At 40.1% G+C, this 144179-nt stretch overlaps 2 protein-coding genes across 3 annotated transcripts; one reads left to right on the top strand and one right to left on the bottom strand.

Moving 5' to 3' along the window:
• Positions 1-13890: 13890 nt before the first annotated feature.
• Positions 13891-39387, bottom strand: FANCB (FA complementation group B). Its single transcript, XM_043570971.1, has 9 exons — positions 39037-39387; positions 30411-31421; positions 28300-28452; positions 26977-27069; positions 21459-21587; positions 17490-17656; positions 16459-16925; positions 16103-16340; positions 13891-15585 (listed from the first exon to the last, which is right to left on the bottom strand). The coding sequence occupies exons 2-9, from the start codon at positions 31335-31337 to the stop codon at positions 15171-15173; spliced, it is 2589 nt and encodes an 862-aa protein (XP_043426906.1). The 5' UTR covers positions 31338-31421; positions 39037-39387; the 3' UTR covers positions 13891-15170.
• A 109-nt stretch (positions 39388-39496) lies between these two features.
• Positions 39497-93493, top strand: MOSPD2 (motile sperm domain containing 2). Of its 2 annotated transcripts, none has more exons than XM_043570973.1 (15): positions 39497-39619; positions 39780-39849; positions 56420-56575; positions 58673-58759; positions 59971-60125; positions 62822-62882; positions 65336-65374; positions 74427-74551; positions 77840-78016; positions 78650-78762; positions 81236-81332; positions 82177-82273; positions 82640-82769; positions 90515-90617; positions 92729-93493. In XM_043570973.1, the coding sequence occupies exons 1-15, from the start codon at positions 39611-39613 to the stop codon at positions 92768-92770; spliced, it is 1461 nt and encodes a 486-aa protein (XP_043426908.1). In that variant the 5' UTR covers positions 39497-39610; the 3' UTR covers positions 92771-93493. The 2 variants fall into 2 exon arrangements, with proteins under 2 accessions (XP_043426908.1, XP_043426907.1); XM_043570972.1 differs by lacking the exon at positions 92729-93493 and adding an exon at positions 91189-92539.
• The last annotated feature ends 50686 nt before the right edge of the window (positions 93494-144179 follow it).

Consider the following 144179-nt stretch of genomic DNA (forward strand, 5'->3'; position numbering starts at 1 on the left):
GAGCAGATTTGTGCTTTGACAACTGTGGCTGCTGTCTGGAGAACAGCACTGGAAGGAAGCAAGAGTAAAAACGTGGAGGCAAGTTAGAAAGCTGCTGAAATAAGTCCAGGTGAGAAATAATGGCAGCATCGAATAGGGAGGTAGCAATGAAAATGGAAAAAAAAAAACCTTGATAAAATTAAGATATTTAGGACAGAATATTTAACACTGACAACCATCTGCCTTTAGTCTATGCAAACATCTTGCTGTTTTTTCATGGCCTTCACAATAGCCTACCTTGCTTCCTGCAAAATACCCTTGATTTTTTTAATGTTCATTTAATTTGAGAGAGACAGAGAGAGAAAGAGAGCAAGCAGGGAAGGAGCAGAGAGAAGGAGAGAGAATCCCAAGCAGGCTCCATACTGTCAGCCCAGAGCCTGACGCAGGGCTTGATCTCACAGACCCTGAGATCATGGCCTGAGCTGAAGCCAAGAGTCAGATGCTTAAGTGACTGAGCCACCCAGGCGCCCCACCCTTGTTTTTTAAAAAAATTTAAAACTAATGTAATAGATAAGTCTTGCATTAGTTTCCTAAGGCTGCCAAAACAAGATGCCACAAACTGAGTGGATTAAAACAACAGAAAAGTATGGTTTCAAAGGTCTGGAGGTCAGAAGTCTGAAATCAAGAAGTAGGTAGGGTCAGGCTCCCTCTGAAATCCGTAGAAGAGTCCTTCCTAGATTCTGGTAGTTTGCTGGCAATCTTCGTCATTCCTTGGCTTGCAACTACGTAACTCCAATCTCTGCCCACATTGTACCACTGAGTTCTTCCTATGTCTTCACATCTTGTAAGCTACAGATGCCAGTCATATTGGATTAGGGGCCTACCCTACTCCAGTATGATCTCATCTCAACCAATCACCTCTACAATGACTCTATTTCCAAACAAAGTCACAATCTGAGGTACCATGGATTAGGACATCAATATATCTTTTGGGCGGCACATGATTCAACCTGTAACAAATGCTTACATAAAACCATTTAAGTAGTAGCAAACAGTGAAAAGTCTCTCTTATAACCCAGGCCAAAGCCAACTCATACAGGGTATTCACATGGCCATCGACCATTTCAGGACTGAATGTGTGACTAAATGTGGGCAGTAAGACATGAGGCAAGATTTTCCTTTGGAAAAGAAGGCTCCTCGCTCTTCTGTAAGCTTTCTCTTTCTGGATGCAGTGATGTACAGATGTGTATTCTGGAAGTGTTGCAGCCTTTCTGTACTGTGTGGGGAGCCAACCTTAGAATGAAGATGAGAACATCCTTGATACCCAGCTGAGCTACTGAATCAAACAGACTCAAGCTTGCACAGCACCACCAGTTATAATAACCAGGACATCTCCTTCACTGATCAATTTGTTTTGAGTTGGGTATTCTTTCAATATAAGTCCTAATGGATGAAGGGTGTCATTAGGCATTGTACAATCATCTTTGCATTGTTTCAGTATTCAGAGTAATTTTTCATCATTAGGAATTAAAGAAAAGATATCCTTTCACAATGATTGTGGAGAGAAAGCATGGAAGATAACCTAAATTAGAAAATGTCAAAGAAGAAAGTAAGAGTCTAAGGTATCCTTTGGTTTTCCTTTCATCACCAAAGATTTTGGAACTGAGATCATACAAGGCAATACTTCTGTGCAGAATTTGTATCAGTGGGAGCACAATGCCAGCAGAGATGGATTACTTTGTACTTATCCATTCAAAAAATATACCAGACTGTGAGAATATATGGCATGACAACGAAACTATATTTAAAAACTTCAATATTTCCCAACACAAAAGCCTTGACTTTGACAATACCATAGGGTGGCTTATCACCCTTGAATCTGAATGGAGTCTATGAACCAGGAGCATCAACCTCATCTGTGAGATTATTAGACCTGCAGTCTCGTGCCCCACCCTAGACCTGCTGAATCAGAAAGCAGAGTTGAACAAGATCCCCAGGTGATTTATATGTACATTAAAGCTTGAGAAACAAGGTGATATTACATTGTTAAGAGAAATATTCCAGTGACAAAGAAAAATCTGTGAAACTGTGCCCCCTGAAAGGGTCAAGCTAATTTTCTGCTTCTAGTAAAGTGGTAGCTCTCAACCCTGGATGTATGTCAGAACCACCTGGGGAGCTTTTACACTGATGCCAAGGCCCAAGGCAGGACCTAGAACAACTGGATCAGTATCTTTGGGGTGGGGCTCAGGATCAGCCAATCACTCTAAGAAGTCCTCAGGTGACTCTTATGTACAACCATTGCTGAGAATTATTAATAAGTGTAGACAAAGGGCTGGGGAAGAGGAGGAGCTAGAATTAATGTTTACTGGGTACAGAGTTTCAGTTTTGCAATATTAAAAAGTTCTAGAGATCTGTTTCACAACAATGCGAACATACTAAACCCTACTGAACTATACAATTAAAATGATTAAGATGGTAAATTTAATGTTATGTGTTTGCTGCAATAGGCAAAATAATTCAAATAATCAGTTTAAGGAAATTGCTTTAACATACATAGATGTGTTACTTTAATTTTCACAACAAATTTGTTTTCTTCTTTTTGATTCTAAAAGGCTTTTGAGCAGTGCCTGGGTAGCTCAGTTGGTTGAACCTCTGACTCTTGGTTTCGGTTCAAGTCATGATCTCACCGTTTCCTCAGTTCAAGCCCCGCATCTGGCTCCGCACTGGCAGTGTGGAGCCTGCTTGGGATTCTCTCTCTTCCTTTCTCTCTGCCCCTCCCCCACTCATGCTATCTCTGTCTCTCTCAAAATAAACTTTAAAAAAGGGTTTTGAATATAATTATTTTATGGGTTCACCAATATAATAAAACCAATTTTTCCGTCAATAAGGTTTTTGAAATTGCATGATTTAAGTATTTTAGACACCTTTTACTGTACCAAGTGCTCTGGTTTGAACTTCTTCGTGTATAAATTTCTCTGTGCACCTTTCTTTATGGGGCATGAACAGGTCTGGCAGATGATCCCTGAATCAGGCAAAATTCCAATAGCACTGTAATCCACAGCTACCTCCGACATGAATACTCTTCTTAGCTTTTATCAGATTCCCAAAAAGTCTTGTTCCCCCAAATTAAGAACTCTTGCTCCCAGAGGGTGCCCCTAATGAGCACAGTGCCCAGAAGGTTTTGAATTCATCTTTATATCCCCAGCATGTGCTGATACACCTGGGCATGACCTGGTATTCAGTAAAATGTCAATAAACACACGATTGAATGAAAGATCTCCATATCCCCTTCCACTTCATACAGCACTGACATTTTGAAAGAGACGAAATGTTTTCTATTGGCATGTCATTTGGAAGGATTAGAGCATGGAAACAGTTAAAAGAGAAAACAGAATTCTACCCCTGTTCTTCTCAAGTGATGTAGTACTCCTATGGAATAAAACCATGTCTTCTAGGCTAGACAGATCTCAACTTTTTGTGGGATTCCACCCTCTACCACAGTGATTCCCTACCAACAACAAACACTTAAGAGAACCTTAAAACCTCCTAGAGACGGCTCAAAGAGAAGTTACTTAAGGGTCATTTAAGGAACTGACTCATTTAAGAGACTTCCGACTATGGGTGAGCAATGGTAAATGGCAATATGTCTGGAGAGTGATAGTTCTAACAAAGACAGCTGAAAGGAAATAGGGAAGAGAGACTCAGGTATTTAAATATAGTTGGAGGGCAGCAGTCAAAAGATAAAACTCAGGCGGGGCCACCAATCAACTCTAAGAACTTGTTCATTACAGGACTGAGGATAGCATGGACCACATTTCCCCTGATAATTCAATTATATGAACAAATTTATAATTTTATTGAACTGTACATTTCTTGTAATCTTTTTCTAACAATAGGTGCGTCTGGTTAACATAAAACTGTCAGATGACATGGCACTGTGTTATTACAAACCAACTTTAGAAGCCAAATAGTTTATTATTATTGCTCCTACTATTTGTAGTTGCAGGCTAACTCTTTCCCGTTCCAGGCGGCACCAGCTCCAGGAAACACCAGACCAGCCTGCACACCAAACCCCACGTCCCCTTCTTTGGGTCAACACATGTACTACATGTTCATTTTCTCTGAAGATTTTGCAGATGATCAAGAGCACATTTGGTTTTGGCTCCCTTCAGATGCTACTGCTGGCCCCCACTCCCCATGTTTTTACTACACTTACCAGAATCTTTCGAGTGTCACAGCCTATTCGTTTCCTGTTTGGATAACTGATAAGAAGATTATATTATTGAACTTAACATAACTGAATTACTGGGTCATTCTAAACCTTAAAACACCTCATCAGGTTTACAAAAACTACACTAAAAATTCCCATCATCTTGTTTTTTAAATGAGGTTAGAATGAAGTTAGAAAGGCTTATATTTTGTTCCCTAGTATGTATTAAAAGGCAACTGTTCATGTTCTAGTACCTTTGTTACCTTCGAAAAAGCTACAAGCTCAAAAGTAATAATGGTGTGCATCTCTTCTGACACAGCAGTACTGCTGTATTTCCAAAACAGTCCCAGAATATCCAACCTGTTTTTCCTAGCACAAAGACTCTTAGAAAGTCAGAATTGATCAAGATTTCTCTCCTTCCTACTGGAAAGGATATAGCTGAGGATATAAAAACAACTGCAGAGAATTGCAAGTCTTAATTCTCCTGATACCTAAGAAACATAAGAAATATGCGCTTACATGTATAATTTTACATTCATGGCAACTATACTTAAAATTTTTTTAAAATTAAAAATAAAAAGCAAAATCTGATTAAAAAATAAGACAGGAAATCTGGAGAAAGAGGTTAAATAATCAGACATATACCTCTAACCCACTGAGGAAAGCCTAATTAAACCAGTGGCCTGGGGTCATGCCAGACAGAAGCTCAGCTAAGGAACAGAGAAAATACAAAGAATTTTTTTTGAAAATTAAAGCAAGTTATCTCAGATATAAACTACTATCAGGTACAAACGAAATTGAGTTTAAACCAAAAAAAAAAAATCAAAACCAAAAACCAGGAAAGAAGGCAGAGGGCCACTGCTCAGAAAGGAAAGGTGTGTGTGGGGCCCCAGTGTTCTTGCAGCAGTTACAAGTGTCCTGCTTCCACGGGAAACTGTTCCTGTCCTGTCCTGGGAGTCTACACGGGCCACAGTGAGTTCTGTCCTCTGGAATTCTTTTTCCCATGTCTAACAGTGAGGAATCTTCGCAGGTGCGTTAATCAAAACCTTGATTTCTGTCAAAAGGAACTTTTTTTTCCCAATTGAGGTCCTGTGCCCACCCCAGAGCGGTAACAGCTGCCAAGCAAACGTCTTACATTAAATGGCTTCCTCTAGTCAGGAGGAACCTCTGGAACTGGGGGTGGGGTCCACCTTTCCAATCACATGAACAGTGGAAAGAAGTTTCTTGAACAAAGTGAGAGTTCTGTTACAAGAAAAGGACGAAATCAATGAGGAAAAGGCCATCAGCAGAGCGCATTACACTTCTCTCCCACTTCTGACTGACTTGGTATCCAGTGCTAAGTGTTTAGCTGATTACTAACGGCATGCTGTACTGGCCCATAACACTGCTTTACTTCTGGGGCAAGTGACTGCTCCTGAGACGAAATGGATAAAGATAAAGTTTAAGATGCTAAAGAATCTTCCTAGCTGAACTCAGGACCATTATGTCGACTTCAGTCATGGACAGAAGCATTTCTGTCCACTGCAGCTGTTCCCAAGTGTAGCACGGGAAAATGTGAACGGTGAGGGCACAGGTTTCTGACTTTCTGCCCTAACGACCACTCACTATCTGACAGCACCTGCTACCCTACTGAATTAAAAGGCAAGACAAGATTTTTGAAAGAAGATCCCAGAAAGCAGCCAGACCATTAGCACAGGGAAAGATAGTCAACACAGTAGGATTTGATAAGAGAGGGCTATTTTGTTGAGGCAGAAAGCAATTCAAGTAACAGATCCAGGAAACTCAAAAAGGGAAAAGAGAACAAAGGATTCAATTAAGTACACAGTTTACGGATCAGCATTCTTTCCATTGCACCAAACGGGCTTTAGTAGGAAACGCCTAACTTTCTCCAGATGGAGTTACCCAAGAAATCGTTTTCACTGTCAAATTCTTAGAATGGAAAGTAATGTTGCCACAACTTTCTGTACAAGGAAGGGAAAGGATATCTCTCAGTATCTGGTATTGTCCAAGTTTTAGGCAAAAAGAGAGAGAGAGGGAGAGAGGAAGAGAGAGAGAGCAAGCTTTACATAGGTTTCTAGCCTGGACAGTTGACTTTTTTGCTTTTATTGGGAAGAGCCAGCAAAGAAGTAAGTTAATTAGATCTTTCCCTTTCCAAGACTGGGAAGAACTTGAGGAATTAAGATGGTGGAGAAGTAGGGGGACTGGGATTTCCCTCGTCCTTCAAATACAGCTGTATTGAAGTCAAAACACTTGGAACACCAAGGAAATCAAACTGCAGAGTGACAGAAAAATCTCCACAAGTGGAGGGAGATGGCGTGGTGGGACAGAGGTGTGTATGCAAATTGGGGGACATAAAACTGCATGGGCACGGAGGGGAGGGATCCCCTTCTGTGGAATGACAAAAGGGAGAGAAAGAGAAGGTGTGGATTGCAGTGTTGTGCTAGGATAAGAGAAAAACCTCTCCAGACCCTGGACTGGGAAGCAAGAAATACGGAGAGTACCAGTCTCAACTTTGCAAACAGCCTTAGGAGCTGAAGATCGGAGTTTTCAAAAGTGTGCCACTTTCTCCAGACCAGAGTCACTCTGAGTGTGTGCCTGCGGGGAGGGGAGCCGGCCCGGGGCACGGTAGTGATCTCAGGGGCGCACTGGGAGAGCACAGTCCCTCCCTTGAGTACTATGGGAAAAGGGTGTATTGCCCACCCAAGGATAAAAGACCCTGCAGGCGCCAGCCATATTGGCAGGGTGGAGGGGCCCTGCCCCAGAACTAGGTCCGAGTGGGGCGGGATCCTTTAAGACATCAGGGTTTGAATCCCAGCTGAGTAGGGGGCCCGGAAGACTAGAGCAGGACAAGCCAGCTGTCCGTGCTACTTTGTGATGGCTGCCTGAACAGTGTGGTTTGAGACACCCACTCTGGGGAGGAGAGATTGGTGTGTTACCGTTTTTCTCCCCATCACCAACAACGTGGGACTTCAGAGAGCAGGACAGGGCCCCCAGTGGAGGTTGGACCCGTCTACACCAAACTCTGCCCCTCCGAGCCTGGCACCCACTTATTTACCGGAGTGAGATTGACACTGAAAGAACCAGATGGGCCCTCCTCCAGTCCAGCACAGCCACAGGTCCCAGGTGCCAACAGACAACTGTCCTGCGGTTTAATATGTCCCCTCCCCTTTTCTTTTTTCCAGAGTTACTTCAACAAACAAATCAAATCATACCTGGTGGAAGGTCCAAACACTCCACCACTACAAACAAGGAGGAGCTCTGTAGAGGACTGACCAGTGGGGTAGAGCAGCCAAATACACAACAACAGAGTGCATGCAACATACACCAGAAACACTTCCTGGAGTGCCAGGCCCTGGACAGGGTATGACCCCTTTGTAATACAGTAGTTCTTGCAGGTACAGGACACATAACAAGCTATTAAAAGACATAAAAGACAGAAACCTAGGCAAAATGATGAAACGGAAGAATTCTCCTCAAAAGACATTCCAAGAAGAAATAACAGCCAGAGAATTGTTCAAAACAGATATAAACAATGTATCTGAACAAGAAGTTATAATCACTGTCATAAGACTAAATAGCCAAAATTGAAAAAAGCATAGAAGACCGCAGAGAATCTATTGCTGCAGAGATGAAAGACCTAAAAAATAGTCCTGATAAATTAAGAAATGCTATAAACTAGATGCAAAATAAACTACATGCAATGACAAGGAGGACGGAAGGAGCAGAGGAGAGAACAGGTGAAACAGAAGAAAAAAATATGGAAAATAATGAAGCTGAAAAAAGCAGGGAAAGGAAATTACCAGAACACCAGAGGAGAATTAGAGAGCTAAGTGATTCCATGAAATGAAACAATATCCGTATCATAGGGGTTCCAGAAGAAGAAGAGAGAGAGAAAGGGACAGAAGGTTTATTTGGACAAATTAGAGCTGAGAACTTCTCTAATCTGGGGAAGGAAACAGGCATCCAAGTCCAAGAGGCACAGAGAATTCCCTTCAAAATCAATAAAACAGGTCAACACCACAACATATCGTAGTGAAACTGGCAAAATACAAAGATAAGAGAATTCTGAAAGCAGCTAGGGACAAACAGGCCTTAACCTACAAGGGTAGACACATAAGGGTAGTAGCAGACCTGTCCACCGAAACTTGGCAGGCCAGAAGGGAGTGGCAGGAAATATTCAATGTGCTGAATAGGAAAAGTATGCGGCCAAGAATCCTTTATCCAGCAAGGCTGTCATTCAGAATGGAAGGAGAGATAAAGGCTTTCCCAGACAAAAACTAAAGGAGTTCATGACCACTAAACCAGCCCTGCAGGAGATCCTAAGGGGAACTCTGTGAGTGGAAAGCAGCAAAGACTACAAAGGACCAGAGACACAACAAGCACAAAACCTACAGATAACGCAATGACACTAAATCCATATCTTTCAATAATCGCTCTGAAAGTAAATGGACTAAATGCCCAAAAGACACAGGGTATCAGAATGGATAAAAAACCAAGATCCATCTATATGCTGCCTATAAGAGAATCATTTTAGATCTAAGGACACCTGCAGACTGAAAGTGAAGGGATGGAGAACTATCTATCATGCTACTGGAAGTCAAAAGAAAGCTGGAGTAGCCATACTTGTATCAGACAAACTAGATTTTAAAACAAACACTGTAACAAGAGATGAAGGGCATTGTAGCATAATGAAGTGGCTTATCCATCAAGAAGAGCTAACAGTTATAAATGTTTATGCCCCCAATGTAGCAGCACCCAAATATATAAATCAATTAGTCACAAACATAAATGAATGTATAAGATAGTAATACCATGATTGTAGGGGACTTTAATACTCCACTTACAGTAATGGACAGATCATCTAGGCAGAAAATCAATAAGGAAAAAATGGCTCTGAATGACACATTGGACCAGATGGACTTAACGGACATATTCAGAACTTTTCATCCAGAAGCAGAATACACATTCTTCTTGAATGCACATGGAACATTCTCCAAAATAGATCACATACTGGGTCACAAAACAGCCCTCAACAAATATAAAGGGATTGAGATCATACCGTGCATATTTTCAGATCACAATGCTATGAAACTTGAAATCACGCACAAGAAAAAATTTGGAAAGCCCCCAAATACATGGAGGTTAAAGAACATGCTACTAAAGAATGAATGGGTCAACCAGGAAATTAAAGAAGAAATTAAAAAATATACGGAAGCAAATGAAAATGAAAACATGACAGTCTAAGCCGTTTGGGATGCAGCAAAGGCAGTCCTAAGAGGAAACTACATTGCAGTCCAGGTCTATCTCAAGAAGCAAGAAAGGTCCCAAATACAGAACCAAACCTCACACCTAAAGGAACTAGAAAGGCAGCAGCAAAGAAATCCCAAAGCCAGCAGAAGAGAAATAATAAAGATTAAAGCAGTAATAAACAATGTAGAATCCCCCTCCCCCAAAAAACCAGATCAATGAATTTAAGAGCTGTTTATTTGAAAGAATAAACAAAATTGATAACCCCTAGCCCGACTTCCCAAAAAGAAAAGAGAGAGGACCCAAATAGATAAAATCACGAATGAAAGAGGAGAGATCACAACCAACACTATAGAAATACAATTATTAGAGAATACTATGAAAAATTATATGCCAACAAATGGGACAATCGGGAAGAAATGGACAAATTCCTAAACACTCACACATTACCAAAACTCAAATGGGAAGAAATAGAAAATTTGAACGGACCCATTGCCAGTGAAGAAATTGAACCGGTTATCGAAAATCTCCCAACAAACAAGAGTCTTGGGCCAAATGGCTTCCCAAGGGAATTCTACCATTTAAATAAAAGTTAATACCTATTCTTCTCCAGTTGTTCCAAAAATAGAACGGAAGGAAAACTTGCAGACTCATTCTATGAAGCCAGAATTACCTTGATTCCCAAACCAGATAAAGACCCCACTAAAAAGGAGAAGTACAGGCCAATATCCCTGATGAACATGGATGCAAAAATTCTCAACAAGATACTAGCAAAGTGAATTCAACAGCATATTAAAATAATTATTCACCATGATCAAGTGGGATTCATTCCTGGGCTGCAGGACTGGTTCAATATTTGCAAATCAATCAATGTGACACATCACATCAACAGAAGAAAGGATAACCAATCCTGTCAATAGATGCAGAAAAAGCATTTGACAAAATACAGTACCCTTTCTTAATAAAAAACCTCAAGAAACTCGGGACAGAAGGAGCATACCTTAATATCATAAAAGCCATATATGAAAGGCCCACAGCTATCATCCTCAATGGGGAAAAAAGCTTTCCCCCTGGGATCAGGAATACAACAGGGATGTCCACTCTCACCATTATTGTTTAACATAGTGTTGGAAGTCCTAGCCTCAGCAATCAGACAACAAAATGAAATAAAAGGTATTCAAATTGGCAAAGAAGTCAAAATTTCACTCTTCACCGATGACATGATACTCTACATGGAAAACCCAAAAGACTCCACCAAAAAACTGCTAGAGCTGATACTTGAATTCAGCAAAGCCGCAGGATATAAAATCAATGTACAGAAACCAACTGCATTTCTATATACTAATAATGAAACAGCATAAAGAGATATCAAGGAATCAATCCCATTTACAATTGAACCAAGAACCATAAACTACCTAAGAATAAACCTACCCAAAGAGGTAAAAGATTTGTATGCCGATGACCTCAGAAAGCTTATGAAGGAAATTGAGAAAGACACAAAGAAATGGAAAAACATTCCATGCTCATGGATTGAAAGAACAAATATTGTTAAAATGTCAATACTACCCAAAGCAATCTGCACATTCAATGCAATCCTAATCAAAATAGCATCAGCATTCTTCAGAGCTAGAATCAATAATCCTAAAATTTGTAGCGACCCACAAAAGACCCCAAATAGCCAAAGTAACATTGAAAAAGAAAACCAAAGCTAGAGGCATCACAACTCCTGACTTTAGTCTGTATTACAAAGCTGTAATCATCAAGACAGTATGGTATTGGCATAAAAACAGACACACAGGGGCACCTGGGTGGCTGTCGGTTAAGCGTCCAACTTCAGCTCAGGTCATGATCTCGCATTCATGAGTTCAAGCCCCGCGTCAGGCTCTGTGCTGACAGCCCAAAGCCTGGAGCCTGCTTCATATCCTGTGTCTCCCTCTCTCTCTGCCCGTTCCCCCCAACTCACGTTCTGTATCTCTCTCTCTCTCAAAAATATATTTAAAAAATTTTAAAAATTAAAAAAAAAACACACAAAGAGAATAGAGAACTCAGAAATAGACCCACAAATATATGATCAACCAATCTTTGACAAAGCAGGAAAGAGTATCCAATGGAAAAAAGACAGTCTCTTTAGCAAACAGTGCTGGGAGAACTGGACAGCAACATGCACAAGAATGAAACTGGACCACTTTCTTACACCATACATAAAAATAAACTCAAAATGGATGAAAAACCTAAATGTGAGACAGGAAACCATCAAAATCCTAGAGGAGAAAACAGGCAGCAGCCTCTTTGACCTCAGCCTCAGCAACTTATTACTTGACATGTCTCCAAAGGCAAGGGAAATAAAAGCAAAAAGGAACTATTGAGATTTCATCAAGATAAAAAAACTTCTGCACTGCAAAGGAAACAATCAACAAATATAAAAGTCAACTGATGGAATGAGAGAAGATATTTGCAAATGACATATCAGATAAAGGGTTAGTATCCAAAATCTATAAAGAACTTACCAAACTCAACACCCGAAAAACAAATAATCCAGTGAAGAAATGGATTAATCCAATGAAGACATGAATAGACACTTTTCCAAAGAAGACATCAGAGGCAAACAGACACATGAAAAGATGCTCAACATCACTCATCATCAGGGAAATACAAGTCAAAACCACATTGAGATACCATCTCACACCTGTCAGAGTGGCCTAATTTAACAACTTAGGAAACAACAGATGTTGGCGAGGATGTGGAGAAACGGGAACCTTCTTGCACTGTAGGTGAGAATGCAAACTGGTGCAGCCACTCTGGAAAAGAGGATGGAGGTTCCTCAAAAAATTAAAAATAGTATTACCATACAACCCAGCAATTGCACTGTGAGGAACTTATCCAAAGGATACAGGAGTGCTGATTCGAAGGAGCACATGCACCCCAATGTTTATAGCAGCACTATCAACAATAGCCAAATTATGGAAAGAGCCTAAATGTCCATCAACTGATGAATGGATAAAGATGTGGTATATATACACAATGGAATACTACTCGGCAATGAAAAAGAATGAAACCTGGCCATTTGTAACAGCGTGTATGAAACTGGAGGGTATTATGCTAAGCAAAACAAGTCAGTCAGAGAAAGACAAATATATGATTTCACTCATATGTGGAATTTGAGAAACTTAGATGACCACAGGGGAAGGGAAGGAAAAATAAGATACAAATAGAGAGGGAGGCAAACCATAAGAGAATCTTAAATACAGAGAATAAACTGAGGTTGACAGGGGTAAGGGGGGTGGAGAAAAATGGGTGATGGCCATTGAAGAGGGCACTTGTTGGGATGAGCACTGGGTGTTGTATGTAAGTGATGAATCATGGGAATCGATTCCTGAAGCCAAGAGCACACTGTATGTTAGCTAACTTGACAATAAAAAAAAAAAGACTGAGAAAAACTGAGTAGTCAATTTTATATGGTATAAAGAGATGTTATCAGAATAATAAAAGATTCATTTATATATTAGAATTCTAAAAGGAGTTGCTCATTTTGAAGATATTTGTAACAAGGGTATATAGTATCAAGTTGTTTGCATGCATACCCTTAATTTGGCCTAACATTTTTTTCATACTGGGGACAATTCTAATAGTTACTACTTTATGGGTTGCTGTGAAGGATTTAAGCATACATATGTATGGATATGGATATTTGTATGTATGTGTGTTTCTAGCTTACTGTTTGGCATATAGTTGGCAGTTAATTAATGTTACCTTTCTTCCCCCTCCCTCAACCTAGTCACCGAACAGAAAAAGGTCCTACATAAGCTGGCTTGCACATGTTCCTTAGGTAAGGGATCAGGAGGACAACAGAAAGTCTGGTGTCTGAAAACTGTGGCATGCTCCATTCTAAAACAAAACTCATTTTCACTTCAGTGTGGATTTGGGAGAAGCGTTTTTGAGGGTACCCTCAGATTCAAGAGGGCAGTGGTCTGAAGAATGTGCTTACAGGTACAAACACTAGTGACTCATAAGAGAGTGGCAAGGGCATCATTTGCTGCAACTTTGCCTTTTCTTGTATGTAGTGAGTAGAAAAAATATACTGGAGTACAAAACTCACTTGCAAAGAGGTTTTTTGGTGTATATAGAGTAATGCTTTTTGGTTCCTTTTATAGATAAAAAAAAAAATAAGCAACATGCTTTTCTTCAATTATCCTAACTTTCCTAGCAATAAACTATTATAATTAAATTGTTTACTTTCTGACAGCCTCCATTTTACAATTTAGTTCCTATATTTTATACATGGCTGTTCTTTCAGAACATGTCACAGGCAGTTTGAATGTATCTTCTGACACATAATGCTTCCAGACTTCCATAATTAATCCTGAAAGAGAGCTGAAGGGTTCTATCTCCACTCGTAATGGATTACTAAAACGAGAGGTAGCATGTTATATGGACAATCATAAAAACCAAGACAAGAAAGTTATAACCTATATTTTCTAAACCCATCTGCGTCACCAGATCATGAGGCACAAGCATTTTGAAGGCATGGTGGAAATTAGCACTTCAGAGCTGCAAGCATGAAATGCCACTTTCTATCATCATCTGTTTCTTTCAACTGAGATCAAAACTTCCATCTCACTTAACATTTTAGAGAGAAAAGAATCCAAAACACTCTTTTTGGCCCATGCCCTTTTGTGTCTTCCCCTCTCCTGACATTCTCTCATTACTCCAGAATTCTTATTTTTCCCAAAAAAGAATAGGCTGAATCTTTACCCCTTTGAAATGTCTCACTGGACCTCTTAAAAATCACTTTTTAACTGTTCAGTGAATTTTCACTTATTTTGAAATTTCTCAGTCCCTAAGGGAGCATCATATTCTTTAAGTTACTTTAGTTACAATTCTGTATCTTACCTTGGCCTGGAGTTGGAATTACAAACAGCTTAAAGCCATTTTCAGTTTTTTTAAAGAGTGGTGTATGAAGTATGTTTAGCCTTTTGAAAGAAATATGCTTTTCAGAAAAATGCCCTAAAATTTTCATATTTCTATAGACTTACACAATTTCCAAGGAGCTTTCTAATAAAATTTAAATTAACAAGGGGTTCAAAGATTTTCATTTTAATGGTCTCACCTAGACACTGCCATTTCAGTTTCCACAGAAACTTGTGAATCCTAACAACCTTGTTTATCTGTTTGAAGCGGATTTTTATACGCTAGGTTCTACTAAACAGGATACAATAAAAGGAACATTTACTTTTTTAAAGGTTTGGACCAAAATACTGTTAGATCACTTCAGTCTTCACTTAAGTGGTAACTTTAAGTAGGATTTCTCATCCTTGGCATTACTGACATTTGGGGCAGCGTCACTGTTTGTCGTGGGAGCTATCCTGTGCAGAGTAAGGTGTTTAGCAGCACCCCTGGTCTCCACCCACGAGATGCGAATAGCAGCCCTGCCACACCCTCCCCACCCCCAATTACTTCTCACAGCCAAAAAAAAACAAAAACAAAAAAAACAAAAAAAAAACACCACGTCTCCAGACACAGCCAAATCCCTAGGTGGGGGATGTGGGTGGAGAGAAGCAAAATGACCCCAGCTGACAATTGCTGTTCTAAGGCGTGCTGTTCTGTGCACCGCCGGTAAAGCCTCGATCTTTATTTTTACAAAGGAGGCACAGAATGTAAAATTAAAACAAATGTGGAACCAAAACGTCCTGGCAGAGAAACTATATTTCGAAATATAATCAAATTGAGATGGTAATTATAAACCAGCCAGTTTCTGTGCAGCAAGGTCTGATCTCAGCTGAACCTCAGCTAATTTCAAAGTCATTTCTCTATAAAGAGCACCACTCACTTTTAGGTTCGTCCCCAACGTTTGCGTCTTTTCTCTCTGAAATTCTTTTCTGTAGGGATGGATGTTTTCCTTTCTGTCTGATAAAGCAGCCACAACACCACTACTCTTTTCTTTGCTTGCTTCACAACTCTGCACCAAGTTGTTTTCAACCTCAACTAAGGCAGAAGAAAGAGAACCAAGGAAAACCAATTCCTTCTCCAAAGATGATGCCAAATGATCAATTAGGAAATCCTCACTTCCTGATTTTAGTTTTTTCAAGAAACAATTTATAGGGAGAGCTCCGATGAGATTATGAAGGCACTGGAACAAAACTGTTTGATTCCTGAAATAAAAAAAACAAACACAATATTACAAAACTCGGGACAGCACAAAGCAGTCGTGTACAACTTACTGTAGTAATCACTTAATATTCATCTACTGATGAATAGAACCAATACTGCCTGCATGTGATCTTTTGATATAATTCAGATTGTAGCAATCAAATATACATATCCTATACCAATCCGTTAATGTTAATCAGTTGCTTCCTGATGACATTTTTTTCTCTGAGTAATAACATCAGTATTCTATTTTTAAAATTTCATTGTCGGGGAAAGATAAGTAGAAATCTTAAAATAACTATTAGGTCCTAACCGACTAAAAAAAAAAAAAAGCCAAAAACAAACATGAAGTTAAAAGCTTCAGTTTCTAAATGAGGCCACCTGTGTCCATTCATGCTATCCCAGGCAATGACCTGAACGTGTCCCACAGTGACACAGATATCTACTCTGGAGATGACTCTTGGACCACACACATATGCACTAACTTCTCTGGACATATTCCAATTTGATGGGCATTACCTGGAATAGACTATCAAAATCCCTTCAAATGGTGTTCTTTGTTTCCAGTTAAAGAGTGTGCCATAGAAACTTCCTGGCCTTTTGCAAAAGCAAATTTCTGGAAATTCTTGGATTACTTCACATTTCATGTGTTCTAGTAGCCACGTCTTCATTGAAGTCAGAGAATAGGTGGGCGATGTGATTTGAAAACAAGCTCTGTTAAATGCTGTGAGAAGTGCAAAGAGATCTTCCACGTGTTCTATGAGAAAAACATGTCACAAGCTCTGTCATTAAACTGTCCATTATCAAATCGAAAGAGTTCTTAAAATTTTCTAATTCAATTAGGTATATGATTAAAAAGTACCAACAAAAATTACCTATAGGTTTCTTCTTTGGAAATATCAGCAGGTATTTCCTACTTGAAAGATCTTCTGGACTTATGAAAAGTCTGCCACACCAAACATAATGATCTTCAGAAGAGTTACCATTTTCCCTCTCCCTAATTTGTAGCAGCACAATGCAACAGAAATCAATGAATGCTAAAAGTGGTGAAAAAGGTGTTACAGCAGTAATGACTTGCACACACTCTTTCTCAGATGCTTGTTCTCCAGCAGAGCTTTCCTCATCCTTCTCCTCCTCTTCTTCTTCTTCCTCTCCCTCTTCCTCACTATCAATAGTCAACTTGATCCTTTTTGCCTCTGATCCTATTTCACATGGCACTGAGTGTGATGCTGGGGGAAAATCCCTACTCAACTTGATCACCCTATTGTGACACTTAATAAGCCGACAGCTGGAGCTATGAGCTTGATCCATTACCAATGATAAAGTCACATGATTCAGGGACCTGTAAAAAATCCAGAGTTGAGTCCAAAAGCTCATTCTTTAGAATCAAAGAGATGATTAAATGCTACACAAACAATAACAAAACTATATCCTCTCTTTTCCTAGAAAGTATCATTTCAAATGATCAAAAAATTAAGTGCAAAAACCAAACATATTTTTAAAGATCCTGTAATAGCACATTTCTTGAAATAGGAAAGCCAACAACACTGTAAATACGTTGAACTTTAGGAAAATAATTTCCTTAGGAGAAAGGAACAGTAAAATAATGCTGGATTTTATTTTTGAGGTAGCTTTCTCCCCCCCCCCCCCGGTTTAGAGTAAAAATTGTATTCTATACTCCCCTAAATAACCTGAATAAACTCTACTTTTTAATATAGAACATTGTTTACCCCTCAGCAATGATAATGTTTTGGATACAATATTGTGAAAATTAATTTCACCTGTTTCCATTTACATTTTTAACATGGCTGATTAGAACATTTAAAATTCCTTATGTGGCTAACATTATATTTCTGTTGGACACTGCTATTCTAGACCATCAAGATAATGTTATCATGATACTTACAGCTTCAAAGAAGATGTCGTTTTCACTCCAACAACCAAGCTATCATCTATTACACGGTACCATATCTTCTCTATTAGCCGTTCTGAATCTTGAAAATCATCTGGTATCTTTTCCTCAAAGGTGCAGACAGGGCTTTCTTCTTTACCACAAAGAGTAACAAGATGTGCCTTAAAGAAAAACATGTTTAATAACTTACTACCAAAAAAACTACCAATGTGGCAAAACTAAAAAAATAATGTAAATCAGCTTTCAGTCGGGCCTTAAAGCTTACATATTTTAAAATACACTGTCATCTGCACCATACCATTTTATACTATAGGCTATATATAAATCACTAAAACAAAATTTATAGAACCTATATATAATAAACTATCTACTGAGACCAAGAAGCATGGCCTGACTGGAAACAAGATGGGGTATCCAACACAGAGCCAGCAAAGATATAAACTTGGAGTCCAAAATAACCTGATAATATATGTCCTGGGTGGGCTGAGAACAATCCAAAGATTATTAAAGTGACTTAGACTAAAATGATAACTGTAGGGGCGCCTGGGTGGCGCAGTCGGTTAAGCGCCCGACTTCAGCCAGGTCACGATCTCGAGGTGCGTGAGTTCGAGCCCCGCGTCAGGCTCTGGGCTGATGGCTCAGAGCCTGGAGCCTGTTTCCGATTCTGTGTCTCCCTCTCTCTCTGCCCCTCCCCCGTTCATGCTCTGCCTCTCTCTGTCCCAAAAATAAATAAACGTTGAAAAAAAAAAAATAAAAAGAGTGATCTTTCTCGGCTAAAAAAAAAAAAATTTTTTTTTAAATAAAATGATAACTGTAAAATTTCGTACAAATAAAACTGATTAAAAATCTTTAGACTGGTGATCAATCATGGCTAAAATTGTACTCTTAAAGTCCAGGCCATATTCACTCACTTCCACACATATATCGATTTATAACAACAATAGAAATGGTGGGAGGAGGAGAAATAATAATCATAATGATTCAGAACACTTACTGAATGCTTACTACGTGTCCAGCACTGTTCTCAGTGTTACTCAGGATTCAATCTGCTTAACCTTCACAAAACCCCCAGTACCTTAGTTAGGTAGTATTATTATGTACGTTCTCCAGGTAAGGAAGATAGGAGGCTAAGGTCACACAGCTAGCAAGTGGCAGAGCTGGGATTTGAACCAAAGTAGACTGGTTCCAGAGCCCATGTCCTATTTTAACCATTACTCTATACTGCTCCTCTATGTGGTAATTACTGAAAAAACGTATGTGATATGTAATAAGATACACTTACATTATAGTAGGCTGAGCAAGTTTCTAGGAATCTGATACCTTTGCCAGGAGCTGTGAGATTTGAGACAGGCCATTCATCTGAAACCTGGGGTAATTTTTACTGCCTGCCAGAATTGCTTTTAAAATTAATCATGTAAACAGCCCAAAATGGTGCCTTGCACATAATTACTTCAGTGCATTAATTTCGAAACATTTCTTCCCCTTTTCTAATACTAGCAAAATCACTGGTATGAGGTGGGAAAGGGACATGGGGGAGACTTTTAACAATGACTTTCATGAGCTTTCCCAAGAGATTAGAACAGTAATACAGAAAAGCAACATGCTGTGCTTTTGTTATGATTCTTACATTAATGGAATCATATTTTGGACCCAAGTCCTCATGTTGCTAAGACTGAAATACAGACACAAGGCATAGACTGCTGCAAGACTGGTCAATCTAGAAGGAATTCCGAGCTAGGCACTAAGGTGACTTGAGGGAGTAAAATGTAGTATCAAGTTTCTCCATGTCCAGCTTTTCTTAATTTATTTGTAATTTTACTACACTGTCTTTCTCTGTATGGAACTAATGTTCATAAATACTATTTTTTATGAAGTTGAAGGAGTTTTTGGTAACCTTCTACACTACTGTACTGACATAAGTAATTACACGAACCTAAAGAGGTTCTTATGCTGGTCAACCATAAAGAAAATGAGAGTAAAATTATAAAAAGGAGATATAAACACTAAAAAAGCACAGCAATTTGGGGGCATTAACTACAAGAATAAATAGCCTTAGAAATGAACACTGCAATAGATGAAAAGAACAATTATTATAATAATGATGAAATTATGTATTCATTAATAAAAGGTTACATAATGCTCAGTATATTCTGTTTAAGAAGTCAGAAAATATATAATTCACTTAGGGGTGTTTTCTATTGAAACTACACAAATAAAAATGTTTAATAGTTAAATCTTTTAAACAAAAGGACTTGTTCCCCAAGGCTCCTGACAACTGGGATTTTAGTATCCTATAGATTAAGAATAATTTGCAAATTGGTAAAATACTGACTCCTTAATCAAATATTTTTAAGTCACAAAAGTCCAGCATTATAATCCCTGCCACTTTGCTTCTTGCCTCCATTGAGTGGAATTTTCCAATATATCCAAATATTCCAATGTAAATAACTCTTCAAGACCCACAACTATATGATCAACTCATCTTTGACAAAGCAGGAAAGAATATCTAATGGAAAAAAGACAGTCTCTCCAACAAATGGTGCTAGGAAAACTGGATGGCAATATGCAGAAGAATGGAACTGCGCCACTGTCTTACGCCATACACAAAAATGAATTCAAAATGGATGAAAAACCTAAATGTGAGACAGGAAACCATCAAAATCCCAGAGGATAACACAAAGAGGATAAACAAACCTCTTTGACCTCGGCCAGAACAACTTACTAGACATGGTGCCAGAGACAAGGGAAACAAAAGCAAACATTAACTATTGGGACCTCATCAAGATAAAAAGCTTCTGCACAGAAAAGGAAACAATCAACAAATATAAAAGGCAGCCTACAGAATGGGAGAAGATATTTGCAAACAACATATCTGATAAAGTGTTAGTATCCAAAATCCATAAAGAACTTATCAAACTCAACACCCAAAAAACAAATAATCCAGTGAAGAAACGGGCAGAAGACATGAATAAACACTTTTCCAAAGAAGACATCCAGATGGCTAACAGACACATGAAAAGATGCCCCACATCACTCATCATAAGGAAAATACAAATCAAAACCATGGTGAGATACCACCTCACATCTGTCAGAATAGCTAACATGAACAACACAAGAAACAACAGGTGTGGGCAAGGATTCAGAGAAAGGGGAACCCTCCTGCACTGTTGGTAGTGCAACTGGTGCAAACTGGTGCAGCTACTCTGGAGAAGAGCATGGAGGTTTGTCTCAAGAAACTAAAAACAGCACTACCCAACACCCCAGCAATTGCACTATTATTTACCCAAAGGATACAAAAGTACAGATTCAAAAGGGGTACACGCACCCCAATGTTTATACAAGCATTAGCAACAATAGCCAAACTATGGAAAGAGCCCAAATGTCCATCGACTGATGAATGGATAAAGATGTGGTATGTACGTATGTACGTATATACATACACACATGTACATACATATACATACAATGGAATATTACTTAGCCATCAAAAAGAATGAAATCTTGCCATTTACAATGAAGTAGGTGGAACTAGAATGTATTATGCTAAGTGAAATACGTCAATCAGAGAAAGACAAATACCATATGATTTCACTCCTATGTGGAATTTAAGAACCAAAACAGATAAACATAGGTGAAGCAGGGGAATGAAAAAGAAGAGACTAAAATAAACCACAGGAGACTCTTAATGACAGAGGACAAACTATGGGTTGACAGAGGAAGGTAGGTGGCAGATGGGCTAGATGGGTGATGGGTACTAAGGAGGGCACTTGTAACACTTGGGTGTCATATGTAAGTGATGAATCACCAAATTCCACTACTGAAACTAATATTACATTTTATGTTAACTAAAATTTAAATTTTTTAAAAAAGGAAAAAATTAAAAAGTAAAAAAAAAAATGACTTCCAATAGCTTGTAGATTTTCAATTCATAAAATGATACAATGGTCACATGATGAATTTTACCTTCTCTGCAGCTGATGTACTTTCATCTTTCCCTTGAATCAGGTTTATTAAAATTTTCCAATATTTTGAAATAATTTTTTCCTTAAGCAAGAGATGCTGCTTTAATTCCTGAATAGAAGCCAATCCAACCTGTAAAGTAGCAAAAAAAAAAAAAAAATCATTGCCAGAGACATCATTTCAAATGAAGTCTGACAATACCATTAATTCAGAAAGTACTTTCTCCAAATTCATTTATTAATTCATTTTTCCATCGAAAAGCAGAGAATACTTCTCAGAGCAAAACTATTTTCTTTGTAAATGTTAAGTAATTATAAAGGAAAAAACAGAGCAAGTAACTGCAACAGAGTTTATATATCAAACTGAGAGAATGCCAATGTATTAGCATGCATTTCACCACTGAATTAAGTAATCAATCAATACGAACATGAATGTGTAATCCATATGAATAAAAATTAAGGCCTACCAACACTCCTATCCCCCACAAGAAAACTATTTTTCTCGTTGCTGAAATAATTTCGGCTTCAAAAAGCAAAGACATCATTATGAGTAGAAATGGTCACTTTTAATTTGATACTATTTGAAATCCTGTTTAATATAACATCTATAGCAAATTTATTTATTTATTACTTGAGAGAGAGAGAGAGAGAGAGAGAGAGAGAGAGACAGCCAGCACAGGCATACAAGCTGGGAAGAGGGGCAGATGGAGAGAGAACCCTAAGCAGGCTCCACACTCAGCACAGAGCCCAATGCAGGGCTTGATCCCATGACGCTGGGATCATGAAACTGAGCCAAAATCAAGAATCAGACGCTCAACTGACTGAGCCACCCAGGTGCCCCTATAGCAAATTTTAAAGATAACACATAGCCCCCAAACTGTTACAAGTTTAATTTTGTGCTAATAAACTCAGTGCTGGGGTCAACTCTTAACTACAGAAAACAAAGACTGGGCAAAGAGCAATCCATTCCTTTTTTTTATATCAGATAAATAGATTTCACTACTAAAGATGGAACATTCATGAAATATATTTTGCTACTGAAAATTTAAAGTCATGTCTTTGAACTTACAGAAGCTATTTCATTTCAGATGGATACCTGAGACTATTGAAGTATTAATCCAGCTTTTAATGTAACATGTTTTTCTATACTGGAAAACAAAACGCATCCTGTTTTTAAATTCCTTTCTTTCAAATTACAGTTAAAGTCAGGTAAATTCCCTAACTTTTTATTGGTGAACAGAAGTTAGAAAGTAAAGACTGAATTATATCTTACCTCACTGCACAAAGTAGGTAAAGTGTCTAGCTATTATTTAAAAACCATCTGTTGACCTATTTCTGTGGGCTCCACATTATTCACACTGTATCACTCACTCCCTGAGTAATTTGTGACTTACGGAGAGGGAGCTGGACACGGAGAGGGAGCTGGACACGTCAGAGGGGGAGAGTCTAACTGGAGAATACTGGAGGGGTAGGGAGTAGAAGAGAGGAATATGTAGGCAGACTGACAATGAAGGTACCCTCAAAAGTTACCTGTGTTCTCTCTTCCCTACTTTCAATATGCACCGCCCCCAACTCCAGGACTAAATAGTGAATCATTAGATTATTCAAATATTCTATGTTGTGAAGTACTATTATAAAACTATAAAAATAACCACATGGTAGCACATTTAAACAGCATAAAAATACATTTCAACTTTCTTTTCTAGACCCTCAATCCCATTTGTACAGCCAACATATTGTTTATCTTTCTAGAACCTTTCCATGCTTATGTTAAGGAATGCTGTCTTTCTCCTCACTCTAAGGAAGTAAAATCCACCCCAAACCAAATACAGGCGCATAGGGCGCTACAAGACACCAGACCTTGCTTTTTTGTTTTTATTGTGATTTCTCTTACACATGGAGAAGAGTGAATACAGAAAACACTTTACAAACTAATCATGAAGTCAACACCCAATTAACCATACACAGTTGGCTGCCCGTGGACCCTCCCTAGTCACCAACTCCTCTTTTTCCAACGGAGGCAACACTACCCTGGCCTCTTAAGGTAACTTCCTTGTCTACATAATTTTACCATCACCGTAACTCCTAAAGAGTATTTTTAGCTTTTTGTGTGTTTTGCTTTGACACCTTTTATGAATGGAATCATTCTGTATGTACCAGGTTTTAGAGTCATCCCATTTGTCACTAGTAGTTGTAGACTTTCATTGCTCTGTAGTATTCCATCATGTGACCATACCAGCTCACTTCTCCATCCTTCTGTTGATGGACACCTGGATAATATCCAGGCATAGGCTATTACAAACAGTGATGCTGTGAACATTCCTGTACACATGCACAAGTTTCTCCAAGGTCCTGGTCTCCCTGTTTCCCCTCCAACTTGTTTCCTTCCAACCGTTCGGTTGGAAAACAAATTTTATAAGGGAAAGAACGGTGAAACGGACACTGGTTCAAGTTCTGCCTGTCACTTAACCTTTCTGGCTATTTGCTTCCTCATATATAAAATTGGGGAGGGGGAAGGAAGACTTGTTAATCTCTAAAAGGCCTTCCAACACTTGGAAATGTTTTTATCCAAATTGAGAGCTAGTAATAACGTGTGGATACTTGAAATAAAATGGACATGCAACTATGTCTTATTCACTTTCATATGTTCCTGCCTCCCCTGTGTGTTTTTTTTTAATATTTTCCTCCAACGACTCTGTGCTACCTTCTGAATAATTTTTGTAACATAGTTTGGTTTGCTTCTTTGCTCTGTATCTCTTTGAGTCAGCTGTTAAACTCATCTGATGAGACATTTTTATTTCAATGTATTTTTTAGTTCATAGAAATGCTATTTGGTCATTTTCAGTGAACAGTTGCTCATGATGCCTTGTTTATGTGCTTAGTTATTCTGTGGGTGGCTCATTTTCTTTGAAAAATTACTTGTGAGACTTATAAGAGGCTGTGGATAAATGTGTGTTTTGAGAGAGGACTTTGTGTTTGTTTCTGCCAGTTGCCTAGGGTACTACTGCTTTAGGTTAAACACAAATGCTCCCAGGGCAAAAGCAGTATCAGTGTTCTCTGGGTTCTCTCTGGGTTCCAGCCTTTAGAGCTTGGCCTGCTAATTTATATTTTCACCTCTCTGAAGCTTTTAGGGAGATCTTAAAGACATATTTCAACTATGATTTTAACTTGGTTTTATCAGAAGAGTTGGTCCAAATAAAGTAGGTGACACATTACCAGAGGTGGAATTTCTACAAGTCATGCTTTCATAAATTAAATTATTTTGGCATCATTTCTAACTCAGTATAAAGATCTACCTTATTCTTCTTGATAGCTTCATGGTATTCCATAGTTCAGGTATATGATAACTGATTTGCCAAACTCCTAATGATGGATATTTAGACTGAATTTTGTTGTCTATAAATACTATATAAACATTCCTATAAAATCATCTTTGTTTACTGTACAAGTATATCCTTAGGACAGATTTCTAGAAGTAAAATGGCGAGAGTAAGAAGAAAAGTCCTGTCCACATTTTAATAGCTGTAACAACTTTCCTTCTGAGGAGGTTGAGCCACTTTACATTCTCAGCAATACTGTTTCTGAATGCATATTCATATTAAGGAAATTAATCATTTTTTTAAGAGAGAGAGAGAGAGGGAGGGGGAGGGAGCAGAAGGAGAGAGAGAATCTTAAGCAGTCTCCACATTAGTGCAGAGCCAGACACAGGGCTCGAGCCCATGACCCTAGGATCATGACCTGAGCCAAAATCAAGAGTCAGATGCTCAAGTGACTGAGCCACCCAAACGTCCCAAGGAAATTAATCCTTCATCGCTTGTTACAATAACTATTTACATAATTTGTCTTTTTATATATTTTATTTTGTTCAGAGCACAAAAGGTTTTTTTTTTAACTTTTTAAATGTTTATTTTTTTGAGAGAAAGAGAAAGACAGACACAGAGCATGAGTGGGGGAGGGGCAGAGAGAGGGGGAGACAGAATCTGAAGTAGGCTCCAGGCTCTGAACTGTCAGCACAGAGCCGGATGTGGGGCCTGAACTCATGAACTGCGAGATTATGACCTGAGAAGTCAGCTGCTTAACCTACTGAGCGACCCAGGCGCCCCCAGGGCACAAAAGGCTTAATGTAATCAATCTTTTCCTTTTTGGTTCCATGTCCACTATGATATTTTATTGTCTATTGCCAACATGCATATCTAATATGTGTTCAATAAGCATTTAGTAAATTCACATTAATAATTAAAATAGTTACAAAAATGTTTTGAAGAGCCTGCAAAGTACAAATATTTACTATATGGCCCTTTACGAAAGAAGTTTGCCAGGGACAGAGAAAAAAGTAAAATGACAACACAAGGAAACAGATAAATCCAAAAAGACGGACAACTGGCCTCGCCTCCTCATTAGTCTCATTGTAAAAAAGCGGGGAGGGGCATTATTCTAGATAAAAAGACAAAGACATATAAGAATCAACTGCAAGTGTAAACTTTGACCAGACCCTGAGATAAGCATATATAAAAAACATTTTTGAGGCACTTAGAGACATCTGAATACAGAGAGAATAGTAAATAAGATTAAAAGATTATTACTAATTTTCTAACTGTAACAATAGTATGGTATGGCTACATACAAGTATGTCCTTATTTTTTAGGCAATTCCTGCTAAAATACATAAGAGTGAAGTATTACAGTATTTGCAAGCTTTAAATGGTTATGCAAAACTGTAGATACATATGTGCATATGTACACAAAAGCATAGATGAGGCAAACAATTGTTTTTAAAGTACCAATAGTTAACATCCACGTGAGGACTAGAGATAACTACAGTACTATTCTTTGAACTTTTCTGAGTATTTAACAATTTTTATGAATGAAAAAAGGCAGGTTACAAAAGAACATGCATCATATCAAATTTCTATTTAAATTTACAAATATTCACTTAAAAAATCTACAAGACTATACATGGCAAAGTGCAGAGCCAGACACAGGGTTATATCTCAGTAAATTGGTTATATCTCAGTAGCTGAATCATAGGTGATTATTAGTTTCTTTTTAATATTTCTTTGAACGGTTTGAGTATTTTATAAGGAATACGCATTACCTTCATATATTTGGAAAAAAACAAAAACTCCCTTAGAGAGCTTTGTAGGGAAAATTTGAGGGTAAACTGTTCATGTTTGGTACATGTTATGATTCATCATATTTGCTTCTCTTTTAAAAGAGATACTATGGCATGCTGATCCTTAAGACCAGAAAGAATGTGTTTTCAAAAGTGAGCTTCGTATGTTTTATAAGTCTTATTAAATTTAGTCTTACTACAAAAAGGTATCATTTTTAGATAATACATTTATAAGTAATGCCATAATAGTTTTTACACAGGTACTAAAAAGGTAAAGATCCTTTGAAATACCATTTTTTCCCAATCACTGAGTTGCTTATACATTGAGATCCTTTCTCTCAATGTTCTTTCCTTCATTTAGAATATCACTAACCCAAAAAAGTAAAAACAAAAAGCAAACAGACACCAACTTTCAATCTTCTTTCCAGAGGTGGAACCATCAAATAATGATTCCCTTCTTTGTCTTCAAATAAGTCATCTTCATTGCAATCCAATGTTTCACTCTAAGAAACAGAAAAAAAATACACTAAAACTGAAATTTTGAAATAAATTGAAAATTCATAGGATTAACAGAACACAAAGTTTATCCAAAGGGCAGTTTTCCATGTTACACACTCTTACATGAGACAAAAAAAATATGTATTTCCCCATCATTTCTTGTAACTAGAAAAAAATGACTGTTATTACTACCACCACTGACCTAACACTTGTATACTGCTTCAAAAAGTATCAGCTTACTAGATTTTTTATAAAATCCCACAACTAGAGAAAATAGGAATTGTCCTCATTTTATTAAGAAAAAAAAACAAGACTCAGATTTTTTTTTTCCAGATATTTCATATAGGTCTGAACTTCAGGGGTATTATTTCCCTTTTGCCCAAGATCTTAAGATATTATGAAGTGTTACTTCTTTTAATAGAGCAGTTTCATTTTTATTCCTTAATTAATCCAATGTTATCATGTTTATCGGTATAAAATGTGAATTTTCAGAAGCAACAATAAAGGCAACTTACAGTATTACTATCACGTGAGTGAACACCAGATATACTATATTTCAAATTTATATCAAAAGTATAGTCAATTTGGGGGCACCTGAGTGGCTTAGTCGGTTAAGGGTTCAACTGCTTTTTTTTTAATGTTTGTTTATTTTTGAGAGAGAGAGAGAGAGAGAGAGAGAGCGAGTGAGCAAGAGAGCAAGTGCAGGAGGGGCAGAGAGAGAGGGAGACAGAATCCTAAGCAGGTTCCAGACTCCAAGCTGTCAGCACAGAGCCTGATGTGGGGCTTGAACCCACAAACTGCAAGATCATGACCTGACAGACACTCAACCAACTGAGCCACCCATGTGACCCAAGGGTCTGACTCTTGATTTTGGCTCAGGTCATGATCTCATGGTTGTGGCATTGAGCCCTGCATCTGGTGCTACCCTGACAGTGTGGAGCCTGCTTGGGATTCTTTCTCTCCCTCTCTCTGCCCCTTCCCCACTTGCTCATGTGCATGCACGCTCTCTCTCACTCTCAAAATAAATAAATATTTTTAAAAAGTATAGTCAATTTGTGTAACATTTATTGAAAGGAGATTCAATGTATAATTTTAAAAAGTCAATGTATTTTTAAAGTTCAAAGAGTTTACTGTATGAGATTACAAATATTTAAATGCTAGGTCAAAAGCTTTCAAGTGCTCCAATGTTCAAAAATGGTTCTTAAAGTAATATATAAAAAGTACACATAACTTACTGAATAGTTTATGTTGCCAAGATCTGTTACTGTAAATGAACTCAGGCAATCTGAATTCAAGGAGTCCTGAAAAAGTAACAGTACTTGTTCAGTTCCAGCTCCTATGAAGTCATCTATCAGTACTGAGCTAATTTTTTCCCACTTAGCAGCAACCTGAAAGAGAGTGGAAAAGAAGGAATAGAGAAAGAAAAAAAATCAGATGTGAAATAAACTAAATCCTTTTGTTGCATGTAGGTGTAATGTGTCGTCTTCAATCTTATAAACAAGTAATGAAAATGGTAGTGTCAACACTAAAAACTAAAGATATTGGGGGATCAGAAAACATAGGAAGTTAAACAACAATTTTATAAATACCAAGGTACTTAAATTTAATATTTTATCAATGTTTGTCCAGGGTCTGTCATGTTCCTGATTTCTACATTAAAATTTTATTATAATTTATAAATTTGAACACTTCTCATGACAATTTTGGAAATTGTAACATTTCTCATGAATAACTCTAGTGAAGATTCTTTCTCCAACATGTTCAACGATGACCCTCATTCTCATAAGCCTTAGCAGGTATGTATTTGTGATCTGACCAATTACACAAGGAATTCAATTGCATTAGGTAACTAGAAGGTAGTGGTAAACACTCAAAAGCTCTCAAAGCAGACTAACTTTTAAGAGTCAAGATGAACGTGGGGCGCCTGGGTGGCGCAGTCGGTTAAGCGTCCGACTTCAGCCAGGTCATGATCTCGCGGTCCGTGAGTTCGAGCCCTGCGTCAGGCTCTGGGCTGATGGCTCAGAGCCTGGAGCCTGTTTCCGATTCTGTGTCTCCCTCTCTCTCTGCCCCTCCCCCGTTCATGCTCTGTCTCTCTCTGTCCCAAAAATAAATAAACGTTGAAAAAAAAATTAAAAAAAAAAAAAGAGTCAAGATGAACTTAATACCCTAAACCTTGGTGGAGAACATAGCCGCTATTAGGGACACAAAAGGGGATGGATCCTAATAGTGGGGCACCTAGAACCATCCCAGCCCACTGGAAAGTTGTGATCAGTTTATACCAAATCATGAGACCCAAAGTTTAAAACACAAGACAACTCCATAAAGGTCTCTAAAGCTTAAAGCTTCCAGAGCGGCCCCCCAGAAACCAATAGCATAGGGATCAGATACCCCTTATTCCTCAGGCAGAAAAGCTAAAACTCCCACTCAGAATCCTGGCATCAGTGCAGATACACCATCTAGATGACAGAGGGTGGCATGTATTAGAGTAAGACTATAAGACTTCAATCTATATAACCATGTATCAGTCTGCCCCACATAAGGCTAATTTCCAAAGCTGTGATTTTTCACTTATGTAGGGAGGAAGCTTATTTGTATACCCATATCCTCCCTTCCTCCCACCCTCACCATGAGTATCATGAAGTGCACTTAACTATATGAAGAGAGTAATAAGAATGTGCTCAACATGCAAATACCATAGAGCTATATACTCATGCTTGCACACACACATTTACAACCTACAGCTCTAGAATAGTGCTGCCAAAAGAAATATAGGAGTGGCAATGCAAGGCATATATATACACTTTTAAGTTTTCCAGTAGCCGATAAAAGAAAATTCTCTCAGAGTGCCTTGGGTGGCTCAGTCGGTTAAGCATCTGACTCTTGATTTCTGCTCAGGTCATGATCTCATGGTCCGTGAGCTTGAGCCCCACATCAGGCTCTGTGCTGAGAGCATGGGAGCCTGTTTGGGATTCTCTTTCTCTGCCCCTCCCCCACTCACTCTCTCAAATAACTAAACTTAGAAAAATACCCATCTAATTGTCACATTAATAAAAACTAGAAATAGTTATATTAAAAGACAAATAAATATGCAATAATTGTAGCTATATATCTATATCCTTCCAAACAACTCAAAGGTTCTATGACTCAAAACAGCAAGGCAAAACCTTCATCAAGTAGCATTTGGAAAACTTTAAGAAATAAGAATGATGCACCATACATGATTTTAAGTGCAGTACTAATCATTGATTTGGATAATAAGATTTCAGGATAAGCTCTATGAAACATATAAATACTTAATAGATCCAAGACTACGCCAATTGAACGATTATGAAATTAAGTACTATACCTGAAAGTTCTTTTTCCAAACAGCACAAATGTCATTGGATTTAAAGGATACGATGAAAAGCTCTCCTCCACCTGAGTCCATAAGCTGAACTGCACAAGGATCTCCAAAGGGAAGCTGGCACACGCTTTTTGGCGTCCCATTTTGAAATGAAATCAGCTGATTCTTTCGAGTAAGGGCAATCAGAGACATTCTTAACTGGTTGTTGACATTCTCAGTTGCACAGACATGCACACAAGTTACCACACTGCTATAAGCAGGAGGGATAATGTATGCATCACTTATGACTTCTTCATTTTCAAGGGAGTATACACAAAATGTGGTCTTCCAAATTGTATAATCCGATTTTGAAAGCTTTGGGGTGCATCCTTCCTCAGATAAAAAACATGCCTTTGGTCCTAATAACACCATACCTAGATTTTCAATCTCCCCTGCCCACTGAACAGAGGAAAAATTAACAGACACAGTCATAACTTTGCCATTTAGAGAAGAGATAAGGTAGAATTTTTCTGCATGTTTCCATAAAACTAAAGGGCCATTAAGGACCCTTACACCATCCTTCAACTCATGGCTTAGTCTAAAACTCAAACGTTTTTCAAATTTATTGGTACTGTGAAGAAACAGAAGAACATATCTGAAAGTGTTCTTTTTATTGCACTGTATCATAACATAAGGAAGATTAATTCCAATTCTGAAATCTGACACACAGCTGCAACACACAATTTTTAAATGAGAGTTTTCTTCCTTTAGCATAAAGAATCCAGTGGACTTCTGAATAAAAGCTCTTGCTCCTCTGTCAAATACCATTCTCCTGACTTGTAATATGGGTATTTCTGCAGGCCCTTTACCTGCAACATCTCCTTTAGACAATCGAAAAATAAGGACTTCCCCATTATAACACAAGAGCCTTTCTTGTTCGTTAGATGACATTGTTTTCTAGTCATTCCACAATATCAAGTCTTCGTGTTGGTCCAATTTTTGAATGCAAATTGATTCCAGTTGATGCTTTTAAGCCTAAAAATGTAATGAGGAAAACTACCATCAAGTAGACAGTCGAAAAGAAAACATGTTTGTTAGAGAAATATCACATAGATAACTACAAATTTTATGAATATTTTTAAGCTTTTTATGCTATCTTAACAACATTATGCTTATCAAAAAGCCCCATCCCAAATATTATCTCTGTACGTTAAAAAAAACACAGTTTGCAAACGATGCAAATAACCACATCACAAAAGATAACTGAATGTGTTAACAGCATCTATTAGAATCTGTAGGTGGTCTATTGAAAGTGCCTGAAGACATTCTTTCTGGCTCAGGGAATTTCTTAAGGGTTCCACTTTTGTCTCTCTTTCAAACTTACCAACCTAATCTGGTTTCCCCATTTTCTTTTTTCCCCCATTTTCTACCCTGTGGACTCAAACCTGGTTTTTTCCTCTCAGCCTTAGCCTCTCTACAATGACAATTCAATGAGTCAATGATTCAAATTAGACTGGTACCACAGCCCAGGCACTTGGGGTCCTGCTTCCCTGAAACAGGAGCTCATACAGACTCTATAGTAAAAATGAAAAGCCCAGAAAGAAAAAGAGGAGACACCATACCACGGTTTTAAAAAAATTCACCATAAGAGTAATAGAAATAAATTTTAAATCTTACTTTGCAAAAACAGTGCAGCTTTGACCGTAAGGAAGTCACTATTCCTATTCCAAGTAGAAAAAACTAGAGGATTAGTAACATTATAATAAACATAAGAATTAAATAATAGCTATCAGTTATTCAGGTTTATATGCCAGATACAAAACGTAACTTCATTTAATGCCTACAACTATTCTCTTAAAGTATTCTTACCATCACATCTTTCAACTGAGAAACAAAGGTCAGAAAACTTTCCAAGGTTACAAAATTAATTGGCAATGACACTAGATTCAGAAGAGGGGCTTCTGACTGCTGAGCCTACACTTTTAACTACCACACTGTCCTGGCATGCATCCCCCGTACTCTGAACACTGGTTATAAGTAAGGCAACCTGAGATAATTAGCAAAGTAGATTAAGAACAAAGGAACACACATGGCGTCACAAATGGCAAGATCTCATTCTTTTTTTATGGCTGAGTAATATTCCATTTATAGGTATCTATCTATCTATCTATCTATATTTTATACACACACACACACATCCCATATCCTCTTTATGCATTCATTTATCGATGGATACCTGGGACCTAGAGGATATTATATGAAGTAGAATAAGTCAGACAGAGAAAGATAAATGTTATAGGATTCAACTTATACATGGAATCTAAAAAATAAAATGAACAAACAAAAACATGACTCTTTAAACACAGAGAACTGGTGGTTGCCAGAGGGGAGGTCATTGGGAAACGGGCAAAATAGAGGAAGGGGAATGAGAGGTACTAACTTATAAATAAGTCACGGAAATGAAAAGTACAGTCTAGGGAATACAGTCAATAATACTGAAATAACATTGTATGATGACTACACTTATAATGGTGAGCACTGAATAATGTATAGAATTGTTGAATCAATACTCTGTACACCTAAAACATATAACATGTCAATAATAATAAAATAATAAAAATAAAGTTAGAAAAAGAAAACATGCCAAATCTAACTGCAGAAAAAATTACAACAACAAAGGAACACCCCCTACACAGAACACAACATGTAAGAGAAAGATGTTGATCTTTACTCAGTGGCTATATATGCAGACTCACTTCTTTAACAGCTACCAAATGCTCAGCATATGCTATGAATTGTACATCGCTGCAGAGCCTAGACAACCATGTGAATGGTGGGCCTGGCCAGCCTTTTACTAGATGCATGACTTTGGGCAAGTTACTTAATCCCTTGTGCCCGGTATCCACATATGATAGATAGGGTGTAGTAACAGTACTACCTCACAAGGTATTAAATTAACTAATATAACCCACTTAAAATAGAGCCTGGCACATGGAAAGTGCTCAATAAAGGTTAGCTGCTACCATTATCATTATCATCACCATCATGGCCAGCTCTGGTTTCTATAGTACCTAACCTTGGAAACATCAGAACCGTCGCATACTAACAGTTTTGGAACGCTGAAAGGTCCCTCTCCACTATAAATAACTCTAACTCATACTCTTTCTTTTCTACTTGCAGATCATTTACACCAGGAAATCCAACCATTTCAGATATAAAACTAGGTCATATGCAATTAAGCAATAATGTTCTCCTCTGTTGAATGAGAAACTCCAAAGGCTTAGGTCTTGTTCTTTTATTATAAAAATCTACCAAGAGTTCAAATAGAAAAAAAAGTATCACTGAACCATCTAAAAATTTAACTTAAGGCAGCATTTTATAGAAATAACTTTAATTTAGAGGCAATTCTATTAAAACAGACTAAATTAGTCAGCAACTACTTTCAAATTGGAGATGCCATAGCTTATTGTCGAATTTCCAAATACATCATTGGTTGTAGTTTTAAACAATGTTCATAAATTCTTTGAAATCCCTTCCATTAAGAAGTGGCACTTAATTCTCCTCTCCCTCAGCGAGGGCTGGTCATTATGACTCACTCTTAGCCACGAGAATATGGCAGAAGGGACAATTTGAGACTTCCAAGACTGGGTCAGAGAGCACTGTGGCTTCCTCGTTGACCTGCCCCTTGGATCACCTGCAATGAGGAAAGCCACCTGCCATATTATTAAGACACTCAGGCATCCTCGTGGAGAGGTGCATACAGCAAGGGACTATGCTTCCTGCCAACAGTTAGCAAGGCCTCAGCCTTTTGCCAATGGCCATGTGAGTGAGCCTTCTTGGGATCAGATCTTGCAGCTCCTTGAGATGATTCAGACCCTTGGAGAGATTCTGAGCCAGAAGGATCAACCAAGCTATGCTGCTCCCAAATTCTTGATCCTCAGGAACTTTGAGATAATGTTTGCTGTTTTAAGCTAAATTTGGGAATAATTTGTCATATAGTAACAGATAAATACATAGCTCCATGGTAATTGTTTAAGTTGATGATACTGTTTTTGAGAATTTCATGAAACCTATTACTTGAAGTAACTGGAGATACTGTATCATAATACAAACTAGCAGAAGTCACTGGCTTACTGGTTTGTTGTTAGGCAACTAATGCAAAGGTCTGGGACAGTAATATTACAAAGTAGTTTCAGCTGTCTCAGTAAAGAAGCTAAGTAGGTAAATCAAAGGTGTGGCTTTTACTTATGAAACTATCTTTTAGTTTAAAGAAATAAACATTGTATTACAACAAAATATATGAGTAATAATTGATTTAAAATTTCCCACAGACATGTCAGGTCTCTTAGATTTCTAAAAAAGTTTCCTTTTTTCAAGCATTAAATGATACATATATATATATATATATATATTAGCATTAATACGACATAATCTGAGATAAAGATCTAAGAACTTGTCTTTTACTACCTACTTACATGAAAGGTTTTTCACTTTTCTTAATCGTACTAAAAATAACCAAAAGTAACTTCTACACAGAAAAGGAATTTGGAAGATATGAGTGAGACCCTTAACACAGAGATAAGTAATAACATAACAGAGAAAAAGGGCTCAATAAAGGAAATTAGAAACATGCTTGATAGAATGAACAGTAGGCTGGAAGAAGCAGAGGAACGAATTAGTAATCTAGAAGAAAGTAATGGGAAGCAATCAAGCTGAACAAAAGAAAGAAAAAAGAATTATGCCAAATGAGAATAGAGACTTCAGGAACTCAGTGACTCCATCAAACGTACTACATTTGTTATTTTAGTATTAAGTATCACAACTAATGTTTAATCAACACAGTGCTCTGGTTCACCAATATCCAAGTGTGACAGAAGTAAGGAGAATCTGACTACTAAATGGTCAGCAGACTCTCCCCCTTTCCTAACTTTAGAGTATGTATTGTTGCACCTTAATAAAGTTATGACTTAAGAAAATCAGACCCCTTACATTCTGTTCTTTTAATGTTATCACCAAGTTCCTTAACCTAGAAACCACTATCTTCCAACTCTGTTCCAATTGCCACTATGGTAGTTCAGGCTTTCATCTCTCACTGAGGCTGAGGTAAAATCTTCTTAAATTGGTCTTCCTTACTCTAGTCTCTCTTCCCCTCCAATGTATTAATTTATTTATGCTACTTCAGTTATTGTCCAAAAACACAAACTTGATCTGGTAACTGTCCCCTAACTCAAAAACCTTGCATGTACCTTCTCCCCCTTTCTCAATAGATCTATGATCCTTAAGTTACTACCTGGAATGATAGAGGCTAAACATTGTGTATTGAACATATGAATGATGTTGAGATAAAGGTATAAACCATTGCTATAAAGTTTATTATGGCATTCAAAGCCCAGTTATAATCCTAATCCAACAGGCTTTTAGCATGAGCTCTTGGCAAAAAGAAAACTTATTCTCATGGATTCAGATTCAAATAGATTTAAATGACTGTAACATGAAATGTCTCTATTTTTAAATACTACTGCAAAAGCACGCACACTTTAAATAAGTTATTTAAAATGGATCACCTTAAGAGTTAAAAATTAGAAGTTATTAATATATTTACTTATGAAGATAAATTTTTTTCTCAAACTTTCTATCATCTTCAAGACTTATTGAATTCACATACCTATGTACATCTATTTTAATTTATACCAATGCAACATCTGTTTAAAAGTTCTTAGCATATGTTCATAAAACAAACCTTTAAGTCTATGGAATAAATGGTAATTTTTTTTTTTACAAAGAAATAATCTGGAACCAGGGGCGCCTGGGTGGCTCAGTCGGTTAAGTGTCCAACTTAATCTCGGCTCAGGTCATGATCTCAGTTTGTGAGTTTGAGCCCTGTATCAGGCTCTGTGCTGACAGTGTGGGTCCTGCCTGAGATTCTGTCTCTCCTTCTCTCTGCCCCTACCTGACTTATGTTCTCTCTCTCTCAAAATAAATAAACTTTAAAAAAAAATTTTTAAAGAAATAATCTGGAAACAACTGAAAATAAGATTCAATTTAGAAGTTCTAAAACCAATATAAACAAGCTCTGATTAATCAAACCCTGATTATCAGGGCACCAGGCTTACTATTCCAGTCTCTAGGTCATCTGAATTTTTACTTACTTACCCTTACAATAATGGCTTACACTGTGGTGCCTTACACCCTTACAAGAGAAAAAAAAACAGGTTAAAACCAGTTAAGTTTTATCTCCCACTGTAGCTAATGGGAGCAGTGGGGGGGGGGGACAGATTATTTATAAAATACTACACAATTAATTTGAGCGTTTCCTGTTCTGTATTACCATATATCAAAGTTGACTATGTATATTTTTTACATAAAATGAAAACAGATGAGTATACTAGGGAAATAATACACACTAACAGAAATATAGTAGACTGGCAATAAATTATCGCCCTCATCCACTCTTCCCTCCCAGCCTCCTATCAAATAAACAATGTTATTTTTAAATGCTAATAAATTCTTCTGGGTGTCATAAATTTCAGAACTCTTTAAATAAACTACCTGTCTGGTTGAGGAAGATCCTAAAAGAGCATATTATCTGCAGATAAAATCTAAAAATGTCTGAGAAACTGTATCAAGTATGACCAACAGAAAGTATCTTTGAAAAAAAAAAAGGTAGAATTAAGACACCCCACTAAAAATTTCACCTAATATTATACATAATTTTATAAGCATAATACCGATAGATGTACTTTTCCCAACGTATAGAACATTTACCCAAGTAAATCAACTTGGCTACAGAATAGGTCTGCTGTTAGTACGTTTTCCTACCTCTCTAACTAGAAATCATTTGTTGGAGCCTACCCAGAACCAAGCTCCATTTTCCCTTTTCCAAAACACGTTAGTGCATCTGAAATGTAGGTGAAAGTGGGGGAATGGTGATCCACTAAGAGGATTAGGAAAGACTAAGTTAAAGGTTTTCTGTCATTACTTCTAACTTTCTCTAAGCAATGATAATCCACTGAAAGGTTTCAAAAACAGAAATCATGGAACTACACTTCTGAATTATAAAGATCTTGGTGACAGTGCTGACGATGGTGGAAGGTAAGAATGGAGGCAAAGCCATCAGTTTAGTTAGGAGATAATTATGAGTTCTTAAAGGGAGAGAAGACTTTGGAAGGCAATTTGTCAGTCACCTGAAATACATACATCCATCAATTTCATTTGTAGACATGAACCCAGAGAAATAATCCTACATAATAATGCACAAAGACATTGCTCTAGAATGTTCACTGTGCTGTTACTTGTATTTAAGAAAAAAAATAAAAACTTCCATGACCATCAATAGGGTAATGAATACATACAGATGGAATATCATACTATAGTTAACAGGAATGAATCAGATCTACATATACCGCCCTGGCTAGATTTCAAAAACTAAATGAAAAAAATTAAGCTACAGAAAAATGTATATATACTTGAGTACATTATTTATCTAAATCAAAACACATAAAACATTATTGGGTTTTTTTTTTTGTTTACTTACAATTGCTACATTCCTGCAGTGCTTCTCTGTGCCAGGTGCTACTCTAAGCAGTTTGGACTTATTCCTCGCTACATACATCCTTATACTACAGGCAATATAATCCCCTTCTACAGACGGGGAAGTGGAGGCATGGAATTTAAGGACCTTCTCAAAGACCTCCAAATAGGAAGTAACAGAGCCAGGATTCAAACCCAGGCAGCCTGGTCCAAAATGTAAAAAGCAAAGATTCTGTAAAGATTCATGCCAAATTCCAACGACTGTTTATTTCTGGAGGAGATAGGTATCAGGGTAGGGGAGTGGAGCCAGAGGGGGGCTGTAGCTAGAGCTGAAATGTTATTTTTAAACAATGTATTCAACTATTTTTTAAACAAGGTGTCCATTTTTCCCCAAACACATTTTTAACACACTAAAAAAAAAAAAAAAAAGGCTGGATATCGTGGTTGACTATAGATGGTGGAAATATGGGGGCATTTCTTTCTAGTTTTCAGGATCTTTCAGTTTTTTAAAAAAGGCAGCGTTATCGAACACAAAACGATTTCTTTTCCATTTTTTTGGCCGACAGCCATAAAATTGTTCCAGGGCCCTATAAACCTAAATCTTTCTCAAGTTTGGCCCTTAAGGTCATTTTGCCCTGGGTAACTGTCGTAAGGGCTGCCCTATGCATTGCAGGCTATTTAGCAATACCCACTAGATGGCCAGTAGCTGGTCCCTGCCCCATTATGACAACCAAAACTGTCTCCAGACACTGCCAAATGTCTCCTAGGAGATAAAACTGCCCCCGGTTGAGAACTAGCTTAATAAACTGTAAGGTGCTTTACATCTTTTAACTTTCTATAACTGCTCTAGTTTAAAGGTTTCAAAAACATAATCCGTGATAAATTTCTCACACTCCAAGTGGGAAAGATGCGGCGGGGTGAAGAAAGTTTCAAGCGAAAAAATCCAATACGGCAAGCGCTTAAAATCTAGTCATCATTCCACAGAATGACGGCCATAGGCCCCGGCAAGCTCGTTTCCATCCCCTTATTCCGCAAAGAGGGCACAAGGGGGGCCAACCCAGCTCTGCCGCCCGGCCCCGCGAAGGCCAGGGGAAGGTGTGGGACGACGCGCCTGCCATACCTGAGCCCGCGCGTCCTGAGTCCGACAGGCGCCACGTTCCCGACGCCCCAGGCGGGAGCAGCGTCCCTCAGCTCCAAACCTCCCGCCCGCGCGCTGCATCCTGGGAGGTCGGGGCCCGAGGCTGCGTCGAGAGCAGAGGAGGCGGGGCGCGCGGAGCCTGCGGAGCCTGCCCGGAGACGGTTGCCAAGGGAGGCTGAGGGGGCGGGGCCTCCAGGGAAGGTTGTGAAAGAGAGGGGCAGGCGGAGCTTGCTCGGGCGGAGCTCGGCGCTGTAAGCTCCCGTGATCCGGCGGTAGGCGGAGGCGGGTCCGCAGTGCAGGGGCTGTCTGAGGGAGCGGAGCCCGCACCAGAAGCTAATGGAAAGCCAGGCTAAGCGCCTGGTCCCGCCTCCAGACCCAAGCGGCCGCATCAGATTGGGCAGCGCGGCGACGCTTCCGCCCGCCTCCCGGTGTCACGCGACGGTCTCCACCTCCCGCCCTTCCCTCTCTACCTCCCGGCCCTCCCGGCCAGTGATGAGATATTCGGACAGGTGGGGAAGTGGCCACGGCAATCGAAATCACGTCCACGAGCGCGACCATGGCCGAGGTGAGGAGCCGACCGCACTGCTGCCGTCCCCCCCCCCTCCTAGATCCGGAAGCTTCCTCTGAAGTCCGGGGGCCGTGCCCCCAAGTGCAGGTGGGCTGGGCTGAAGGGAAGCGGGATGGTGTGCGTGGTGTCTAAGCGTCCCTTCGTGTCTCCCTTTCAGTGTCACACCCAGAATAAAGCCAAGCTCGTCTCTGAGACCCGACGGAGATTCGAAGCTGATTACGTGACAGGTGGGTACCGCGTTCTCGGTGTTGAGGCAGGTAGGCAATGAGCGTCCCCAACTTTCCGAAGGTGTTGCGTGCGTCTCTGTGGGAGGCTTTAGGGACCCTTTCGACCCTCACAGGGATGAGGCCCTGCACGTTTCCAAGGTTTTCTTCTAACATCCCATGCACGGTGGCTCCAATGGGGCAGGTGATACGCCCATTGCTTCCTGAAGGGTTAATGTAAGTTGGAAATTGGTGAGTTTCTAGCATCTCAAGTTTATGGAACTTGGAGGACACTTGCAAGGCCCACGGCACGGGTGACACTGTACAGTGCACAGTTTCTGTGCTGACCTTTCACCAGCAACAATAGAGAAAAAAACGTGGAAACTGCCGTAATGCTATTCACGTGTACTTAATTGGGGATACAAATTCCTTGGATACTTGGCCTAATTCCACTTGATACTACCCAGTATGCTACCCACGGAACAGACCCTCCAGTACTGGAACAAGTTCTCTGTCATCCCGCACTGTACCTAGCAAAGTACCTGTGAGTCCAGAATTGATTCATTGGTTGAATATTATGTGTTCATGTGGTTGAACAGATGTCCCAGATACTTAAAACTGATGGCTTAATCCTTGTACAGTCATTTTTAAAAACTTACAGGATAATGTGTTATAAACGTGGAATAAGTATTTGAATCCTGACTCTGCCCCTTAATCGCTTAGTTGTCTTTTCTAAGCCCCGGTTTCCATATCTGTGAAACGTGAATAATTACGTTAGGAGGATTAACTGAAAAAGCATATATCAAACTGTCTACCATGGGGTTAACCTATTGCAAGCTCTCAACAACTGTTTTGTCTGCATAATCACTTTGCTGTGGAAGGGGTTAAGCTTCTGCATCTTGAGGGCTCAGCAGAGGTTCTCTGCAACTTTAGACTGCCCTACATTAAATGTCAGTTGATGACCTAGAATAAATAAGGAAATGTGTTCCAAATAACCTGGTCAGTAAATCTTTTTTCATCCTCCCTGTCAATTTTCTTCACATCCCAAACTTTGCACTAGAGAGTTGCAAAAGCACTCGATTCACTTTTAGCCCAGAGATCTCATGTCTAATAATATAGCTGGTTCCAGTAAAGAGATAATTCTAAAATTGCTTTCTGTAGAGATGTAATTCTTACAGTCACATGGTTTATAGTGTTTTAAGAAGTAATCCAGAACTTGACCTAATGTGCTCGTGGCTCCCCAATAGCCATGTACTCACCCAAAGGAGGAAGCAGGATATGTATGTGTGTGTGTGTGTGTGTGTGTGTGTGTGTGTATGTAGTCAGAAAAATGTAGCAATAGACAAGATCTCAAAAGTCATCTTGGTCCAACCTTCTCATTTTTAAAATGAAGAAAGATCTAGAGGGATTAAGTGATTTGCTCCAAATCCTTGGTGTTAGTGGCTAGGCCTGGGCTTGTGCTCAAGTTTTCTCAGTTTCACTACAGTGAAAATCTTTGGCAACACCAGCATGTCAAATTGGATCGTGTCACTCCCCAACTTGAAACCCTTCAGTACCTTCCCACTGTGTCTAGAATGAAAATCTCGGTTCTTTATGGTGGCCTACACAGTAAGGCCCTGCATGCTGTAGCTGCTGCCCCCCCCCCATCCTAATCCGTAACTACTCTCTTCGCTTAGTACAGATTTCACCACTGCCCACAGTCAGAAACATATCACATCTTGCAATCTACTACGCATGAACACATAACCGAAGCAAAAGTTCATTCAAGAATACTTATTCTGAAAACCTACGACTCCCTGGTGCAGTGACCCACAAAATTGACATCACAACCTATGCGACCCACAGTTTGAAAAACACGACCAGCCACACTGTGTCTCTTATGTTCTTCAAACAGACTGAATCTGTGTTTATCTCGGGAGCTCTCCACTTCTCTTTGTTTGGAAGGCTCTTGCCCAGATAGTGTGTATGGATGGGACCATTTTTTTTTTCTTTCCCATCTTGGTTTAAATATCTCTGAGAGACCTTTCCTGATTATTAAATAGCCTCCCTGTCTTGTTTGTCTCCTTCACAGCTCTTACCATAACCTGTAATTATCATGTTCGTTTGTTTACTCGCTTACTGTTCATTTCGTCTGATGGAATGTGTTTGGGTCTAGGGCAACCTGTGGACGTGGAGGGCAGGGTCTGACTCACCTCAGTATACCTAACACAGTTTTCAATATATACTCAATATAGCAATGCTTAAATGTATACATGGGGAGATTAATCCAAGTCTGCATTATGAGTAGTCCGAACTGGCTCCCCACCCCCGCCAAAATCTGACAAAGAACAGCCTTCACAATACATTTCATAAAGACAAGCATTATTTCAAAGTAAAGCACTTTATAGGCAGGGTTTTGTCCTTAAATATACACACTTGGGTATGTGTGAATACACGTGACGTGTGAGTGGGGCATCTTGCACAGCTGTTGTAAATACTAATTCAATTAATTTAAAGACTTGCACGGGAAAGGAAAAATAAAAATCTTTAAAGATTTTCTAAAGTTTGAGTTTCCTGAGATACTGCATCAGGTAAAGGAAAAGTAGGAAAGTGGTAAAAAGGGGTTTTTGATCTGCTTGTGTTTGCCCTTTCAGGTTTACTTTTTAGAAATTAACTCAAGTGCTTAGAGAACAGGCACTTCTATCTCTCTTTCATTTCACCCTATTATCATTAGCAATGTTTTCAGAAGAGACTTAAGGCTGACTTAAGCAAACAAATGTGATATTTTTCCTAAAGGAAAATATTATCTGCAAATATGTCACTTTAAGCACTGGCTGTACTCCAGAAACTCTTTTGGAGGTAGGTTCTTGGGAATTCCAAGCACATTTTTGTTTCCATGGAAATTAAGTTACCAATTATGGATAGATTTGTGGCTGGCAAAAAGAATAAAAGTCCATAATTGTTTCATGCATTACAAATGGTCCTTTTTTCTGTCATTGTTTCTGTGAGAAATTCCACGCTAAGTCTCAAATAAGAAACGTTTCCCGTTCTGTCTTCCTCCTTCTTGTGGCCAAGGCAAGAGACTACTCCCTTGTGACAGTAATTTATTTGGTTCCTCAAATACTCATTATGTGCTTATTTCTGGGAAGCAGTGTGTCAATATTAGAAAAAGAACTGAAGACAGATAGAGCCCCTTCCTGAACTTACAATCCAGTAGAGGCGTTAAAACAGGCTAACTATTAGAGTTCAGGCAAATTGTGTCAAGAGGAATAAGGGTGCTAAAATTTCTGTAGAAGTCAAAGACAAGGAAAAGATCACATCTGGTCGGGGTGATTGGGTTAGCACAAAGTGAGAAAAAAAACTTCATAGAAAACGTGGTGTTTCTCATGAACTTTGGAAGATGGTAGAACTTGGCCCGGTGGAGAAAGTGATCCAGATGGATCAAATAGTCTGAGCTGTAGTGAGAAGGCGCAGGGCATGTTGGGGAAGCCATGGGAAGTCCGCTTTGATGAGCTTTAGTCGGGGGGCGGGCGGGTGAGCACATCCGCTAAAAACAGTGGGAATGTACCATGGAGAGCCTTGAACAAAAGCAAAGTGTGTGTACCCAAGTGAGTTTGGAGAACATTTGAAAGGTTGGTGGGTTTTCTTATTTTAGCTTTGTTTCTTGACTTCCCAAATGTGTGAGTTTATTTAAATGAATTTGGATCATACCAAAAAGTCATACCATAAGCTTACCATCCAGAGATGGCTCTGCTAACAGTAGATGCAGTTTTTTTCTGGTCTTTTTTTTCCATGCATTAAAAAAGTAGTTAAAAGGCTATTGTGTGTGTACTTTTAGGGCTTGCATTGTTTTATTGACATGATCAAATTTATTTCCCCATGTGGATGAAGTAAGCATTTAATACTTAGTCCCCTAAGTAAAAGATAATTTTCTTTTATCTTCAGTACTCCCTATTTGGATATGTAGATTCTTTCCAGTTGTTAATACAGCTTTTTGTACGGTAGTTCAGGTGGCTTCCTTAAGATTCATGTCTAGAAGTAGAATTATTGGTTTCAAGAGTGTGACTGTTTTTAAGACACTTCATCTGCGTGCTAACTTTTCCTCCCCAGAAGTCACACCAAGATTTATTCCCACCACCACGTGTGAAAGTGTTAGTCTTCCCACAGCCTTCCCCATGTGTAGTGTCATCATTTCTTAACTGATGGTTATTTTAGTTTGCATCTGGTTACTAGTGAGAGTAACCTACTTTTCATATATTTACATCGATTTGTAGTTTCAATTTTTTTTTCATCACTATGGCTTTTAAAATTGGTTTGGACTTGTTTGTTTCACTTTCACTTTTTTCATTTTTTGAATGTATTCAAAATTATCCATTCCTTTGTGGTTTCTTTCATTGCTGTTAAATAATTTTCTTTCCGATAATTTTCTAGTCCTTTAATTTTTGTTTTGTTTAGCTTATTGTTTTAAGTTTATTTTGAGAGACAGAGCGCATGCATGCACACAAGTTGGGGAGAGGTAGAACGAGAGGGAGGGAGGGAGGGAGAATCCCAAGCAGGCTCTGCACTGTCAGCCCAGAGTCTGACGCGGGGCTCTAACTCACAAACCATGAGATCATGACTTGAGCCGAAATCCAGAGTTGGATGCTTAGGCAACTGAGACACCCAGGCGCCCCTGTCTTGGCTTATTATTTTTTATAATTTGAAATCTCTTTTAAGTACAGATTGTGTAAATCATGAATAGAGTAAACACCTATACACTTACCACTCAGCCAAAGAAACAGAACTTCCTGTGTACCCCCAGCCCTGCCACTCAGGGGCGGCTGCTTGTCCTGTATTTGCTGTTATTCATTCTCTTGCTTTTCATTAGCTTTACCACCTGTGACGTATTCCACATCAGCCCTTTATTAAGTTTACCTGTTTTTAAACTCTAGAAGATGAATGTATTTCTCCATGACTCGCTTCTCTAACTCACGAGTCATCCGTATTATCAAACGTAAGTGTGCTTGAGTCCTTTTTATACCCGTGTAATAGTGCATGGAATGAAAATACCAGTTGATGGATTTGGGGTTGTGTCTAAGTTTTGCTACTATGTGCAGTGCTGCTCCAAACATTCTTTTTTTAAAAAAATGTTTTAATGGTTATTTTTGAGAGAGAGAGAGAGAGAGAGAGAGAGACACACACAGAGTGCAAGCAGGGGAGGGGTAGAGAGAGAGGGAGACACAGAATCCGAAGCAGGCCCCAGGCTCCAAGCTGTCAGCACAGAGCCCGACGCGGGGCTCCAACTCACGAACCTCGAGATCATGGCCTGAAGTCGGACGCTTAACCAACTGAGCCACGCAGGCAGCCCAAAGAGTCTTAAAGATCTCTGATGCCTAGACTTTCTCTAAGGCATCAGTTCTCAGAGTTGGCCCAGGAACTGTAGTTCCTGGAGAGCATTTCAAGGAGCTTGAGAATTCAAAACTACTTTTACAATAACACCAAAACATCATTTTCCTTTCTCACTGTCCTTCTCTCACAAGCATACAGTGGCATTTTCCAGAGGTCACATGGCATGTGATGATGTCATTGCTCTGACAGCTGATAGAACATGTGCTTTTGTGTTGTCATGTGTAAAACTTTCAGTTCTAATACTTAATGGAGTAATTACGCGTATAATACATAAATTAAAAAGCTCTTGGGGCGCCTGGGTGGCGCAGTCGGTTAAGCGTCCGACTTCAGCCAGGTCACGATCTCGCGGTCCGTGAGTTCGAGCCCCGCATCAGGCTCTGGGCTGATGGTTCAGAGCCTGGAGCCTGTTTCCGATTCTGTGTCTCCCTCTCTCTCTGCCCCTCCCCGGTTCATGCTCTGTCTCTCTCTGTCCCAAAAATAAATAAACGTTGAAAAAAAAAAAAAAAGCTCTTTAGAGCCCTCAGTTATTTTCAAGAGTATTAAAGGGGTCCTGAGACCGTGAAGTTTGAGAACTTTCTGCTCTAGGGTTTGTGCCCAACAGCAAAATGTGTGGGTCATAGATGAGGCACCTGTTCAACTTTATTCGGTAATGCTGAACAGTTTCCCAAAGTGATTGCGCCGGTTTTCATTTAAACCAGCAGTTTGTGAATGCCCTTGTTTTTCCCCACTCTACAATTTGGTGTGTGTTTGTTGTTAATTGCTGCCCATCTGATTAGGGTGTAGGGATAGCTCATTGTGGTTTTAATTGCCTTGCTTTGAGTACCAGTGAGATTGAGCATTTCTTCCTATCTTTATGGGCCATTTGGTTTCTGCTTCTGTGAAAATCACTTCTTCAGGCTCTTCTTGGCCCTTTGTTCCTCCATGTAAATTATAGAATCAGCCTATCATGTTTCTGTAAAAAAACACAAACAAACCCACAACTGACATTGGCATTTTGAATGAAATTGTGTTAAATCAGAAGACCAGTTCTGGGAGACTTGACCTCATCGTGATTGGGTCCTATCTAAGAACGTGGTATATCTCTGCTAAACACTTCCTTGTTGAAAGATTTATAATTTTCTCCATAGAAGTTAAGTCACTTTTGTTAAATTTATTCCCAGATACTTTACATGTTATGTGTTTGTGGTTGTTTAAATGGTATTTCTTAAGAATTTTCTAAATGATTGTTTCTGGTTAGCAGAAAGTACATTTGACTTTTTTACATTGATATTGAATTCAAAAACCATGGGGCGCCTGGGTGGCTCGGTCGGTTAAGCGTCCGACTTCGGCTCAGGTCATGATCTCACGGTCCGTGAGTTCGAGCCCTGCGTCAGGCTCTGTGCTGACAGCTCAGAGCCTGGAGCCTGTTTCAGATTCTGTGTTTCCCTCTCTCTCTGCCCCTCCCCTGTTCATGCTCTGTCTCTCTCTGTCTCAAAAATAAATAAACGTTAAAAAAAATTAAAAAAAAAAAACCTTACCAGCTCTCACTAATTTCAATAAGTTATCTCTAGATTAGTTTCGAATTTCTTGGGGTGGGCGGGTGAGAAAGAGAGGGAGAGAGAATCTTTGTATCTGCAATACCCCAGCTCCATTTCGAGCTAGCATATGGTGGGAGACCACAGATTAATTAGTCCTCATAACTAATGAGTTATGTATTAACCTCCAAGAGTGGAGGCCTTTAAAAGGTAGGCAGATGGACACTTGAAGTTTCTTAAATTTTGTTCCACGTTTATAACATTCTCAAGGTTAACATTTTAACGTTGTCATGATCAGAATAAGAGGAAAAGATTTTAAGAGTTTGTCAGTTTTTGTCCTTGTTTTCCATATCTAAAAATACCAAGCCCCTGTCGTGGAGAATATAAGGTTGTAACTTTGCAGGGAGACTTGAGCGGTAAATGGGTGATGGGGTAGGGAATTGATAGACCTGCTGATTTGTGAATCTTTATTCTCAGTAATAACTTTGATCAGTGCTTGGCAAATATTTTTTTTTAACTCATCTCTTTAAGTTGTTGATACCTTCTCTTCTTCATATATGTTCATCCCAAATGTTTAGTGAGATTATGCACCTTTAGAGATTATGACTAGTACACTGTCATTCCTAACATGTCACTTGTATTTAGTCAACTATTTGAAAAGCTTGCATGCAAAGAGGGGTCTGTTTACCAAATCTGTGTCCTCTGGGTGGTGGAGTGCATGAATGATTTTTCATCGCTGAAAATTTTAATCTCTCATTCGAGTTTGGTTTGATTAGATCTCAAGGAGATGGAGTAGAGCTCACAGAAATTATAATTTTTTCCCCCTTGCAGTTGTTCATCCAGGAAAGGGAGGACACAAATTTGCTACATTTCAATCCAAACTGTTTTCAGCAGAATTTGTGTTGACCTTAGAGATTTGGCAAGTATGTATAGAACGTGTTTGACATTAGTTACTTTATATATATAATATATATATAATTAGTTTTATATATATAATATATATATATACTTTATATATATAATATGTATATATAATTAGTTACTTTATATATATATAATATATATATATTATTTACTATATATATAGTAGTAGGGCCATGACTTGCAGAAGATTTTCTTTTCCCATTATACTGCTATATATTCACTGACATAGGACATTCATAGATAGTTTTTAAGTTATTGTACAGGCAATTACTCTATACCCACATCATTGGAGGAAAAAAAATCAGAACTGTGTAAGAGAAAATAAAAGACATGAGAAACCCCATATACATTTAATAGGACTTCCAGAAGGAAAAAGAGACCGTGCTGTTGGAAGGTAAAATAGTTGACACTTTGCCAGAGTTTAAAAAAGACATTAAATCCGCCGGTGTGGGGCACCTGGGTGGCTTAGTCGGTTAAGCATCCGACTCTTGATTTCGGCTCAGGTCACGATCTCACGGTTTGTGGGTTCAAGCCCCACACTGGGCTCCACGCTGACAGTGTGGAGCCTGCTTGGGACTCTCTCTTTCTCTCCATCTCTCTCTCTCTCTCTCTCTCTCTCTCTCTCTCTCTCTCTGCCTCTCTCAAAAAACTTAAAACAACAATAAATCCTCAGGTTAAAAAAGCATAATAAGATCTGAGCATCATGAAGGAAAAAGAAATTATTCCCTAGGCATATCATAGTGAAACTGTCAAAACACCACAAAGAAAAAAAATCAGACAACCAGAAAGAAGTGACAGATTGTCTGCAAAGGAACAGAAATCAGACTGCTATTTGATTTCTCCTCAGCAGCAGTTAATGCCAGGTAACAGTGAAATAATTTCCTGAAAATGCTAAGGGAGGTAACTGCCCATTTAGAATATTTAGTCAAAGGTGAGGGTAAATTCTTTTAGGATATGCAAAGAATGGCAGTCCATCTGTAATAAAAAATTACTAGACTACTTCATGAATAAGAATATAGAACCCAGAAAGAGGCAGAAAGATCCAGAAACAACGAAAAGCAAAGAAATAAATCCGTAAAGAAAAAAAAACTAAATGTTAATAGTAAAAAAAATTTTAACAGTATTAGCAGGTGTAGGGAGGTTGGAAGGACTTGAATTATTTAGAAGGAAGGTAGAGATAATTAACTGTAGATTTTGTCAATAAAATGTGAATATTTCAAATAAGGGTAACCACTGAGCTCCAGAAATAAATATTTAATTTCCAAGCTATGGAGGGATGAAAAGGTGAATCTCTCCAGTGGGAAGTGTGAAAGGAGAAAAACAGCATAGGAACTAGAAAAGAGAGTAAGACAGCAAAATAACCCCAACTTTATCACCTTACCATAAATGTAAACCAATTTATACTTATTAACAGAGCAGATTTTTACAATCTTAATTGCATTCTACTTACAAAACACTAAATTTATTAAATTTATTAAAATTAATGGAAAAAAGTGTCCAAAACAAATACTAACCAAAAGTGATACTGTGTTGGCTGCACTTTTGTTAGATGAAATATTTAGAATGAAAAACATCAGTACATTTCAAAAGGGATTCTACTGTTGATAAATGGAACCCTGAAAAGGTATTGCATTTAGGAATTAACAACATAAAATAGTGTCTCACCATATAGCCTTCAAATACATAAAGCGAACGCTCCCAGAATTATGAGAGAAATTCAAGAAATCCACAAACATGTTGAATGGTTTTAACAAACCTTTCACAAATACACAGAACAAGCAGGCATGAAGGCCTTAAGATGTTAGATTTTATGAAAAATGTTTTTTTTTGTTGTGTTAAGCAAACTCTACCCCCAACCTGGGGCTGAAACTCATGACCCAGAGATCAAGAGTCACATGCTCTACTGACTGAGCCAGCTGGGCTCCCCAAGACTTTAGACTTTCATTTAACACAACGAGAAAAGTTGATCATAGATACATACATGTATATGTGTGTGTATAAATGTATAGTCTCTCCTGGCCAATAGAGAATATATATACTTTAGAAAATATAGGGGCACCTGGGTGGCTCAGTCGGTAAGCACCCAACTTCGGCTCAGGTCATGATCTCACAATTTGGGGGTTTGAGCTCCACTTCAGGCTCTGTGCTGACAGCTCAGAGTCTAGAGCCTGCTTCAGATTCTGTGTCCCCCTCTCTCTGTCCCTTCCTCCCTTGTGCTCTCTTTTTCAAAAATAAATACATAAACTTAAAAAAAAGAAAATATATTTGTTCTCTTGCAGCTTTTGCAAACATTCACCACATATTAGGTCATAAAGGAAGTCTCAGAAATTCCAAAGCAGCTAGATCACACGCACCGTGTTTTTATGCCATTAGGCAACTATGTTAGAAGCCACAAATCCCGGGTTTCAGCCCCAAAAAAACACAAGAGAAAAAGAAAAAAAGTCAAACAGGTACTCAAAAATCATATGTTAGGAAACGAAAATAACATACCTTTAAATAACCCACGGGTTAACAACTTCCCAGTAATGTGTGTAATTCTTACCTCTGCTAAATAACCATTGGTTAAAGAAGATATCACAATGGAAATTATTAAATAGTTAAAGCTGAGCAGAATATCTGTGGTCTTACATTCATTCATTAGAAAACAAGGCCTCCATAAAAATCAGCAATAGATTCAATTCAAGGAGCTACAAAATGAACATGAATAAATTTACAGAGAAAGTAGAAGGAAAGCAATAGGAGCAGATATTCATGGTATAGGAAAGAAGATAGTAGAATAAACTTCAGCTGGGTTTTTTTAATGTCTGTTTGTTTATTTTGAGAGAGAAAGAGAGGGAGAGAGAGAAAATCCCAAGCAGGCTCCATGCTGACAGTGCAGAGCCCCATGCGCGGCTGAAACCCACGAACCTGGAGATCATGACCTGAGCCAAAACCAAGAGCCAGACCCACTGAGCCACCTAGGTGCCCTAAGCTGTTTTTTTGAAAGGACTGGTGAAACAGACAAACCTAGGATGACTGATTAATAGGGATGAATGCAAAGACTTACACTGGGAGCAAACAGCAGACAATTATAGATGTGGTGGAGAGTTTTTTAAAAATCCTGAGAGAATACAATCACCAGCCTTATCATAGTAAGTCATAAAACTTAGAGTAAGTGCAAAGCTTTCTGGAGAAAAGAAAAATGACCTCAAATTGTCTCAATTAGAAGTAAAAAACATAAATAGATCAGTGAGTATTCAAGAAGTTGAGTTGGGAGCCATAGATTTCTACCACTGTCCCCATCACAGAGATACACACGTACACATGAGGCCCAAGCAGTTTTGCTGGTCCCAGGAATGCAAAGATGATTCACGATCAGAAAATGCAGCAGAGGAATTTACCACATTAAAAAAATGCTTTCCAGTAAAATTTTTGACTAGGTACAGTTCACCAATAAAAATCACATAAAAAGGTAAACATTGTGGAGCACCTGGGTGGCTCAGTCGGTTAAGCATCTGAGTCTTGATTTTGGCTCAGGTCATGATCTCAAGTTTTGTGAGTTTGAACCCTGCTTTGGGCTCCATGCTGACAGTGAGGAGCCTATTTGGGATTCCCTCCCTCTCTCTCTCTCTCTCTCTCTCTCTCTCTCTCTCTCTCTCTGTCTCTCTGCCCCTCCCATGTGCTCTCTCTCAAAATAAAAAAAAGGTAAACATCAGACATCTTTCACCTCATGTGCCTCATCAGTCCCTTCCCTTTTCCCTTGATCTAACTGAATTTGTTTTTTCTTTTTTCCATACTTATTTGAGCAAATACAAATATGTATGCATTAACAAAATGAGGGAAAATGTTTATTTCAATAAAGATAGAAACCACACTGGCTATAATTCAACTTTATATAAAGCAGGCAAAACTTTTAGCAAAGGAAAACTTTCTGTAAGTGTATCTTCTAAAAACCTACAGCAAATGTTATGTTTAATTGTGAAACTTGAAAATACTTCCTGTAAAGTCAAGGGCAAGACAGTGATCTTCACTATTATTTCTAAAATTCTAGAGTATATAAAATAACCTAGTTATCAGTATGGCAAGGAAAATAAGAGGTATGAAGTTTGCTTTTCTTGTTATTATTGGCTCAAGATAGCAACACAGAAACCTCTAAATCTAATAGAAGACATTTGCAACATTTTTTCTTTTTTTGAGAAAATTATAAAATATTACTAAACATCAAAAGAAGACCTGAATAAATAAATGAAGGTATATCTCATCTAAGATAGAAAGCTCCTCCCCTCTCTACAACAGACCAAAGTTTTTTCTATAGGCCTCCAGCTGAGGATGGTTTTTGTATTTTTAAAGGGTTGCTGGGGAAAAAAAAAAAGCAGCAACAGCAGCCATCTGTGGCCTTGAAAGTCTAAGGTATTTGGATATTTACCATCTAGTCCTTTACCAAAAGCTTGCCCGCACCTGTAATAGACTGGTGGTTCTCGAAATGTTGGTCTCTGGACCAGCAGCGTCCGCATCCTGTATGAACTTGGTACAAATATGGAGTCTTGGTTCCCACCCATGAATTAGGCACTCTGGGAGTGGGGTCCAATAATTCCTTTTTAAACAAGCCCCCCTGGTGATCCTGACTGGTGCTGAAGTTTGAGAATTACTGGTGTAGGCCAGTGGCTTAATCCCTTTTTTAAGAGATCACCTGCTTCTCAGTCTCTCACCACATAGCTTCATAGGAAAGCAGAGATTTAGGGTAGGTTGCGGCCTACTAACAGAGGATGGCCTTAAGGGAATATTTTGTTATTTCAGCTTGATGGCTCCCATTGTTGACATTAACGCAGTCCAGCCAGTAGAAATGGTCCAGCTAATACAGATGCCATTCCAGGGCCCTACCAGGACTTTCAAGTTGGTCAGTGCTCCAAGTCCTGGAGAAATAAGAGGTTCTAAATTACTATAATGTTTCACAGCTATGTATTTGCTGCTTTTGAACATCATTATGCTGTCCAGTTCATCACTGTTCTCTAGTTTTCATTATCAGAATACTTTTGTATTTTTTCCAACCTTTATCTAAACTGCAGGCACATTTATAATCACTACAGTATACTTCTAAGATTTTCTCAACTGACTAATAGGTCAGTGAGAATTTAGTCTTCTATTCATGGGTATAATTCTACCTTACATTAATCACAATTCATTTATATATTATTTAAACTTTGGGGGATGTTCTTGATCTTCATAGGACGATGGGTAGACAGACCTCATCTCTGTTTCACCGAGAAGAAAATCAGGCCTAGAGCGGCTGGCTCAGTCCCTCTACGTAATTTTAGTAGCATGGGTCTTCAGACTCCATCACTCTGCCCTGTATACTGAATCTGGCGAGACGTTTTTTCATGTTTTTTAACTTTTAAAACACAGTTCTAGAGGTGCCCGGGTGGCTCCGTCAGTTAAGCGCCTGACTCTTTGATTTCGGTTCAGGTCATGATCTCATGGTTCATGAGATTGAGCCCCTGTGTCGGGCTCTGCACTGATAGCGCGGCGCCTGCTTGGGATTCTCTCTCTCCCTCTCTCTCTCTGCTTCTCCCTTGCTCGAGTGTGTGTACTTTCTCTCTCTCTCTCTCTCTCTCTCTCTCTCTCTCTCTCTCTCTCAAATAAATAAATAAATAGAACCCACCACCCAAGATTAATGTTGGTTTGCGATGAAAGTTTTCAGTGGTTCACAGAAAGATGAAAGGTATTATGGGAATACATATGTATACGTACATGTATGTATATAAAACTAATCTCTTCTTCCTCTTTATGCTTTAATTATCAAGAGGTAAAAGTCTCTCAAAACAGTGTCCTGAGTAGGTGGGGGGCAGACATGTGAGTACACAAATATGTGTTTTGGGAGCTGTAGTTTCCTTTTGAGTGTACATCTTTAGTTTATTCCTGTAACGTCTCTTTTTGCCAGAGGACTAGTTTTCTGAAAACTACCTCACACTTGCAGGTTCAGTTGCCCGGGTGCAGTATTTGAAAGCAGCAAATTATGTTGTCATCAACATACTTATTACACGTGGCCTTGCAGTCCCAGGCCAGGTTTTCCTTCCCTTGAATGCCCAGGTTACTCTCTTTTTCTCTCTCATTCTCTCTCTCCTCCCTTCTTGCCTCAGTCCTCCTCTCTGTCCTCTTCTGGCTGGACTTTTTTTCCACGTCTCTCCCTCCCACCACCACCACGGGACCCCCTCCCCAATCTTTTCCTTCTGCATCTTTTCCTTGCTCTCTCTTTTCTGCGTCTGTCTAGGGGTAAATACTGAACAAGCATTTCACAAGCAAATACATGTTCTGATAATAATAGTCATTTTAACATAGAGATTTCTAACTTCAGAGACCTGCATCCCTAAAAGCTATTCAAAAGCAGTCCGTTTTAAATTTCTTAGTAACAGGCACTGTCTCTTTTATGGTATCCCTAGTGGTAATAGCAACAGTGGTAGTAATAATGATAATAACAATAATGTTTTAATACTTCTTATTATGGCTAATATTTTTTTTATTTTTTTTAATTTTTTATCTATTTTTGAGAGAGAGACAGAGAGAGAGGCAGAGTATGAGCAAGGGAGGGGCAGAGAAAGAGGGAGAGACAGAATCCGAAGCAGGCTCCAGGCTCTGAGCTGTCAGCACACAGTTCGACACTGGGCTCGAACTCGTGAACTGCGAGATCATGACCTGAGCCGAAGTCAGACGCTTAACAGACTGAGCCACACAGGTGCCCCGCGGCTAATATTTATTGAGTTTTTACCGCTTGCCACATTGTTCTAGGTAAGTGGTTCTAAGTTTAGTCTTTGGACCCTTGGGGATGCCTACGACTCTGCAGGAACCTGTGAGGTCACAACTGTTTTCATAACAATACTGAGAAGCCATGTGTCTTTATCACTTTGTTGACATTTGAGCTGATTACACAGAAGCAGTGATGGGCAAAAGTTCTGGCTCCTCAGTGCCCATCAAGACGAGGGGTCATTGGAGTCTTCATTGTGGGTGCTCGCAATTTAAAAAAAAAAAAGCAGAAGCCAATTTTGTTTTAGAAAGTCCCTGATGAAGCGGTCAACTTTATTAAGGCTTGGCCCCTCAGTACATGTCCTTTTCACGTTCTGTGTGACAAAATTGGGCCGCACACACTAACCACTCCTACGCGTTCGAGTTGCCACCTGAATTAGTCACATTTTTCATGGCGAGTAAACTGTAGTTATTCAGACTTGGGTATTTGGCAGAAATATTCTTGGAAATGAAGAAGTCAGCCTGTCATTTCAGGGAAAACACTGTATTGGTTGAGTGGAGAGGGCTGTCCAGTGGCCGGACTGGATGGTGCTTCTTCAGGGGACACCTGCTCGCAGGGGCCTCTTGAGGCTAAACCATGTAAATTCTCATATCCGGCTCATGTTTATAAATCAGAACTAAAGAAAATTTGTACTTTGAATACTGACAAATCTTTGAGTAGCAGAGCTAAAAAGCATTTTCCAAAGTTTACCTACTACAGAACCGGTCATTGTATAGATTAGAAAAATAGAGTCCAGATATTGAAAACCACCTCCAAGGTGACACTGTACAAGTGCATGGCTTATGGTCTAATCTTGCATTTTATAGTGCTTTAAGCTCCCAAGTACTTTCTCGTATACCTTTTCATCTGATCTTCACACAACCTTGTGATCGTCTAAAGCAGTTTAAAGATAAGGAAATTGAGACTCAAGGAAGAGTCTTTGAATGCACTTTGTATTTTCCTGCCCTTACGGCTGTTATCTCTGATGACTTGAAATAAGGCAGAGCAAATAGCGAGGAGAGAGAATCTATAAAACTTAGAGTGTAACCAGATGCAAAAAAAAAAAAAAAATGGAGATGAAGGAGCCAGGGAATTTTCTGAAGTTCTCACTTGGGCCCCTGGGAGGGTACCATTAGCTGAGATAATAAAAATAGAGAAGGAACAGATTCGCTCAACAAATGTTTCCTGGAGGCCTTTTCATTGGCACCAGTGTAGTCTGCTTTGGAGGACTCCTAAAATGGATAGATGGTGCTGCTACACACAGTCCCTGTGTGGGAAGATACAGCATGTATGCCAGTAACTCTGATCGGAACGAAAACATGCTAAGTGCCTTTAAAAAAAAAAAGCCCAGTTTAAGTCCTGTAGCTGTTCCCAGGAGGGAAGGAATTACTTCTGGGCTCAGGGAAATTTTTGTGGAAGAGGAAGCATTTGAAAGAAGTCTTGCAGAATGGCAGAACCTGGATGTGCATAGGTGGTTGTGAGGAGACACGGGTCAGTTACAGAAAAATGGACCAAAATGTGGAAGATACCATAGCACATGTGCAGGTGGATGATGGGAAATTATTGGAAACAGTTACTCCAGTCAATTATGGGAAACGTTGACTGCTGCACATGTGGTCAGTTTTCCATTTTGTATTTCATTTTTTCAACAAGCATTGCCAAACAAATGTCTTCTTAAGCACAATTTTTTTCTTTACATAAAAAACTTCATCTTTTCATTGACTAGGGTAAGGATTTCAAGTTCAGGTAACATAATTAAACAGAAAAAATATTTGACTGTGGTCTTATTTTTTAATTCTACTGTGGCACATTTAAAGTAAACTTGCCATCCTTGGATAACTTTATTCTCCTCTCAATTACAAATGCCATCAATCCTTTAAACTGCATTTTCATCTGAACTGCACCCTTCAAGTAGCTATCTTCTGGAGCTTAGCCTTGTCTTGTACATCTTTCTTCTCCTTTGGCATTAGCGTTTGGTATTCCTCAGTGCAGAATTTATCTGACTTGGCCATTTATTATTGTTTTCCCTTAGATAAGTCAGATAAATATGATCCACGTGATGTTGAAAGGCTACAACAAGATGATAACTGGGTTGAAAGTTACTTACTTTGGAGGCATAATAATGTCGATGAAACACTGAAGATGCTTGATGAGAGTTTTCAGTGGAGGAAAGAAATGTCTGTCAACGGTAAGCCGTTCAATTTAACCTCAACAATATACTGTGCCCTGCATAAGTGTTAGTTTTACATTTATCAAATAGTGTATTTGCAGATATTTTTGGCAATCATCAAAAACACCAAAATAGAGTGTTTTATGACAACCCACTGACACTTTGACGGGCAGCATCTTATGAATGTCTTAAAAGCAGTATCATTCATAGGGAAATGAGATCACTGGAGAGCAAAATTACATTCAGATTCTTTGACCCCGAACAGAGTTAATCTGCGCTTATTTAGTTGGGTACCATTGAACAATAGCAAGACAGCAGCTTCACTACTAGGCCTAGAGGTAAGGAGATACTGTTTTCCTAGTTTGGGTTTTTTTGTTTTTTTTGTTTTTCATTATTGCCTGATTGTCTTTCTCTGTCCCTGAGTTCCTTGTGCTAATAGGTGCTCCCTGTTGCATTACTAAATGATTGGGGGATCCCTAAAACAGGCTTATCCCCAAGGATGCCTATAGCAGCCTTTGCTTAACTTCTTGATTTCAAGACCCAATTCTAAATGGACATTTTTCCCCCCAAAATGGGTTTTAAATCCTGGAAGGGGTTTTTAAATAGTCTTCCAAGTAGATGAAGCAACCTTCACAGGAAAATTACCCATGATGTCTGTCCTAAAAATTTAACACAAAGAATATGGCATAACCACTGCGGTTTTTAAAAAAAAATTTTTTTAATGTTTGTTTATTTTTGAGACAGAGACAGAGCATGAACGGGGCAGGGTCAGAGAGAGAGGGAGACACAGAATCCAAAGCAGGCTTCAGGCTCTGAGCTGTCAGCACAGAGGCTGGCACGGGGCTCGAACTCACGGACCGTGAGATCATGACCTGAGCTGAAGTCGGACGCTTAACCGACTGAGCCACCCAGGTGCCCCCATAACTACTGGTTTTGATGAGGTACTGAGAAGGATTTCCTGACCTTGAGAGTAACAAACTCTGGAGTGAGTGAGTCTGGAAAGTTAAGACAAAAAAAGTCAACAAATAAATCCAGAGCAGATACTCTCCCCAGTCTTCATACTTGTAGAAAGAATCCAGGAGGCAGAGGGTGGTATTTAAGAGATAGTTTGATTGGAAATGTAAAAACTGTAGGTCATTTCAATGAACAGTGATGCATTTAAAATTCAGACAAAGAAATAGAAATTATTTAAGTTCAGAATAAACTTTTAAACTCAACATTAGTTTTTTCTTATATAGAACTGCTAGTTTCCAGTGGCAAATAGCAGAGATACGGTAAATGGTACAGAAAAAAGGTAACGAATCTTGGAAAGTTCTCAGGGCGAATGAAACAAAAGCCTTGGCATTTGCTGCCTTGCTGTGTTGGTTCTTACCCTCATTACAGACTGGGCAGACCTTGTTTTGTTTGTCCTGCTAAAGGATCTAGCTTTTTTTTTTTTTTTGAAGTATTTTCCACTCACCCTAAGATTATAAAATGTGTTAGACTCTACTTGATATCAAACTTTACAGAAAAATAATTTACTAGAGAAGCCATAGTGATTTTTTAAATCAATTCTGAGACTATAATGTGGATATTTACTAGCATGTTATCTTGAAATTGTCCCAATAGTGATAGTATTTGTCGACAGTTATTATATGAAACAACCAAAACATGGAAATGTGTCCATATAATAATGGCTGATGTGTCAAGGGAAATGGATTTTTCCCCATTTCTCTCATCCATGTCTTTAGTTGGTTTGTTTAGTTAGTAAGGAACAAAATTTTTTATTGCCAGAGATTCTTTCCAGATGTCTGAATAAGCTTGTCTTTTTTTTTTTTGTATCAGACCTACTATATAACATTAACCTTTACGTTATAAGTTTTTTTTTAAGTTTATTTATTTTGAGAGAGAATGAGCAGGGGAGGGTCAGAGAGAGAGGGACAGAGGATCTGAAGTGGGCTCTGAGCTGACAGCACAGAGCCCCATGTGGAGCTCCAACCCACGAACCGTGAGATCATGACCTGAGCTGAAGTCAGACGCTTAACCGACTGAGCCACCCAGGCGCCCCTACATTGTAAGTTTTCTTTTTAAAACGCTCCTAAGTTAAAGTTACTCATCAGGTTTATCCTTTTTTAGACCTCACTGAATCTTCCATTCCCAGATGGTTATTGGAAATAGGTGGTATTTATCTGCACGGTTATGACAAAGAAGGCAACAAGTTGTGTAAGTATATTGAATTGACATACTGGCTTGTCAAGATTTTGAGATGCATTTATGTCAGCTGAATTAATAACAGGCAGAACCTTCTCCGTATGCACCACACATCAAGTTCCTTACAATTGGGGATCATTAGGGCCGTGTTGACACAGCGTCAGACACTTCATTGTGTGGTCTGTTGGCATTATGATAAAGCGGTAAAGGCAAATTTCAAGTTGCTAAGGGTTGCTGAATGGACTTTTCAAGGCCCCGCCCCCACCTTCTCCCCTTAGCTTCTTGTGAAATCTGCTATAGCAGGAGGAGCGGTAAGGACCACCCCTGCTGTCCTGGTGACCCCCCTGTTACCCCTCTCCCTCCCCCCCCCCCGCCCCGACCCTAAATCCAGCTTGGTTGGTGCCAAGGCTGGGACTTGGCGAGAACATCAGAGCCGCACCCTGAGCACTTGGCTTGCTTGCCCTCTATGCGGCATGCGGTCTGGTCCAGTTTTAACAGTACTCTAGCATTTCCCTCCTTTCGCTGGCAGTCCTTCCTTCCCTGTCTTCATTCCTCATTCCTGTCATTCCGCTGTCCTTTCCACATGCGTCTCGTACTTCATTCCTTGCTTGGCGTCTTTTACTTTACAGCAATACAGTCCCCTTGGGTGATCTCAAGTACCTTGCCTCTCCACGAGGAGTGGTGACCCCACACCGTCCCCGGGCCCCAGCTACCTTAGCATTTCGTTGGGAGCCCTTTCAGCCCAGCCCTTGTCTCCTTAGCGCCTCTTCCCAGCACTCGCCGCAGCCTGTCCCAGCCACAGTGCTCTGAGTGGTTTGCGGCTCCCAGCCCTGACTGGACTCCGGCCTCTGTCTAAGCTGCTGCTCCGCATGGAAGGTCTTTTCTAGTGCTCCAGAGAACCACTGGCTTGCTTTTTGGTTAAGCAAGGTGAAGAGTACTTTTAGGTTATTACCAAATATTGTTTGTTGTATTTTCTCTTCCCCTTTACTTACTAGGGAAGTTTGTTTATTTCCTACGAGGGGAGAATAGTTTACATCTCTGCTCCTCCCTAAGGTTCCCAAGTGCACGCTATTTCCCATTGAAAAGAAGGAAGCGATGTTTTTAACGTGAGAAAGAAAATTTATTGTAAATGAAGAAAAATGTCAAGGGATAGGAATGATATGTGCATAAAATAATATAATGACAAATATTTTTCTTATTTTTATCCCGTGTTCTGTTAAAAGTCTGGATCAGGGTGAAGTATCACATAAAAGACCATAAAACCACACTGGACAAAAAGAAGCTTATCGCATTCTGGTTGGAACGTTATGCTAAAAGAGAAAATGGGAAACCTGTAACAGTGATGTTTGACCTGTCAGAAACTGGAATAAATAGCATAGTAAGCATTTCTTTAATTCCAAAGCCTTATTTATCATTATGTTCTCCCTGCCACTCCTCCCAACCAGACATCGCTGCAAGTTTGAGCTAACCAAGTTATGTTTGGGATTTATTTTTTGCCTTCTGTATCGTGAGTGAAGTCAGACATGAAATAGGATTTGTGGAGAAATAAATTTGCTTCAGTGTTTGGCACTGAAACTGTGTACTTCCTAGGAATGCTCCTCGTCTGATACACACAATGTCAAGGTAGGACGTCGAGGCTGGCAGGGTCATGAGCAGAAGTGGTAACAGTGAACTCTTCTGTCAGAATTAATATCCTGCGGCACGTAACCCTGTGCCTGGCACAGAGTAATAAACTCAAATAGGGAGTGAAGTAAGGTACGCTCTCTTTAATACCATCAGATTCATACGATGCTTGGCAGTTGTGAGGTGCTCACCTGACTTTTGCACATACAGCAGTTGGTCACCTCGTTGGGGTTTTTGTTTGATTTGGTTAGCTTTGGAGACCCGTTTTCTTCAGGGGATTTTGCCAAGCTTAAAAAATAAGTAAAACCCACCAGTCTTTAATTGGGGTCCTTGCGTGACCTCAGCAGTAACTACGAACCCTTCAGCAGTGATGGGGCTACTTTGGCACATTTATCATAGCTGTTGTTGTCTCTTACGTTCAAACCTTAGCTCCTTCTGGTAGCGGTGAAGGAGCATCCACACACCTCCCTGGGGCGACATTGAAACCTTTTCGAAAATCCACTTGGCAAAGTATGTTAAGAACCTTAAAGTATACATATTCGTACTCATTGCCTGGTGGTTAACTTCTGGAAATCTATTTTTTTTTTAATTTTTTTTCGAAGTTTATTTTTGAGAGAGAGACAGAGTGTGAGCTGGGGAGGGGCAGAGAGAGAGGGAGACAGAATCCAAAGCAGGCTCCGTGCTGTCAGCGAAGATCCTGATGCAGGGCTTGAACTCATGAACCATGAGATCATGATCTGAGCTGTCAGCACAGAGCCCAACACAGGGCCCAGTCTCACAAATCGTGAGATTATGACCTGAGCTGAAGTCAAGAGACAGACGCTTAACCAACTGAGGCGCCCAGGTGTCCCTTAATTTAGATATTTTTATATATGACTTCCTCATGATTCACAAAGGATTTAAGTTGGCTTATAAACATGTATGCAGAATTACAAGGCAAAAAAAGCTAAAAGTTATTTGTTAGAGTTGGGCCACTAATCGGGCTTCAGTCTTTCGGTGGCCTGCCTGAAAGAAATGGAATCATTTAAAATTATTCAGTGGCCACACTTTAAAACCAGTGTCTTAGGAGAAGTGTATTCATTCCTGATACTTGAACTAGAAAGAAAAGTATTTCTTGGATCCCCAAAGGGAGGACATTTTACAAGATAATAAACAGTCCTTGAAGACATCCTCACAGAATGCAGAGCACCAGGTTTCATGGAGCTTTTTAATGTAGCACCCACTAATATACTTCACCAGTGGCATCCCATCAAATCCACTTGAATTAGCAGTAACTTGGGATTTTATACGCAAGGCTATCCATTTAAAAGATGAAAGCAAGAATGTTAGATAAAGACTTATGGCAGAGTCTCTGGGGGCCACAGATCATATACAGGTAACCAAATTTTTATATAACTCGTTATTTCGAGATATTTCTTTGACTCTTAAATACAAATTATTTACCTTGGTGCACAATGGATATAATGACTAGTTATAAAGTTACCATTATATACTAGGGTTTATTCCATAATGAATACTGAAGATAGTTAAAGGTGCTTACTTTTCAGTTTGCTGAAGTTAAAGATACTCTAACTCACATGCTAGGAATGACTTTATAGACTCATCTATGGGACAGCTCACCTTTCAGTAACTGATGGATTTAAATTTGCACAGTTATCTTTCATTCTACAGCCCTTCTAAGATGGCCATTCAGGATTAGTAAATCAGCTTGCGGCCAGGGAATGACATGGAATGAAACGATCCATGTGAATAGTAACCCTCATAACCAAATTTCATGTTGGATGTGTTTGGTGCAGGAGAAGCAACAGACAGTTATGTTCATAAAGTTTTCCAGGGATTGGAGTCCATGAACAACACTTGAATGTAAACTAAAAAATTCTGCCTCTGGGTCTCTAAATAAGAGGAAAGAAGTTAGCAGCGAAGTACATACACCACACCAGTATGATCAGATTAGCTGTTGTGTAAGAGAGTGAGAAAACGTATTTTACTAAAGCTATTACAAGGTGTAGAAATTAGGTGTAAAAAGCAAATACACCAGAATCGATAGGTTATATGTCTTATCATTGCAAGTAGTAAAGTTGTAAACGGTATGCTCGTTTCAGTAATTCTTTAACTGTTTAACAGATTTTTAGAATTTCTCTGTAGGGATTGCTTTCGATCTGCTTTATAATGCCATGTTACCTTAGCCTGCATATCTCACTAGTTGGAAATAACATGAATGATCTTTAAGTGTCTGAATTCTTTCACTCGATATTAGGACTGATTATTATAAGTAGCTTAATGACTTAAAACCTTAACCTCTGAGAATATATGTATATATGAGCTTATTTTTTACACAATTTAATAATTGTCTCATTTGTATTTAATAGTTTATCACCTTTGGAAGTGTGCAATTTAAAGCTCCCTAATGTGGATAGTCTTAAAGCTTTAAATGTATAATCTGTGTTTTAGGACATGGACTTTGTGCGCTTTATCATCAACTGCTTTAAGGTTTATTACCCTAAATACCTCTGTAAGTAACTTACTCCTTTATAAAAATATAATGTATAGAAACTATAGACAGTGACTGAGATTGCTTTATGTTACTATAGACTTTAATACCTGAAGTTTTATATTCTGATGAAGAACTTAAATGTGTGCATAGAAGTTTAAGTGCGTATCCTAGTAGATATAAAGGAAATTTTTCATAATCATTGCCCTTTACAGTTTTAAGAATTTAAATTCGAAACTGTATATATGGCATCCTGTAACACACACATACATGGGGACATAAAACATACCTTTATTTCCAAGATTTCCCATTTTTATTCATCTTTCAATGAAAAATTCATTTAAAATGATATTTATTATATGGAACTTCTTACATGCAAGAAACAGATAAACAATACTGATAAATAAAGTATATGTGTGATAAGCAGTACTCATGCATAAAGTACACTGTATTACTAATTGCTGTTTAAAAACTATCATTAAGAAAACAGTAGACTACATTTGAATTTAGAATTTGTTTTTGTGATTCTTGCATTAATTACCTGAATGAAGAACACGTAAATCTTAGGTACCCATTTTGATTCATTGATTTCTTGGATTTATATGGTGGTTTGCCTCTGGAGAAATAAAGACACTATCCCACATAAATAGTCATATCTATGTATTTTTTAAATGTTTACTTATTTATTTTGAGAGAGAGGGCACGTGTGCGTGTGAGAGCAGGGAAGGGGGAGAGATAGAGAAGGAGAGTGAGAATCCCAAGCAGGCTCCTCGCTGTCAGCACAGATCCAGACGTAGGGCTCAAACTCACCAACCATGAGGTCATGACCTGAGCCGAAACCAAGAGTCTGATGCTTCTAACTGAGCCACCCAGGTGCCCCAACAGTCATATATTTGAATTCCAGTGGGCTCAAAGTAAAAAACGCAGGAGAGAGACAACAAGGATATCAGAAAATGGAAACTCACAGGTCTGCCTGGGCACACCCCTGGCAGATACCATAATTAGGGCCTTTGGGGACTCATGACTTAGGTGATACAAAAGCATAAAACCCCTAAATCATCTTACTTTGATGTGCTTTCCTATTATTAATGTGAAGTAAGGAACAGACAAAAAGCATGATGGAGTTCGAGGATCACTGCCACTCCTACCCCTATGCTCTCATGTCTTCAGAGAGGGTCCTCATGAACCTTTTTAGGTAAAGAGACTATTTGGTCTGGGAAACCTGGAGGATCTGCCATTCCTTCTGAATTCTTCCTGGATCCACCACGTACCCTGATTGATTTTACTGAGCAGTGCCAATCAGTGGTCAATAGGGCGTCACTACCCCATATGATTAGTTTGTTCCTCTTATGTAAAACATGAAAATAAAATATCCACTTGTTTATTGAAATATCTAAGTTTGTGAAGAGCCATTTATCAATAGTATAAATACCATTATTACCTTATAAAACACATCTAAGATTCTTTTGAGAAAACTATTAATGAATTCATGGGCCTATATAAAGATGAATTGAAACACTTCGTTCCAATTAAGTAGAGGTAATGCATGTATTTTACCTACATAATGTAATTTTGCAGACATTAAATTTTATAGAATCTTAAATTGGTTATGCTTCAAAATCTGTCATGAAATACAACCATTATTTCTTAAAATCTTAAGTCCAGATCTTTTTAGGCATATCACAGATGAAGACTGAGGTTATTAAGCTCCAGGGTACCTCTTTGAAGATACCTTGTTTCTTACATGTACTTTACTTGTCCTACATTAATATAACCATTCTAGGAGCTTCTCTGCTCAGAGAGGAATGAAATTACATTTTGATTCATTTGGAATAGAATGAATTAGGTATCAAGAATTCCCTTTGTGATTTCTGGTTCTTGTAATTGTTAATAGGGCCGGTTAGGTCTTCTAAATATGCAAATAATACTTCTGTATACTTTGGGAATTATTGGCTTCCTGGGGCTCATAATATGAAGAAAAGTATATGTAATTTGCCTTTCTTAAAACATAATGATGCATTAAAATTGGGGTGAGGGGAAAACGTGTAAGTGGTTTTACAATGTAATCTCTAGAAAATTATCAGAACCAATAAATTACATTGAGGTCATTCCTAAAGTTCACTGTACATTGGCACTAATATGACATACCACATCCAAAGACTCCGCTTACCCACTTATTTATTTTGTACCTTTCTGCAAACATTAAAAGCCACAAATGAACAAAAGAACAGACTGTTTGCCAAAGGACAATGATAGCGCATTGTTGATTTCCCAAAAGCCACCCTGAGCGGGCCCCTCATCAGTGAGAAGTTAATTTGGTTTGAGCACCACTCACACGTCACCGAATCAGAACTGAGTCAACCAGCTCAGTGTTTAGTTACATTTAGATCACCAGCTTTTTCTAGGCCAGGTATAAGTGATAATACTATAGTGATACTAAATCACATTCATTGAATTTTTTTTTTGTCTTTAAGCAAAAATGGTGATCTTTGATATGCCTTGGATAATGAATGGTGAGTATATTATTTATACTTCGCTAAAACGAAATGTCTGATTTCCTTTTTCCCAATGTAGCCATATTTCTGTGGTTGTTTAAAAAAAATTTACGTTGTGCTTGTTGTATGCTCTTTAAGAGGCCGGAGCTGGAACATTCAAAGACGATTCCTAAGCAAACTCAGTTAACATTCTAGCCCCAGGCTCTGGGGATACACATTAGTCTTCTCTAAAAACAGCATCAAGATGTTCAACCATTCAGGTGAAACTAGAGCCAGGAGCCTCAGTTTGTCACACACGGATGGGGTATGTCACAGAACATAGGCCTTCGCTAGGTTTTCTCATGGGTTTCGGGCATTGAGGAAGAAGGTGGGATGAATCTGAAATGCACTCCAAATTGCTATAGTCACTTAATAAGACAGTCATGATACATTTTGTGGTGAAAAAAAAATTGTTAAAGCATTGAAAAACATTCTTTACCAACTCTAATGTGATTATATAATACTGTTATAAACATCAGGGTGCATATATCTCTTTGAGTTAGCGTTTTTGTATTCTTTGGGTAAATAGTGGTGTGATTTCTGGATCATAGGGTAGTTCCATTTTTTTCTTTTTTTTTCACGTGTATTTATTTTTGAGAGAGAGCAGGAGCAGGGGAGGGGCAGAGAGAAAGGGAGACACAGAATCCAAAGAAAGCTCCAGGCTCTGAGCTGTCAGCACAGAGCCCGTCGCAGGGCTCAAGCCCATGAAACATGAGACCATGACCTGAGCCGAAGTCACACGCTTAACCGACTGAGCCCCAAGGCGCCCCGGGGTAGTTCCATTTATAACTTTATGAGGAACCTCCATACTGTTTTTTTACAGTGGCTGCACCAGTTTGCATTCCCACCATCGCATAAGGGTTCCTTTTTCTCCACATCCTCACCAACACTTGCTCTTTCTTGTGTTTTTTATTTTAGCCATTCTGACAGGTATAAGGTGGTATCTCATTATCGTTTTGATTTGCATCTCCCTGATGATGAGTGATGTTGAGCATCTTTTCATGTGCCTGTTGGCCATCTGGATGTCTTCCTTGGAGAAATGGCTATTCATGTCTTCTGCCCATTTTTAATTGGATTGTTTTTTGGGTGTTGAGTTTTAGAAGTTCTTTATATATGTTGGATACGAACCCGTTATTAGATAGGTCATTTGCAAATATCTTCTCCCCATTCAGCAGATTATTTGCCTTTCAGTTTTGTTGATTGTTTCCTTTGCTGTACAGAGCTTTTTATTTTGGTGTGGTCCCAATTGTTTAGTTTTGCTTTTATTTCCTTTGCCTTAGGGGACCTGTCTAGAAAAAAGTTGCTACAACTGATGTCACAGAAGTTACTGCCCGTATTCTATTCTAGGATTTTTATGGTTTCAGGGCCTCACATTTAGGTCTTCAATCCATTTTAAATTTATTTTTGTGTATGGTATAAGAAGGAGGTCCTGTTTCATTCTTCTGCATGTAGCTGTCCAGTTTTCCCAACATTTCTTCAATAAACCATCTTTTTCCCATTGGATATTCTTTCCTGCTTTGTTGAAGATTAATTGACCATATAATTGTGGGTTTGTTTCTGGATTTTGTGTTCTGTTCTATTGATCAATGTGTGTGTGTGTATTTGTGCCAGTACCATACTGTTTTGATCACTACATCTTTGTAATATAACTTGAAGTCCACAATTGGGATGCCTCCACCTTTGCTTTTCTTTCTCAAGATTGCTTTGGCTTTTCAGGGTCTTTTGTTGTTCCATACAAATTTAATATTTTTTGTTCTGTGAAAAATGCTGTTGGTACTTTGGTAGGGATTAGGTTAAATGTGTAGATTGCTTTGGGTAGTATAGATATTTTAACAATATTTATTCTTTTAATCCATGAGCATGGAATTTCTGTCCATTTCTTTGTGTCATCTTTAATTTCTTTCATCAGTGTTTTATAGTTTTCAGAATACAGGTCTTTGACCTCTTTGGTTAAATTTATTCCTAAGTATCTTAATATCTTCGATGCAGTTGTAAATGGGATTGTTTTCTTAATTTCTCTTTCTGCTGCTTCTTTATTGGTGTATAGAAATGCAACAGAATTCTCTACATTGGTTTTGTATCCTGTGACTTTAATGAATTCATTTATCAATTCTAGCAGTTTTTTCATGGAGTCTTTTGGGTTTTCTATATATAGTATCATGTCATCTGCAAATAGAGTTTTACTTCTCCCTTGCCAGTTTGGATGCCCTTTATTTCTTTTTGTGGTCTGTTGCTGTGGTTAGGACTTCCAGTACTATGTTGAATAAAAGTGGCTAGAGTGGACATCCTTATCTTACTCCTAACCTTAAGGGAAAGGCTCTGAGTTTTTCACCATTGAGTATGATGTTAGCTGTGGGTTTTTATATATGGTCTTCGTTATGTTAAGGTATGTTTGTTCCCTCTAAACTAACTTTGTTGAGGATTTTTAGCAATGAATGGATGTTGTACCTTGTCAAATGCTTTTTCTATCCTCTTGAAATGATCATATGGCTCTTTTATTGATATGATGTATCACGTTGATTGATTTGTGAATATAGAGCCATCCTTGCAACCCAGGAATGAATCCCACTTGATCGTGGTGAATGATTTTTTTTAAATGTATTGTTGAATTTGGTTTGCTAGTTTTTTATTGTTCCTCAGTGATATTGGCCTGTGTTCATCAGTGATATTGGCCTGTAGCTCTTTTTTAGTGGTATCTTTATCTGGTTTTGGTATCAGGGTAATACTGGCCTCATTGGGTTAATTTGGAAATTTTCCTTCTTATGTTTTTTTGGAGTAGTTTAAGAATAATTATTAACTCTTCTTTAAATGTTTGGTAGAATTCACCAGTGAAGCCATCTGGTCCTGAACTTTTGTTTACTGGGAACTTTTTGATTACTGATTCAATTTCTTTGTTGATAATCTGTCTATTCAAATTTTCTATTCCTGTTTCAGTTTTGGTAGGTTATATGTTTCTAGGAATGTTCTTCTAGGTCATCCAATTTGCTGGCATATAGTTTTTCATAATGTTCTCTTATAATTGTTTGTATTTTTGTGGTGTTTATTGCTATTTATCCTCTTTTGTTTGTGATTTTTATGTATTTGGATCCTTTCTCTTTTTTTCTTGTTAAGTCTGGCTAGAGGTTTATCAGTTTCACTGGATTCTTCAAAGAACCAGCTTCTGGTTTCATTGATCTGTTATATTATTTTTTGGTTTTGTTTTTTAGGTTCGTTTTCATTTCTATATCATTTGTTTCTGCTCTGATCTTTGTTCTTTCTTTCCTTCTATTGGTTTTAGGTTCTCTTTGTTATTTTTCCAGCTCCTTTAGGTGTAAGGTCAGGTTTTTTATTTGTAAATTTTCTTGCCTTGAGGTAGACTTGTATTGCTATAAACCTCCCTCTTAGAATCATTTTTGCTGTGTCCCAAAGGTTTTGAATCCTTATGTTTTCATTTTCATTTGTTTCCATGTACTTTTGTATTTCTTTGATTTCCTGGTTGACCCATTCATTGTTGAGTAACATGTTATTTAACCTGAATGTATTTGTGGTCTTTCCGAATTTTTTCTTGTGGTTGACTTCTGATTTCATAACACTGTGGTCAGAAAAGATGCATGATAGGACTTCAATCTTCTTGATTTGTTGAGTCTTGTTTTCTGGCCTAATATGTGATCTCTTCTGGAGAATTTTACATATGCACTCGAAAAGAATGTGTATTCTGCTGTTGTAGGTTGGAATGTTCTGAATATGTCTGTTAAATCCATTTGGTCTAGTGTATTACTCAAAGCCATTGTTTCTGTGTTCATTTTCTGTTTACATGATTTGCCCATTAATATAAGTGGGATGTTAAAATCCTCTACTATTATATTATTATGTTAGTTCCATTATGTTTCTTATTAACTGTTTTATGTACTTGGGAGCTTCATGCTGGGTGCATAAATATTTACAATTGTTATTTCTTCTTCTTGGGTTATCCCCTTTATGATTATATAATGCCCTTCTTCATCTCTTGTTACAGTCTTTGTTTTAAAGTCTAGTTTGTCCAATATAAGTATTGCTACTCCAAATTTCTGTTGACATCCACTTGCATGTGTTTCTCCATCCCCTCACTTTGAATCTGCAGAGGTCTTTAGGTCTAAAACGAGTCCCTTGTAGGCAGCATATAGATGGGTCTTGTTTATTCATTGTCACCCTGTGTCTTTTGATTGGAGCATTTATTCCATTTACATTCAATGAAATTATTCATAGTTATGTATTTATTGCCGTTTTATTACTTGTTTCGTGGTTGTTCTTGCAGATTTTCTCTGATCCTTTCTTGTCTTTCTTTCATGATTTGCTGGTTTTCTTTAGTGGTATATATGGATTTCTTTCTCTTTATTGTTTCCATATTTATTAGTGGTTTTTGATTTGTAGTTCCCATTATGTTTATATATGACCTCTTCTGCATATAGCAGCCTTTATTCAGTTGATGGTCATTTAAGTTTGAACCCATTCTTTCCTCCTCTACTCCCCCTCTTTTGGGTAGATGTTGCCATATTTTACATCCTTTTATTTTATGAGCTCATTGACTGATTTTCTACAGAAATACTCATTTTTACTGCTTTCGTGTTTCCTACCTTTATACTGTCACTTTCGATCTCTCCTTTCCACTTGGAGTCCCCTTAATATTTCTTGCAGGGCTCGCTCGGTTAGTGGTCATGAACTCCTTTAGTTTTTGTTTGTGTGGGAAACTCTTTATTTCTCCTATTCTGAATGATAACCTTGCTGGATAGATTATTCTTGGCTGCAGGTTTTTCTCATTCAGCACTTTGAATGTATCATATCACCCGTTTCTGGCTTAGAAAGTTTCTGCCGAAAAAGCCACTGATACCTTTATGGGGTTTTCTTTGTATGTAACTATATTCTTTTGTATTGCTGCTTTTAATATTCTTTCTTTATCAGCATATTTCCCATTTTAATTACAATATGTTTTGGTGTGGGTCTGCTTTTGTTAATTTTTTTTGGGGGGGGGGAGGTTCTCTGTGCCACCTGGATCTGGATATCTGTTTCCCTCCCCAGATTAGGGAAGTTTTCAGCTATTATTTCTTCACATAAATTCTCTGCCCCCTTTCCTCTTTCTTCTTCCAGGATTCCTATAATATAAGTATTATTATGTTTGATGGAGTCACTGAGTTCTCTAAGTCTATTCTCATTTTGTGTAGTTTTTTTTTTCTTTTGTTCATCTTGATTATTTTCCATTACTCCATCTTCTAGGTCACGAATTGGTTCCTCTGCTTCCTCCAGCCTGCTGCTGTTCATTTCCATCAAGTGTGTTTCTCACTTCATTTATTGAGCCCTTTATCTCTGCTTTGTTATTCCTTACCTCTGTGTTAATGGTCTCACTGATGCCTTCCACTCTTTTCTCAAGTCCAGTGAGTATCCTTGCGATCAGTGCTTTAAATTCTCCATCAGGCACGTTACTTATATCTGTTTCACTTAGATCTCTGGCCATAGCCGTGGCCTTGTCCTGTTCTCTGTCTTCTTATTTTGGCCAAGTCTCGGTGCCTGTTTCTGTGTGTTAGGAAAGGCAGCTCCGTCTCCTGTCCTTGAGGGTGATGGCTTTATGAAGAAGAGGCCCCGTGGTGCCCTGCTGTCTAAGTGTCCCGGGCCCGGTGCTCCTGGGACTATCTCCAGTGTGTGCTCTGTGTGCTCTGCTGTTGTGTCCTGGCTGCTTTATCCTCAGGCCAGTCATTTGCAGAGACTCTCTTTGCCTGCTGTGGGCAGTTTTTGGTGTCTGGCCTGAATGTGGCACATTTAAACTAGGTGTGCTCTGGTCTGCTTGTGAAATGAGACCTGTTGCTGCCACTAGCAGATCCGAGGCCTCACAAAACTCCTGGGTCAGGAGACACCATGTTGGCAGGGCTTTGGGCTGGTCCTCTAGGGAAAGGGTCCTGCTGACCCGGGACTTAGGCAAGTGTGACTGGGAAGGATGGTTCTTCTAGAGCGCAGCGATGTGGAGGAGGTTGGTGTAAGCAAGTTAAGTAGCAAGTGTCAGCACTGCACTGCTTCCTACAGGTGGCCCTGGGCTTCCGCTGGGGCAGGGCAATGAAATGATACTTGGCAGTTTCTTTGTTCCAGAAGGGATCTCTTCATGAATGCTGCCCCTCGGAAACATGCTCCGAGATGAGCAAATAACCTTTGCACTCTGTGCCCCAGGCGCTCTTCAGATCACTTTTTCCTCGCTGTATGTCCACGGCCTGTTTGCCCTGCCTTCTCTCCACGAAGAGCCCCAGTGTCCTCTGAGCTCTCCCAGAGCCAAGCATGCTGACCTTTAAAACTCCAGGCTTTAAGCCCCACTGGTTGTGAGAACTCACAAAATTCAGGCCCTCTCACTTTCCAAGCCAGTTGCTGTACATGTTTGTTTTCCCCATGTGCTCCCCTGTGTGCTGGTCTGTCTGCCTCTCTGTCGCGCACACGCACTCTCTCTCTCTAACCTGCCCTTCTCCATGACTGAGGTTCTCTTCCCACTGAAGCAGCCATGATCCATTTCTCTCCCAAGCCAGGTCTCCTTACATTCTACCTTCTTCGATGTGGCTTCTTCTCTACCTTTAGTTGCAGTTTGTTCTGCCAGTCTTCAGATCGATTGATGGGGCATTTAGGATGATTTGGTAGTTATCTAGTTGTGTCTGTGGGACGAGGCGAGCCTACGGTGCTCCTACTCTGCCACTGTCTCCCAAGATCTCTCTCAAGAAAGAATAGTCTTTGTAATAAATGATATTGGGACAACTGACTATCCACATTCAAAAGAATGAAGTTGGACCTCTACCTCCCTTCACATACAAAAATTAGTTCAAGATGGATGATCAGAGACCTAAATATAAGAATTAGAACTGTAAACCTTGGAACCATAGGAATAAATCTTTGTGGCCTTGCATTAGGCAGTGGTTGCTTAAATATGACACCAAAAAAAGCACAAGCAACAAAAGAAAAGAATAGATACATTGGACTTCATTAAAATTTCAAATTCTGTGCTTCAAACGACACCAGCCAGAACGTGAAAAGACAGCTCTCAGAATGGAAGAAAATATTTACAAATTGTGCATCTGATAAGGGACTTATGTCTAGAATATATAAATAGCTTTTACAACACCACAATAAAAAGACAAATGGCCCAATTAAAAAGGGCAAAAGATTTAAATAGACATTTCTCCAAAGATAGGCAATGGGCAACAAACACATAAAAAGATGCTCAACATCATTAGTCATGAGAGAACTACAAGTCAAAACCAAATGAGATACTAATTCACACCAGCTCGGATGGCTGTGATCGAAAAGACGTGTTGAGGATGTGGAGACATTGGAGCCCTCATACGTTACTGGTGAGAATGTAAAATGATGGGACCACTCTGGAAAGCAGGTTGGCGGCTCCTCAAAAAGTTAAACATAGAAGTACCATATAATTCAGCAGTTCCATCCCTAGGTACGTTCCCAAAAGAATTGAAAGCACGTGTCCACGCAAAAGCACAGATCTTCATAGCACTATTCTTCATGATAGTCAAGCGGAAAGTACTCAAATGTTTATCTGTTGATGAATGGATAAACAGATGTTGTAGATCCGTAAAATGGAAAATTATTCGGCCATAAAAAGGAATTACGTACTGATACATGCTACATCACAGAGGAACCTTGAACACATGCTGCGTGAACAAAGCCAGTTAGAAAAACCACGTGTTGTATGATTCCATTTATGTGCAATATCCACAACAGGCCAGTCCAGAAAGTAGATCAGTGGTTGCCCAGGAATGGGAGAGGGAGGGTAAAGAGAGATTGTTTATAGATAGGGGTTTCTTTTTGGTGTTACAAACACATTCTAAAATTAGATAGTGGGGGGTGTGTGCCTGGCTGGCTCAGTCGTTTGAGCATCTTACTCTCTTTCGGGTCAGGTCATGATCCCAGGATCATGGGATCTAGCCCCACGGCAGGCTCTGCGCTGAGCGCAGAGCCTGCTTAAGACTCTCTCTCTGTCTCCCCCTCTGTTCCTCTCTCCCATTCGTGTGCGTGCTCGCTCTCTCTCTCTCTCTCTCTGTCTAAAATAAATAAAATTAGGTAGTGGGGATGGTTATAAAACTATCTAAATACACCAAAAACCATCGATGTGCATACTTGAAAGGGGTGAATTCTATGGTATGCGAATTATTATCTCAATAAAGCTATTATAAAAAAATCAGATTTAGCATTTTAGTTAATTCAAGTAACCTAGCTTCAAACACGTCATCTCACAGACTTTTTAAATCGAAATTAAGGAAAATGTAAATATTACATAAAATTTAAGCATAATTAGCCAAACTAAAAATGCAGTTTCCTGAACTAGGATTTAATTTTTATCATACTGTTTGATTTCCTGATGTTTTTTCATTGATGCTTTTGCAAACTTAATGCAGGATTCCTCTTTTAATTTGTTTAAACTGTGTTTCGAATGTCAGAATGGAAACAAGGTTTAAAAAAACTAAATCTAAATTAGAATGGCATGAAAGAACAAGATTGTAATTACTAAACAGTTGTGTTTGATAACGGTTTATTCTTGCAGATTCCGTGAGTTCCTCACGATTAAATAAGCTGCAGGGCTTGGGAGAAAGGCAGAGATGTTTAGGGTTGGGATGGAAGTCTGAGTGTAGCTCAAACTCATAAATAAGGAGAGCCACTTCTTTCTCTTCTTGACTTCCCATTTGAGGAGGTCTTTCAGGTTGGGCGTTGATCAGAAGTGTAAGGAAAAGTGACTCTTTCCGTATTCTTGCATAGTTATCCCTCAAATCACAGTACTATTTGATTCCGTGTCTGGGAGTCTTAGCGGTTGGGATCATTGACAGATTTGTAGAGAGGGCAAAACTCTGTTAAGCTTCTTGGTGCCCATCAAGGTGATTCAGTCTTCCTGACTCTTCCTGGAACATTTGGAACCCACAAAGATACCTGTTGACAGAGTTTAGCCCAAACTGATATCAGAAGACTTGCATTAGCACATACAGTAAATTAATTGAGAAAGACAATGGATTTAATGAAGTGACTGTTTTTTCCTCAGCTGCTTTCAAAATTGTGAAATCCTGGCTTGGACCAGAAGCAGTGAGTTTGTTGAAGTTTGCAAGTAAAAATGAAGTCCAAGACTATGTCAGTGTAGAATACCTGCCTCCCCACATGGGTGGAACTGTAAGTATAGTGCTTGAAGTATGTTTCTAAAATAAGACTGGATCGGGGCACATGAAGTCGTGTTCTTGCCTTAAGGGACAAGAAGCAGCAGTATCTTAACGTGCAAAGAAAGGTCATAGATACTCCAGAATAGCACCATGATAGACATGTTTATGTAAGTTTTTGAGTTGTTAAATTTTAATTTTGAGTAGGTTATATATTTACATGGTTCTAGACTGAAAAGTATTCAGTATTCAATACGAATATTCAGACACAGGTATTCAGTAAAAAGTCTTTCTACTGCTGTCCCAGTCACTCTCTTCTCCCCAGTTCCATCTCTTATATTTATTTCCAGGAACCTGTATTGCCTACATAAGCAATACAGTATATATGTAACACACACAAGCAAATAGAGATGTAATTCTTCCTCCCTCTCATCGCTTTTAAACAAGTAGTGTATTTTACGCCCTTATGCCTCCTACTTTTTTCTTTACAACATGTCTTAGAGATCATTCCACATCAGTATGAAAAGCTGTTTTACTCTTATTTATGGCTACATAGTATTCCTGTGTCTAGAGATGAACCGTGAGTTACTGAATTTTTTTTTCATGTGTCTCAGTTCGCTTCCAGTTGTTTACTGTTTAACAGTCTTTTTAATTTCAAAGATAATATATATTATCACCTTTCTTTGAAATGGTATTAGTACTTAAAAATAAGAGACCGGGGATAACTAGGTATGTGTTAAATTTTTCCCACTACACGATAATGAAACGTACTGTGTATTGTGTATTTATAAACTATGGAACCTATGGATTTGGTATGCTTTGGGTTAACCTGATAAAATTTCACTTGTTTGATTTTTACAATCTACTTCAGATACTGCCTACTTGGCAAAACTGGATTCAACCAGAATCAAGTGATTGGGAAGATGAAAAGTTTTGCTGTGTCCTTTAGATTTCTTTGGTTAGAAAAACTTGAACCAGTATTTTTAATTTGAAATTTGCTGCTTTCCTATTTTGAAGCTTTATATTTTACATTTTAACCTAGAAAAACACAGTGTGGTTCATTTCACGTACTACCTTTAGTTAAACTAGATATTTGATTTGTTTTTAATAATCTGTCCCTAGAATTGTTATATCTTAAAATTAATAGCATCTAGGGGCGACTGGGTGGCTTAGTCAGTTAGGCGTCTGACTCTTGATTTCAGCTCAGGTCATGATCTCATGGGTTCGTGAGTTCGAGCCCCGCGTCGGGCTCTGGGCTGACAGTGAGGAGCCTGCTTGGGATTCATATTCCCTCCCTCCCTCCCTCCCTCTCTGTCTCTCTCTCTCTCTCTCTCTCTCTCAAAATAAATAAACTTTAAAATTTATAGCCTCTAGTAAAAATTATTTTTTTTTACATTTATTTATTTTTGATAGAGACAAAGCACGAGTGAGGGACAGAGAGAGAGGGAGACACAGAATCCAAAGCAGGCTCCAGGCTCTGAGCTGTCAGCACAGAGCCTGACGCGGGGCTCGAACCCACAAACCGCGAGATCATGACCTGAACCGAAGTCCGACGCTCAACGGACTGAGCCACCCAGGCGCCCCTACTAAAAATTATTTTTACTTTTAGGAGTAGAAAAGGTTATCTCCCTTCTCTGTCGTTAATGGTATATTTTTTTAGGACTGCTCAGAATTATAGTAGGACTAATATTCTTTCACATAATTTTTTCCCCAAAAGTAATACTTATACATAATTTTTTTTAAAAGCAAACAATACTGAAGATTGAAAACTACAGCAGTATAGTGCCAAGCATGTGTCCCTGCCCAGGTGACTGCCCACTGCCACTCTCCAGAGGCCACCATTGTGTCCACGTTTTCTCTCCTGGAAATATTCTGTCCATTTTATTTTTTTACGCAACAGTCACGTACCGTATGTTGTTTCACTGGTTTTCCCACTTCATCTCTTGTTAGTTTATGCCATATTGATTCATAGAGGTCTACCTGATTTTTTTCAACCATTGCAGAATATTCCATTGTGTGGATTTAACATAATGTAGTTAATCAGTTCTCTTTGGAAGGACTGTTAGTTGTTTTCTAATCTTGCCATTATTAGGAGTGCTACAGTGAATATCCTTGTAAATATCTTGGTACATGGATTCAACAGTGTAAGTAGAAGGTGAGCTCCAGTTTCCCTCTAAAGAGATTGTGCTCATCTCCCAGTAACATGTGGCAATGCTTGAACCACACCCTTGCCAGTAGCACATACTCTCATTTTTGTAACCTGTGACAATCTCAGGTGAAAAATATTCTAGTGTGGTTTGAATTTGCATTTCTATTATTGTAAGTGATGTCAAGCATTTTTTTATGATTTAAAAGGTAGTCTGTTCTTTATGAATTCTGTGTCATTCCTTTTTTTAAAATTCTGTTATCACTCTTCTTGATTTGTATATATGAACAAAAGCTGTCTTGTTTCTGATACATGTGATACATATTTTTCTAGTTGTGGCTTTAAAAAAAACTTTTTTACGGGTTTTTTTTTCGGGAGGGGGAGTTGATTGTTGGGTTTTGTTTTCTGTCATTCAGAAATGTTTCATGTTAGTGTGCTCATTTTTTATCAGCATTTTTATGCCTGCTGGGTTCTGTGTTTGTGCTATGATTAGAAAGGTCTTCACTACTTAGGTTTTGTGTTTTGTTTCCTGTTTTTTTTTTTTAATGTATTTGTTTTAAGTAGGCTCCATACTCAATATGGGGCTTGAACTCACAACCCTGAGATCAAGAGTTACAGGCTCTACTGACTGAACGAGCCAGGTGACCCTGTTTATTTTTTTTTTTAATCCTTCTTTGTGTTTTTCTGGAGCTGTTGTTGTTGTTGTTGTTGTTGTTGTTGTTGTTTTAAGCTTATATGGTTTTTTAAAATTACACTTTCAGACCACCTGGCTGACTCCATTGGAAGAGTAGGTGACTCTTGATCTCAACGTCATGGTTTCGAACCCCATGTTGGGTGTAGAGCTTACTAAAAAAATAATAAACATTAAAAAAATACATACTTTCAAGTTTTTATTCCTCTGAAATTCTTTTTGGCACAAAGAATGAGCTCAAGATCCAACTTGGTTTTTTTACAGATGGCTAATCAGTTGCCCACACCACTTGTTGCCCTTTCCCCTTGTGTTTTGAAATGCTTCCTTTAAAAAAAAAAATCGCTATCTAATTAAGTCTGTTTTTTTGTGTTGGTTTGCTTGTTGGCCCAGAGAGTGGATTTTTAACTCGAGAGAATTATTTGTCTGCCCACCTCTCAGCAGGCTGTTATACGATTCCTTTCTCTTAGGATCCTTTCAAGTATAGCTACCCACCGCTAGTAGATGATGATTTCCAGACACCATTGTGTGAAAATGGACCTATTGCCAGTGAAGATGAAGCTTCAAGTAAAGAAGATCTAGAGAGTGATGGCAAAGAAACCTTGGAAACAATTTCCAGTGAAGAACAAACAGCTCTTCTAAAAAAGGTAATCTTAACAATAGAATGAATTTGAGTCAAAAGCTGTGGCCTGTCCGCCGTTCTGCAACTAGCTAGCTATGTGATTTTGGGTAATTCATTTAACTTCCTGTCCTTCAACATTTTGTCTGTGGAAAGAAAGAGGAAGGAGGTCACTGGCTAACCAGAAGTGTCATTATGGTGTATGACAAAGCCGATTTCATGCATTGGTATAAAAATTGGCAAAATGCACTTAGGAATTGTGTTATCAAAACTATTTTTTATCGGATAAAAGTAGTCAGTTTAAAACCTTTTATCTACTTCCTCTATTTCAGTTTTGGAAGGAGCACTTAGTTATCTTTTTATGAGTCATCAGGGGCTTGATAGAGGGATAAATGTTATAATTTAGAACAGATTTAAAGACCCTAAGGGAAAGCCCATGTTACATTTTCTGTAGTGACTTATCTGTCGTAGGCATCCAAGTATATGTTAATGGTCATGTTAATATATGTCAAATACGTAATTTAGGTGTAATAAGCTTATGTTAAAGATTGTAATTTGGATTGAATCACTGTGTTTACTTTTTCACCTAATGAACTGCCCAGCTGTCAGTATGAAACTAAATTTCTTTATCTTTCTTTCTTCATATTTTTTTGGTCTTTAGATTAATGTTACCGAACATACTTCCAAAGCAGAGGAAAATGAAAAGGTTGATTCCAAAATGAAAGCTTTCAAAAAACCATTGAGTGTGTTTAAAGGGCCCTTACTACACATCAGGTAATCATAGTTGAGGATTTTATTAGCTATGCTTTTTTTAATAACCTGTCTTGATCATCTTGAGGGAAAATGTATTTCCACATTTTGAAAAACAGTACACAAGTTTTCTAATTAAAGGTTATCCAGAGACTCACCTTGGTTTCCAGAGTAGACATTGTTAGCTACCTTTTTGTTATTCCATTAAGTGTGTTTAAAGGGCCCTCATTTCACATCAGGTAATAAAAGTGAATATTCATATATTAACAGTTAATCTGAATGACATATATTTTTCTCATTTTACTGGTAGTGTTTGACTTGGACAACTTTGAGGATGCCAGAGATGACAGTGAACTAAGCACTTATCAGTTTGACCTTCTAAAAGCTAAAGCTGGACTAGAAAAATAGGGGGGGTTTTTTGTTTTGTTTTTGTCTTTTACCAAAGCCCGATTTCAGCACATCTCTATTTTTGTTTCTAGGTTACTCAGCCTGAGATTCAGGATTGTTTGTAATTATCATTACGTAAAGATCTCTTTCTCACTAATGATGCTTTTAGTTGATAAATTTATATGGCCTTATGTTAATACTGCTATGCCAACTTTGGTGATGACCTGATGTATCATTTTCTGTCCCATAGTTGAAATTTTTCTGTGTAACTGTTTTAGGTATGACTCTTATGACCGGTACAGTCAGACTTTTAAAAAAAACAGATACTCTAATTGAGAAGACTGGTTTGTTTATATACATTGGGATTACTATTATATTTGGATTATCTCAACCATCTGTGTATTTCTGGGTGGGGGGGGTGGGGGGGGTTCCACATGTATATTCTGCTGGTCATGGGTTTTCTTTGCCATTTTCCCCCTGTGGAGTTTGTTTCTCCTCTTTCCCTATAATGGTTTAAAAGTTTCACACTTTTCACTGGAGGCTTGTGGACATCCTAGATCTTGGCTCATGAATGTCGAGGGTCAGCTTCAAGAGCTGGCAAGGAGAGGGCCAGGGTAGGGTAGGGCAGGGCAGCTTCCAGGGCTGTGGTCTGGGCTCAGCATCCCCTGCCTCTGCCCCCAGGAAAGTCACAGCACCTCTCTCTCCTCCAGGCACAGGTGCCCCAATAGCGGCTCCCATCAGTCTCGTGGTTATTGAGAGTACTTCTGAGATTCATAACCTTCTGGTCTTTTCTGTGTTATATTTCAGATGAGCTCTAAAAGTAAGCCAGCAGCTGTGCTAATCTGTCTTGTCCAAAGATGAGCAGAGCCCTCTTAGGAGAGCATGTCCTTAAAAATATGTGTTCTCCAAATGAATCTCTGATATGCCTACATTCCTGATATAAAATGAATCTACTTATGTATATGGTCAAGGACAGTCTGAACAATTCACCTTTTTATCTAAAACAAAAACACTCCTCTACCCAGTGTTTGGAGGCACCTGATACAGTTTGACTCATGTAACTAAACTGCACAATTGGAGGGGCTGCTGGGTGGCTCCGTTGGTTGACCGACTTCGGCTCAGGTCATGATCTCACTGTTCGTGAGTTCGAGCCCTGCATTGGGCTCTGTGCTGAAAGATTGGAGCCTGCTTCAGATTCTGTGACTCCCTCTCTGCCCCTCCCCCGCTCGCACTCTCTCTCAAAAATAAAACATTAAAAAAAAATTTAACTACACAATGGGGCACCTGGGTGGCTCAGTCGGTTAAGCGTCTGATTTCTCAGGTCAGGATCTCACAGCTCGTGAATTCGAGCCCCACTTGGGGCTCTGTGCTAACAGCTCAGAGCCTGGACCCTGCTTCCAATTCTGTGTCTCCCTCTCTCTCTGCCCCTCCCCCATTCACACTCTCTCTCTCTCAAAAATAAACATTAAAAAAATAAAAACTACATAAAACGTTGCTTTAGTCTTTTAGTTCACATGCTCTACAGTGACAATAGTAAAATTTGTATTTTGAGGCTCACTGCTTTTACTGTTTGACAAATATTTCCCACCCCAAATTTTGTTTTTTGTATTCCATATTACTTAGAAAAAGCCTTTACGTAGTAAGACCTTAGTCTGTTACTTCAAGACATCCCTGATGATCGTTCATTTTACGTTAGACTTTTCTCTGTTGGTGTATAAAATTATGCCCCATTCTATTCTGTTTGTAATTAAAGTTGAAGTGCCAGCTTCTTCTCTGTTTTTATTATGTGTAACCTTCCAAAGAGTTTAAATGCACCTTTAGATGGTGCTGATTATAGGCTAATTCAGAATCATCCTATTCTTTCTTCTGTCCTTTTCTATTTAGCTTTTGATCTTGGGGAAGCCAACCATAGGACTTTTAAGTAGCATGCAATCAATTAGTAAGATGAAAACACAAACTATATTAGGTAATTGTTTTGTAGGGGTTTTTTTTTGATGAAATCTCTTTATACAAATGAGCATATAATATTAAATGCTTTTCTTCCAGCTAATGATTAGATTGTCATTTATTCTGAATAACACAAATGCCTTATGTTTTTGTTACCACCTAGCCCAGCAGAAGAACTGTATTTTGGAAGTACAGAATCTGGAGAGAAGAAAACTTTAATAGTGTTGACAAATGTAACTAAAAACATTGTGGCGTTTAAGGTAAGTATCTGAAAGATCTAATAGATTATATGTGGAAATTGGATATGGGAAGTGATTTCAGACATTTTAATCGAAAGACTGAGGATTTGTAACTTGTGCAGTGTTTTTATTTATGATATTTTTAGGCATGTTACGCTGCCTTCTAGTTTTAACCACATGGCATAGCTTATCTAAAATTTTCCCTGGGATCTGTATCTCAATCTTTAATGAGCCGTAATAGGCTAATGTCCAAATTAATCTCAGGCTTTAATGTTTGTTGTAAAGAAAAACTCAAGGAAAATCACTCTTCATCATATAAATCATAATAGCAAAAAAAAATAAAACTGTAAAATCAAGAGTGCATTTTCCCCCAAGTGTGATATAGTTTGGAATGTAGTTTATGCTGGATACTAACCTAATGACCGAGTCTGCCACTGCCCCATATTGTAGAAATTATTTCCTTAAATCATCTATTTAATTTAGATTGGACCACTAGGATATTTTCTTTGATTTTCTAGTGTTTTTAATTGGACAACGCTATTATAACAAGTCCTAATACGGTTTTTTAGAATTTGTGTTATTAAATTTAGGCAATTGCCAGATAGGATACTGCACAGATTGTTTTGTTGAAAAGGAAGGCTGAGTGACAGTTGGACTTCCAAGATTAGCAGAGATTTTAAAAAATAAAGATACTGTTTTCCTGTTGATGGGGAAAGATACATTCTATGCCTGACCACCGTGGGTGTTTTGTAGACTTTATTAACTGCTAGTTTTCTAAAAATCACTTTCAAGCCGTTTACCACCCCCAAGATCAGTTTTATCATTATGCTGTTAGTGATTACGTGATTACTCTATTCATAAATAGGTGAGAACAACTGCTCCAGAAAAATACAGAGTCAAGCCAAGCAACAGCAGTTGTGACCCTGGAGCTTCAGTTGACATAGTTGTGTCTCCCCACGGGGGTGAGTTGTCACGTGATGGCCTCAGAGGGTGTGCTGGGGTACCTGGGGCTGGTTGGTGAGTCCGTAGAGCTGGACTAGAAGCCGGAAATCCGAGTGTCAACACGTCACGTCACTGCATTCTTAGGCATCCATTTTCTCCTGTGTAAAATGAAATGGGTAAATGGGTCTCACTAGAATGGTTTTTTAATGCATAAAATTGTTTAAACTGACGCCTATTGAAATTGAATTTTTAGAAAAACGTTTTCCTTTTTAGGGTGGTTCCATATGGTCCTTTTTCCATTGTTTCCTAGAATAATGCCTTAAACCAACATGTCCAACCTTTTGTAAAGGCTTGTTTATATAACAAGTTACTCTTTTGGAATGCAGGTTTAACAGTCTCTGCCCAAGACCGTTTTCTGATAATGGCTGCAGAAATGGAACAGTCATCTGGCACGGGCCCAGCAGAATTGACTCAGTTCTGGAAAGAGGTTCCCAGAAACAAAGTTATGGAACATAGGTATGCTTCTTACAGATTCTCAAATGTGATGGGAAGAATCAGAGAGCTATGCCTGCATGGACTAGGCAGGTGTCTCTTCCTTCTAGCATTTGGCAGACACTTAGGCTTCTAGTGTGGGCCCTGAGCTGTGTGGGGCTCTGGGGTGCCCAGGAATGAGATCTGGAGTTTCTCAAGGAGGTTGCAAGCAGGGACTTGCTTACAGGATTGTGCAAGAATCTGGATGTGTCCAAAATTACAAACCTAGATCTCTCTGTCCCGGCCGTTCCCTTTATAGGAGCACTCACTTTGTGTCCTAGAATGTGTGTGTTGCAGCATTATTTGTACTAGGAAAAAAATGGGAAAGAACAAACCTAAATGGTTACCAGTGAAGCAACGGTCAGACGCACTTGAATGTATGCAGGAGTACTCTGCAGCTATTCAAAAGAGTGTGGGAAGTCTCTTGTTCTGATACACAAAGGTACCTATGATGTATTAGGGGGAAAACCTGGGAATGCATGGGCATATACAAGTATGTATGTGCATGCAAAGATACACAGAGAAGGAGAAAAGAGAGGAGTGTTGTGGTTTTCTTTTGGAGTGTGCCAGTTCTGCCTCCCAGGGACACTCGTCAGTGTCTGGAAACATTGTTCATTGTCACAAGTGGGCATTGGGGTACTGTGGCATCTAGCAGGTAGAGACTGGGGATGCTGCTGTACATCCCACAATGCAAAGGACAGCCCCCCAAAACAAAGACTTGTGGGTAAAGAATGGCCACTCTGATGGCACTTTTGTAGGCCCTGAAGGAAAAGAGTACGTAAGCCATATAGATAGAACTAGAAAAAGTGCTTTCCAGGAAGAGGGAACCACAAGTGAAAAAGGAGTGTGCTGGGCCTGTGTAAGGAACAGCGAGGAGGTTAAGGACAGCTTGGTGGGAGATGAGGTCAAAGAGATAGTAGGAATGCAAATGATTGCCATAGCGAGGACTTCTGATGTTAAGAGGAGAAAATACATTTGGTGCTCAGCAGATCCAGGAAGTGATCTGGCTTATTTTTTTTAAAGGATTATTCTCAGGGCTGTGTGGAAAACAGTGTAGACCAGACCCAAGTGAAAGACCGATACTGAGTTAACACTTAAAACAGGACTGGCTGGCAGCGGGCTCTTATTTAAGTGCTTTACTCTTATTTATTCACTTAGTCATTAAAATGACCCTAGGAGGTAAGTAGTTCTTTATCCCATTTGATAAATGAGAAGCTGGAAAACCTAGTAACGGTCATGGTTGAGTTAACTGTTCAAAAGCAATTGAAAGAACACACATGTGGCTGGACCACATAGGGAAGAGTGACAGGACTCAGGGTGGGAAGAAGGCTGGACAGAGGCAGATAGGAGAGCATCCACCTGACCTGATTTACCTTTGTGAACAAGCCTGCAAAAAGTGATCTTGTCAGAGGGGAGGAGGACAGGAGAGGGCCTAGGAAGCAAGCTTTATTTCAGCTGTCCCAGCAAGAGAGGGGTAAGACCCAGCCTAGAGAATTATTTCGTGGCCAGAGGAGGACAATCCAGCAGGGACTCAGGAGGGAAAGCAGTAGGTGAGCTGTGTCATCAAATGTCCAAGGAAGACCATTTGACGAAAGAGGAAGGGACCAGTGCTAGGAAGTGTTTCCATGCCAATCAGGAAGGATGAGGTGTTGGCAGTGAAGTCATCACTGCCCACCTGGGGGGGGGGCAGTTTCAGTTGGCAGGAGCCAGGTGCCAAAGAAATGGAGGTAGTACGACTGTTCTAGAGAGTAGTCTTGCTGGAGGAAGGAATAATGTAGTGTTGATGAAGCAGTTGTCTGGCATGGGTTTTTCAATGAGAGAGGCCACCTGGACAGGGTAAATCACCAGTAGTGAAATTTCTGACAAGGCTGAAGGGACAAGACTTACATCCAAGGTAAGGGTCAGCTTTCTTTGGGAAGGAGGAAGGAACCCGGATACAGGTTAAGGCTCGGGATGGGGTTGACTTGTTTTGGGATGGAGTAAATTCCCAAGTTGTGACACCCTCCACTTTGTGTTTTTAGCCAAGTTTATTTTTGTCAAAGGCATGGCTCTGAAAAATGGAAAGGTTATATAACACTGGTATAAAAGATGGAGATTAATTTGAAGTTCTTTGCAAACAGTCCCTCAAAAGCAGGGTTTTTTCTTTTAATTAATTGCTCATAGTTTGGTTTTCTCTAAGTCAAGAGAGGATCACTTACCTCCCAGAAAGAGGGAGACTTGGTGGTTTGGTACTGAAGGCCCGAGTAAAGCACTGACTCCCACCTAGAAAGGGTGGTTTCCTTCAAATAAGTAGGAAGATCGGGTAGGTTGAACTGATTACCCTATAAAATAAACTTCCCGTAGGTTATTGAGCAGTATCTGTAATTGCTTGTGTTATTACACATGCACTAAGAAGTAGGAAGTGGGGCGCCTGGGTGGCTCTGTTGGTAAAACGCCCAACGCTTGATTTCAACTCCGGTCATGATCTCACCGGGGTTCGAGGGCTCTGCGCGGAACCTGCTGGGGATTCTCTTTCTCTCCCGCTCTCTACCCCTCCCCCATTTGCTCTCATGCTCTCTCAACATAAACATGGAAAAATAAAGTAGGAAGAGGTAGGGAAGGAAAAATAATTTTCCCTCTCCCCACCTTCAATACCATCTCCGGTGAAAGAAGAAAGACTGGGGGGAGTGGGTGTGGGAGCAGAGGAGCCAGTAATGAGAGGTTATCAGGAAAAGCACAGTAAACAAGGGTAAGGTTATTATGCAGATTTAGATGAATTCCTCTCTTCTTGAAGCCCCTGAGCCTGCCAAGGTAAGGGACCTTCCTGACCTGGTAAGGCCATCCAGAAGCCTGTAAGCAAGGTTACAGGTCTATTTTTTGCAAGGGGCTTTAATGGGTCCCTAAAGTCAGTCTTAGGCCCTTAAAACTGTCTGTTCGTACCTGATTTTTATGCAAACCATTTTCAAATAAGACATTCAAGTCAGAGCCTTAGTAATATAACCATGCTTCCAATTGTGTCCTCTTCCAAGGAGAAGAGATTCTTACTGAATTGATGTAAAAAAAAAAAAAAACAAAAAAACAAAAAAACCCGTATTTCCATGAAAGAATACTTTGAGTTTCTGAATGCTGGAGGGACCACAGAGGGAGAAAACTTGTTTCAATTCTGCTTACAAAGGTATAGTTCTGTCAATCATAGCTTATGAGAAAAGAGTAGAATATTTCCTTAAACCTTGGAAAACAAAACATTAAAGAACCAGCAGTGTTTCAAAAAAGTCCTAAACAGTAGAATTATCAGTTTATTCACTCCCATGTTATTAATTCTTGGTCTGCTTGAAACCAGCTTTTTTATTCTGGAAATTCTTACCAGTTCAGTTTTATGATCTTAAAGTCATCAGAAACCTGTTTTCTGGAGTACCTTGCCATGAATCTCTGAAGATGAAGCACATTTGCGAAAGGATCCGAGTAAAACAATAGCTTCTATAAATGACAGACTTAAAAATGGCCATGGTTGCAGACCTGATGAGAGTTCATTTTAAGGCTTTTGACAAGGAAATTTGGTTATTTCTGTGGCATACAACATTGTAAGATAATAACTAGAATTACAAACAATAACGTTATACTAGAACATAGCCGATTTCTAGGAATTTTATACAATTTCTGGAACACTTATGTTAATAACGTATCCATACAAATACAACCTAAAGAAGGTTTAGGATTTACTTATTTGACAGTGCTTCCCATGTAACTTAACATAGTAAATAAGCCTAATTTGTTCTCTCTTATAAAAAGAGCTATAAAACTAATCTTTCCATACATTCCAGAGGCCGTCTGAAAAATTCCACAGATAGTTCAAGGTCAAAAAGACTTCAGTTAGAATTTGAGTTGGGGTTTGTCAAAAATGTCAGAAGGTTTTAGACACGTGACTGAATAGAATCCTAGATCATCATGAAATAATACTTAATTATCCATTTAACCATAGTAACAATAAAATGTCAAAGGCAAATGCAGAAAGTGACATTGTTGTGAGTAAAACTTAGCTCTTTTGATCTTTAGAAGACTATTTTCCTAAGCAATCAAATACCTGATGATAAAGATAACATGAAGCACAGGAAATTATTTTGATAAAACACACAATTTTTGCTTTCTAGGCACATTACTTAAAAGCTAAAGAAAAACCTTTCACTGTCTCTTATCAGTAGCTGACTGATAGTCCAAGAAAATGTTGTCCTTTTAGCAGATGTTAACTTTTAGTTTTACATAAGTACACTATTGATATGAAAGCTTATTTTTATAACCCTCGTAACAAATTCCATCTTGGCCAGCTTGACTACACAAAGAGAAGTTTTCTTTGCTTTCTTCCCTATTCAGAAATAACCAGCTGTAATTCAGCATAAAATTACTTTTATTCCCCTTAAGAAAAATACGTGTCCATACCTTTCCTCAGCTAAAAACACATCCTACTTTCCTTGCACGTGGAGTTAGTCGTCTCCATTATTTCTAGTAAATTACATATATGAATCAGAATTCTTAGAAACAATAATTTTTAGTGAAAATTAAGTAGTAAACAATTGTGGTCATTTAACACCAGCATTCTGTAGGTTGGCAAATTCAGGGATACATAATTTCTAGAAGCATATGCTTCCTCATGGTACAGTTTTTCAGTGTGGCACGAGATATGTTTACTAACAGACTAAATATTTTTAGTTCGTCTGTAATAAGAAGCCAAAAGTAGATAAACCTGTGCTTAGTAATGTTTCAATATTTTATCTTATTTGGAAATAATTTCCTGTTTTACTTAGCAAAACTCAAGTTACCAGAGTTGAAAAGCTGTTTTTAAGTAGACAAATTCACCTAAAAACTCTTGCCCAACTTACCTAAAAACGTGAACCTATTTGAATAGTAAACTCAAGTAGAAAAAAGTTGCATATCTGCATTATATCTCATATTGATAACTTTGAAGACATGCCTATTTTAATTAAACCAACACACTTGACCAGCTTTTATTTTACCTAAGATTACTCCACATCCCAGGAACTTGAAAGACACTTGGGTTAGTTTCTATATTTCTAAGAGTTTTAGGAATACTTAATTTGATAAGTGCTTATTTTTCTTTAAGCCAGTCAGAGCTTTTACAAATTAATTTTGGCAATACCGTCCAGAAGTAGAAAAATATTACGCATCCATAACATATATAGACACACGGAAACATATAGACTCAGAGACTTTTGAGGTATCTAGCTCTAAAATTTTAGCCATGAATCAGGTACAATAACACAAAACTCACTAGTTTGTAAAAGAGCATTTAGGTCCAAATTGCGTTTCTGGCAGTTGGAATAAGTTTACCCTAAAGTTGTATTTCGAAGAGCTAGCTATCAGGTCCTAGAGGATAGAAAATTTTTACCTGAAAGGCACAAAGTATCAAGGTTTGTTATTTCTTTTTTTAAGCAGTTTTGGGGTACATTTGCCTATCATCAGAGGTCTTCAGTAATTACTGTTTCTATTTTCCTTCTTTGTCTTGAGCCCAGGACATTTCTGTTTCCAATGTCCTGATCTTTCACAATACTGACATGTATTTGCAGATGAGCTGGGGGTGGAGGGGTGTTGGGGGAGAGGGTGCGGGCAGGGTAGGTTTTAGGATGGGGAAGCTTAGACAAACTTTGAACTGCTTCCAGTGTTGCACTAGTGGTTTTGTAAAGATTTGCGAATCAAAGATGGTTGCTTTTAATTCCTCAAATAATTGTGTTGCAGCCTGAATGGGATCAGGGGACTGACCCACCCATCCAGCTACATTTTCTTCAGTCTGCTCTATATCAGGAAGATGATTTCCAACTAAGATGGAAAGAAAGTGATTTCTATGTTCTGGAGCTTTAGGGTTTAATGCGGCATGCCTTTAAAAAGTTTATAGAAAGTATTCAACAAAGGCCTTTGAATGCTGTCCTTTTTCTAAGTGTTTACTTCATCCTTGAACCAATTTAATTCAGGGGGAAAAAGAACCTGTTCTATTGCTTCTATCAGCCCCCAGACATCAGCCTGCAGCTGATCCATTTCCTGAACGTTTGTAGGAGGGTCTGGGAGAAATTCTGGTCATGTTCCTGGTGAGGAGAGTTTTCCCCAGGAGACCATGTGGCTTATCTGATAACTACAGTATAATCATGGATAAGAAGAACAACCCTTAGCAGCCAGTCACAGTCCCTGTGAATGGGGACTGATCTTTTCACCTCTTCTCTAAATTTGGTAGGTGGTTATCTTCTGAAAGTAGAGATTGAAAACTTCATAATCTCTTCTTTCTAAGGAAGTTCCTCAGGCCAGCTGCCATACTGGGTCATGTTCTCCTTTCAATTTGGTCTTTCCAGAGCTACCAAGACCACCATTGTTTAGGATGAGAGCTCTCTAACTGTTTTCAGCATAGAAGCTTTAGAAATGTAAAAGATCCACCATCTGGCATTGACAAGTTGGATCTTATATTAATCTCAATAGCGACTCAAACCAACAGGCCTTTTGATGGCTTAACCATGGACCCAAGAGGCTTCCCAAAAGAGGGTGCCAACACTGAAGCCCTCAGAGAGGGAGCGTAAGAAAGCAAAGACTTTCTTCGCCACAAGTGGGGAGAACGGTGTCGTGAAAAAGGCAGCTCCGGTTCCCCACAACAATGTGCGAGGCCTCCAGTCACAGACCCTGCGCTCTGTGACACCAGGGAAGTGCTCCTGGATTGGACTTTGGCAGCACAAAGTCCCCTCACGGACTGGGGACCCAAATGACAACTGCCCTGCGAGCTGGCACGGCCGGACAGAGAGAATGCTGCCTGTCACCTTGCGTGTTGTGCATCCACCAGCCGACAGAGACCAAAAAGAATATTCTTGCTGGTTATAAACCCAAGCTCTCAATACATAGAACGAGAGGAAAGGAAAACCCCATTTGACCGATTTTTCTTCTGCTAACCTAAATTTGGAAAGGTAGGGACAAGGTGAAATTTTTACCTCTCTCGACCTGGCACTAGTGTGAGATCTAGAAGAGCTGACTTTGGTAGGTAAGAATTTTTACCCTTCACTGGCTTCTGCCAGTTTTCCAGGATCCCATCTGTAGGTGCCTAAGTGAGTACGGTGTCCCAGCAGGGCCCATCGTAGGTTGCCAAAACGTAGGAGAGGAAAAGTAATTTTCCCTCTACCTTGCTAGGTTCTTGGCTGAGACCTCCACCCCCTGGAATAAAAGACAGATTAATAGGAGAAAACAGAAGTTGACTAACACGTATACCTCCTGTATACACGGGACATACCCAGGGAAACAGTAAAACTCCCCCAGATGGCCCAAGACAAGATGTTGGGGCATCAGCGAGTCAGTTAGGGAAGACGGTCAGGAAAATCACAGTAAACGAGGGTAAGGTCCTTAAGCAGATTTAGATGGGTCCCTTCTAGAGATTTTGTCACCCCCTCTGGTACACAGAGGAAAACACGCTTACAAGTGTAGATTACCTTTATAAATGTCAGTGTCCCTGACGAAAGATTTTCAAAGCTTTTCTTATGTCTGCTGTTTCTCAAAACATAGCGAGCCCAAGATAATCCTTCTGCCAGAGAGGTGTATCTTGGGGTGGCAAATTCTGCTCCCCTTCCAAGATGAATACACGCTGTGCTGCTACCTTATGTGTAACTGGGAGAAGAATGAGTGCTTTCATGTCTGTTATGTAGATTTCTGTGTTTAACTCTTTTCATTTTATAGTTTACTTTCGCAATCCTGTTTCCTTTGCATTTCCACAGGTTAAGATGCCATATTGTTGAGAGCAGTAAACCAACCACCCTTACATTAAAAGACAATGCTTTTAACATGTCAGATAAAACCAGTGAAGATCTTTATCTACAAGTAAGTGTTCTTTCTCCCTAAAACAAAGTTGTAAATGCTAACCAACGTTAGAAATCCACTTTTTCCCCACTGACGTAGAGAGAACCTTTGGCATAGACGCGACAGAAATGCTCTTTTCTTTGTGAAGGGCAGCCAAATCGGAAATGGTGAGCGGTGAGTTACTTTTGGAGATGTGTTAACTTTTTAAAAGCTCTGGCCATTCTAATTTGGACGAGGTGTGGCGCTTTGGAGAGTATCCAAGAATTTGAGCTCATGGAAGAGGTACCATCTAAATTCGAAAAAGATTGGAGGGACTCTCTTTCTGACTCGCTGGCTTTGGTACCTGCAGAAAGTGACTGCATTGCTCCTTTTCAACTGGAAAATTAGATCTTTCCAAAACTAGAGTGAGCAGGCGCACGTCTGTTCACCAAACAGATGTGATCCCTCATTGCATTTCCTGCTCCCAGCTGTTCAGAGTAGACGGACCCCATCCTGTAAATGTTTGGATTTCTGATATTCCTAGTTGTCGTTCACATGGTTAATGTACTGTTTTACTGATATGCATCTTTCATCCTTTTTTTCCCCTCTTTAGCTCAATCGTTTACTAGAAAGCAATAGGAAGCTTGAAGACCAAGTTCAGCGGTGTATCTGGTTCCAGCAGCTGCTGCTTTCCTTAACAATGCTCTTGCTTGCTTTTGTCATGTCTTTCTTCTATTTGTTGTACACTTAAAGAAGTGGAGTTCAGTGAGAAACATGGCTCTTTCGCTCATTAGTTGGAAAAAGACCCAGAACTTCATGTTACTAAAAGTTTTGCACATCTGTGCTTCCTGAAAGGAAACGTGCAACACTTAGAGGGGAACAAATACGTGTCTCGAAAATAAACTCTGTTAGAATGAGGAAACACTGGAGAAATTGAGTATAAGAGATCATAGTTATAGTTAATAAAGTCAAGGCATAGCCATTGTGTAAATTAATACTTTAGATATAATTTATTTTTTCCTTTTGATTTGAATACTTCTAAAGTTTGTTTTATTATATGTATACATTAGCTGGACTGAAAAGTAGAAGTAACAAGCTTTGTCACAGCCAAAAAATGTAATCTTTTTTTTATGACAAAATCATTATAGCTGAGCCAACTTATTAGCTTTTCTATACTATGTATATAGAACATGTATATTGAAAAAAAAAACCCGTACTTAATACAGATTAATTTCTGTGAACATGACTTTGTAATTTTGAGAATTCCTTCCAGATGCTAGTCAATATTCTTTGGGTATGTGAAACAATTTAATGCCAAACCACCTTTTAGCCTTTGTTTCTTATCTGTCTTCCTTAACAGTCTGCCTTTTATTAATCTCGGACTTTTTTATGAACACTCACATTTAGACAGAATTTGGGAAACTAAGTTTGCTTGGGTTTTCTTGGTCCTCTCTTCCAGTCTTTTTTATGCAGTTTCCCATCGCTCACTGGGGCGGGACACTGACCCCCATGCTGCATTTCTTATAAGGGTCTAATCCTCCTTTTTCTAAATGACAGGAGTGAAAATTTCTTTGAAACCTTGGTTTTGAGATGCAGAGCATAATTCATTCACATTTCAGTTTCGTGTGAAAATCGGCCACAAGAAGGAAACTTGACACAACACTGGAGTACCTATAAGCGTGGGGGGAAAAAAATCAAAACTCAAGTGTCGGTTCTCCATTTAGGAATGAAAACTAGAATTCCTAGACCAGGGCTGTTGCACTTGCTGGATACTCTGCCTTCGTCACAGTAATCCTGAGGGTGGTCCCTAAATTCCTAAAATGATACAACTTGCAGGGGCAGAGGCGGATGAAATCAGTTTGTTTTCTCGCTTATACAGCCATTTTCAGTTCTTGTCGGTTCACATGTAACTATCTGAAAGAAAACATAGTCTGCCTGTTAAATAAATGTTGAGTTTTGATTGAGCCACGTTTGGAGAACTTTTTATTCTGAAGTGTAGGGTTGGCGGCTTTCATCTTGAGAAGCTGAAGATTCCAAAGTCGAGTTGTAGAGAGTGGTGATTTCATAGAGTCCCTTCAAAATTGGCCTAGCATTAAAACCTTAAAAGGACACTGGTCTGATACTTGGTCTTAATTTGGGTTTTTCTGTTGCAGTTTGCCAACTCCAGCCGTGAAAGTGACTTCAGTACACCCTAAGTACTCCCCGTAGTTATCTCCCTGTGTGTGTGCACAGCGGTTCCCTTTCCATGTTAGATCCCCGGCTATATATAACCTAATCTCAAAGCATTTGTGTATGTTCTTTGTTCCTCAGCAAATGAATGGGGAAATCATTGGTCAGAATTGGAAGTGTATTGTCCTAACAGTGTCCCTTTAATGTTTCCTACAAAAATGACGTGGACTCACTACAATGTTCTTCCCTGATGTCTGGCCAGTTGAATTTAATAACGTATCTTGTTAACGTTTGTGTGTCTACTAAATGTGACTATGCAAGATTACTGAAAATTATAAGATCAAAGGCATCTAAACTTCTGTTCTTGTCTTAACTAATCACTTATTTACATCAGATTTTATTCTGTCTTCATTTGATTTTATCACATTTTGTGTGACTATTACTTTGAGTACTCTGATAATAATTTTATTTTTTATCTTGTCATTACCTATTCATGACCAAATTACCAAGGATCAACATTAAGATCGAGATTTTCGCTTGAGAATGGAAATCAATAGATTTTCCATGAAAACATTAATAAAATATTATTAGCTTGGTCTCAAAGTAGCCTAAAAATGCAACTGCGGTTAAACCTAGCCTCAAATTTCATAATACCATAACTGTTTTTATATCTTTCCACTAATTTTGACTGGATTTAATAGCACTTTATTGTACAATTGCAAAAAAAAAAATATATTCCTAGAATTGTTGCCAGTGTAATTTCTCTAATATTCTGGTGCTTTTCATATATTTTCAGTATTTTTATTACTATATTGGTATTTTCTTTGTATAATTGATCAAAAGAACATGTTTTCTATTTTAATATGTTTTAGAAAAATAATTACATTTATGAAATAAATATCATCAGGAAAAACCTCTGGTCTCTAATTGATAAAGCATCTTAAAATCAATGTTCAGGCTCGCTCTGACCTTTTAAAGATGACATTAATTTCTTTTGTACCTGCTTTGCATTTTTATAAGGACAGTGCTGTAAGCTTCCAAAGATACAATTGTGTTATCGGGTAAACCTGTCCTTCGTATGTCCTGTTTCTCCTCAACCCGGGCCAGAGCCTGGCTACTCTTCAGTGCAGCTCTCCGTTTCCCCCAGACTCAACACTGGACTCATTGACATGACTTGGGGCTCCATCATAGAGCCTTCACTAGAGCTGCCCCACGTGAGTCAGAATTGCCCTACATCCCCTCAATCCTAGTACACCTTCCTGCCTGACAGGAACCAGCAGGAAGCAGGCTGTAGAGAGACCGTCCTACCTGGCTCATTTGTATATGGAAGGCAGTCCCTGTGACGAGGCACCCACGGGGTGAGGGTGTGCTGGGGGAGGGGCCCTGGGATTGTTGGTGTGGTCCCCTCACCACTGGATGATAACTCCCAAATGGCAGCTCCCATGCCATAAGGATGGAATGAATAGGACAGATCCATCTTCTAGATTGAAAAAGAAGTGGAAATGCAAAACGCTAAGGAGAAATTAAGAATAGAACTACAAAAACAAAATGGTGACCTACCAAGAAGCACCACATCTCCCGAGGACTGTGAGGCCATGCCCTCCTTACCTAAAAGATAGAATTCTCTAGGAAACAAGAGCTCCTGTGGGGAAAGTTCCAGCTAGGAAAAGACTGGTTACTTTACACCCATCTTCAGCCTCCTCCCCTAAGTTTTCACCAACCACTCATGGTTTCCTGACGTCAGAACAAATCAGCCCCCAGAAGCATAGGGCTCCCCTTCTCCCACTGCCCCAGAGAAACCATGCACATTGTCTCATTTATTGCATTTGAGGCAAAGGTGGTTAGGAGTGAGGGCTCTGTAGTAAGACTGTCTGGGTTCAGTTTCCCTCTCTGCCACGTGAGGATGTTACTTGGGGATGTTACTTGACCTCTTTCAGCCTGTTTTCCTGATCTCTGAGTCTGATCATCCAGGTACTCTGCCACGGGATGAGTATGAGTGGGAGGAAATAATATGGATACAGCAGCCCTGGAGAGTCAGGCCTTGGCTTTGCTGATGTTGCCCCCACCACCTTCCATCCCAGCTTCCTAGAACTTTCCACATTTGGGACCATCTTACTGAATATCCTACCTCATTCGAAGCCAATCATCAGTTCTCTGAACTTTCCCCTGCTTTGAATTCCCACCCTTGCCTCCTTAGTACCCTACTCTTAATTCTAGTGCCCAGGTCAAGGGATAGACTTTAGAAGGCCAGTGATGTTTGGCTGTCTTGAATCCTATGGAGGAATATCCCTTCCAGTCTGATGAAGGCTTGGTCAGATGCTTCTTTCCACCATTGTTTCCACACCCCTTCAAAGCACCACACACACATGCACACAAAGAATTGATCTTGCAGTATTACACCCATAAGTTTCCCTTAAATGTGTAATAATCCAACAAAAATACCACATAGGATCTTTCACATCTTTATAATTTTGTCATTAATTACAACTGCAAAATCCCTTCTGCTGTATAAACTAACCTAATTTATGCGAGTGCTATCCCATCTTATTCGCTAGCTCTGGCCCCCTCTTGAGAGGGTTACGCAGGATGTGTTTGGTAGAATCTGCAAGCTCATCCAATCTGGTCCCCCCATTTTGCAGATCAGAAGACAGGGTCAGGAAGCTAAACCAACCTTACCCAGTCTAATTGACTGGTTTGAATTCACAGATGTCCCACATGTGAAAGAAAATAGGTGACAAACACAATGACAATTGTGTTAGGCACCGAATGCCAGGCATTGGGACAGTATGTCTCTATCCCAGTTGGCTTTCTTTTTCAGTGCACATGTGTATTCAAACGCTTGTAAACCAACTTAAGGGAAAGTATGTAACCAGTATCTTCAACATTTGTTCAGCCAGAAACACTCAAGATATATTCTTATGACACGTTAATGCACAAGGGCAATGGTCCAGTAATTGTGTACTTTTGGAAACAAAGCTGTAGTGAAAAACAATTCACTTTTTAAACTCTCTTTTCTTTCAGAATAATCCATTCATTTCAGTTAGTTTAATTAAATAAGCTTTCTTGGACATAAATATACTCTCTCAAGGTAGCTACATCGAAAAGGTTAAAACTGTAAGAAAGGGGGAAAATCCTTTTCTTACAGAAACTTACATCACAATTCCCAGCATTTGTATTGTCCAGTTTGCTTTGGATCAAACTCCATTACATTGAATTCTATCATTCCAGAAAGTCCTCTGCACATTTTCAGGTCATTCTACAGTGTGTGTGTGTGTGTGTGTGTGTGTGTGTGTGTGTGTAGAAAAATCTAATTTTTGGAAGTCATCTAAAACTGTCTTGCAGAGACTTGCTATTGACTCAGAAATTCAGACTTGAGTTCACTCTATGTATGTCTTCTTTGCAAGAAACCTCCAAAGTCCTAAAGTCCTAATAGCATACCTGTCCCCTTTTGCTGGATCTGGGACAAAGAAGTGAATCATTTATTGTTTCCACTCTAATACATCCTCTATCTTTTCTATACCAAGCCCTCACTCTAATACTAGCCTACAGATTCATTCAGTACAATTACTATTTGCCATTAAATTTGCCCAGAATTGCCTACTAATAAGGCAAATGTGCTTGAGCAACTTTGAGCCAAACACCAAATCACTGTTCTCTGTCGTAAACTAAATGTCAAAAATGTGTTTTGGGTACTTTGCCAATATCCTAACTCTATGACTCAAGCTATTTCCTTCTATGGGACTGGAGAGGGATGCGGTTATTATTAGGAGCAATAACAATAGTATTAAAAATAGTCTAACAAAATTTAACTGTTTTTTAATGTGGCTGAAGTAAAAGTTGCTAAAAGGGAAGGTAAAAGGAAACTGATATAAAAAGCAAAACTTCCTTTCAAATTCAGTATTCACTACTCTGGGACACTTGAACCCCTTAAGATCTTTGTCATTAAAGGTGGAGGTTTGGGGCGCCTGGGTGGCTCAGTCGGTTAAGCGTCCGACTTCAGCTCGGGTCACGATCTCGCAATTTGTGAGTTCGAGCCCCGCGTCGGGCTCTGTGCTGACAGCTCAGAGCCTGGAGCCTGTTTCGGATTCTGTGTCTCCCTCTCTCTTTGCCCCTCCCCTGCTCATACTCTCTCTCTCTGTCTCAAAAATAAATAAAAACATTACAAAAAATATTTAAAGGTGGAGGTTCATCTTATAGAGGAGTTCTATCCAAAGTCAGTGCTTAGAGTAAAATTGACTATACTCAGAATTTCCCCTGAAAATTGATTAGAAAGTTGCCACGATAGAGATGGACATAGTAACTCCTACCTTGGTGAGTCTAGACCTTCATTTTAATACCAGATAATGTATTTAGGACAGTAAATATATGTATCGTGTCTTCAAAACTAGAATCACCATCAACAAGATTCTCTTAAGAGGCACAAGAGAAATGAGAAAAAATGAGAAAAAAAAGCATTCTCATCTCCCATTCTACATACATTAAGTCAAATAGACCCTCTCGATTCTAAAACTTGACGCAATATACGTGAGGTGGTTCACATAGTTGAGGCCAAAATCCAAACTCAAATCTGTTCAGGAAGGCTCCTCACCACATCTCCGCTTCCATCTTGTTCCTGTTATCTCACTCCATTTTAATGTCTATTCCCATCACTCCAGAAAAACAGTACTTGGCTCAAACTCCAACGATGACCTCCTGTCTCTTCATCCAATGGACCTGCTTCAGTTTGACTCTGAAGTGAATTCTTACAGCAGCATTTGGCTACACCAACTGTCAGGTTTTTCTTCTCCCACTGACACTCTTTAATGTCCTTTACTGACTTACCTTCCTCCACAAAGTCTATAAGATGTTAATATTAGAACGGGGCTCCCTTGGGGCACCTGGGTGGCTCAGTCAGTTAAGCCTCTGACTCTTGCTTTCGGCTCAGGTCGTGAGCTCATGGTTTGTGAGTTCGAGCCTCACACTGGGCTTTACACTGACAGTGCAGAGCCTGCTTGGAATTCTATCTCTCTCCCTCTCCCTCTGCCCCTCCCCTGCTTGATCTCTCTCTCTCTCTCTCTCTCTCTCTCTCTCTCTCTATCTCTCAAGAAATAAAAAAAAAAATTTTAAATAAAGAACTGGGCTCCCTTTTCTTTCTCCCCATAAGTGGTCTCCTCAATACCCAGAGCTGTAATTAGTATTGGTAAGCCGTTAACCCTTGGACATTCTAGCTAGGCCTCCTGTTCGAAGTCTAGAACAGGATATGTATCTACCATTAACTTGGCAGTTCCAAATGTCCATCACAAAATGTCAAAAACAACTCATGATCTTCCCCCAAGACCTGCTCCTCAGTCTGGATCTCAATGAATGGCACTACCCTCCATTCAGTTACACCAGCTAAAAACCTGACCTTCACCCTTGAACCCACAGGGGCCATCCACTCTCCACTTCTCTCCCTCTCCACTGCAACATCCATCCTATCATTTAACTCTCCAGATGAAAATCCTTAAGTGGTTTCTATGGCTCTTAGCCCATAATTACATTTCCTAACTTGGCTTACCAAATCCTGGAAGATCTGGCTCTTGGCCTGCCTTCTCAGCCTCACTTTCCCCACTCTTTTTCCCTCTTTATGGTCTGATCCTGTATGAACCAGACTAATGCCATTTTGGACAAATCCACCATGACGACCACCCTGACCTGAAGCCTTCTAGAGCACAACCCCAGTTCCACATTCTTTCCTTTACTTAACCACATCCTTAAGTACACCCTCGGGATAATGTCCTCGCTCTGTCTTGGAGCTATGACTCTGACACATACATATTTCTCAAACATTCTCCTCCTGTGTGGTCTCCTAGCACCTACTTCCCAGCCTCTAGGGCTACAAAAGGAGGTCTTATGGGAGGTGATGTTATGGGATCTACTAGTCTTGCTGCCACCCAAGACATGCTTCTATCTGTAAATCCTCTTAGTAAACCATTTCTGTCAAGCTGGACTTATCAGCCTTTTTCTTCAGTGTTATGGCTCTTTCAGCCTTTGGAGGTGTTTGGTATATACCTCCGTTTTGTGGAACAGGTCCCATCTCTGCCTGGAATTCTCTATCCCAACCTCCCCCTCCTTCCCCTGCTTACCTCCTCACTGTGACTCTCACTCAGTTCATCGTTTGCTGAGAAAAAGTATCTCTTTGCCCAGTCTTGTCACTTTTATTCAATATAGCATTGGAAGTCCTAGCCAGAAAAAGAAAGAAATAAAAGCAAAAAAAAAAAAAAAAAAAAAGTAAAAGGTATCCAAATTGGAAACGAAGAAGTACAACCGTTGCTATTTGTAGACATGACATTATGTCTATATATCATATGACATGATATTATATATAGAAAACCCGAGAGACTTCACCAAAAAACTGTTAGAACTAATCAACAAATTCAGTAAAGTTGCAGGATGCAAAATCAACATACAAAATCTGTTGCATTTTTATACACTAATAGTGAACTCTCAGAAAGAGAAATGAGAACAATTACATTTACAAGTGCATCAAAAAAATACCTAGGAATAAACATAACCAAGGAAGAGAAAAACCTGCACACTGATAAGACATTAATGAAAAAAATTGAAGACACAAATAAGTGGAAAGTATGCTGTGCTCATCATTTGGAAGAATTAATTTTGCTGAGATGCTGCTACTACCCAAAGCAATCTACAGAATCAGTGTAATCCCTATCAAAATTCCAATGGAATTTTTCATAGAACAAACAATCCTAAAATTTGTATGGAACAACAAAACAACCCTAATAGCCAAACCAGTCTTGAGAAAGAAGAACAGAGATGGAGGCACCATGCTTCCTGATTTCAAACTATATTAACAAAGCTAATCAAGTCAGTATGGTATTGGTATAAAAATAGACACATAGGTCAATTAAATGGAACAGATAGCCCAGAAATAAATACACACATATATCAATTAATTTACAACAAAACAGCCAAGATTTAAAAAATGGGAAAGAACAGTCTCTTCAATTAATGGTGCTGGGAATGCTAGACAGCCACATGCAGAAGAACGAAACTAAATAACTCTCTTAGGCCATATACACAAATTAACTAAAAATGGATTAATGACTTGAATATAAGACTTGAAACCATAAAACTCCTACAAGAAAACATAGGCAGTAAGCTCCTTGACATTGGTCTTGGCAGTGATTTTTCTTTTGGATTTGACACCAAAGGTAAAAATAAACACATGGGACTACCTCAAACTAAAAAGCTTCTGCACAGCAAAGGAGCCCATCAACAAAAGAAAAGGCAACCTACAGAAAGGAAGAAACATTTGCAAATCACTTATCTGATAAGGGACTAGTATCTGAAATATGTGAAGAACTCATACAACTCAAGAGCAAAGAAAAAAATCCATGAGATTAAAAAATGGACAGAAGATGTGCATAGACATTTTTTCAAAGAAGATATACAGATATCCAACAGGTACGTAAAAAGATGTTCAACAGCACTGATCATCAGGTAAATGCAAATCAAAACCACAAGGAGATATCACCTCACACCTGTCAGAATGGCGATTATCAAAAAGACAAGAAGACATAAGAAGTGTTGGTGAGGATGTGGAAATAAGGCAACCCTTGTCCACTGCTGGTAGAAATGTAAATTAGTGCAGTCACTATGGAAGACAGTATGGAGGCTCCTCAAAAAAATTAAAAATAGAATTACCATCTGGTCCAGCAATTCCACCTCTGTGTATTTATCTGAAGAAAACAAAAACACTAATTTGGGAAGACACATGCACCCCTTTGTTCACTGCAGCATTATTTGCAATAGGCAAGACATGGAAACAACCTAAATGTCCATCAACAGATGAATGGATCAAGAAGATATGGTGTGTATAGAATGGAGTATTATTCAGCTGTAACAAAAAGAAAGAAATCTTGCCATTTATGACAACATGGAGGGACCTTAAGACCATTACGCTAAACGAAATAAATCAGACAGAGAAAGACAAATACCGTATGATCTCACTTATGTGTGGAATCTGAAAACAGAAGAATCAAAAACAACAAAAGAAAAAGTGATCTCATAGATACAGAGCACAAATTGGTGGTTGCCAGGGTTGGAGGGTAAGGGGGTAGGCAGAATGAATAAAGGGGTTTAGAAGGTACAAATTTCCAGTTATAAAATAAATGTCATGAGGAAATAATATACAGCATAGCGACTACAGTTAATAACACTGTACTGCATATTGGAAAGTTGCTAAGAGAGGAAATTTAAAAGTTCTTATCATAAGAAAAAAATCGTAACTGTGTGATAATAAACATTAACTAGACTTACTATAGTGATCGTTTTGCTATATACACAAATATCAAATCACTATGTTGTACACCTAAAACTTACATAACGTTTTATGTCAGTTGCACCTCCATAAAAAGGAAAAGGGATCTCTCATTCCAAGGATGTGATCAGGCTCCATTAGAAATTCCCAGGACACCACCACGTTTTCTTCATGGCACTTATTACAGCTTATATTTAGATACTCGTGTGATGCTTATTAATCCATTTCTCTCCATTACACTATAAACTTCACAAGGGAAGCTATGGTAGTCACCATTGATTCTCCAGCATGTAACTGCCACATGGGTGCAGCCTACCAGGTGAAGGAATGAATTACTTCCTGGGATTTAAAAAATAGACTATTCTGAAGTTCTAGGGTAGCCTTTCCCTCCCTCGTTTCTAGATACCCCCCCCCTGGCCCCCCGCCATGTACATCAATGAATTAACACTGACCAAACACAGCTTTAGGGTAAAGCATATAACCCGATACTATAGGGAAAATGTGAAGTAAAATAGACAGTGACCGTTTTCAAAGAACCTAGAATAGCTGGTCTACAGCTCTGGCAGAAATTCTAAGTCAGTAGGCCATTTTCTCTTCAAGCCTCGCAAAGACATTCCTTCTGTCATCAGTCATGGACAGAAGAGCTGGATAGTGTTTGGGCTCACCCAAATGTTGAAGAAGCACGGAGCTTGCCTCAGCTTTTCTTACCCTATTCACATCACAGCTCCATCAATACTGCGCCACAACAGTTCTAAAGTACTGTCTCCTATGTCTGCAAGCCTGCATTTCCCCAAGGAGATACCCTAGAACACTAATTCCATCATTCACTCTGGGCCAAACGGTTTCCATTGTCATATAATTTTGAGAAACACAGTGTTAAGCAAAATTAAAGTGTTCCCCCATAGAATCTCTCATAATCATTAGTGTACTAATGCGCATGACCAATCTCTGAGAATATTATGTTTTTCCCAAATGTTTAAAACCATGGAATCCTCTTTTCAAGCGATATAATTTGGGACTAAGTGTCCTGAAAACACACTTGGAAACCCGGTGTTGAGAGTTTGAACATACACTGAAGGGATCCTGTATGCCTGTAAGCCCAGCCTGCAGTAGAAATTTAAGCTGGAACCAAAGGTGAGGTTTCAAAGTTAAAATGTCAGGGCACCTGGGGAGCTCAGTCAGTTAAGCGTCTGACTCTTGATTTCAGCCCAGGTCATGATCTCACGGTTAATGAGATTGAGCCTTGTGGCGGGCTCCATCTCAAGGGTCATGATCCAGCCCACTTGGGTTTCTCTCTCTCCCTTTCTCTCTGCCCCTCCCCTGCGCATGCACACGCACACACTCTCTCTCTCTCTCTCTCTCTCTCTCTCTCTCTCTCTCTCAAAATAATTTTTAAAAAGTGAAAAAGCCATGACACTTGCAAATAAAGGAGGGGATATTTACTGATTCAGCTCAGTATAGCTCTTCATACCTTCACTTTCTAACTTCCATTTGTAAAATTAATTTAATTCAATATGGCAGAGTGTATAAGTAAAAGCTACCTTCAATCTCAGAGACCTTTCTTTGGGGTTGCATTTCCACACTCTTTTTTAGTTCTTTCAGCTAAGTTTTTATTTTACTCATGGCCAGATTGCATAGGTCAGACTCTCCCTTCCCTCTTATCCCTGTCTGGACCAATATTTGTCTGTTATCTTTCTGTAGACCAGTTACATATGTGAAACGTGTTTGCAACTCAGAGGGCAGCTCATGAGAGCCTGCCAACTCTCTGTTCAGCTGGATTTTAGCCAACCCACACACAGCTTTGGGCCTAGCTCATGACCCATAGGCAGTCATCACCTCCAGGAAACACATCGGCCTTTGTGGGCTTTCCTTCACTAAGAGTAAATCCAAGAAGATCTCAAGGGCATTAGGAGAATCCTAATTTAGGGGGCTCCATTATAGACATTGCATGTAAGTATGTTTAAAATTAATGGCATTTTCTAAGTCTTGGCAGACTTGGACATAACTGCATATAATCCTTTTCGTCTCCGCCTGCTTCTCTCTCTGTGTTAATGGCATTGCCTTTTTGAGTGTTCTTTTCCATCTTAATGTTTCTTGGAAGACAGAAATTCCGCTGAGGATATCACTTCGTGCCAGTAGTATTTTCTTCTTCACTTACATCTTTGAATTTCAATGGTGCTGGTAATGGTCTTTGGCTACTTGTACCTATTAACCCTTCCATTTCATGGCTTAAAATCAATATATATTTTTGTTAAAGATTCCCAAAGGAGAGAGAGCGAGAGGTGACTCTGTGAGCTACCTCCATATAAATGCATTTTGTTTACCCCCAGCACATCTTGCTATACCTACTGAATCTAATATTTGGACTCGATTATAGGTGAAATTTCCACATTCCTGTTCTTGCCCACAGGCTTCATTATTCAGCAGTGTGTTTTCCTGCCCTCCAGTAAACAGCATGCATCATAGTATTAGACTATTTACTAGGCAGTCTCTAAACAAACATGGCTTGAATCAAATGTACTGAAAGCTCAAAGTTTTATGGTTTCAGAAAGGTACAAGGGACAGAAATCTGCTTTGTTGCCCCATAGCACTAAGCTTAGAAAAGCCAAATGATTATGATGGAGATACAGAGGCGCAAAAAAAAAAAAAAAAAATCACTTCTGAAGTAGAGCCTGGTAACCTTAGAGAGAAATCAATAAGGAGTCCTTGGACCTGTTCAAAGAGTATGTTCAAAGGAATCAGGAATCTGATGAAAAAGGAGCCAAAATCTGGTTAGGAAAGGCTGGGGCAGGGCCAAAGATTCTGCATTTCAAACAACCTAGGCCATGCTGCTGCTGCAATGCCCAGACCACACTTTGGCCAACCAGGCTTTCTAGAAGTGTTAGAAAAGACCATCTCAAGTCCCACCCCAGATCTGCCTCATCAGAAGTTGCATGTGGACAAGATCCCAGGTCTCCAGGTGGTTCACATGCACATTCAAGTTTGAAAAGCACTCCTATCTTTTATTCCGAAGTCCTTTTTCCTAAGGGCCCTCCCATTTTGACTACTCATCAACCCCTTGGCTCCAACAGTTGTGACCAGAAGCTATATGCTCTGTTTATTTTGTTAGCTAAATATTTTGTGGGCATTTATGTTATGTATGGATATCCTTTAAAGTGAATTAAACATTTATTGAGTGTTCTCTAGATGCTCAGGGAATCACAGCTTTCAGGTGGGGTAGCCCCGGCCCAGATTCAACATATGAGGCATCACTTACAGAAATGGAGATATTTTTGTCATGAAACTTCATTTTCTACTTTGATAACTTAAAAGATGACATGGGGGTGCCTGGGTGGCTCAGTCGGTTGAGCGTCCGACTTCGGCTCAGGTCATCATCTCACGATTCGTGAGTTCGAGCCCCATGTCAGGCTCTGTGCTGACAGCTCAGAGCCTGGAGCCTGCTTCGGATTCTGTGTCTCCCTCTCTCTCTCTCTCTCAAAAATAAATAAAACATAAAAGAAATTTTTTTAAAAAGATAACACGGACATTTCCCAGCTGGTCGTGTCCCGGAAATCCATAAACTCCAGTGTGCATTTACCATGAGTAATCCTACATGAAACTGGTATATCCTGACAAAAACATTCCACAGGTAAGGACTCCCCATTAGCAAGTACCATCAAGGATTCCAACTAGCCAATCTCTAAGATTTGTTCAGGTCATTTCTCCTTCATGTGTCCCCAGGGTGGGCAGAGCTGGATTGCAGATCAGCTGCTGAGTCTTTTCTTCCCACTTGCATAGACGTGTCATGCTGGGAGCTGGCTGATGAAGTGTTCTATTAGCATGTGGGCTTCTCAGAGTTGAAATGACAGAGGAGACAAATTTCTAAACGGCCTATGTGGAAAATAACTGACCCTATTCTAACAAAACTCATCCTGGAAATGTGGCATCTGAAGCAGGGGAGGCACTCAATAAATATTTGTTACATAAATGAAAAAGCAAATATGCCTCAGGGCAAACAGCTTCAAGCACTAACCATAATACATCCCTGCATGGGGCTTGAGGACAGTAGTGGTTAACCCACTTCCATACTGGCGGGAGCATACCCCTGTGGAGGGTTCATCTTGCACAGTCAAAAATGCAGGGTGTGCCCTAACCTGTATTTGGCAGAGTTCAGTTGTTAGAACTGCTGGTGTGATCGCTAGTAATAAATGGCTCTATGTTTATTCTCATTTCAAAAATCACTTTGATATTTAGCTTTGCAAAACTAATTCAGATGTTTAATGCTCCACTGAGAATTAATGGATTCACTTAATGTTCAAAACCCATTAGCACAAGAGAGCTTATTCTGGGGACCAATTATTCAACATCCTGAGGCTCTCCAGAGCACATATAAAAGACACTTCAACAGGTGCTGTTTGCAACTTTCTATCACAGTAGGATGGTCCTTGGAAGCAGAAACTACTACCCAGACTCTCTCCTGGTAATCATTCCTATTAAGCGAGTATGTTTCATTTAGGTGGTAAGTAAATGGATTTTGCTTTGCTGGATCTGTGACATCACTCTGTTTCTTGTTTATCTCCTTTAAATAAACCATAACTCTAATAACTGGTTTTCTTCCATTTTCTTTTTTTAATGTTTATTTTTGAGAGAGAGAGAGACAGAGACAGAGCGTGAGCAAGGGAGGGGCAGAGAGAGAGAGAGAGGGAGACACAGAATCTGAAGCAGGCTCCAAGCTCTGAGCTGTCAGCACAGAGCCCGACGTGGGGCTCGAACTCACGAATTGCAAGATCATGACCTGAGTTGAAGTCGGATGCTTAACCGACTGAGCCACCTAGGCGCCCCTGTTTTCTTCTATTTTCTAATAAAAAAAGGATTCCTGAAACTAGGGCTAACTACCAAGTATTCCCAGCATGGGAAAAAAGGGAAGGGCTTATAGATTATGATAGGCCCAAAGAAATGTCATCAGAAAGCAGATGGGAAAGTAGAGTTGTTGTGTGTAGTGTAACAACTTTGCCTGCCACTCATAAAGTGAGAATAGAAGGGCAAGTTTACATCTACAAACAGGCTCTACAAATAGCCACTGGACAAAAGCAGCAACTCTCAGTCTTTGCTGCCAACACAAAGATTAGATTTCCTCTTCTCAAATGACAAAAGTGCTGGGTTGGACGGGAAAGGGCTTTTGGCTCAAAAAGCCCTTTGAGTAGACAGTGGGATGTGGAGAATATTATGTCAGAGATTCAGCTCTTCAGCTTAGGAAATATGGGACCTGTGAAATTCACACTTGGCTGCAAATCCAGGCACCTCCCACAAATACTCAGAATGGTTTTCAACTGTTAAAAAGAAGACAACAGAACCAAAATGGAGTTGCTTATGCTAAGTCCCACATCACCAAACTAAGACTGAATTACAATTCTGGCTCTTGCAGAAATGGAATCTTAAACCAGGCATTCAGGAATCACCTGATCAGCACTAGTTAGGTAATCTTCCTGATAGACACCTCTGTCATCCCCCATCCCCTGAAGGAAAGTAAACTTGCAAGAACCAACTCACTTTTTTGTCTAGTCTAACTTTCTCGTTCCTACTCCTGTCACCTGACCTTTACTGCCCACCTGCTTATACTCACTGATCTTTGTCCTACATTTTTCCTTAAGCTTCTCTTTATAGGGTATCTCTTAACTCAGGCAAATGGAAATCAAAACCACCCATCAAACCAATAGTGACTGCCCTGACAACATCTCCAGCCGGCCCAGACAACCCAGACCAGTTTGAGCATGACCCCCAACTCGTAACCACACAGATGGACCATGGAGCGACCTCTAGAGTAACTGACAATTACCTCTACCCCATTATAATATTAAAATCTCCATCCAAGGAGGAGTACAATCCTCATTTACATAACAGCCTCATGCCCCCCTCTACATCTGATGAAAAGAATCTTCTGTTTAAATATTCATCCTAACCCTAAATAAAAGGAACCCAGCCGTCATTGCTCAGGGAGTTATGGCTTTGGAAGTTATCCCCCACGATCTCCTTATTTGTTACAAATAAAGCTAGCTTTTTGCCACAACTCGACCTGGTCCATCTGTGACTCACCAAGGAGCCTGCTCACGTTGGTCTGGTTAGAAATTTGGTGACCCAGATAGGACTACTGTCCTTCTGAAGTTTTGCTCCCTGGTTCCCTGGTTTTCAGAGGATAGAGCAGTGGGCAGCAACAACTCACCTAGGCTAACCTGTTCAAGCTACTGGGGGCAGGGGCAGATTCCTTGTAGGGACTCTCCCTTCTTGATGCTTGTGACTGCCAGCCTGGTGTTCTGTCCTCACCTGAAATCCAGTGGCCACTCTGATTCCTTTCATTAAGAAGGATTTCTGTTGGGATAAGTCATGCCAGGTCTGTGACATGGCTTTTAGAGATAAAACTACGGTGGTCTCATAAAGTCTAGGCAAGCCAGAATAACAGTCAGAATACTCTGGGGGATTGAACAATTGACTAGAGACAAAGCAGTCATCCCCAGGTGACAGAAGATCATAGAATCCAGCTCTTCAGAGGCTTGGATGTTCCAACCTAGCGAAATGGGAGTGGTCTAACAGAGATTAGTCTAGGGTCTGGGTGATTGAAGGAAATCTCAGTCCCACCTTGTTGTTTGGTCTGTTTATTGTTGTTCCCTGTTTAAATCTTCACCCTGGCTGCTTGGCCCTTGTGTACCTCCTCCTTCCCTCACAACCCTGGACAATGGACACAGCAGCAATTTGGGTCACTGGAAGCATGCAGTGGGAACGGGCAAGAGTTCTATGTAATTGGTTAAAAGACAAGTGGTTGTAAAAAATTGGGTATTCTTGGGGCGCCTGGGTGGCGCAGGCAGTTGAGCATCCGACTTCAGCCAGGTCACGATCTCGCGGTCCGGGAGTTCGAGCCCCGCGTTGGGCTCTGGGCTGATGGCTCAGAGCCTGGAGCCTGTTTCCGATTCTGTGTCTCCCTCTCTCTCTGCCCCTCCCCCGTTCATGCTCTGTCTCTCTCTGTCCCAAAAATAAGTAAACGTTGGAAAAAAAATTAAAAAAAAAATTTAAAAAAAATTGGGTATTCTAAAACTGAGAAAGATAAAAACTAACCCAAATGTTTTTCAAGTTCACAGGATCTGGGATAATCTTTGGTAAATTAAAACAGACATGTCTTTGGAAGTCATCAACATCAAATGTAATAGTAAACTTTCATTCTACCTCAATTTATTAGTTACATTCACAGTGTATCTACTGCAATTTGCCAGCAAGAATGACTAATAAAGATGGTTGATTTTGTCTGATGAAGTTTTCATGGATAATTGTTAAGACCAAGGAGGCCAAATAGGTAAAAACATTTATAGGTTAAACTTTTAAATAGCTTTCAGAATCTTTGGTAATCTAAAACATTGAAGGTTTGCTAAGTTAAATGACAAATTGGGTTGAATTCATTGGATATTTAAATCTTTTCCAAATAAGATTACTGAATGTAGGTTTGTCTGCTTTTGGCTTCTTATTACAGAGAAACTGAGGATACTTGGGTCTGTTAGTGAACATATTTTATGCTTTATTGCAAGTTGTACCATGAAAAAAGCATGTTTCTAGAAATTGTGAAATATATTCATAATTTTGGCAATCTAAAGAATTCTGGTGCAATAGGCATTTCACAACTGGTTACTACTTAGTTTTCACTGTAATTGAGACTGCTAGAAATAAGGGAAGTGACTCTGTATGTGAACAAACAAAAAAAAAAGATGTGTTTTTGATAAGATATAAGGAATGGGAATACTCTTTTGTTGAGAAAAAAGAAAGTAACTTTGTCCTAAAATGAAACTGATTACTTAGAGGAGGCTTAGGACAAAATCTAAATGTAAAAAAGTTGTAGAAGGTTTGTGAATGAAAGGCTTTAGAAAAGGATTTTATGTGTAGTCATGACTAAGATTGAAATGAATGGATTTTAAAAGTACACTGGTGTAAGATTGAAATTCTGTTTTTCTATTAAAAAGACAAAGTTTTCTTGGATTATTAGTCTGCTCTTGATAAGAAATTGTAAAGAAAGGGTTTCCCCCTCCCCCTATTCTTTATCTGCCCAGAAAGTCTAAGTTTCTGTTTTGTCTTTAACAGGTCTTTGATTACTTAAGAGCACTGAAACTTCTTATTGTCATCTTGGGTAAATACAAGTTTATAATAATCTGTAATCCTATTTAGGCATGCACTGTAAAACCTTCTGAGGTTTTTAACAAACTTTTCAAGATTTGAACTCCAAATGAAGTCTTTTGACAGTTCTAAGAGGGAAGTTTATAGCAATACAGGTCTACCTCAAAAAGCAAGAAAAATCTCAAATCAACAACCTAACCTTACACCTAAAAGAGCTAGAAAAAGAACAACAAACAAAACCCCCAAAGAGCAGAAGGAAGAAAATAATAAATATTAGAGCAGAAATAAATGATATAGAAACTAAAAACAAAAACAAAAACAAACAAAAAAACAACAGAACATATCAATGAAGCCAGGAGCTGATTCTTTGAAAAGATCAATAAAATTGATAAATCTCTAGCCAGACTTATCAAGAGAGAGGGGAGAGAGAGAGGGGGAGAGAGAGAGAAAAAAACCCACATAAATAAAACCACAAATAAAAGAGGAAAAATACCAACATCACAAAAATACAAACAATTGTAAGAGACTATTATGAAAAATTATATGCCAACAAATTGGACAACCTAGAAGAAATGGACAAATTCCTAGAAACATATTACCTACCAAAACTGAAAACAGGAATAAATAGAAAATTTGAACAGACCAATTACCAACAAGGACATTGCTGGTACAGGAAATCAAAAAAACTTCCAACAAACAACTCCAGGACCAGATGGCTTCACAGGTGAATTCTACAAAACATTTAAAGGGTTAATACCTATTCTTTTCAAACTTTTCCAAAAAATAGAGAAAGAAGGAAAAGTTCCAAATTCATTCTGACAGTTACCCTGATACCAAAATAGATTTAATAAAACACCACAAAAAAAAAGAGAGAGAACTAAAGGCCATCTCTGATGAACACAGATGCAAAAGTCCTCAACAAAATACTAGCAAACCAAATCATCAATACATTAAGTAAATCATTCACCACAATCAAGTGGGACTTATTCCTAGGATGCAAGGGTAGTTCAATATCCACAAATCAATCAACATGACACATCACATCAATAAAAGAAAAGGTAAAAAACCATAGGATCATGAGAATAGATGCAGAAAAAGCATTTGAAAAAGTACAAAATTCATTCATGATTAAAAAAAAAACCCTCAACAAAGTAGGTCTAGGGGGAACATACCTCAACAGAATAAAGGCCTTGTATGAAAAACCGATAGAAAACATCATACTCAATGGGGAAAAACTGAGAGCTCTTCCCCTAAGGGCAGGAACAAGACAAGGATGTCCACTGTCACCACTTTTATTCAACATAGTACTTGAAGTCCTAACCACAGCAATCAAACAACAAAAAGAAATAAAAGGGATCCAAACTGGTAAGGAAGAAATAAAACTTTCACTATTTGCAGATGACATGATACTATATATAGAAATCCTTAGAGACTCCACCAAAAAAGTAGGAGAACTGATAAATTAACTAAGTCAAGTCGCAGGATACCAAATCAATGTACACAAATCTGTGGCATTCCTACACACGGATAATGAGGCAGCACAAAGGGAAATTAAGAAAACAATCCCATTTACAACTGCACCCAAAATAGTAAACTATCTAGGTATAAACTTAACCAAAGAGGTGAAATACCTGTACTCTGAAAACTATAAAACATTGATGAAACAAATTCAAGACAACACAAAGAAATGGAAAGACATCCCATGCTTATGGATTGGAAGAACAAATATTGTTAAAATGTCTACACTACCCAAAGCAATGCACAGATTTAATGCAATCCCTATCAAAATACCAACAACATTTTTTTATACAACTAGAACAAGCATTCCTAGAATTTGTATGGAACCACAAAAGACCCTGAATAGCTAATGCAATCTTGAAAAAGAAATACAAAATTGGAGGTAGCACAATTCCAGACTTCAAATTCTATTACAAAGCTGTAGCAATCAAAACAGTATGGTACTGGCATAAAAATAGACACATACAATAGAGCATGTGACTCTTGATTTGGGGGTCATGAGTTTGAGCCCTGCATTGGGTGTAGAGATTACTTTAGAAAATATTAATTTAAAAATAGACACATATCAATGGAACAGAAAGGAAAACCCAGAAATAAAGCAACAATTATATGGTCAATTAATTTCCAACAAAGAGGAAAGAATATAGAATACACAATGGGTAAAAGTCTCTTCAACAAATGGTGCCGGGAAAACTGGACGACTGCATGCAAAAGTATGAAGCTGGACCACTTTCTTACACCATACACAAAAATAAACTCAAAATGAATCAAAGACCTAAATATGAGACCAGAAACCATAAAAATCCTGGAAGAGAGCACAGGCAGTGATTTTTTTGACATCAGCTGTAGCAACATTTTTCTAAATAGGTCTCCTGAAGCAAGGGAAATAGAAGCAAGATAAACTATTGGGACTACACCAAAACAAAAAGTTTCTATGCAGCAAAGGAAACAATCAACAAAACTAAAAGGCAAGCAATCTACCAAATGGGAGAAGATGTCTGCAAATGACATACCTGATAAAGGGTTAGTGTACAAAATATATAGAACTGATACAGCTCAACACCCCAAAAACAAATAATCCAATTAAAAAATGGGCAGAAGAAATGAATAGCCATTTCTCCAAAGAGACATCCAGATGGCCAACAGACACATGAAAAGATGCTCAACATCACTCATCACCAGGGAGATGCAAATAAAAACTACAACGAGATGTCATCTCACACCTGTTAGAATGGCTAAAATAAAAAAAACAAGAAAGAGCAAGTGTTGATGGCAATGTGGAGAAAAAGGAAACCTTGTGCACTGTTGGTAGGAATGCAAACTGGTGCAGCCACGGTGGAAAATGGTATGGAGTTTCCTCGAAAGGTTAAAAATAGAACTACTCTACAATCCAATAATCGCACTAATGGGTATTTGCCAAAAATACAAAAACACTCATTCAAAGGGATACATACACCTCTATGTTTATAGCAGCATTATTTACAATAGCCAAACCTTGGAAGCAGCCCAAGTGTCCATCAATAAATGAATGAATAAAGAAGATGTGGTATATATACAAAATGGAATATTATTCAACCAATAGAATGAAATCTTGCCCTTTGCAACAATATGGATGGAGCTAGAGGATATAATGGTAAGTGAAATAAGTCAGAGAAAGACAAATACTGTACGATATCACTCTTATGTGGAATTTAAGAAACAAAACAAACAAGCAAAGTAAAAAAGAAAAGAGAGAGAGAGAAACCAAGAAATAAACTCTTAACTACAGAGAACTGATGGTTACCAGAGGGGAGATGAGGGTGGGGGATGGGTGAACAGGTGATGGGGATTAAGGAGTGAGCTTGTCATGATGAGCAAAGGTTGATATATGGAATTGTTGAGTCGCTATATTGTATACCTGAAACTAATATAACAGTGTATGTTAACTAAATTGGAATTAAAAATTTAAAGTTAATTAGGGGTGCCTGGGTACTTTGTGGGTTGAGTGTCCAACGTCAGCTCAGGTCATGATCTTACAGCTCATGAGTTCAAGCTCCACATCAGACTCTTTAATGACAGCTCAGAGCCTGGAGCCTGCTTCATATTCTGTGTCTCCCTCTCTGCCCCTCCCCTGCGCATGCTCTGTTTCTCTCTCTCAAAAATAATAAACATTAAAAAAATTTTTAAGTTAATTAAAAATGGAAAAAAATAAATGAAGTCCTTTAAATAATTAGGCTTGTTTATTTGGTATGTTATGTTACATGGGAAACATGGTCAAACAAATGATGATACACCTTAGGTTCTATTACATGGGTAAATGCTATAACTGTTCTAGAAATTATATGAAAGCCTTAAAGTTTTAGTATGTTCTTATATAAAGTCATCACTTGACATTCTAATTAATGAAGTATTGTGTGTCACAGAAATAACTAGATTTCCTTGTCAATTGCTTTATAACAAACTCTTCAGATTTTTAACCATGCCCATTTTTGAGTTTTTCTTTGTCATTTATAATTATTGTTCTGATGCTTTTGCCAAATGTATCTTGTCTTCCAGGAGATTCATGAAAAGAACTCTGTGACAAACCCATGTTTTTGATACCTTTTAAGATCATAAAACCGAGTAAGAATTTCCAGAACTAATGGAAAAGCTGCATTCAAATAGAACAAGAATTAGCAACACGGGACTGCATGAATTGAGGAGGATGATTATAGTTTTGATGACTCTTGTTTGAAACATTGCTGGTTCTCTAATGATTGCTCATCCAGATTTAAGGAGGCTTTTTCTTAAGATATCTATGATTTATAGAAATATGATACAATATTCCTTTGTGAACAAATGGCAACATTTAACTTTTCTCCCTACCTGAACCCTCCAGAATTCTGAAACTCTCAATGACTATTCTTTCTTTGATAGCTTAAGTTCAATGAAAATCTGGCTCTCCTTGTAACAAGACACCATTGGAAATATTGATTGTATTACCAAGGCTTTGAATGGACTATCATATTTGAGAGAGACATGGAAATACTCAGATATGACCAGACAGCTTTAAGGAACTAAGACTGACTTTATGGAGCTGATAAAGCCCCTTGGAAATGTTGGCCTGATACCTTGCTTACAGAGTTCCCAGCAGCCTTACTGGGTGAGTAAAGAATAGCACTTCGTGGCAAGTGCAGGAACCTCATGATATTTTGGGGACCCCGAGAAGAGGAATTCACCCAAATCTAGAGGTATTGTAGACAAACCTGATGGCGAGGATTTGGTTTGGCTTCTGGCCTTGAGACTATTAAAGATTCAATTCGAAATTCCTTATAAAAGTTCTAGCAAAGCAGGTTCGGAAAACTTACATGATCAGTCGCTATTCTTGCTGAATGCAAATAATTAGGCCAAGTTTGCTAAAACCGGAATTGTTTTACAAACCGATCAGTCTCGATCTGGCTGTCTTTGATGGAAATGAAAGTGATTTTAGAGAAAAATTATGTTTCAATAACACGTCTTTGTGGATACTGGATTCTAGTTCTGATGGCCTTTAGTGTTTGTTGTTTGCCTATATAACTGGGCTAGATCCCAAATTAGGCTTGGACATGGTGGCCAGGTGTTGGCTCCCTTATCTAAGAGCTGTAGCAATCACGTGCCTCTGGACAAAAACTATGTGTCAACCTATGATTGTTTGGACCCCACACCAGGTTTCTAGTTTTCTGGAAACCTAGGCACATCTGTGGCTGTCCCAAAAGAAAATGTTACAACATCAGGCCATGCTGATAGTTACCTCCCAGATATAGCTGCCACCCTACTCTGCAATCATGAAGTACTTGATCAGATTTACTCTTGCTCCAAAGATCTCCGGAGTGAACCTCTGTCCATTGCAGAAGATACCTGGTTTACAGATGGCAGCAGTTTTATGGAAAATGGACTAAAAATGGGGGCACCTTGGTGTTCAATCAGCTGGACATCCAACTTTGGCTCAAGTCATGATCTCACAGTTCATGGGTTCGAGCCCCATGTCAGGCTCTGTGCTGAGAGCTCAGAACCTGGAGCCTGCTTTGGATTCTGTGTCTCCCTCTCTCTACCCCTCCCCTGCTCGCTCATTCATTCATTCTCTCTCTCTCTCTCTCTCTCTCTCTCTCTCTCTCTCAAAAATAAACAAAAGAAGAAAATGGACTAAAAAGGGCAAGATATGCAGTAGTGTCCCTAAATGCTCTGTAAGGCTAAAAGACTGGCCCCAGGCAGCCCAGCCAAAAAGGCAGAAATAACCACACTAACGAGAGCATTAGAATTGGGTAAAGACAAGGTGGTAACCATTTACATGGATTCTAAATATGCCTTCTCTGTAATTCATGCCATGGAGCCACATGGAGGGAAAGAGGACTACAGCAAGAATAGAGAAATTCAATATGGCAAGAAGAGAGAAATTCAATATGCTAGAAGCTATACAGAAGCCTAAAGAAATGCCAGTGGTTCACTGTAGAGGCCATTAAAAAAGCAAATTCAGAAGTAACAAAGGGAAATAATCTGGCTGATGCAGCCACAAAAAAGGGCTGTCAACTCTAAGGAGATTTTGCAATTGCCACTAACTCCCTCTCTACCACTATAGAAGTTTACTCCATCCTGCTCCCAGGAGGAGACAGAAGAGGTTGTAAAATTGGGCTATCGGTGGGCTCTGCTAATCAGAGAAAGGATGATAAACAACAATGGGAGAATCTGGGTACCTAAGCAGAATGTTGGGGGTCTCCCTAAGAGTGCACATGACTCAACCCGTTGTAGCAAAGAAGCTTTATACCTACGGTTAATAATGATCATGAGCACCCCAGGGATAAAACAAACTATTGAGAAAATAACAAACCAATGTGCCTATTGCCAGACAAATGTTGTACAAACCAGACCTCCATTACCCCCTCTAGTTAGAGGAGCTCAAATCCAGGGGACAATGCCAGGGAAAGATTGGAAAACAGCACTTACTGTAATGCCAGTGGTCCCTGGAGGGTTTCAATACTTTTTAGTGTTTGTAGGTAGATTTACTGGATGGGTTGAGGCCTTACCTGTAGGATGGAAAGAGCTAAAAATGTAACAAAGACCTTCAAAAAGGATGGAGCTCCTCAATTTGGATTGCCAAGATCAATCCAAAATGATAATGGGCCAACCTTCATATCAAAAATTATTTCTGAGGTGGCCAAGGCCTTAAATATCAAGGTGAGATTTTACCCTGTCTGGAAACCTCAATATTCTGGGAAAGCAAAATGCACTAACATAACCCTGAAAAAAGCCCCCGGCAAAGTTGTGCCAGGAAACACAGGAAAATTGGTTCCAGTTACTACCAACAGCTCTCACTAGAATGAGAGCTACCCAGAAGGGAAAAACCTAAAAGCTCAGCCCATTTGAAATGACTTATGTGAGGCCCTTTCCAAAAATCTCTGACTCCTCACCTCCAGAGATCTGTCAAGCATATAATTAATTTCCAATAGGTTGTGGATACACTCAACAAATATAAAAGTTTTCACCTCCTGAAATTAAGCTTCACCCATATGGACGTGGGGACTGGGTGTACATAAAAGCATAGGAACATGGGTCACCCCAGGATCAACTATACCCTATCTGGACAGGGCCCTGCCTAGTACTAGGAACCACACACTCTTCCTTAAAAATTAGAGAGTCATACCTTGGTTCCACCAGAGGAGAGTAAAAAGGCATCTGCACTAGAGGCCCAGGAAGAAATTCTAAACAGTAGCAGATGACAACAGATACTCCTGTGAGCCACTCACTGACCTGAAACTCCTGTTCCAGAGACACTTACCAGGTAAGGAGAGCCTCATTCAGTAAGGGCTCTCAAATTCCAACTATAGTAATCTCCATCTGTATAATACTAGTTCCACTGTTCTGGTTTCTTCGGCCTTATTGTTTGCTACCAGGCCCATCGAATAGATTAAATCATTCTCTCTGTGACTGGTTGGTGATAAATGCCACAGCTTATTGTTAGTACATGGCAAAATAGATTATGTTCTAATCTCCTCTACCTTGGTCTGATTTTGAAATGAACACCGTCCTGGGGCACCTGGGTGGCTCTGTCGGTTAAGTGTCTGACTTCAGCTCAGGTCGTGATCTCGCAGTTCATGAGTTCGAGCCCCGCATCGGGCTCGGTGCTGACAGCTCAGAGCCTGGAGCCTGCTTCAGATTCTGTGTCTCCCTCTCCCTCTTCCCCTCCTCGGCTCGCACTCTGCGTCTCTCTCTCTCTCAAAAATAAACGAACATTAAAAAAATAATAAAAATAAAATGAACGCATTCATGTTAGTCCCAGTTGCTATTATCATAGCGATATGAAGAGCTATAAACATACTAAAGTACCCCTGGGAGCTAACTCCCTCATAGATGTCAGAAGGATCACAGCCAAGAGAAACGAACTAACTGTTGGATACGTCACCAGCACCCACAAATCAGAACTGGATGGCCTGTATTCTATCTGATGCAAAATGACCATAACATTAACTTCATCATGAGCTCCCCTAAGTCCGTTGAAAGCTCCCCTTCCATAACTATACAACTAAGCCATTCCCACAGAGAAATGCGTCCATCTTACTCTAGTTATTAATGATACAGAGAAGGAAAGAACAGGATACGGAAAGCGCACCTCAACGCAAAAGCTGTGCACTCCTATAGTTCCTCTTACTTTTAATGTTAATGACAATTGCTCTCCAAATGCAACTCATCGGTATCCAGAAAAGAAATAGCACAGTACTTCCGGGACAGTGGAGAAAATCAGTGCGGAGCATGAGCAAGCCTGATCAAAAACCCAGGGGTTACTGGGGAGCTGCTTTACTTACCACTCAAGGCATTTAGAATGATGGCCTAGGATAAAGTAAATTGTGCAGTCACATCGATTGGACCCTTGTCTCCTGCATGCAAAGGCTCTCCAAGCTGGGGTCCTACACTGTTTCACTAGTTTAACTCAAAAGAGGCCCTCGTGACCTGTGCATCTACAGGGTGTGTCTATTCGTTGATCACCCCATCATAAACCCCCAAGGGGCGCCTCCCCAGCTAAAACTTTTATTTTCCCACTCCTTGCTGTAGCTCACGTATTCCTTGATAACGTCCAGTTTGTTGGACGGTGAACGTTGGGTCTAATTAGCCCCAGAGGAATTACCATCCATAATCATACTCAGTCGTCCCATTGGGAAACAAGAGCACTAGGACTGATTCTGGCTGGTGTTGGATTGGCTGTTGGACTAGCTGCCCCTTGGGGAGGTTTTATCTATCATGAAGTCACTCTAAGGAACATAACTGATGCCATCGAAGCTCCAGCTAAAAATACAGGAAATGCACTCAAACAGCACTTTCCCTAAACTCTAGCCAATGTAGCGCTCGACAACCGATTAGCTCTCGACGCCTTATTAGCAGAAGAAGGAGGGGTATGTGCAGTAATGAATACCCCATGCTGTACCTGGATTAACACTTGAAGTGAAGTGGAAATAGCTATTAAAAAAATCTTCCATCAGGGGCGCCTGGGGGACTCAGTCGGTTAAGCGTCTGACTTTGGCTCAGGTCATGATCTCACGGTTTGTAAGTTTGAGCCCTGCATTGGGCGCAGAGCCCACTTCAGATCCTCTGTCTCCCTCTCTCTCTCTCTCTGCCCCTCCCTCATTTGTGCTCTCTCTCTCAAAAATAAAATCGACATTTAAAAAGAAAAATATCTGATCAGACAGCCTGGCTACATACTTTCAACCAAAAAGGAGGATCCCCTGATGAGGTCGGCAGTCTATGAAAACAGCCTTACCCAGGCTTGTAGGATTTCTCCCCTTCCTGGGGCCACGAATAATCCTACTGCTCTTACTGCTGTTTGGACCTTGCATATTTCACTGTCTGGTCTGATTTGTATGTATCATGTATCCAAATGCAGGGAGGCTATCAAACTACAGATGGCAGTAACACAAGGATATGAGCAGCTTGGGGTTAACTCTGCACCTCCATCAATTCCTTTGACCATGCCCACGTCCAGCACGAAGTAGCTGCAGAATGTAGATCTTCACCCCGTGCCCCTAAAGAATGAGCACAATAAAACTAGAGGGACGGATTTGTCACCAGCTAGACCCCAAGACCTGACCTTTACTGCCCACCTGTTTATACTCAGCAACCTTTGTCCCGCATTTGTCCTTAAGCTCCTCTTTACAGCTTATCCCTTAACTCGGGCAAATGAAAATCAAAACCACCCATCAAGCCACAGTGACGGCCCTGACAAGACCTCCAACGGACCCAGACCACCCAGACCAGTTTGAGCGTAACCCCTGACACAGAACCAAACAGATGGACCATGGACTGACCTCTAGAATGATTGACAATTACCTCTACCCCTTTATAATATTAAAATCTCCACCCAAGGAGGAGCACAAGCCTCATTTACATAACATACGGAGTGTGTATGGGCATGTTTCCTTAAGGTTCGCGTTCAGTCTTATGCCTGCCTCTGCATTTGATGACATGGCTTCCCTATCTAAATATTCATCCTTGGGGCGTCTGACTTCGGTCTAGGTCATGATCTTGCAATTCATGAGTTCGAGCCCCGCGTCGGGCTCGGTGTTGACAGCTCGGAGCCCAGAGCCTGCTTCAGATTCTGTGTCTCCCTCTCTCTCTGCCCCTCCGCCGGCTCATGCTCTGTCTCTGTCTCTCAAAAATAAATAAATGTTAAAAAAAATTTAAAGATTCATCCTAACCCTAAATAAAAGGAACCCATCCACTCTTGTTCAGTGAGTCATGGCTTTGGAAGTTATTCCCCGTGATCACCCCACCACACACACACTTTTTTTTTTTTTTTTAAGAGAGAGAGAGCACAAGCAGGGGAGAAGGGCAGAGGGAGAGAGCCTTAAGCAGGCTCCACTCTCACTGCAGAGCCCGATGTGGGCCTCAATCTCACGACCCTGGGATCATGACCTAAGCTGAAATCAAGAGTCAGATGCTCAACTGAGTCACCCAGGCGCCCCTCCCCATGATCCTTTTACTTGCTACAGATAACATTTACTTTGGGCCACAGCTCCACTTGGCGTATCAGTGACTCCCCAAGGAGCGAACTCACACTGGCTCAGTTATACTCCCTCCTACTGGTCAAAGTCCTTCTTTTTGTACAGATCTTCAAGAGTTTCTTTCTATCTGCTAGACTGGATGCTGCCATTCATGAATCACTGAAAACAGCCAGTAAGATCTTCAAAATGTAGTCAGTTGAATTTTGTTTTTTAACAAACCCAAAATGATACAAAGCAGATAATGACAAAAAAATTGTGATATGAGTGAAAAAGCAGTATATGGAACTGTATGAAAAACACAATTTAAAAGTTAATATTTAATCTTTTGGAGGAAAGGAGGAGGATAAAAAGAGAAGACACTGAATTAACAGCAATTGTATCTAATGGTAAAGTATGGCTTTTTTTCCATTGTTTTCTCTTTTCCAATTTTTATTTTTTTATTTTTATTATTTTCTTAATGTTTATTTACTTTTGACAGAGAGAGTGTGAAAGCAGGAGAGGGGCAGAGGGAAAGGGAGACAGAGAATCTGAACAAGCTCCACGCTGTCAGCGCAAAGCCTGACGTGGGGCTGGAACCCACGAACTGTGAGATCATGACCTGAGCCAAAGTTGGACACTCGACTGAGTAAGCCACCCTCTTTTCCAACTTCTAAAAACGAGTTTATGATGTTACTAAATTTTTTTAATTACAAAGTTTAATACAGATACAAAACAAGAACAAACCATAACTTACGTTAGATAATTTATTTGATACCTAAAAAATGTGTTTAACCATCAAACACCAAAAACCAAAATTAAAAAGAATTGTCACTGGCTATTAACAAGTAGCATAAATACACTTCTAGCACCATGTCTGACATGTTGCAGATACTCCACATCTCCATGTTCATTCTCTTCCCTTTTCAAATAGACACTGGTCCCCTTTCACTTTATTCATCAAAGCCAAGAGCTCAAAACCTAAATTAGTCTTTCTGGTTCTTTAGTTCATGGACTATACATAATGATAAACCATAAGTCTCACGAGAACCTTCCCATATAAACTTGCATTTACTAAAAGTAAACAGTTGGGACTACATCAAACTAAAAATCTTGTGCATAGTGAAGAAAACCATCCATCAACAAAACAAAAAAGCAACCTACTGAATGGGAGAAGATATCTGCTAAGGATAAGGGGTTAATATCCAAAATATGTAAAGAACTCATATAACTCAACACCAAAAAAATATGAATCCCATTAAAAAATGGACAGAAGATCTAAATACACATTTTTCCAAAGAAGACATATGGATGGCCAATAGACACATAAAAAGATACTAAACAACATTGATCACCAAATGCAAATCAAAACCAGAAGGAGGTATCACCTCACACTTGTCAGAATGGCTAATATCAAAAAGACAAGACATAACAAGTGTTGGTAAGGACGTGGGAACAAGGGAACCATTGTGCACTACTCGTGCTAATGTCGACCAGGGCAGCCACTATGGAAAACAGGAAGTTCCTCAAAAAATTAAAAATACAACTACCATGTGATACAGCAATTTTTTTAAGTTCATTGGTTCACCTTGAGAGCAGAGACAACACGAATGGAGAGGGGCAGAGAGAATCCCAAGCAGGCTCCAAGCTGCCAGCACAGAGCTCGACACGGGGCTCAAACCCACAAAGCTGTGAGATGGTGACCTGAGCAGAAACCAAGACCTGGATGCTCAACTGACTGAGCCACCAAGGCGCCCCATGATCCAGCAATTCTATCTCTAGGTATTTATCTGAAGAAAACAAAAATACCAGTTCAAAAAGATACGTGTATTCCTATGTTCATTGTAGCATTATTTACAATTGTCAAGACATGGAAGAAGCTAAATGTCCACTGACAGATGAATGGATAAAGACGACGTAGTATACGTACACAATGGAATGTCATTCAGCCATGAAAAGTGAAATCTTGCCATTTACAACAACACGGATGGACCCTGAGAGCATTATGCTAAGTGAAATTATTCGAAGACAAATACCATATGACTCACACGGAATCCAAAAAAAAAAAAAAACACATAAATAAACCAAACAGAAGACAGACTCACAAATACAGAGATAGTCACAGAGAAGTCAGCATAGGGAATATAGTCAATAATAGTGTAATAATGTCATATGGTGACAGATGGTAACTACACTTACTGTGGTGTCTATAAATGTTGACTCACTATGTTGTACGACTGAAACTGATAGGATTTTGTACGTTCAACTGTACTTCGGTGAAAATAAATGTGTATCTGCGAGGCAGTGATCTGGGCCTGGTTTAGGATTTCAAGACTTTTTGCCTACTCAAGACAGAGTTCTACTCTGCCTCCAGTCCCCTACACTGAACAATCACCTGCCCTTTCTACCTCCTTGATGTCTTCTGGAAGTGTTCATTTTCTCCATCCCTAACTGTTGCTCCTCTAGAGCAGAAGTCTGCATGTTTTTGCTGTCGAGGCCCAGAAAGTAAATACTTGGGAGTTTGTAAGTCCCAGACGGTCTCTGTCAAAACTGCTCAACTTTGCTGTCATAGAATGCAGCTGAAGGAGAGCAGAATTTGTCACCCCCAAATGTGCCTCTTTGGTGGAAGGATTATTTTGAGCTGATTATTTTTGAGCAAGAGTAGACACAGGAGAATCTCTGGAAATACAGAAGTTAACCTTTTTCTAAAGGACATTCACACTTATAAAGGAAATTGCCATTGGTAAGGTCTCCCTCTCTGTACTAGGAAAAGATGAGGAACTCTAAATCTCTAGAAACTCTTTTATAAATGGAGAAGGCACCAATTTAAGTCTGCCTAACCAATCTAACTGTTGTTTACTGTGCTTTTCCTGGTAATCTCCCATAACTGGCTTCTTCCCAAACTCTAACATCATTCTTTCATCTTTAGCTGAAGATGGTATTTAAAGTAGTGACTTGGGCCATTTCAAGGAGTTTTACTCAGTTTTCCTGGGTCTCTCCCATTATACAGAAAGTATACATGTTATCAAACTTCTGTTTGTTTTCTCCTGTTGATCTGTACTTGATTATAGGTTTTGTAGCCAAGAACTCAGAAGGGTAGAGAGAAGGGGATTTTCTTCCTCTACACAGACATAAATATCTAAGTTTATGGCCTTCCTATGTTGTCATATAACTTCAATTACAAAAATAATCAGTGGGCCAGAATTGGCCAGCTTACGGTCTGTAGTTTGTTACCTCTAGAGTATTCTACTGCCTCATCAGTGGCCTACTTCCAGTCTTCCTTCCCTACAACCTGTTCTCCACACTACTATCAGAATGACCTTCCTGAAACGCAAACTTGCTTGTGGTAGAATCTTCCAGATATATATGGGGCACCTGGGTGGCTCAGCCGGTTAAGCAACTGAGTTCAGCTCAGGTCATGATCTCACGGTTCGTGGGTTCGAGCCCCATGTCGGGCTCTGTGCTGACGGCTCAGAGCCTGGAGCCTGCTTCGGATTCTGTGTCTCCCTCTCTGTTTCTCCCCTGCTCGTTCTCTGTCTCTCAAAAATAAATAAATGTAAAAAATATTTTTTAAAAAAAGAATCTTCAAGAAATATATGGATATCAAGCATCTATTCTCTCCCACTTACTTTGTCATAGAGTTCTGGTTTTTAGTTTAGTACTGGTAAACCAGAAAACAACACAACAGTACAGCCTCCTTTGCAGCAATGTGCAAATATGCAACCAGTCCTGGCCAATGCGGCATGTTGAAGTGTGGTGTGGGACTTCAAGGAAGGCTTCTTACCAATGAGGAAGTGGCCTATTGACCTGGAGGGCAGATGTGCTGAGTGGAATTTCACAACTATCATGAGGATGGAAGTCCCACAGTAAGAAACGCAGACTGCAAACAGAGTTCCTGGTGTTTTGTGGTAAGTGCCATTGTCGCCTAGGTTGTGGATCGCTGAGTTTTTCTGTAGGGGAGAAGGCAGCAAATATAGCTCTTGTGTAAGCAAATATTGTTTTGAATTTTGTATATGTACTAACAGAATACTAACGTATATGTTAATGATTTGTCATTCTGGGCTAGTCACCGGATTGCGTTCAGTTGCAAGTAACAAAAAACCCAACAGATAGTTTCTGGAGGAACTATCTCCTGGCTTAGGTTCTGCCGTCTGACAAGTCAGGGCTAGCACTAGCCTTTCTCCTATGATCAAGAAGGCTGGGGGCACCCGGGTGGCTCTGTCAGGTGAGCGTCTGACTTCAACTCAGGTCGTGATCTCGGCTTTCGTGAGTTCGAGCCCCACGTTGGGCTCACTGCTGTCGGCACAGAGCTGGCTTCAGAACCTCTGTTCCCCTCTCTGTCTGCCCCTCCCCCATGCATGCTCATTCTCAAAAATAAATAAAACATTAAAAAAGTAAACAGAAGTCTGCCACAGCTCAAGGAACCACATCCCAATTAAAGGCAGAAAGAAATGGCAAAAGGGTCTGCTGGACATACCCGTTATTTTAATCAGGAAAGCAGTAGCTTTCTCAAAAATCACCCTAGTAGATTGCCAGCAAGCTGCTCTGCCCTTTCTCCAGCTGCAAGGGAGTCTAGAAAAGACTACATTGAGCTACATGCTCATCTGCCTGTTACCTATAGCAAAGGCAGGCAAGAATGCCAGGGGATATTGGTTTAGCCAACACTCAGCGCCCAAAAACCTTAGACTAATTAGCCATATCTTTCAGGATAAAGGTGCCAGTAAAAAAAATTAGCCTGCATATATCTCAAAGCAGTGCTTCTCAGGCTCTACTGAGCTTAAGGAGGTCCTGGGGCTCTTGTGAAAATGCAGATTCTGATTCGGCAGATCTGGGGTAGGGCCCAGGAGTCTGCATTTCCGAAAACTCGAAGGTGATGCTATTGTTACCGGTCCTCGGTACCATGCCTGGCCTAGCAGGAGTGGACAGGGCTTCACGATTTGACCCGTGTTGTTTTTACAACACCACCTTGGCCTCTTTCTCTCCACTCAGCTCCAGCCAGATTTTACTTTCAGTTCCCTGGAAGGGTCATGACTAACTGCTGACTGTCCCCCACAAACTACCCTCTGCTCAGCCTCCCCTGCTTCACGCTGGGGATGGTTATTCATGCCTTGGGTCCCACTGGGTATCACTTCCTCCAGGAAGATTTTCTGGGAGCCACTACCTTCCCTCCTCGGTGGAATCTCTCTCTCGCTCCTCTTTGGATCCCCAGGACCCAGTCCAACGCCTGGTACGCTGTGGTTTGTTGAACAAATACGTGTTAAATCAATCAACGAAGGAATCCAAGAAATGATGTGCTATTTACAAGCCAAATGCTACACCTTTGCTGGAGTCTTCAAGCCAGCTTTTCCATGGATAACAGCTATGAACTATCATGCTTTTCAAAAGGCACTGACTCCTTTTAAAAATTAAACAGAAGTCTCCAAATTATAGCATTGAAAGCTAACATAAATCTAACCTAAATCATATAATTTAGAGCTAACAAGAGTTGAACGTAAAAAGTATAAAGACCTAAGGGCTAGTTCTTACTCTGCTGCAAGGATTACTTGATTTAATGCATTTTCTCTTTCTCTGGTCTAATGTCCTCCAAATTAATGTTACTGAGGACTGGGCCCATCTACTGCTCTTTACTGGTCCGCATGAGGGTAGTCCAGAAATGGGAGTAGGCATTTGGATACTTTTTTGCTAACTTTCAAGAGTAATTTTATTTCATTTGATTCTACCCATAAAAATGGTGGCATTTTAAAAAAAATATTTATTTTTGAGAGAGAAACAGAACACGAGCCGGGGAGGAGCAGAGAGAGAGGGAGACACAGAATCTGAAGCAGGCTCCAGGTTCTGAGCTGTTATCACAGAGCCCGACACAGGGCTCGAACTCATGAACCGAGTGATCATGACCTGAGCCAAATTCAGTTGCCCAACGGACTGAGCCACCCAGGTGCCCCTGGTTGTTTGTATTTTATGCCCTTTTATTACTTTACTTTTTAAAAATAATTCATCGTTAGGGTGCCTGGGTGGCTCAGTCGGTTAAGCGTCAGACTTCTGCTAAGGTCATGATCTCATAGTTCGCGAGTTCTAGCCCGGTGCTGGGCTCCGAGCTGTCAGCACGGAGTCCGGAGCCGACTTCGGGTTCTGTGTCTCCCTCTCTCTCTGCCCCTGCCCCACTCGTGCTCTGTCTCTCTCAAAAAATAAACATTAAAAAAAATAAAAATAAAAATAATTCATTGTTATTGTGCTTTAAAATGTATTGATTGACAACAGATTAGAAATTCTTTCAAAACTGTTTTGTCCTACAGATAATTTGAGAAGCACTGCTCTATATCTTTTGACCTGGGTCAGACCATCTAAAGCAGTGGTTCTCAACTGGGAGGGATTTTGCCTCCCACGGGACATTTGTCAACGTCTGAGACAGTTTCGATCCTCACAACTGCAGAGAGTTGGGGCAGGTGCTACTGACATTCAGCAGGTCAAGACTAGAGACGCTACTTAACATCCCACAATGCAGAGGACAGCCCCCACGACACAGAATGATCTAGCCCCAAATGGCAATAGTGCCGAGGTTGAGAAATGCTGATCTCAAGATCTAAACTCAGCATCTCAAGCCAGTTTATGGCCAAAGACCTTTTTCTTTTGCCTCTTTTCAGCTGTTGAGTTACTGCTTCTCATCAGAACCACAAACAGAAAAGTCACATGCTCACATGCTTACTTAGATTTGTTAAGAACCTTCGCTCTTCTTGGGGTCAAAGATTCTTCCTTCTTCCTCCTGACACCCTTGATCCCTTAATGTCAGGACAAAAGGAGAAGCACAGTATGATTATTCTGCCCCAAGAGGATCTCAGGCCTTTTTTCCCCTATCATCAGTTTTTTCTGAAAGCTCTTTGGTGTCTCAATCACACATTCAGAATGTGTGTTAGTACTAATTTGAAAGCAGTGCTGAGATGTTCACATGACAAAAAACTCCCCTACTGACCCTTCTGGCCACCATCTCTAATAGAATTAAAGTAAAACTCTTCTTGGAGTTGAAGTTGCTGTTCAAGCTTCTTGGAAAATAACTTTTCCGACAGGCTCTCACAAGTTTTGCAGAAGAAATATATGAAGTGATGCATGTACTGTTTTTTATGCTTATTTGCTTTGCTACTAGAAATCATTTAATTTCAGTCTTCATTCAATGACTTGATCTGTTTTCTTCACTTTGGCAAGGTCAACTGGCTATTTATAGATAAATATGGTCATTGGCAACCAGGCTCCTATCTGTAATGTGAACAATTAACTTGACCCCAACGTACTTCCTGAAGCTCTTGTATATAAAGGAGGTCTTTGTAATCTTTACTGAAGCCATTCTTAAAAATAATCTTTCTTCTCCTGCTGCTGCCTGGCATTATCTTTTTTTATAAAGACGATGACTGTTTTTATTTTGGTGGCTGACTAAAATGGTTATAGAGCTTATATTCCACAATAAAAGTTCTAATTGGTATGATCTAACAGACCTAATACTTCGAGTGCTTTCTATATGCCAGCTACTGTTCCAAGCACTTTGACTATATTAGTAATATAAGAATGATACATTAATAAACCACCTAATCATGGTAACAAACCTACACAATAGGCATTGTCATTGTTGCTTCTTTACATGTGAGGAAACGGAGGCACATAGAGGTGACAGAACATGGTCAAGGTTACAAAAGCAGTGAGCAGCAGAGCGAAGATTGAAACCCAAGCGCACTGGATCCAGAAGCTGTGATCCCACCCATCCTTCCTCTCTTGCAAATTAAAAGTCATGTACATGAGAAACTCAAGCAGAGTAGGAAATCAAAAGCTATCATATGTGGCCTCTCAGGGTTCTCACGAGAAGCACCACGGGGAAACTAAGGCCATGAAGCTCCAGATATTCAGGAACCTCAGCTTCCCTATCCTTGGTTCTCCCAAAGGGCCTCTTGCAGTGTGAGTGGTCAGCTGGTATTTGTAGATCTGCCCTACTGTGGAAGCAGATCACCCACATATTTGTTCTTTTCCACTCACCCCATATTCACCCCTTTGTGATTTCCAAGTTTGGTCTGAGACCAGTAACTGCAAATCCGTGCATTCTTTCCCTGAGAAGCCCCTGAGGACCTCCCATGAGTCAGTCACACACCTGTGCTGTGGCCTCTCTCATTATTGCTAGTTGTCTGTTTGTCCTTAGTGGGGAGAACGGCTACTGAAGTTCAAGGTAGACTTCAAGATAAAATCTGGAGCAGCTTAGTTTTTCAGCCCTGGATGGGAAGTCTCAGGCTCCCCCATCCCCCTTCCCTCTGCTTCCTCCTCCTTCCCTCCCTCCTCTCCCTTTCCTCCCCCTCCCCCACCCCTCTTCCTCCTCCCTTCTCCCCTTCCTCCTCCTCTCCCCCCCTTCTTCTTTCTCCTCCTCTTTCTCTTCTTTTTGCTCCTCCTCATTAGTGTCTGAAACTCTTAAGTGCCTTAAAATCCGGGAACCAGTGAATTGAATATTTCTTCTTAAAGGTACATTGAATTTGTCTTTGGTACTTAGGCAAAATTTGGCTTGTTTAGGATCTTGTTCTTTACCACAGGTAGAAGTGAATTGATATATGGTTCTTCCAAAGACTCCAATTCAGCCAAGCGGACCCAGTTGGAGAATTTAGACCTCTCCCCAATGTGCAGTGCGGTAAAGTAAAACTGTCAAATTTCCATCTAGTAACAGTAGTGTCATGTTTTGTGTAAATGAATAGTTCAGCATCAATACAGTAACTTTTTATTCACAGATCTTTGACTCCAAACGACACTCACCATGAACGTCAATTCATACATCTTGTAAGTCACCGATCACATGAGTTTACAACATTGAGTCCAGTTTACTTAAGGGTACGTACGAGCAGCACTGATGACCATGTTTCGTAACTACTTTGGTCTTTGGAGTTCCCTTTACGAGGTCATTAAGCCTCTTTATTAATCTTTAAAGATTTTTTTGTAGAGCTTCTTGACAATGTTCCAAGCATGCATCCACTCACTTCTTTTTGTCCACGTCTGTGCATACATGAAACATTCTTCTTGGGTTAATCAGGCTTGCCTCTGTCTCAACTCACAGCTTCTACCTGCAATGTCGCCTGCCTGCAACCATTCTTTTTTTTTCCACTCACTATGCAGGGATGACTGTAATCCTGAATAGATGCCTTTAGCAGAACTTTGCCAGAAAGCAAGAAGACCGATAAAGGTGTCATTTTTCTGCCTTGGGACATTAGTGAAGGGAACAGATTTTGCCACCCCAAAATAGGTTTCTTTGGCATAAAGATTGTTTGGAGCTAAAGGCGATCAAAACCCAAGAGATTCAGGAAGAGCTCTTTGCACCTCCCTTTCAACTGCTTCAATCTGTATCAGGAAGGGAGCTATTCTAAGAGACCGCCTTTTACCTAAGAAACACATCTGCATAACAGGGCAGGCTTACTTTCCAAACATCACCCCTCTACTCCTGTGAATGGCCCTTCTTTCTCTTTTCATCCCCAGTCCCCTCCCCCTTTCTTTAGCTCAGGAGATTACAGAAGCTTCAATTACCCAACTGCCTTCGGGGCTCTAATTTTTAATGGGGCTCTCCTACACATCAAGTTTGTTTCTCCCCTGTTAATCTGCCTTGAGTCAATTGTTACATCAGCCCAAGAACCTAAAAGGGAAAAAAACAAATTTTTTCCTCCCCTACATTAGCGAAGTCTTGACAAATGAGGAGGCAATTGATCTGGCCTCACAGGTTGAATAGGAATTCATCAAGCAGAAAATAGAAGTCTATTTCGATGATAAATCTACTATCAAAGATTAGATGAGAATCCGTCCCATTTCCGTGTCTCAAGGAGTCCATGGTACCATGGCCTGAAATTAAGAGTGCCATTTTCTCGATGATTAAAGAGATGTCCTGTCCCTACTGTCACATGCACTTTCAGAAACATACTTTCCCCCTCAAAGAGGAAAACACATTGGAATAGACTATCTCATACTATTCAAGTATTAAAAAAACAGGACAATGAGCCCAAATGGAGTCACTTACGCTAAGCCCTACATCACCAAACAGAGATTTAATTACAGTTTTGGCTCTCCCAGAAACACAATCTTCAAATCTGTCAGTAAGCCCTCTTGCTCAACTATAGAACCCAACAATTAAAACCAGAAAAAGACCACTTAATTCATTCTGTACCTAAACCACTTGTTCTTATCTGTCATTGCACTTTCTTGAGGCATTGACAAAGATGTTTTACGATGACCGGAACATTCCCAATGCTAGGCCAGAAAAGCCCTACTAGCAACAGAAAGCCCAGAAGATCACATTCCGTCCCCTTCCCTGCCTGAGATCACATGCTGAGCACGCACAGACCCCCACCTGTGATCACACGCTCCCTGCCTGCTCTCTTGCATGTGCCCCCCTGAACCTCCTTCTAGAAAACTCTACGTGCCCACCTTGCCAACAGAGAGGTCAGTTGTTAAGGCTTGAGCCTGCCATCTCCCCTGGCTGCCGGCACCTGAAATAAAACTCTCCCTTTCTCTTTTCCAAACCCTTGTCTCTTGAGTTACGAGCTTCTCTAATGGCAAATTCACCTCAGAATTACCCGGGACAGAGCAGTTGGCCGAGGCAGGGCCAGGGCTCACCCCTTTGTTTCCTGAGCTAACAGCTATGATAGATGATTCTGTAACAAATCAGTCGGGAATCATCTGGTCAGCACGTTAGGTAATATGCCTGACCGCCCCCTGCCATCCCCTAAGGGAAAGTAACCTTGCAGTAACTAACCTGCTTTTTGGCCAGTGTAATTTTCTTGTTCCCGCTCCTTTCTGCTGCTAAAAGTCTTTCTTTTGTACAGCTCCTAGGAGCTCCTTTCTAACTGCCAAATTGTATACTGCCTGGTTCAAAGTGATTTTTGCTCAAATAAACTCTTAACATTTTTAATATGCCTCAGTTTCTCTTTTAACCCCTTGAATGCAGTTAGTCATACAAAACTTCAAATTAGGCCAAAGATAAACAAACAAACAAACAAACAAGCCAATAGATGAATTAGAAATTTCTTTCATTCTGACACAGGAATTCAACCGGGAGTGATTTTTACCCCTAGGGGTCATTTGGGTTTGTCGCACCTGTGGAATATGTGGCTCCTGGAGACCAGAGAGGACACCAAACATCTTACAGTGTGCAGGACTGCGCTCCACAATAAAATCCAATCCAAAATGTCAACAGTGCTGAGGATGAGAACTTCCGTTCCAGTCTATGCCATATGGCTTAGGGCACACAAATTGAAACTGGGCTGCTTCCATTTGTGGAATGGAAATCAGTCCTGCTCAGCTCTTTGTTCCTTAGACACTTGAAATGAGAACATGTAAAACTGACCTTGTCCAACCCTCACTGCTGCAGGGCTCCATCCAGAAACAAAACCTCATGAATTTAGAGCACCCTCCAAACTCCTGCGAATTTAATAACTTTAGTTGTGGGAAAATAAGATTAAGAGTCAAAGTACGGCAGGACACCATGGCTCCAAGGCTCTGGGCCCATCTATGTCAGTCCAATGTAAATATTTATGACAGCACATTCCACTATGTGTGAATCTGTCTAGAAGAGACTGGTTTCATCCCTCCAGAAGCAGAAGCAAAGTTCTCTCAATCAGCCTGTGTTGTTTGAAATGAGCAGTCCTACATTTGTGCCAGGTAGAAATTGTACGGGAACATTCAGTCAGCACCATGGAAAGAACAGGGGTGGGGAAAAAGACCGTTTTTGTGTAAAACTGTATTTTTTAAAACATCCTTTAAGTTTATTTATTTATTTTGAGAGAGAGAGAGAGAGAGAGATAATGAGCAGGGGAGGGGCAGAGAGAGAGAGATAATGAGCAGGGGAGGGGCAGAGAGAGAGGGGGAGAGGGGGAGAGAGGGAGAGAGGGAGAGAGGGAGAGAGAGAGAGAGAGAGAGAAAGAGAGAAAGAGAGAAAGAGAGAAAGAGAGAAAGAGAGAGAATCCCAAGCAGGCTCAGCACAGTCAGTGCAGAGCCCAATACGGGGGCTGAGCTCATGAACCATGAGATCATGACCTGAGCCAAAACCAAGAGTCAGACATTTAATTAACTGAGCCACCCAGGGGCCCCTAAAACTGTATTTTTGAATTGGGTAGCCATTTCTCACATGTGGCTCTTGAGTACCTGAAATGCGGGGAATCCGACTGAGATGTGCTATAAATGTAAAGTACACAAAAGATTTCAAGGCTGTATTCCAGAAAAGAAGCAAAATGTCTCATTATTTGTTTACAAGAATAATTTGTTTTGATTTACACGTTGAGATGACTGTTTTTGCCTATATTGGGTTAAATATATTCTTAAAGCTAAAAATAGGTGAAATGAATGTGGCTATGAAAGAATTTAACATTATATACTATGTTCTAAAAGCACGCACTTCTGTCATTCTTTTTTAATCTTACTGTGACGCTCAACACCTTAGAGTTCAGATTTCTAACACATGAGATCATCTTGGAGTGCTGCTAAAAACCACTGATGCTTGGGGCACCTGGGTGGCTCAGTCGGTTGTGCGTCCAACTTCAACTCAGGTCATGATCTCGAGGTTCATGAGTTCAAGGCCGGCACTGGGCTCACTGCCATCAGTATGGACCTCACTTTGGATCCTCTGTCCTCTCTCTCTGCCCCTCCCCTTCTCACGCTGGCTCTCTCTCAAAAATAAACATTAAAAAATACTGATATTTGGACATCCGTAGGCCAAAACAAAACAAACAAACCAAAACACAACAGGAACCTAGATCTACATCCCACATATTACATGCAAATTAACTAAGCATGGAGTGTAGATTTGTTGAAATAAATTTCTAGGCTCAAGATGGAGTCGCTCCTGCCCGGGTTGCCACATCGGCAAGCGGAAACTTAGAGAACTTTCAGGTCCTTGTAAATACTCCGCTTCACTAGAAATGCGATATATCCAGTCAGCCAATCCCCAAGTGCCAAGCCAACTCTGGGCCTTCTCACCCCAAACAACACAGACCATGTGGCCCCAGCCAAACATAATTTGTCTTTCCCTTGTTATTTATCCTAGAAAAGCTTTCTGCCTTTTGCCATTCTCCAAAACTCTGTTCCGACATAATGAGGCAGCCCGCTTTATGAAGTATTCAAGTTTGGATCATCTAAGTTATTTTCTTTAGTTATGTTTTAACACATTTAAACGTAAAACTGTAAGACTTCTGGAAGAAGATATAAGGCAAGGTCTTCAGGGTCTAGAGCTCAACAGCACATTTTTAGACTTGATCCTGAAAATACAACCCATGAAAGCAAAACCTGACAGATCGGACTTCCTCGAAATTATAAGCTTTTGCTCTGTGGCTGCTCCTGTGAAGACGGCCGGATAAGCTACGGTGGAGAAAATACTGGCAAATGCCTTAACTAACGAAGTATCTAGACAACCCGAGGATGCTAAAACTCAAAAGCAAAAATACAAACCATCTAGTCAGGGTATGGGTAAAAATATGAACAGATAATTTCACCAAGAAGGGTATATAAATGGCAAATTAGCACATACGAAGATATTCAGGATCATTAGCCATCAGGGAAACGTAAGTTAAAACCGCAATTTAACAAAATATTAACACCGTCTCCTCCCATTCCCACACTCCTCTAGTCTGGAGTGTGGCCTGGGCATTCAGAATTTAGAATCTCTCCTCTTCCCTCCCCACCATGGTTTTAATGCGCGGCCAAGGTTAAGAACAATTCTTTCAGGACAAAGGATACAGCTTAATGGGAATTTATAAAATAGAGCCTGAAGGCAGGTGAGGGAAGGTGCTGACCTTGGGCTGATGGAGGGTTATCGTCACACTCAATCCCCAACTAACAGAATGCAGCTTGTTCTCAGGATGTTTTATATTCCGGCATAATGTCTAGCCAGAGATTCAGCTATTTCTACTCACGGGAAACAACAGGATTTGAGCAAATTGAGCAGGTAGATGAAATTGCGAGGCCTTCATATATCCTCCCTCCTTCCCCCATTAAGCTCCTTTTCAATCTTCTAGGAGGTGTTGAAAGGAAAACCACAGGTCTAAAATGGCCTCACTTAGGCCAAGTCCCTAACCCAGGGCTTAATACCTAATTTAAATGTGGCTCCAACCTCCCCCAGAAATTCAGTCTTAACTGGGGAGTCAGGAATTTTATTATCAGTACCAATGAACCTGCCACCGGGGCCCTCTCCACACCCGAAAGGAAGATGAGGTTATCTACATGGTAAGATCCCCTGTGTTTCCCCCTAAGGGAAAGTGACCTTGCCTGAAACAAGCTTTTTCTTGTATTAATAAAACTTTCTTTTCCCACCATCCTTCCTATAAAAACCTTCCATTTTGGGGGCGCCTGGGTGGCTCGGTCAGTTCAGCATCCGACTCTTGATTTCAGCCCAGGTCATGATCTCACGGTTCATGGGTTCAAACCCTGTGTCGGGCTGTGCGCTGACAGCAAAGAGCCTGCTTGGGATTCTCTCTGCCCCACCCCTGCGCGCGCTCTTGCGCTCGCGTGCCCTCTCTCTTGCTCTTTCCTAAATAACCTTAAAAATTTTGAAACCCCTATTTTGTGCAACTCCTCAGAGACTCCTTCTCCTTGCTAGATGGGATGCCACCTGATTAATGAATCATTTGATAAAAGCAGTTTGATCTTCAGATTTGCTCATTTGGATGGTGTTTTATAACAGCTAGTTTTCAAATGTGTCTGCATAGTGGTCCTGCCTGGGGAGCTTATAAAATGTTGGTACCGGAGTCCCACCCCCAGACATCCTTATTTTCTCAGGGTGCAGTGTGGCCTGGGCATCAGGATTTTCAGAACGCTTCCCACGGGATTTTAATATACAGCGAAGGGGAACAGAATATGCCACCCCCAAATGTGCCTCTTTGGCATAAAGATTGTTTTGAACTGATTATTTTGAGAAATAGCAGACACAGTAGAAACTCTGAAAATGAAGTAGAAGTTACCCTTTTGTAAAAGAAATCTCCGTTTGTAAGGGAGATCTCCTCCTCTGTGCCAAGAAGGGAAGGAGGGCTCTCAATTACCAGAAACTCTTATCAATGGAGAAGGCACGCACTTAAGTCTGCATCACAAGTCGGGGAGGGGCAGAAGTGGGGGGGGGGGGGAAGAGAAAGAGAGAGAGAGAGAGAGAGAGAGAGAGAGAATGAATGAATGAATGAATATGAATGAATCCCAAGCAGGCTTCAGGCTTCAAGCTGAGCCTGACATGGGGCTCAATCTCACAACCAAGAAACAGGACCTGAGCCAAAATCAAGAATCAGAAGCTTAACCAATTGAGCCACCCAGGTGCCCCTACCTTGTTTTTCTTGGTAATCTCCCATGACCCATTACTGGCCTCCCTGCTTCCTGCCTCACCACTCCCTCTCCCCACTGCCTTTTCTTTATCTTTAGCTGAAGGCGGCATTTAAGGTGTTGGCTGAAGCCATCTTGAGGAGTTACTCGATTTCCTTGAGTATCTGCCATACATGCATGAGGTATACATGTTAATAAACTTCTGTGTGTTTCTCTTTTTAATCTTTTATTACAGGGATTTCTGCTACGAACTCAGAAGGATAGGGGGGTTATTTTTCCTCCCGTACAGCAACAACAATTCAGGATCACTGTTTTAGGCCACTGGCTCTCAACCGTACCTTCCAGTGGGAATTATCTGGGAGAGGTTTTAAATATCCTGATGCCTAACATCCAAAGATCCTGACTTGATTGTCCTCGACTCTTCTGGGGTGTGCCCAGCTCACAGGGATTTTGCAAGTTTTCCAAGTACTTCTAACATGTAGTCAAGACTGAAAACCACTAGTTTAGGTATTCGTCTTACTTGATCTTTCACAGAGATATAAGCTATGTTTTGGCACACAAATATTTAGGATTCAAGACTGAATTCTTTAATAGGAGAAAACTTTACAAGTAGGAGAATGGGGAGAGTCTCATCTAGTTTCTCCAAAAATCGCTGGTTACTTCATCTGCTTTTAAGGCTGGGAAACTTTTCCACTTAGCACAATTACCGGTACACAGCACAAGTTCCCCTTTATCTTACAAAATGGATTTGGCTACCCTGAGCCCACACAACCTTTCCCAACCACCCATCCAATTGCCATGTAAATGGCCTAAGTCAGGGGTTCTCAAAATTTGCTGCATATTAGAATCTCTTGGAGACTTTTAAAAAATACCAATGCCTACCAATGCCTAGACCTCACACCCCAAACAGTCTGATGTGATTGGTCTGAGGTGCAACCTGGGCTTTGTGATTTTTTTCAAGTTTATTTATTTATTTATTTAGAGAGAGTGTGTGCACACAAGGAGGGGAGGGGCAGAGGGAGAGAGAGAAGGAGGGATAGAGAGAGGGAGGAAGGGAGGGAGGAGAAAGAGGGAGGGAGGGAGGGGGAAAGAGGGAGGGAGGGAGGGGGAAGAGAGAGGGAGGGAAGGAGGGAGGGGAAAGGGGGAGGGAGGGAGGGAGAGATAGTGGGAGAGAGGGAGAGAGGGAGAGAGGGAGAGAGATAGTGGGAGAGAGGGAGAGAGATAGTGGGAGAGAGGGAGAGAGATAGTGGGAGAGAGGGAGAGAGATAGTGGGAGAGAGGGAGGGAGGGGGGGAAGGAAGAGATAGGAGGGGAGGGAGAGAGAATCCCAAGCAGGCTCTGTGTTATCAGCGTGGAGCCCAATGTGGATCTCAAACTCACAAATTGTGAGATCATGACCTGAGCTGAAATCAAGAGTCAGACCCTTAAGGGAATGAGCCACCCAGGCGCCCCTGAGCATTGTGATTCTTAAGAGGCTTTGCTGATTCTAATGTTCAGCTAAATTTGAAAACCATTGGCTCAAGTGGAATTTTATTTAACGATGGGAAACTAACTTTGTGCCAAACGATCCTAACAAAAATAGTCCACCAGGCAAGCAGTCTTCTGTTCGGGCTAAGGACTCCTACAACATGGTGAACTGTTTCCAGGTACAATGGAGGTTTGCAGATAAATCATTACCGGGAAAGCTGTATTCCAAACCCAAGACACCCCTTCTCACGGCGAAGGCCCCTACAGCGTATCCCAGTCTCCCAGGTGAGCTCTGCAGAATGGAAAATAACTCTTATGCAAAACAGTGACTCTCAACTCTACCTCCTAGTGGGCAAACGTTACACCATCATCAAATGCAAATTAAAGGTAAACGAATCAAAGCACTAACTGCCTCTACCTTAACTCCTGAGGGGGTCGGTGTTTGTGAAAAGAAGTTGAAGTAAATGTCCTAAAAGAGAACCGTAAGCTTTGTGCTGTGATTAAAATTCCATTCTCTTGCTGAAAGGGATGAGCGCCAGGAGATGAGTCACTCTGCTGAGGGAAGGGGATGTCAACAGGGAAGAACAATACGTACCCGTACCCGGGGCCCTGTGAACCCTGGCTGATGGTAGACAAACAAGTGGGATGGATGTTGCCCCAGATTTTCCTGGGCCCAGTGATCCGGGAGCAAACATTTCAAATACCTCGGAGACACTGTGGTGGTTCTGCCCAGCTGAGCCCCCACTGGAAGCTCTTTCCGTGTGCAGACGCTGATGTGGAGTTACTAAACACTGGTGCAGAATGGAAACGGACATCGCTCAACTTCCTATTGGCTCTATGTGGTTCTTTTCTCACACAAAGGACAGTCGATGCTGGGGTAAAGGGATGACGAAACCACGGAGTCAAGTGACTCTGTTAGGTTCAACCTAAAGGCTCGGGAGATCGTGCCTGCAAAGCTGGGTATCCAGATCAGGTCCAGAAACAGAGAGACAAGAAGCAACTGCCCGTCGTCACGCACACTGGCTTTGCTGGACGGTGTTTCAAATTCCAGCAGAGTTAAAAATCTGTGCAGGTGGTTCTCACACTGCAGTGTGTACCAGAATCCCCCCCGAGGGCCTGGTAGAACACAGCCCCAGTGTTTCTTGTTCTGCAGGGTGAGGTGGGGCCTGAGAATCAGCATCCCTAACAAGTTCCCAGAAGATGCTGATGTGCCAGAGACCCCACTCAGAGCCACTGCTCGGAGAACACTTCTGGGTATTTTTTTAACCTTAAAAGAGGACTTACACATGACTCTGAGGGCTCACACCCATGTACCTCTTTCTTTGTAGATATTCACATCCCCAGTAGGTCGCATTAGCACAGGATTTGGAGTCACATGGAAGACGCTGACTCTGGAGGCCCGTGAGGTGATTTACGTGACAGCAACTTCTGGTTTCACATACACAACAGCAGCTGACTGCAAAACAAGAAAAATAATGTAGAGAAACTGCTGGAAACATAAAGGGTGTGTGTGTGTGTGTGTGTGTGCATGCACGTGCAATGGGGAGACAGGGAAGATGAAGGAATATTCTTTTGTGGATGAGATGCTCATCTTTTATACGGAGGACACGACATCCGTGAGAGACTGAGCAGGAGACTTTTGGTTATTTATTTACTAATTCATAATTATTAATGACAACAGGGCGCATAGGATTGTACTGCATTAGACATCTGACAGAATTTCCTAGTTGAGAGGTTTGTGATGTCGGGATGTGGTGCCAGTGGAGGCGGAGTTCATCTTCCCTGAAGATTTAAATTGGAGACTTGACCATTGTTTACTGGTCAGCAAGGGCTGGTTTCAGGGTAGATTCTCCTAGATGCAGGAAAATGGATTTAATGACATCTCAAGTTCCATTTCTTCTTTATGTAAACATGTAAAGAAATTAGTGCTTCAGTGGGAAGCTATGCATGGTCTATATCTTACCCTTCCCCATTATCGCATTCTGGGTCTATGAAGACTATTCTACAAGGCTGCAGGTTGCAGATCACTGAGAGCAGCACAGTTCTTGCCTAGGGACAGGCAAATTCTGTCTCCTGGAGGGTCCACCCACTTCCCTCCCCCATGGAGGAAGAAACTGGTTTTGTCTCTACATTTCTGCAAAATCTCCCTGTTGCCAACCACCTGAAATTAGTACAGACACCACAGGTTAAGGGCACAGTCCACACAATGTTGTCCTCACTTCAGATGCCAGCTACAAGTTTGGTGTCCCCAAGCCACCTGCACAGCTGACCAATTGACTACAAATTGAATTCCTACTACCCCTCACGTTCAAGAATTCACTAGAATGATTCACAGAACTCGGGAAACTTTTTATTATGTTTATTTGAAAGAGACGGAGCGCGCATGCATGTGCGCTCACACACGGAGCAAGCAGGGGAGGGGCAGAGGGAAAGGAGAGACAGGATCCCAAGCAGGCTCTGTGGCATCGGCACAGAGCCCCACGCGGGGCTTGATCTCACAAACTCTGAGGTCATGACCTGAGCCGAGATCAAGAGTCAGACGCTTAACCAACAGAGTCGCCCAGGTGCCCCAAACTCAGGAAACTTCTATACTTCTAATTACAGTTTTCTTATCAAGGGTACAGTGAGGACCAGTAAAGGAACAGACACCAAGGGTGAGGTCTGGGAGGATTTCAAACACAGAATGACTGTGTTCTCTCCCCATGGAAACCTATCTGAATAGGGCAGCCTTTGTTTTCCAAACATCTCCCCCTTCCTGTGGATGGCCTTTCTTCCCTTGGATCTCCCTGCCCCTACCCTTTTCCTTGCCTCAGGAGGTTATTTAAGTCTCAATTACCTGACTGCCCTTGGGGTCTCATGTTTTCATGGGCATCCTATACATACAAAATTTGTTTCTCTCCTGTTCATCTGCCATATGTCAATTTAATTATCAGACAAGCCAAAGAACCTAGTAGGGAAAAAGGAAAATTGTTCTGCCCCTATATCACCAACCAGGAAGCGCATCTGAGTCTGCTGTCCAGACTGGGGCTTCATTACATAGGCTGCAGGACCGAGCTCAGTATCCAGCCCCTCTCCCCTCCTGGGAGGTCAGTCTGATACCATCTGCTTCAAATCCCCAGCCCCCTAATCACTTGGTCATTGTAATCACAGGATTGTCCCCCATCTTGAGTCATCTCCTAGCATAAACCCAGGTGTGGTCCAAGGGTCCACCAAAGGGAACAGAGACCTTTCCATCAGGAAATTCTAAGGGGTTTGGAAGTTACCTCCCAGGAACTGCAAGAACAAAGTCCAGCCAGATTCTTTATTGTACAACAGTCCCCATTTGCACATTCATTTTAATATTCTTCACCTGTAAATGTACCTGTTCTTTGGATGGTCCTTTTGGTTACAGCATCTTCTGGTTTCCTTTGAGTCTTAAAACTTAGGTATCTGGAGCAGGAGTCTGAGGTGTCCCCATTGGATGGGGCCCAGCCTAGCAGGCAGTGAAAGAATTCACCTGAGGCAGAACAAAGGTGATAGAAGTTTGTTGAAAACCCTGCAAGGGAGGCAGGGACAGGACAGCAAAGGAGAGACCATCTGCCACAAGGCCGTGGTCAAGGGGCTATAGTTACAGGGCAGAGTGAGAGAGAATGCGGACCTATAGAATTTTCCATTTTTTGGTAACTGTGCCGGTTGGAAGTAGCCCATTGGTCAGTTAGGGCTTATAGCTGTCTTGAGGAGGGTCACTTAATGAGCCTGTTTGCATTCAGCTCAGTGGTCACTGTGGGCCCTTTGCCTTGCTCAAGTTTCCGTTGATCAAGCCTGTTGCCCAAAAGCGGCCTCTATAAGGATGGTCAGAAATAATGTTGGGCCGCGCCCTCACTTTATAATGAGGAACTCAGTGTCCAGAGATGAGAAGTAAAGGGCCCTGGGGCCTCACAGCCAGGTCGTGGGGCTGATCCGGGATTGCAATTTCTGCTTCCCGATTTATACCGTATGTTGTGTTTGTAGGGTAGGAACGATAATTTTCCATCTACAAAACCAACAGAAGTTTAATAACATGTATGATGAGGGACCATAAGGCAAGCTGAGGCCCAAGCGCAAGCTAGCACAACCCCCCAGGTGGGATACGGGTGACATTCCTCAGGCACTCCTGGCTGCCCAAGAACAAAGGAAAGGACAGAAAATAAAGGATTAACTGATAGAGATCACAGTCATGCAGGACCTGAGTCTCCATCAGTTTACAAATGTCTTGTAAATTATATATATGTCTAAAAAAAAAAGGCAATCTTATTAATAGACTCATCTCCAGAACGCTATAGACTCTGTTTTCTGGAGCCCCAACATCACCTTCCCCTCCATAGTGATGTGGGGAACAAAGGCAAGAAGGAGATGGCAGGTACAATTACATTTCCTTATCACCTGCAGCCCAGTGACAAATACTTGAGGCAAATAAAAACAATATAACATTTCTCTGGAAACTCCTACCCAACTGTCCTAACGTTAATGCCTTACTAGAGGAAAACAATCTTAGCTTGATAATAGCAAGGCCTCAGGTATCTTGGGAGTTCTCTTTAGTATATCAAAGTCGCTCTGGAGTCTCCTTTTTGTCTTTACCTCCTCCAACTCCGTAGTATATAATCAGTCGCTCTTCAGGGTCCTGGGACAGCTCTTCCTGCCCACAGGTCCTGTCCCCGTGCTTTAAAAAATTCACCTTTTTGCACCAAAGACATCTTCAAGAATTCTTTCTTGGCCATAGGTTCTGGAACCCCCAGAACCCCATTACCCCCAAACCTCATCAATGTGTACCTTCCTATACATGGGAGAACCCCAGAAAAACTGAGTAACTCCCCCCCAAGATGGCCCAAGACACCACGTTAAGTATCATTTCCAGCTAAAGACAAAAGATGTGGGGAGGTGAGCCAGTTATAGGAGGTTATCAGGCAAAGCACAGTAAACAAGGGTATGGTTGCTTTGTGGATTTAAGTCGGTGACTTTCTCCACTGGTAAGGCTTCTTTTTTGAGGTCTGAAGGGCTGTGTGTGGGGGGGAAAGAGAGAGGAAAGAAATCCAGGCTCTCGCAGGTGCTATGACCCTAACAGGCAGCCTCTTCTGTCCCTGCCGTCCCCTCCATCAGAAGTCACCCGAGGCACACTTCTTAGTCTCCCCTCCTCTGGGTCTCCCGACACCCGGGTCTCTCTTTATGCCTCAGCCGCCCCCACCAGTGATAAGAGTTTCTAAAAATTCAGCCAGCCTGGTCCAGAGAGGGCGACACCCTTACAGATGGGCATTTCCTTTTTACGTGTAAAGGTCCTCTCGCAGGTGCTATAGTGTACGGTTTCCTTAAACAATCAAAGTAATTCTTCTGCCCAAGAGGCACATTTTGGGGTGGCATGTTCTGCTCCCTTTAAGGTTCTCCTGTATACTACCTGTATAGCCAGACCCAGTATTCCTCTCCCCAGCCTTCTCCACACATGCTTGGCTCCCCGAAGGGAAGGCCATTCAAACTCTTATTTTCCTCAGTTAGGTACCTAGCCGCCTCTTTAGATCATGAACATGTTGTGGATGAGCGTAGGGCCTCGACCTACTTTGCACGTGGGTCACCTAAGATAATCCCACTGGCATGGGAAATGTGCTCAATAGAAACTTGGTTATGAAAACATAATACATAATACCTGAGTACCTACATGACCAAGAGCAAGTAATGATTAACATTCATAGGACATTGGCTATATGCCTGAAAATTATCAATGAAATTATCAATTATCAGTGAAAATTGCATTATCACATATAAAACTCAGAGCAACTCCACAGAATAGATGAGAAAACAGAGGTTGAAAAACTTACCCAAAGTCACCCAGACAGAAGGTAGCAGAACCTGGTTGGTTTCCTGAGTTAAGCCCTTAACCTCTAGGCCAGCATTTCTTTTAATTTTTTTTCAATGTTTATTTACTTTTGAGAGGGGATGGGAGGGGCAGAGAGAGAGAGAGAGAGGGAGACACATTTGACACAGTCTCAAACTCAAGGACCGAGAGATCATAACCTGAGCTGAAGTCAGAGGCTTAACCAACTGAAACACCCAGATGCACCCCCCGCCAGGCCAGCGTTTCTTAAACTTGAGTGTTCATCAGAATCACCTGGAGGGCTAGCCAAGCCCCGCCCCGCCTCAAATAGGAAAGGAGTTTGTTTCTAGCAAGTTCTCAGGGGATAACGATGATGCTGGCTCAGAGTCCACATGTGAACGACTGCTCCAGGTTCTCCTGGCTTGCAGTGAAGAAAATGAACACGGGACAAGACAACGTAAGAACAAATGCAGGCCAAGTTCCAAATACCGAGGGCAACCTTCCTTGACATTTTCCATTTTTACCAAGCGGACCCGATCGACCCAGGTTTATTCTTTCATTGGTTATTAAGCATACGATGGGATTGGGGCGGAGCTTGAAATTGAGGGAAGGGATGTCCTTTAGCAGATGGAAACAAAATGCCAATAATCTATTTCTGTGCAGACTTCAAAACAGAAATGTGGGGTTGTTTCCAATCAGAGCTTGCTACCAACTGCATATTCTGTGAAAATGATACAAAGGAACAGGAAAAAACTCACGTGAAACTCTTTTCTATCCGAGCCTGTGCCAACCAAGGAGAAGGTGGGGGTGGGGTCAGGGTTGCCTGTGGTGGCCTTTAGCCCCCAGCTGTGACCTTACGGTCGGCTGCCGCTCTGCTGACCCACACAATACCCGTAATCCATCTGAGTTTAAGGTGAATGCATCTGGACTGTTGGGTTAGATATCAAACAGATGCTGGACATGTCCTTTAGACCAGTGCCTACACTGACCAAGGAGGAATGTTTGGTTGAAAAGAGCTGGCCATTTGAAAGGGGTGGTTCTCAGACTCGACTGCAAAATGGCATCACCTGGGGAGATTTTGAAACTCCTTGTGCCTGGGCAGATCCAAGTGTTGGCATTTTTGAAGCTTCCCAGGTGATACCCATGTGTAGCCAAATTTAAGAGTCAGTGTCCTAAATCAGCACTTCTGAAGTGCTAAGTTGCACAGGATTTGCCTGGGAATCATGCTAACCTGCAGATTCAGACTCCGTAGATCTGGCGTGGGGCCTGAGATTGTGCATTTCTAATCAGCTCCTAGACGTGCTGATGCTGCCAGGTATCTAAAGTATAAGAAGAGTGGGGCACAAAATATGCCTCCTTGGGGGCACCTGGGGGGCTCAGTCGGTTGAGCGTCCAACTTCAGCTCAGGTCACGATCTCACAGTCCGTGGGTTCAAGCCCCGCGTCGGGCTCTGGGCTGATGGCTCAGAGCCTGGAGCTTGCTTCGGATTCTGTGTCTCCCTCTCTCTCTGCCCCTCCTCCACTCACGCTCTCTCTCTCTCTCTCTCTCTCTCAGAAATAAACATTAAAAAAAGTAAGTGTAAGAAGAGTAACAAAATGGGAAGTTGCGTTGTGCTGAGACCCTCCTGCTTGCCTGGACTCATAGCAAGTATCAGAAAATTCGGCCCTATTGAGAGGGTTAATATCCTGTCCCTGGTGAGGAGGCAAGGAAGCTCCAGAAACCACTGAAATCCTAATTTCTCTTACCTAGCCTCACTACATGAAAGGCTCCAGGATTTCCTAGAATAGCATATTGTTGTGCCCTTCTGGGTGGACTGTTGTATTCAAGGAACCCTTAGCAATCCTGGTTAGCATTACTCAGTGAATCAGTTTTCAGCCGACAGGCTATCCTTCCATATTATGTGCAGGGGGCTAAGCCTTGCAAATCATTCTCCAAGTAATC

This window comes from Prionailurus bengalensis, chromosome X, assembly GCF_016509475.1.
Source record: "Prionailurus bengalensis isolate Pbe53 chromosome X, Fcat_Pben_1.1_paternal_pri, whole genome shotgun sequence".
Taxonomy (NCBI): domain Eukaryota; kingdom Metazoa; phylum Chordata; class Mammalia; order Carnivora; family Felidae; genus Prionailurus; species Prionailurus bengalensis.

Excerpts from the sequence above, each read along its gene's own strand:
- FANCB (XM_043570971.1), bottom strand. The coding sequence starts at position 31,337 with ATGTCATCTAACGAACAAGAAAGGCTCTTGTGTTATAATGGGGAAGTC. Across the intron at positions 28,453-30,410 it reads TTTGGAAAAAGAACTTTCAG|GTTGCTGCTAAGTGGGAAAA; the intron begins GTATAGTACTTA and ends ACTCTCTTTCAG. Across the intron at positions 16,341-16,458 it reads TCCAAAGAAGAAACCTATAG|AACACGTGGAAGATCTCTTT; the intron begins GTAATTTTTGTT and ends TTTTTCTCATAG.
- MOSPD2 (XM_043570972.1), top strand. Across the intron at positions 56,576-58,672 it reads GAAAGAAATGTCTGTCAACG|ACCTCACTGAATCTTCCATT; the intron begins GTAAGCCGTTCA and ends ATCCTTTTTTAG. Across the intron at positions 74,552-77,839 it reads CTCCCCACATGGGTGGAACT|GATCCTTTCAAGTATAGCTA; the intron begins GTAAGTATAGTG and ends CCTTTCTCTTAG.